The 144,179-nt window shown below is 41.8% G+C and overlaps 1 protein-coding gene, 1 long non-coding RNA gene and 1 other non-coding gene across 7 annotated transcripts; 2 read left to right on the top strand and 1 right to left on the bottom strand.

Annotated features, from left to right (window-relative positions):
• The first annotated feature begins 23,718 nt into the window (after positions 1 to 23,718).
• TRNAK-UUU lies at positions 23,719 to 23,791 on the top strand. The gene has a single exon. It is a non-coding gene; the product is annotated as a tRNA-Lys (tRNA).
• A 54,179-nt stretch (positions 23,792 to 77,970) lies between these two features.
• DUSP6 (dual specificity phosphatase 6) lies at positions 77,971 to 82,511 on the bottom strand. 2 transcript variants are annotated; one of them, XM_006067018.4, is made up of 3 exons: positions 81,558 to 82,492; positions 80,542 to 80,979; positions 77,971 to 79,497 (listed from the first exon to the last, which is right to left on the bottom strand). In XM_006067018.4, exons 1-3 carry the CDS (start codon positions 81,955 to 81,957, stop codon positions 79,190 to 79,192), a joined length of 1,146 nt encoding a protein of 381 aa, XP_006067080.1. In that variant the 5' UTR covers positions 81,958 to 82,492; the 3' UTR covers positions 77,971 to 79,189. The 2 variants fall into 2 exon arrangements, with proteins under 2 accessions (XP_006067080.1, XP_044797778.1); XM_044941843.2 differs by lacking the exon at positions 80,542 to 80,979 and having other exon boundaries at positions 81,558 to 82,511.
• Positions 82,512 to 83,399: 888 nt separating this feature from the next.
• On the top strand, positions 83,400 to 140,991 carry LOC102393752. 4 transcript variants are annotated; one of them, XR_006550656.2, is made up of 4 exons: positions 87,577 to 89,777; positions 90,794 to 91,039; positions 140,587 to 140,719; positions 140,836 to 140,991. It is a non-coding gene; the product is annotated as an uncharacterized LOC102393752 (long non-coding RNA). The 4 variants fall into 4 exon arrangements; XR_006550655.2 differs by lacking the exons at positions 140,587 to 140,719; positions 140,836 to 140,991 and adding an exon at positions 83,400 to 83,863 and having other exon boundaries at positions 89,594 to 89,777; positions 90,794 to 92,838; XR_006550654.2 differs by lacking the exons at positions 140,587 to 140,719; positions 140,836 to 140,991 and adding an exon at positions 83,400 to 83,863 and having other exon boundaries at positions 89,591 to 89,777; positions 90,794 to 92,838.
• The last annotated feature ends 3,188 nt before the right edge of the window (positions 140,992 to 144,179 follow it).

Here is a 144,179-nt window from a genome sequence, read left to right as displayed (position 1 = left end):
GGAGGGGAGGGAAACAAACATGTATTTAGTTCTCACTACATGTTGTGCCAGATCCAATCATCTCCTGGATGCCTTTCCACCTCAGTGTGAGTCTGTAGTATATGATGCCCTCCTCTGTATACAGAGAAGAAAGGTCCAGCCAGGGAAAAGTGGACTAAGACATACTAATTACATCATGTATATTCATTCAACAAACATTCATTGATTAATCAAGCCCACCTGGAGCCAGGAGGATTTACAATATCCTGAGTTTGCTTAAAACTAAAATAAGAAACCCAACACACATGACTCAGAGATATGAGGACTTCAGGAAGTATGAAACACCCATTCCAGTTTGCCAGCTACATCATCAAGGACCAGTGATCATGCCTAGAATATATAAAGATGAACCAGTTGTTCAGAATTGGTATTTGTGTGTGAAACCATTTAACATTATGCACTGCGCGTTAGAGCAACCACTAGCAACATGGAGCAACTTGATTGAAACTTAAACTGGTTAAGTCAATACAATTTATAATTTGGTTTTTCAGTTGCAGTAGCTACATGTCAACTGCTTGGTGGCCACGTGTGACAAGGAGCGTGTACTAGGCAGCACAGATATGGAGCACCATCCTTGCATCCCGTTCTGTACAGCACTGCCGGATTGTAAGCATTCTAAGTTGCAATAGGGATTTAATATATAACCTTGTTTCAGAGATGTTTGAAAAATAATGCTTTCTTTGTATAACACTTTATGATTTTTGTTCAAAGCCTGGAAAACAAGAAATTCCCTGGCTCTTCAGTGGTTAAGGTTTGCCACTTTCACTGCCGTGGCCCACGTTCCATTCCTGGTCAGGGAACTAAGAGAAAGCCATGTAGCATGGTCAAAAAAAAAAAAAAAAAAAAAAAAAAAACAAGAAGAAGCCTGGAAAATATTATCTATTGGGCTTCCCTGGTGGTTCAGTGCTTAAGAAACCAGTGTGTAATGCAGGGGATTCCGGTTTGATCCCTGGTTCGGGTTTGACCTACTGAGCTGACACAGCACAACTACTGAAGCCCAAGCACCTGGAGCCTGTGCTCTGCAAGGAGAGAAGCCACCGCAGTGAGAAGCCCACACACCACGACTGGAGAGTAGCCGCAGATCATTGCAACTGGAGAAAGCCTGCACACAGCCATGAAGACCTAGCGCCGCCAAAAGTAAAAATAACTTAATAACAGAAATCATCTTTAAAAAAATTGATCTGATCCATTCTGAGATTACTCCCATTCTGTGGTGAAGGCACGTGACACCTCGGGAGACTAGGTGACAAACAGGGTCATATATTAGTATCCAGGAGCAGTCAGCAGGGGAAACCTGCTAACCCAGGTATTCAGGGCATGCTGCAGAAGCGTGACACTCAGAAGGCAACTGTGACGTTGAATCCCAGCTCCAAGACCTACCAGTTGAGTGACATGGAACAAGTATGAAACTCTTCTGGGCTTTGGGTTCCTCATCTGAAAAAATGGGGGTGAATATGACATCTTCTAGAAAGAAGCATCCATCACCAGATGATTAACTTGGTATGCTACCCAGTGTGACAGTGGTCCTCCTCCTGCAAGCAGGATTTTTCTTTTTAATCTTAATTTAAATTTTTTTCAATGTTATACTCTACAAATAGGATCAACAGAAGTGATTCACAATTTAAGAAGCTGATTTTGAGTATGTTGACATTTCCAACTGTTATATATACTCTCCTCCCAGCTGCTATATTTGTGTTATTTCAGAATAGTTGTCAAGATTATATGAGAGTTTAAATAGTGCATAAATCTGACATGTCGACATTCAATAAACTCAAGTCCCCTCTTCACCTTCTTCCTCTACCCAGACTTTTTAAAGGCTTCCTGGTATCCACCTGTCACATAGTTTAAAAGCCTAGATCCTATCCTCCATGGAAAAATGACTCAGCAAGCTTATTTACAATCTGATAACGTAACACATAGTTTCCACAAGAATCTGTGTCACATATGATATCAGAAATCAGCAGTAAAATAGGATTAAACACTCAGAAACTTGTTTTTCAGGAAGCTTTAAGAATGTATCTATTCCTATATTGATTATCCAGCTAATACCTCCAGAGAGGTATATTCTAAATGTTTCTTCTGTTTGGCTTAGAAAAACATCATGGGATGACCCTAAAATGAACTTACCTTTCTAATTATTTTGGGTTCAAGATATTAAATTTAATTTACATATATGAAGTCAATGATTTATAATTCTAGATCAGCTCTGAATTTTTCAAGCTACTCTACATTTTAATTCATTTTAATTTTTCAAAAATATACCTACGGTATTCTCCACCAAGGTCTTCCCTCATAGCTCAGTTGGTAAAGAATCTGCCCGCAATGCAGGAGACCCAGGTTCAATCTCTGGATCGGGAAGATCCCCTGGAGAAGGAAATGGCAACCCACTCCAATATGCTTGCCAGGAGAATCCCACGGACAGAGGAGCCTGGCAGGCCACAATCCATGGGGTATCAAGAGTCGGACACGACTTAGCAACTAAACCACCATTCTCCACCAAAGAGTCCTGAAACAAAGAAGTGAAAGGAAGTCTCAAATAGGTGGATGCTTTAAGTATCTTCTGGCTGGTACTGGTGCTGGGACCACTCGGCCTGAGAATAAGCCGACATTTGTGAACTTTAAAGGTGCCTGCTAACACCCTGTCGTGGGTAGCTAACATTTTGCCTTTATAGAGGCTCCACGTAAACCTGTTCTGGAATCTGAAACCAAGTCTGTGAAACCGGAAGTAAGGAAGGCATTATCCCATTTTCCCAGGTGAGAAGCTTGAGAAAGCAGATACTGTACTGACATGGCACAGACCACTATAAAACCAGTACTAGAACTCAAGTCATTTGACTCCTCCTCTGATTTTTTTTGTATTATCCCAGGGGGTTCAGTGGTAAAGAATCTGCTTGCAGTGCAGGAGACGTGGGAAACACAGGTTCGATTCCTGGGTTGGGAAGGTCTCCTGGAGAAGGAAATGACAACCCACTCCAGTATTCTCTTGCCTAGAGAAGTCCATGGACAGAAGAGCCTGGTGGGCTATAGTACATAGGGTCGCAAAGAGTCAACTAAGCAACTGCGTGCACACACACTATTATCAAAACCATTGAATCAAAGGAAGCTCTCTTTCAAATAGACCTGAACATATAAATCAAAATTAGTATGCAGAGAATGGCCACACAGAGAGCCAGCCAGTGACGACCAGGAAAACCAGGGTCAGACAGGCAGCAAGAGGAAAGGAAATTGGATGAGCTCGTCTAGCTAGGTTTGTCATGGCTTTTCTTCCAAGAAGCAAATGTCTTAACTTCATGGCTGTGGTCACCATCCTCAGTGATTTTGGAGCCCAAGAAAATAAAATCTGCCACGGCTTTCACTTTTTCCCCTTTTAGCTCTGAAGTGATGGGACTGGATGCCATGATCTTAGTTTTTTGAATGTTGAGGGTTTTTTTGAATGTCTTTTGAACGTTGAGCCAGCTTTTTCACTCTCATTTTTGACCCTCATCAAGAGGCTCTTTAGTTCCTCTTCACTTTCTGCCACTAGAGTGGTATCATCTGCATATCTGAGCCTGCCATGGAGAAAACAGGAAATGAAGGTCACTGCTCTTTGTCTACTATCATCCTCAGCATCAGTGTCAGAGGACAGGGGTCTTAACTGTTTGGTGATGATCAGATCACATTTAGTATCAGTTTTGGCTCTTCAAGATCTGCTCAGAAAACATGGTGATAATAAAAAACAACAGCAAGTATCATTTATTTGAGTGTCTGCTCTGTGTCAAATGTTGTCTTTCAGCTTTGAATTTAATCCTCACAACTCCTCTTTAAACTATATGTCATTATCAACATTTTACAAATAAAGAAACCAAAACTGAAACACATCAAGTCCCTAAGTGGTGCAGGCAGGATTCCAAACTGGGTGTGTCTGACTTCACATGATTTTCTATTCCCCTTCCTGTATGCTCAGAGCAGGGACACTTGAAACAATAACTAATAGGATAAACGACTTGGGGATGAATATTAAGAGCACGCCTGAGAACACAGCATTGTGTTTAAATATTAAAACTCTGTTATTGAAAAGAGGAATTGGGTTTCATATAATCAGTAGAACCAAAACCAGGCATGGAAGTTATAGAGGCAAGAGGGCACCTTGACATAGAGTTTTCTAGTGGAATAGTCAAAAGATGGAATAGATTTCTTCAAGAACATTCACATCACCATTTGACAAGGAAACTGCAAAAGTTATTTCAAGTATCGGCCAAGTAGTTGAAATCAGTGTCTTCTGGGGTCCCTCCCAGATTGGAAACAACCTATGAATTTATATCTAGTCATCACTGATGTGTAGGTGAAAAGAAAAGAGAAGAAGAGATCTAACAACATGTAATTACTGAGAGTCCAAGAAAACATACTAGACTCTCAACCACAGGGACTAAAATGTGTGAGCCCAATCCCAAAAGAATTAGAGAGCCAGGCAGGGAAAGAAGGACTGCCACAAAAAGAAGAAGCATGGTCCATTGTTTTGACTATTGAACTACAAATCATGAGCAGAGGAAACAAAGCAAGGTCCTGTCCGAAGCATGATAGTTTTGCAAGAGATTCAAATTCTTGTGTCACTGGCAAGATATGTATCTGTGGCCAAGTTTCACAGTGAATTCTCACTAAATGTTGGTTTGGTGGTGGTTCAGTTGCTAAGTTGTGTCCAACTCTTTGCAACCCCATGGACCATAGCCTACCAGGCTCCTCTCCATGAGATTTCCCAGGACAAGAATACTGGAATGGGTTGCCATGTTCTTCTCCAGGGGATCTTCCCAACCCAGGGATCGAATCTGGGTCTCCTGCATTGCATGTGAATGCTTTACAGACTGAGGCACCAGGGAAGCCCAAATTTTGGTTTACATTATTGTTATTCCTAAGTATAGATTTTTTTTTTCCTCAGGATATGGGGCAAAGCCAAAGCTAATCAAAGCACCCTTTCTCAGAAGACTGCTCCGATACAGAAGGACTTCAGTAAACCATGTCATCTTCTACTTTTAAACTAGAAAATATGAAAAAGCTCTACTTTTGAGAACCCATACCTACCCAAGGAAGTTTCTAAACTTAACAGAGGATTAAACTTAAATTGTGGTTAAAGTTTCCTGTTATGGTTCTCCTGCTATGTGAACTAGTTTACGCAAAGTTCCGTTCAAAATGCATTTACCAGTAGCTTCTGCGGGTGTGTGTTTGCAGGCTCCACAATCATGTTTTCTGTGTTCAAATTCCACCGGGATCCACCCAGCTGTGAAATCCTGGCAAGTTATTTGAGCTCTCTGGGCCTCAGTTTCCTCATTTGTAAAATGGAGCTAATCATAGTCCCAACTTCAGATGATCATTAAAAGGATTTGTAAAGCAGTTACAACATTGCCCACCTGCATAGCAAGGTTACCTATTATAATTCTGGTTATTTGTCAGGCATCATGATGGGAAGGAGAGATACAATGATAAATAAGGCAAGGTTTATGGTCATAGATGAACTTCTCAGCCCGTGAAGAAAGATTCAAAAGCAGAATCCGCTAAAATGTGCCAAGTGCAGAGAGGAGGGTACAATGGAAGCAGAGGGGAGATGTAGCTAACTGAACCTGGGAAGACTTCCTGGAAGAGGGAATACGCAAACTAATTCTTCAAGGAAGAGTAGATGGCAAAGTTCTAATGGAATCCATGGAATCTTTTGGCCAAAAAATATTTCACCCGAAAGCTTAGCAAATGAAAAACTTTTCCAGATGTCCTAACTGATTTAAAATAATAATAATAATCAACCAACATATTAATAGAACTTGGTCATATCAATCGAAATATGACAATTTTGGGGTCTAATTTCCATCTATGTGCTTAATTGCTCAGTCATGTCCTACTCTTTGCCACCCTTTGGATTGTAGCCCACCAGACTCCTCTGTCCATAGGATTTTTCAGGCAAGAATACTGGAGTGGGTGGCCATGCCCTCCTCCAGGGGTTTTCTTGACCCATGGATTGAACCCAAGTCTGTTGCATCTTCTGCACTGGCAGGTGGTTTCTTTACCACTAGGGCCACCTGGAAAGCCCCTATAATATAATATAATATAATATAATACACATGTCTCTTATTGGATTCCTTGGGAATCTAGACTGTAGACCGCAAGGGGAGTGAAAGAAGAAAAGTGAGCAGCGGGAGAAGCTGGGCTGTGATTCAAGCTGGAAAAAGTCCTCAGCCAGTCCCTACAGGGAGCTCTCAAACTGGGATGACCTTGGGTCTCTGGGCGTCTGGACCTTTTTACCTCCATAGTGACCAATCTTCAGACGCAGGCTGACTGAGATGAGTCCATGACCTTTTATGAGGCCAAGGCCAATTCCCAAAGAGGGCTGACAGCTGAGGACTGAGCTGGCAATACTCCCAATGGCTGGAGATAAGTCCCTCAGTCTTAAGTACGATGTTCTTGATTTAATGTCAGCCTCTTGCCCACTAGAATGTAAGCTCGCAAAGGCAAGGATCTGATATTTTTTCTGAGGGGTCTCAGGAGCCCCCGAGTATCTGCACATGACAGGTACTTCATAGTGTTTGTTAAATTAATGAATTAATGGTAGAAAATTATTATATCATACAGCATAAACCTAAACCCAAAGTTTCTAAAGGATGAAGTCCACTTGGCACACAGAATACTTTCAAATAACTTGTACTGGGACTTCCCTGGTGATCCAATGGTTAAGAATCTGCCTGCCAAATTATATGTAACTTTGTTCTGTATTTTCCAAGTCTCCTGTAAATGTGTTATCATACTTTCATAATTTGAAAAACAGCTTTAAAAATACTTAAAAATAAAAAGAATCTGCCTGCCAATGCAGGAGACAGGGGTTCCATCCCTAGTTGGGGCAGATCCTACATGCCAAGGAGCAACTAAGCCAGTGGGCCACAAAACTGAGCCCACATGCCTAGAGCCACTGAAGAACAAGAGAAGCCACTGAAATGAGAGGCCCTTTCACCACAACAGAGTAGCCTCCACTTGAGGCAGCTAGAAAAAGCCCATGTGCAGCAAGAAGACCCAATGCAGCCAAAGACAAATATAATTTTTTTTAATTTATTATTGGTACAAAAGTTTGAAAAGTATGCTTCTTTTGAAAATCTTGGTTTAATGTGTATTATCATATGTGAAACAGATCGCCAGCCCAGGTTCAATGCATGAGACAGGGTGCTCGGGGCTGGTGCACTGGGATGACCCTGAGGGATGGGATGGGGAGGGCGGTGGGAGAGGGGTTCAGGATAGGGAGCACATGTACACCCATGGCTGATTCATGTCAATGTATGGCAAAAACCACTACAATATTATAAAGTAATTAGCCTCCAATTAAAATAAATTAATTTTAAAAAATAAAATAAAATCTTGGTTTAAAATCTGTGATCAGTGATTTGAAAATCTGTTTATAAGTTCAGTTTAATACTTTTTAATGGCTGGTATTATGGGCTGAATTATGTCTCCCCAAAATTCATATGTTAAAGTCCTAACCTTCAGCCATTCATAATGTAATCACATTTGGAAATAATATATTTAAATGGGTGATTAAGTTAAATAACGTCATCAGGTTGAACCCTAATCTTATATTACTGGTGTCTCTGTAAGAAGAGGATATTTGGACAAAGACATATATGCTCACAGAACAAAGCCATGTTTGCACAGAGGAAGAAAATAGCCATCTGCAAGCCAAGGAAAGAGACCTCAAAAGAAGCCAAGCCTACAGGCACCTTGATGCCATACTATTCAACCACTAAAAAAGAAGGAAATTTTGTAATTTGTGAAAACATGGATGAAGGTGGAGGGCACCATGTTAAGGGAAACAAGCCAAAGAGAGACAGACAAATACCATACTTGTATGGTATCACTTGTATGTGGAATCTGAAAAAAAAAAAAAAAGATTGAACTCGTAAAAACAGACTAGAAAAGTGGTTACTAGGTGCTGGGGAGTGGGGAGGATCGGGAGAGGTTGGCAAACTGTACAGCCTTTCAGTTATAAGATGAGTCAGTTCAGAGGATCTAATGTATAAATAATATGGTAACTAAAGTTCTTGACACTGCATTGTAGGATTGAAATTTGCTAAGAAGTTAGAACGTAAATGTTCCCATCCAAAAAAAAGGTAAATATGTAAGATAACAATGACTCGGTTAACATTTATTCAATCATCACATTTTACATCTTAAATATCTTACCCTTTTATTGGTCAATCATATTTCAATAAAGCTGAAAAATAGTGGATGTGGGTCTGTATTTTAAATAATACTATTGATGAATGAAAAGAAAGGTTCTTAATTTTTAATAGACCAGGTTCAGTCATTGCTTTTCCCTGGTCAGGTGTCTCATGTAAGGAGTAAGCAGAAAGCCATCTCCACAATATTAGAGATGTGCTTGCATTATGAGTATCTTTTTAATCTGCAGTTTCTCTGCAAGGGGCGTTTACAAGCCACGTGTCTCTTTGGTAAGTACTCATTTGGTGAAAACAATGTAATCTGAAAAGCCACTTACTAAATGCTGCTTTGAAAGATACAAAAAGCAAACAAAAGAGTGAGACTAACAGCCCCGTTCTCATCTCTATTCCTCACTCAGGGAAAGCGCCACACTGTTCAGGATACAAGGTTACACAACGAACTCACCCGGAAAGGCTGCTGGGGACTGTTGGCACCAGCCATTCTACACGTGCTAGTAAGCTAAATCCCTTTCTTACATTTTTAGACAGAAACAAGTAACAGTTCCAGTATTTTCTTCCCAGACCCCGTTGCTGCCTTTAGCCAACCTCTGGGATGCATGAACCTCCACCTTGGAGACCAGACTACTTGAATAAACAAAGAGAACAGCTGGTTTTTGAATTACTCCTTAGACAAAAGCCGTCTCTGCCCTGGTTCTATTATGTGTAGAATTATCGGGGCCCAGAGTGACCTGCCATTCTCTGAAATGCCTCTCTAACAACAAATGCCAGCCCTCACACTTTTCATTCAAGGGCATTCACTCTTCTGTCTGATCTGCCACCTGACTGCCCTGCAGCGTGTCCCTCTAAAAGCAGAGACAAAATCATGAAATCACTCGGCATTCCCTAAAGGAAATCTAGGGTCGAGTGTTATTCTTTGGTATTTCAATCTCTGAGTTCAACCCAGAGGATGCACAGTTCAGAAGCAATATAATTGAATTTCCTTTCACCAGCCTGCCTGGGCTTGTTGTCTGTCACTCACCAGAGCCAACGTCTTTGTAAAGGGCTTTAGGAGCCGCATCTTAATGTCACTGAGCAGATAACATATTAACTGTTAATTGACACACGGAAATGCTCCATAATTGTGTTCCTGTCTTTGTTAGAGGATGAAAAGTGACATGATTTACCACTGCCGTTTTTTCTTCCAGTTTTCAGAGAGGTTATAATCTGAACACCCCACATCCCCTAAGGTCAAGTCACAGCATCTCTGTTTCTGTGGCAAGATTGGTCTTCTTATTAAATTATTCTAATATCTTTCAGAGTTTAAGCGATTGTTAAACTAATTTTCCCTTGTAGTAATGATGTTTTATTTTGGTGTTTTTTTTTTTTTTAATCATACTGACAAAATTCCCCTCAAGGGTGTCATTTTCTTCTAGAAGTTGTGAAAGGTATTATGATATTAAAATATTTAAATATTTAGTTCTAAGCCATTTCTATTTCTTCAAATTGCCTTCCATTCTTTATTAAATCCTCATAGACAATCTTATACAATGTTAAGTAAAGTGTATATATACAGTCTTTTTTTCCAGCTTTTTTCAATTAAATATATTTCTTATGTCAGCCTACTAAATGAACTTAGGCATTCTTTGTTTTCCCATGTTTAAAATAAGAAAAATAACGTCTACCTCTTGAGACTGTTTTGTGGATTAAATTATGCTAACGTGGTAGAATCAACCAACAAGATGAGGGAAGCACGATTAAATCTGAATTTAATGTGAATATATTGATATAGCCCACAAAATTATAATTTTAATAGTAATCAATTCCCTCATATTATTTGAGACAGTTTATTTTGTCAGGTCACTGACAATGTCCAAAAGTGAAAATGCTAAATGCATTTAGCATAAATTTATCCTACTTGCCTCTGAAATGAATGCAAAGTAACTGGAATCTGTCACCTTTCTTATTAATCTGTTAATAAAAACAGGAATAAAAACTTATATTTATGCAATGCTTTACCATTTGAAAATTTCTCCCACTCACTTACTTGAATCAGTTAGAAACCTTATAAGGTTGATAGATATTATTATTCACACTTTACAGATGAAAAAAAAAAATAAGCTTCAGAGGTAAATAACTTATTCATCATTGGGGTTAGATTGAAGTCTGTATATTCCAAATGCAATATTCTTTTCACCACAGCACACGGCCAAGACTCACTGCTCCCCAGAAAGAATCGAATTTCAGGGTTTTCTCATTTTTTTAATGTGAGTTTAATCAGTTTTCAAATATGTCATAGCTTCTTTTAATTTGTATTTTGTTATTTGCAAACAAAGCTATACGATTTGCTGCAATGTGAGCCTACCGAATGTTCTGTTATGTAAACACTTTGAATCGACAGGAAGTAGATCTTTTACCACATCCTCCTGAGCCTGCATCTTTGGCCTTACAATAAATAAAAAATCTTTTGCATTCCCTATCATCCTCAGTTAGTTGACAATAATCCCCCAGTTAAATAAGCTTGTTGTAAAAGACCTTGCTTTGTAAACATAAAGCCTGCAACAGAAGTTATGGGAATCAATGTAACTCAGTAACCTTTCCTGTACACTAAATTTAACTGATCAGTGCCCCTTGGGGGTTGGCTCCTTTGGAAGCAGAATGTTTTTGTCTGTACAGACCCAGCACACCAAGTCAGTCCCACTTCTTACTATTTCAGCATCCAAACTTCAGATACCCAACCAGGTTAACCACGAGTCTTTCAGAGGGGGAATTTCCTAGCACCACAGCTGACCTCCACTAACCCAGACTGCCTGCTGTCTCAGGGTTTGTCTGGAGCCCATTTGGCCTTTGAGATTGGGGAGGTCAGTCAGTTCCCCAGGGCATTCATTCCTTGCTGTCTGTCTCAGGAGGGACTTTTCTTTGTTTGCTCCGGACTTGTAACCCTGAGGCTGCCCCATTGGCTCAGTGGTAAAGAGTCTGTCTGCAATGCAGGAGACACAGGTTTGATCCCTGAATCAGGAAGATCCCCTGGAGAAGGAAATGGCAACCCACTCCAGTATTCTTGCCTGAAAAAAAAAAAAAAAAAAAAATCCCATGAACAGAGGAGCCTGGCAGGCTACAGTCCATAGGGTCACAAAGAGTCGGACATGACTGAGCACAGCACAAGCCCTGCCAACTTCAACATGAAGGCAGTGAAGCAAAATGATGTTTCCCAAAGGGAAATGAAGGAAAGACTGTATCAAGAAAATCTCTTTTTAAACTCCTGACCTTATGAAACATTTAAGTGAACAAAAACTGTTGACAGTCTTAAATATGTTGAGTATGAGATGCCAAAATTTATTCTCAGAGCTATATCTTGGCTGTCTAACTTAAATGATTTGGTCATTACCTTTTGGAAAGGCCAGAATGAATGGCAGAGTTTCAGTTGTTCAGGAAGGCCTGGAAAGAAACAAGGAATTGTTCTAGCAGTAGAAACCAGCAGTGTAGAGCAACATATTTCTGCCAATCATTGTAAACTTCTAGCACAGCAATAATGATTGTTGTTCAGTCACTCAGTCGTGTCTCTTTGCGACCCCATGGACTGCAGCACACCAGGCTTCCCTGTCTTTTACTATTTCCCAGAGTTTGTTCAAACTTATGTCCACTGAGTCAATGATGCCATTCAACCATCTCATCCTCTGTCGTCCCCTTCTCCTCCGGCCCTTAATCTTTCCCAGCATCAGGGTCTTTTCCAATGAATTGGCTCTTCGCATCAGGTGGGCAAAGTATTGGAACTTCAGCTTCAGCAACAGTCCTTCCATTGAATATTCAGCGTTGGTTTCCTTAGGACTGACTGGTTTGATGACAAATGTCCCTCTAGTCAAAGTTATGGTTTTTCCAATATTCATGTATAGATGTGAGAGTTGGGCTATAAAGCTGAGTGCCAAAGAATTGATGCTTTGTGTGGTGTTGGAGAAGACTCTTGAGAGTCCCTTGGACTGCAAAGAGATCAAACCAGTCCATCCTAAAGGAAATCAGTCCTGAATATTCATTGAAAGGACTGATGCTAAAGCTGAAACTCCCATACTTTGGCCACCTGATGTGAAGAACTGACTCACTGGAAAAGACTCTAATGCTGGGAAATATTAAAGGTAGAAGGAGAAGGGGAAGACCTACATGAGTTTGAGCAAGCTCAGGGAGTTGGTGATGGACAGTGAAGCCTGGCATGCTGCAGTCCATGGGGTTACAAAGAGTCAGACACGACTGAGCAACTAAACTAAACTGGACTGGTTTGATCTTGCTGTCCAAGGTTCTCTCAAGAGTAATCTCTAGAACCACAGTTCAAAAGCATCAATTCTTTGACACTCAGCCTTTTTTATGGTCCAAATCTTACATCTGTACATGACTACTGGGAAAACCATAGCTTTGACTAGATGGACCTTTGTTGGCAAGGTGATGTCTCTGCTTTTTAATATGCTGTCTAGATTGGTCTAGCTTTTCTTCCAAGGAAGAAGTGTCTTTTAATTTCATGTCTGTAGTCACCATCTGCAGTGATTTTGGAGCCCAAGAAAATAAGTCTGTCACCATTTCCATTTTTTCCCCATCTATTTACCATGAAATGATGAGACTGGATGCCATGATCTTAGTTTTTTGAATGCTGAGTTTTAAGCCAGCTTTTTCCTAATTGATATTGGTGCAATACCAATACATTTACCATGTGCTGATAGGCATCATCTTATCTGAAGCCCATAAGAAGTGTCAGAGGAAGTATTATGATTCCTCTCCATTCTGTTAAGTGAAAAAACAGTGGTTTAGAAAGTTAAGGTGGTTTGCCCAGGGTCACCAGCTAGGCAGGTACAGGAACAGAAACGAATGCTATGACTCCCCTGTGGTATTCTACTTCATTTTCCACTTACGAAAGGGAAAAATGGCACATATACGTATGAAGAAAAAGTGAAAGTGTTGATCGCTCAGCCGATTCCGATTCTTTGCAACCTCATGGACTGTAGCCTGCCAGGCTCCTCTGTCCATGGAATTCTCCAGGCAAGAATACTGGAGGGGGTAGCCATTCCTTTCACCAGGGGATCTTCTCGATCCAGAGATGGAACCCAGGTCTCCTGAACTGGCAGACAGATTCTTTACCATCTGCGCTACCAGAGAAAGTCATACCTATGAAGATGTGTCCTTAAACCTATAAAGGCTCCATTTTAATAGCAGCTTATTTCTGTACAGGTAGTGCTCTTGTCAACTTAATGCTCTGCTTTTGCTATTCCTCTTAGGAGCTCTTTTTAAAAAAAATTTCTTTGCTGCACCAGGTCTGTTAATACCATTTTGCAATGCTAATAGCCCCCAGTGAAAAGCACCCTTATTAGTTAAATAAACAGACAATTTGATTCTAAATCTAAGAGCAAAGTCATAATTGATGAATACGTAGTGACCCAAGGGTTTTAGCTGGTTACTGTACACTAAGCAAACACATTCATCGTCTCTGTTTGAGTTAAGCATGAATTACTAAGTGTATAATTTCAGGAGCCACTTTTCCCCTTTTCACTGTTATAGGTCTGCTTTTATAGTCCTCCATGTTTTATTTTAAATGCAGTCATTTCAGCTGCACTTTTCTGTTTTTTTCCATTTCCATATGAAAAACTTACAGAAATTTACAAAGCCATCTGAGTCCTTCCACCTTGGAAATTAAAGAACTTTGTTCCATCCTCTAGCATTCAAGTTTTGCTCCTTCCTGTTTAGGTTGGATGACTTTTCCCGTAGAGGAACTGAATGTATTCCACCGAGTTCCCTTCACAATCTCCGCCATGTGTGGTCAATTAAATCCCAGCAGAACGTAGGAGTTTCCATTGAAACTACTGCACTTCCTGGGAAGCAGCAGGGTTTACTTCTAGTTTCTAAATATCATTGGATCTTCACGGGGACGATTTCTTCTCTATAGCCTCGACACAGCACACATGGAGTTAGACATGACCCCACCTACATCTAATTTGGCAGCAAACCACTCTTTGAAGAAACCATACTGTTTTCATTAAAGATCTTGGTCATTCCTACTCTTCATAGGTTTATCTTTATTTTCTCTAAGTGCTTTAGTGCAAATGTGCACCTGGATTTTAAAGTGGATGCACCATTCAGAAAAGCCTATATAAAATTATCTCTAGCAAAATAAAATCAGAACACAAAACAGATGCCTGGAAGACAATTATGGAAAAAATGATGAGAGTCAAATGGTAAAAATATATTTTGAGCTTATTTTAGTAGAGGTTTTGTTGGTGGTGGTGCTGATGGTGGTGTAAAAATGCCAGGATCAATTTTTTAAATGTGATAAAGTAATACAATACTTTGTGGTTCTTTTGGGGGAAATGTTCCTTAAATCTGATAGTTGAAAAGTATTTTCCTCTGGTTTTAGATACCTATGTAAATGTGCCTGAGATAAACTAATCGTTGTTACACTATACCTAGAGGAAGACCATATGTAGTTCATATTGGAGAGGATTCAAAAATTTTTTTACAATAAAATTACATTAATATGGATTTACTCTTTGGTTACTGTTAGCCATTCATCTTGGAGATATGAGCAGTTAACAATAGGTAGTTTCAGTATAAATCAGGTTTCCGGGGCTATGTTTCCCTACTTTTAAAGAGTGAACTGTGTTTTAGACTCATATTTACATTTACTTATATTTAATCTTATTTGTTCATTTTGTTTTTATGCAGAGGAGTTTTGCTCTTTATAGTTGAGGCTCTGTGAATTGCAACCTCCACAACACCACCAGCACATTGTAGACACACACATGTCATATACGCATGCAATTTCAGGCAAAATTATTTTCTCTTAAAAATCACATAATTTCAATAATCCTTCCCCTAAAGTATTTCAATTAAAAAAGATACATCGTACTTGTTTTTAAAATGGCAAGTTATCAAAGAAGTATAAAGCCAAAATAGGAAGAAACATTACCTTGTAACTAATTCCCAAAAAAAGGCCAAATTACTTGGCTCAATTACGATTGTATATGTGCCCAAGGCTTAGGTTAAAAACATTCAAATAAAAAAGGTTAAATTTGAACTGATTTTCCCAAGCAGTGGCAGAGCCTCTGAAAGCCTCCACTCCCTCATACAATGACTGAAACACAAAGGAACTGCCTTCAATACAGCCGATCTGAAAAAGGTCTTTCCAGAATAAACGTTTGCAAGAAGCTGAAAGAATCAGGAGTTTTGAAAGGCCCTATTGCTCGCTATGGTCCAGTGGCACTGGCCTTCATCTGTTCAGCAGACAGGCCCAGCTCTGCCCCAGCTGGGAGCTCACAGGCCTATCCTCTCGTCCCAGGACCCCGCTGTGCTCTCCGCTCACCCAAGCAGGTTCTCCTTCCCAAAGCTGAAACATCAGCTTGTCCAGAGGTCTTCCCACACCAAACAACCCAAAGTACTTTCCCAGCTAGTCTCCCTCAGAATAGCTTTGCTTCATAATTCTTCATAAAACACATATACATACATACACACATATATATGTGTATATATATATATACACACACATACATACAATACCTCATCAAACTTTGAATTCCAGCAATTGTTAGACATGCCACTGTATTCCATATCACAAAGAGAAAGAGAAGGGTATGATACTGTCAATCTTAGGATGTGTCCTGATGTCAGATATATTGAAATATAGGGGAGGACACGTGTACCTTAGAACCAGTGGGATATATATATGTTTTTCTATATAGATCAGTGTCCCCAGCTGCTCTCAAGGGTCACACTCGAAGATAAAGACTACATCTGCATTGTTTACGCTGAAGGCCTAACAACCAGCCCCTTGTCTACATTTGGAATATGTATACTGAATATGTAAACAACTTGATGGCCAGATGGTCAAGAAGATATTTCATTGTTAAATACCACGCTGTGTGAGAAGGTCTGAGTCTTATTCGTGCGTGTGTGTGCTCAGTTGCTTCAGTCGCGTCCGACTCTCTGTGACCCTATGGACTGTATGTAGCCTCCCAGGGTCCTCTGTCCATGGGATTCTCCAGGCAAGAATACTGGAGCAGGTTGCTATGCCCTCCTCCAGGGCATACCTTTTGGACTCTGGGTGGTGCAGAAGTTAACATCATACAGAGAGTAGGTTTGTTATCTATTCCACACTGTCTGCATTGTCTTGAAAAATAAAAAAGGGAGAAGAAGATTATTCAGCCAGTCAATATTTAAACTCACTCTGGCCTGGATTTAAGCCATTTTTCATAGATTAGATACATTTTCTTACTTGGATGGCAGGAGAAGAAAATGACAACCCACTCCACTATTCTTGCCTGGAAAATTCCATGGACAGAGAAGACTGGCGGGCTACAGTCCGTGGGGTCACAAAGACTCAGACCCAACTGAGAGCGCACTCCATTTATGTTTTCCCTGAGAACTGAGTATCCAGTATTACTGTAGCCATAGAAGAATTCTCCGTGAGAGCCAAAAAGAAATATAGCTACCGATTTAGCTCCTACCGTTATTGCTTGTGCAAAATAAAAATGCTCTTGGTGAAATCCAGCTCTCACCAACACTATCATTAGTGTTCTTGAGCCTTCAGTACTATTCAGGTATAAAAATACATATTAATAGGAGATTAAGTCATAGTAACAGCAGAAGGCGTTTGTTTCGGCATTCTCTGCAATGATGTAGTAATTAATTTGTGGCAATGTGCTTCTCTTTCTCCTTATTTTCAGTCTATAAACTATGACCTCAGCTGATCTAGGATAGTAACAGAGGAAATGCCTTGCTAACATAATGAGAACACCACCAATGAAGTTGCTTAGAAAAGACTCCAGTTTACTGGACTGGTTCAACTTAATGCTGATTTAGACATATGATTATTTTAAAGTTCTTTGGTATTTTTAGCTGAAAAGAAAGATGACAAGTACAGCAAGTGTTATTGCTCCATTGCTTTTTTGCTAGGTGTGAGACAACGTTTTGCCCCATTAAATCAAAGCAAATAATGTTACAAAGTCGTTTCCAGATTTCTAGCTCAACCCAGCAGGTTGATGCTTACTGTGAAGTCTCCGGAATTGGATCAAATTTTCAATTCAAATGAATAGAGCAACCATGCATCCGATGCCTCATAGATCTCCAAATTTAGCTTGAAACCTGTTCCCTTCTTCCAGATGACTGGCAGGGAGGCAAGGGGGAATTCACAGAATTAACGAGCAAAGCCATGGAGACATGATATCTGTATATTCAATGCTGTCTCTCTTTCACCAGTTTGTATTGAAGCTGGCATTACTAATAGGAATTACCCAGGTAAGGAATAAATTTTAGGTATGTGGAAGTTAACCCTTTAGGGATTTCCCTTTATAAGGTCATGAAACTTGATTTTTTTTTTCAAAGCTAGAAGACTAGATGGGCAGAGCAACAATGAGAAATCATTTTCCTAGAAGTTATCTAGTCTCACCTTACCTCCATTATAAGCCAATAATATCCTTTAGCATCTCAGGAATGGCTTGTGTCACCTCCCATCAGGAACTTAGTTCAGATCTTTGAGATTTTACAGGTGGTGAACCACTTCTACCATTCTACCTTCATGCCCCAGAGGAAAATTGTGTTAGGTAAAGTTGAAGAAAGCATGAAGGGAAAGAGCAAAGGAAAGAAGAGGAAGAAATCAGAGATTACCTTTTTACCCCTTCATCTCCAAAATTTTTAATATCGAAAATATTCTTAAATGGGACTCCCCTGGTGGTCCAGTGGTTAAGAATCTGCCTTGCCATGCAGGGGATGCAGGTTCGATCCCTAGTCAAGGAACTAAATCCCACATTCTGCAGAGGACCTAAATTTGCACACCACAAATTCTGAGCCAGAGCACCATAGAGTGCATGCACTGCAGCGAAAAATATCCCACATGATGCAGTAAAGATCTGCCTGCTGCAACTAAGACCCAGGGCAGCCAAGTAAAAGAATATTCCATAAAGGTATAGGGTATATGTATTAGATGGAAGTAGTAAACATGGAAAATATGCAAGACCATAGACCACAAAGTATTTAATGATAACTTATTATTTGCTTTCTAGACTCTTCCAGTGATTGATATTTAGGTCTCACTTGGAGAAGCTCTATTGATTTTTTTTCCCTACATTTGCTTACTGTATCTATTTTTACTTTTCCCTTCATATCTTCATAAGCCAAGAAAGCAGAGCTTCAAGTCAGATGGAAGAAATTTTCTTCCCAAAGAACTGAATTTCACTGTTGTTGTTTTTTTTTTTTTTCTCAAGCCATCAAAATGCATAAGAATTCCCTCTCTCTCCGTAGTTCCCTCTGTCATTTGGTCATTAGCTGGGGCCAATCAGAAAGGGGCCAGTGGGATGGATTGTAAAGGAGGGCAGCTGAGGGTCTCCATCAACTATGCTCACCAGCAGGTCCTCTTGAAGGAGATGTCAATGGCAAATTTCCACAGCCATCACAGCACTGTACTGGCAAATACACAGGAAAGTATTCACAGGTAAATACATCTCCGTCATTTCAAAGCTGTCATAGGAATCCTATCCAAACAAATTATTTCTCAAAACCTAACATTCTGTTGCTTTCAGGTTTATAACAGATCAGAATCACACATCGGGATTTCTAGTGGCTGAAACATGGTAAGTGAACCTCCTTAGCAACAGACCAAAATCTGCAGGCTGTGGAACCATGCCTTCCTGACACCTGGGATATTGGATTTGCTACAGCACATAATTGTTCTCAGCTATTTCCACTGTGGTTATTTTTCATTGTGCCACCCGGCAAGATAAAAAGGAAGGGAATATCAGGTTTTGCTTTCCCTTCTGTTTCCATGGACACGGGTTTATAATTTTATATGAAAGTCAAAATCTGTCACTCTTACAAAGTCTGTTCTTGGAGCGACTTTGCTAACAGCTTCGACTAATGCAGTAAAATAATTAGGAATCAGCAAAGAAAACACACAAAGGAAGGGAAATGAGCCCCTTCTTAAGGATGAACAAGGCAGGGTAGGGAGATGACTGTGGAGTGAGCCCGTGGTTTAGGAAAGGGATGAAATGAATAGAAGGCAATAAAGTACTTAATGAATGTGGATGTTTTGGAGCATTGGATGGAATCTCAGCATGCAAAGTGAATATAAGTTCACTTTTAAGCCAGAAACAATTGAATTAATGTTCCTTTTAAACATAATAGAACCTAATGGTTAGTACTACATCCGCCTCCTGCTGTCTCTTATGCAAATATGTGAGTTTGTCAGCAGAACAGTTTCAAAACTCTTGCCAGCAAATCATTCATCATTCCAAACAAAAATTCATACTGATCTTCAGCCTACTTGATTTTGGCCTAGTCTACTCTTTTGCAGGCCCCAGGTCTGTGGAGCTGTGTCATGTGGTGGTTTAAAGAGGCCTTACAGTGTGTGAAGGACACTGGCAGGCTGTAATTGGTTTAAAAAAACCTGAGGGATCTTTGTTTTGAGGGAATAGTATATACAAAAATACACATTTTAAACAGGAAAATTAGGAATGAATTATCAAATTATAAAGAATTCTTCATTTTTCTGGGAGGATTTATTTCACTAATACTGTGGAATTAAAATGAATCAGTTTGTGTACTACCCATATTCCTGAAGTGTTTGATGTGGCCATGGTCCTTGTTCATATCAGACTCTGAATATGGAGCTGCCCATCTGATCAGGTCAGACCCACCCAGGATAATCTTATCGAGTAACTCAAAGTCAATTAATGTGGAACTTTCATTGCATTTGCAAATCCCTTCAATTTTGTTATAATACATAATGTAACCTAATGACAGGAATGAAGTCCATCATATTCACAGGCAAGAGTCAGGCATGATACAGGAGACGCTCAGAGGCATTTTATTGAATTCTGTCTGATGCAGGTGAAGACCAAATCTTCATTTGATGGATAGTGGTAGATTTTTAATATAACTGGATTTAATTATTAGTCAAATTCTATGCCAGATGAATATCATTACACATTTTTAGCTAGATGTAGGAACTCCCATACATATAGACTCTGATTAAAGGTAGCCATGGTAACTAGAAATTTCATTATCATCTTAGCACCAGTATTTTTTCCTCTGAGTACCATCCCAATCCTGAGAGAACGTGCTTATGTGTATGTGCAGTACTGGGGGACGAGGGTTAGGGGGTGCCTTTTACCTCAGTAGAAATGTTACTATTTAAAATTAATCAGAAATACATCGTCAGCTACTTGACAGAGGGCAAATACTGCTCAGAAAATATTTTTAATGAGATTCACTTCCACATTTCTTCTTCAGAGTATGTATGATCTCATTCTTCCATATGAATATATATGTCTCCTAAATGTCATATACAAAACAGATAGATAGACAGACGGAAATAGATGAATAGATGGATAGATCAACCTTCTAGGCAAATTTGAACACTGAGGAATGATCTTCATTTTTAAGTTAGACATGTAATACCCTTTAGGCCAGACTTTTTTAGACTAGAATTTTTCAGACATAAAATTTGCTGACCCAGGAAATGAAATGTTTTATTAAAATAACTGACATATTCTTCAACAACCTTTCAAATATCACGTTTGAAAGCTCATCAAAAATTATTTTCAAGACCCACTGTGTGAAAGGCACTGTTCTAGACTCCTGGAAATGAGCAGAGGCCTATTTTCTAAAGAGGACATAGAACATCAAGAAAACAAAAAGACAGGATGATTGCAGATAATAACACATGCTTTGAGGAAAAGGAAACAAGCTGATTGAACAGGATTGAACCAGAGGCAGCAGAGATGAGGGGAGGTTAATTTAGACCATTTGTGAGATACATTCTCATTGAGGAATTTACATTGTAACCTGGACAACAAAAACAAGGCAAGCTAAGACAAAAGCTAAGCTTCTAGATAAAGGGACCAACACCAGCAAAAATTTATGGTAGAAACCATCTTGGTGTATTCAAGGAATACAAAAAGAGTCAGGCAATAATACAGTCCAGTGAAGGAGGGGAGAGAGAGTGTGGAGGTCAAATCATAGAATTTAGATAATTTCTTTTAAGTCATGTGATGTTTGAGTTTTTGTTTCTAGGTGCAATTGATAACCATTTTAAGGTTGATTTGAATTGCGTTATTTAAAAAAAATCACTCTGGCAGATACATCTTGAATGGTATTTGATAGAACCTCATCTATATCCATTCTTTATAACTGGAAACAAAAATATATTACTAGTTCAAATGAAGAAATCAGTCAATTATTTTCACTTTCAGTATTTATATTTGAATTTTATGTATCTCTCACTTAACCAGATACCTTTCTATCTGGCATAAATCTTGTCCATATTTATTTCTGATAAAAACCTTGAAAAGTAACTTTTGAAGAAATGTTATAAATATTTTTTCTCCACTCACTGTTATTTTAAAGAATCCAAAGGAACTGTGAAGCCCAAGTTCAATTCAGTTGCTCAGTCGTGTCCAACTCTCTGTGACCGCATGGACTGCAGTACGCCAGGCTTCCCCGTCCATCACCAACTCCCAGAGTTTGCTCAGACTTATGTCCACTGAGTCAGTGATGCCATCCAACCACCTCACCCTCTGTCGTCCCCTTCTCTTCCTGCCCTCAATCTTTCCCAGCATCAGGGTCTTTTCCAATGAGTCAGCTCTTCACATCAGGTGGACAAAGTATTGGAGTTTCAGCCTCAGCATCAGTCCTTCCAATGAATATTCAGGGTTGGTTTCCTTTAGGATTGACTGGTTTGATCTCCTTGCTGTCCAAGGGACTTTCAAGAGACTTCTCCAGCACCACAGTTTGAAAGTATCAATTATTTGGCGCTCAGCTGTCTTGGTCCAACTCTCATATCCATATATAACTGCTGGAAAAACCATGTCTTTGACTGTGTGGACCTTCGTTGGCAAAATGATTTCTCTGCCTTTTAATATGCTGTCTAGGTTGGTCATAGCTTTCCTTCCAAGGAGCAAGCATCTTTTAATTTCATGGCTGCAGTCACCATATCAGTGATTTTGGAGCCCAAGAAAATAAAGTCTGTCACTGTTTCCATTGTTTCCCCATCTATTTGCCATGAAGTGATGGGACCGGATGCCATGATCTTAGTTTTCTGAATGTTGAGTTTTAAGCCAGCTTTTTCACTCTCCTCTTTCACTTTCGAGAGACTCTTGAGTTCCACTTCACTTTCAGCCATTAGGATGGTGTTATCTGCATATCTGAGGTTATTGATATTTCTCCCTGCAATCTTGATTCCAGCTTGTGCTTCATCCAGTACATTCGCATGATGTACTCTGCATATAAGTTAAATAAGCATGGTGACAATTTTCAGCCTTGACGTACTCCTTTCCCAATTTGGAACCACTCCGTTGTTCCATGTCTGGTTCTAACTGTTGCTTCTTGACCTGTATACAGATTTCTCCAGAGGCAGGTAATCAGTTCAGTTCAGTTCAGTCACTCAGTCGTGTCCAACTCTTTGCAACCCCATGAATTGCAGCACGCCAGGCCTCCCTGTCCATCACCAACTCCCAGAGTTCACTCAAACTCACGTCCATCGAGTCGGTGATGCCATCCAGCCATCTCGTCCTCTGTCGTCCCCTTCTCCTCCTGCCCCCAATCCCTCCCAGCATCAGAGTCTTTTCCAATGAGTCAACTCTTCGCATGAGGTGGCCAAAGTACAGGAGTTTCAGCTTTAGCATCATTCCTTCCAAAGAAATCCTAGGGCTGATCTCCTTCAGAATGGACTGGTTGGATGTCCTTGCAGTCCAAGGGACTCTCAAGAGTCTTCTCCAACACCACAGTTCAAAAGCATCAATTCTTTGGCGCTCAGCCTTTACAGTCCAACTCTCACATCCATACATGACCACTGGAAAAACCATAAGGTGGTCTGGTATTCCCATCTCTTTAAGAATTTTCCACAGTTGGTGGTGATCCACATAGTCAAAGGCTTTAGTTGTAGTCAAGGTAGAAGATGTTTTTCTGGAATTCTGTTGCTTTTTCTATGATCCAACGGATGTTGCCAATTTGATCTCTGGTTCCTCTGCCTTTTCTAAAACCAGCTTGAACATCTGGAAGTTCACAGTTCATGTATTGCTGAAGCCTGGCTTGGAGAATTTTGAGCATTACTTTTCTAGTGTGTGAGATGAGTGCAATTGTGCGGTAGTTTGAGCATTCTTTGGCATTGCCTTTCTTTGGGATTGGAATGAAAACTGACCTTTTCCAGTCCTGTGGCCATTGCTGAGTTTTCCAAATTTGCTGGCATATTGAGTGCAGCACTTTCATAGCATCCTCTTTTAGGATTTAAAATAGCTCAACTGGAATTCCATTACCTCCACTAGCTTTGTTCATAGTAATGCTTTCTAAGGCCCACTTGACTTCACACTCCAAGATGTTTGGCTCTAAGTTAGTGAGCACAGCACCGTGGTAATCTGGGTCATTAAGATCTTTTTTGTATAGTTCTGTGTATGCTTGCCACCTCTTCTTAAATATGTTTTGCTTCTGTTAGGTCCATACCATTTCTGTCCTTTATTTTGCCCATCTTTACATGAAATGTTCCTTTGGTATCTCTAATGCCCAGATAGCTCAGTCAGTAGAGCATCAGACTTTTAATCTGAGGGTCTAGGGTTCAAGTCCCTGTTCAGACCTCTCTGTTTGCTTCTCTGGTGGCTCAGATGGTAAAAAATCTGCCTGCAGTGCAGGAGACCTGGGTTCAATACCTAGTTTGGAAGATCCCCTGGAGGAGGGCATGGCAACCGACTCCAGTATTGTTGCTGGAGAATCCCCATGGACAGAGGAGCCTGGCGGGCTACAGTCCATGGGGTCACAAAGAGTGAAACCCAAATTTGTCTCTAAATCAATTTGCTCTTTTTCTTTCTTTAATTAGCTATGATTTTTTATTTCAGAGTTGCTAAGGAATAGAAATATCTTGATAGTATAGTCTTTTTCTAAGCAGAAAAACCAACATTGATATACCTATTTTGGAATGAAAAGGAACAAAATATTTTCATGATACAGAAAAATCAAATATGACAGACACTTTTCTTTTTAATAGCCTATTTTCAACACTTGTCTTATAACTAGTTTTTCCAGCTATATTTTTGGTGCATGTGAACATGTCCAGTTACCTCTACAGCAAGCCCTCAACATTTTGTCCACTTTAGGTAGCTAGGGATTTAGATATCCAAGCAATTTACTTCACAGTGCTTAAAAAAAAAAAAAAAAGGAATATGCATAAATTTCAAAGGATTCACTCCTTCAAACAGTATAGACAGTGGAGCACAAAAAATTTACAATCAAAAGTCAAGAACACAGAGACATCCTGATTCCAGTAATAGCAGACTACATAATGAGGGCAAGTTCTACGGTATAAATACTTCTATTTGAAAGCATTGAAGAGCCAAAGGAGCATTAAAAAAAAGGGACAAAGATCCAGGAAAAGGCACAAACCCAGAAAGAAAACTTTTCTATTTGGGGCCACTTTTCCCCTTGGAGACTTGTGCCAATTCCAGATAAAGTGGCTGGGAAGCTGAGAAACTGAGCCAGAGTACTTTTGACAATCTGCCAGAGTTAGAGGGACACAGTTTGGGGCCAGGGTCTACCAAGAAGGAGCGCTCACTCTTTGATCTCTGTTGAGACCTGAACAACACATCTTAAGGATGAACTCAGAATAGACAGGCTTTTAAAAGATTGCAGGACACCTTTACAACATCTCTACATGTGAAAATTAGCATATCACAAACACAGTCAGGAGCTTCGCAGAGCAAATGTTAATTCTCTTTTAAAAAAGGTAAGATTATCCTAGACCTCAGATTATTTCTAAAAACAGTTGTGCACAATGTACTAAACACAACAAAAAATAACCAGGCACAAGAGAAATAAACTTATATAAACTGGAAACAGCAGAAAAAATAGACAATAAGCTAACAACAGTTACTTTAAGGTATTAGACTTATCAGTTACAGACTTTAAAGTGTAATATTTTACTATTTTACATTGTTGATGAAGACAAAAGCCAAGATTGAGAAATTCAGCAGGGAACTGGAACACTAGTAATAAAGAGCCACGTAGAAGCTCCAAAAACTTTGTTGAAAAACACAATAATTGAAATTAAGAATACAATGGATGAGTTTAACAACAGATTAAATGAGTTGACGAGGAAATATGTGAAGTGAGGGTTAGATCAAAAGAAACATTCAGAATAAAATGAGACACAAAAGGATGGAAAGCAGCTGATGCAGTGAGAAACTCTACCATATAACAGGATTCATGAAAACTAAAGACCAGTTGGGGCAGAAGCAACATATAAAAAATAATGATTGAAAACACCAAACCAAGGATTCGAGAATTCCTCCTTAATGGTGCAATATAAAAGCTTTGCATTTGAGGCAAGGCATAAGACAATGATGCCTCCTCTCACCACTTTTATGGGAACTTTAAGAATAAAAAGGCAGAAGTATAGTTGTCGTTATTCTCAGACAATATGATTACATGCATAGGAAATCCAAAAGAATCTATAGTTAAATTATTAGAATTAATAGTTAAAATGAAGAAAATTACTTAATTTTGCTAACCTTGAAAATAATAATTCATTCAAAACAATTCCTTAGTAAGTATTCTTAACAGGCAAACAGGAAATACAAATAAATAAGAAAGTGCAACTAATAAAAGGGCAAAATAAGTCTTAATCTCTGAAACCAGTGAGGCAAAGTGATAGTCAAAAAAAAAAAAAAAGTTCACATCTTCTCCATCATGTACGTACGCGGAGCTGAGCTGCAACAAACACAGCACGTGTTGTGTCAGGCACTTGGGGAATGGAGAAATGGTCAAAGTAGATTCTTCTTTGCCTTTTTTTCAATCTGTGTCTGATAAGTTTAATACTTTGAAGTAACTGTTACTTGATTTCTACTGTATTTTTTCTGCTGTTTCCAATTTATGCAATTTTATTTCCTTAGTGCTTAGTTATAGCTTATAGTCTATTTACAGAGCTAAGACTACTGCAGTTGGCAATCAGTTGCAAAGGAGTATGCTATGCTACGCTATGCTAAGTCACTTCAGTCGTGTCCGACTCTGTGTGACCCCATAGATGATAGCCTACCAGGCTCCCCCGTCCCTGGGATTCTCCAGGCAAGAACACTGGAGTGGGTTGCCATTGCCTTCTCCAGTGCATGAAAGTGAAAAGTGAAAGTGAAGTCGCTCAGTCGTGTCCGACTCTTAGCGACCCCATGGACTGCAGCCTTCCAGGCTCCTCCATCCATGGGATTTTCCAGGCAAGAGTACTGGAGTGGGGTGCCATTGCCTTCTCCGGCAAAGGAGTATAAGTCTTACTTATTCATTTGGGCACATCCTCACTCAACAAAAGACTATTGACTTCCTATTCTCCATGAATCAAACATTTTTCCCGAGACATTAAGAAAGATAAACAGAAATAAGACAAAATCTTTAGCATTAGAGAAAAGGCCAAAGAAGAGAGATCGGAAGCAAGGTCTGAAGGTACAGAAAATGTTTTGTGGAGGACCCAAGAACTAAGCTAACCTTGCAATAGTGGAGAGAATTTGGGTAGAGCCAAGATTTGGCTACCCAAAGATGAGGGACTTACCTGGTGGTCCAGTGGTTAAGAATTCATCTGCCAATGTAGGGGACACAGGTTTGACCCCTGGTCCGGAAAGATTCCACACACCATGGAGCTACTAAGCCCTGCACAACAACTGTTGAGCCCTCTCTCCTAAAGCCTGTGCTCTGGAACAAGTGAAGCCACAGCAATGAGAAGCCCACTCACCGCAGCAAAGAGTAGCCCCTACTCTCTGCAACTAAAGAAAGCCCGTGCCCAGTAATGAAGACTCAGCACAGCCCAAAATAAATAAAACTTATTTATTTAAGTTTAGAAAAAATAAAATAAAAAGTGGGAATAGACATGGGATGGCCATGCATTCCATCTCATAGACCAAAAGTTCAAATAGAAATTGGGAGAAATAAGGATGGATTTTTCTTAATTTAAAAAGCCTAGCAGAAGAATCCAGAATTCAGGCAGTTCACCAATCAGGATGAACTCTGGGCTTTTTGCACATAAGATATGTCAAGGCATACCCCTAATTACCTTTACTCTCTGTTTCCTAGAGTTAACAAGTATTCATTGCGTGTCTGTTTTAGGTAGATGAGCATGGTGTTTAGAAGCATGGATTTTAGAGTCAGATTGGCCATGTTTGAACCTGCCTCCACCACTTACTAACCCTAAGTGACCTAGACACTCTCATCATATGGAAAAGGGATCCTGATAATATTACCTCACAGATCTTTTACAAACGTTAAACGAATTAATCCACATTACAACTTGCCCGATGCCTAGCACAAAATAGACACAGCTGTAATCATTATTGTTACCTCTTTTATGTCAAATGTTACCCTAAACACTGTGATAGATGTATTTTTTTTTAAGTCTCTCCCGGAAAAGACCTTTAAAATTTACTTGGAGTTTTTGTGGGGCAAGTTGCCACTGAAGTGTATGGTGAAGGATACTTAATATCATGAAGAAATATTCAAATATATTGTGAAAAGAAAAAAATAAAGGAAACTGCAGTAGGGAACTGAAAGTATAGTCCCAAGTATCTTTTTTTGAACTCAGATAGGGTTTCTAAAATTCCAGAAAATAGGAGCAACTCTCTCTGGGTACTAGAAGTATGAGTGGTTTTTGTTTTTTTTTTTTTTCAGTTATTTTGTTTTTTGAAACTTTTTATTTTGTGTTGGGGTATAGCCGATTAACAATGTAGTGATAGTTTCAGATGAACAATACAGGGATTCAGCCATACATATACATGCATCTATTCCGCCCCAAACTCCCCTCCCATCCAGGCTGCCACATAACATTGTACAGAGTTCCATGTGCTGTATACAGTAAGTCCTTGTTGGTTACCCATTTTAAACATAGCAGTAGGTACAGCCAACAGTCTGTGAGTCTCTTTCTGTTTTGTAAGTTCATTTGTATCATTTCTTCTTTGACTCCGCATTTAAGGGATGTCATACGACATCTCTTCTCTGTCTGATTGACTTCACTCAGCATGACAATTTCTAGGTCCATCTATCTTTCTGCAGGAGTGTTTTTAAGAAACATTATTGGATTATAAACTTGAGGGAGAGACAGTGGGTGTAGTGGGGTTCACAGGCTTTGGGATCATAAAGAAGTGGGTAGATATCTCAGCTAAATCTCTGCCTGTGCAACCTCAAAAGAGTTTTTGTTCCTTTTATCTGTTCATTTTAACTTTCTCAGCCTCTGCTTCTTTCATCTACAAAATGAGAGGGCCTAGCACTTGTAGATGATTTACACAAGGTGATTATTTCGGCAAAGCAAACTAATTTCTCCACAGCATTCATTCACACCCTTCATCACCAGCCGCACAACTTCACCATAAGCCCAAGTCCATGCCATTGGCCACTCAGCGTAACCAGAGCTACAAGGTGACCATATTGGTCTCAGACCCCATTTTAAACACTCAGTGATGTCCAAGGCAATAGAAGTGTGTATTTGTTTCTTCATTCATCTGGCAAGAATTGATGTTGAATACCAGAATTTGCAGTACTATATGCTAGGTGCTAGACTTTGTAAATATCTTGCTTGTCACAAAGTATGAAATTAAAATTCATTTTCATTAACATTCATTCAACGACTATTCATGAATTGTATTTACTATGCTAGGCAATGAGTATGAAATTAGTTTATCCCCAATCCATTTCTTCTAGCCTCTTAGAGAAACTACAGTTGGTTCTCTTTGTGGTTTCAAAAAGAGAACTAAAATTATATTTACCTTTGACTATAAATAGCACTGGAATAAGCACAAGTCAAATAAATTCTGACTGACCAAATCCTAGCAGCTCCTATATGACATTTCAATGCTTCAATGCTGTTTTTGAGCTATTTGAGTTGAGAGATTTTGAATTTACTTGTTTCAAAAGTCAAGATCAGGTGCTGTCTCATATTCTATCACAGTTTCAGACAACACTGGAAGTTTAAAAGTTTTAATTTAATCTGAAAGTCTCTTATTTCATAATCGTCAATGCCAGATAACCAGAACTTGAATGAAGGAAAAAAGAAAGAGCGGCAGAGTCTCTTCCTTCACAGCAGTTTTTAATGCAAATCTATCTCTGAAATCCATGCAGAATTAGATTCAAGAAATGGTGCTCTTATGAAAAGTGTGCCACCCATCCCTATTACTCCTAAGAGTTGTCATAGCAAAAAGTTTAGAGCAATCTACAGTAATAGCAGACTAGTTACATAAAGTATTGTATTTTCACAGAATGGAATATGCAGGCATTGAGATATCATAGACAAATGAGACATGGAAAATTCTGCAAAATAAATTGCTATATAAAAATCAGATTACAATATTTATGGGACATTTCAACCTCACAATTTTGACCCAGCTGTTTTTGTCTCTATAGAAATTTTGACCCTGAGGATATTTTATAGTACAAACATTTTGATCACATTAGGCCAATATTGAACAAATAGTCAAAAAATTGGGTCCCAGAGAGTTCTTGAGTGGTCCAGTGGTTAGAGCTCCACGCTCCCATTGCAGGGGGCGTGGGTTCAATCCCTGGTTGGGGAACTAAGATCCCACATGCTGTGAAGTCCAGCAAAAAAAGAAAGAAAGAAAGAAATTATGTCCCAGACAAACACCACTGAGCCAATTTATTTCTTGATCAAAATAGTCCTGTAACCATTTTCAATTTTTTTTTCAATTTTCTTCTTTATTCAACTGAGCTCATTTTATTGACATTAGTTGTTTTCCACCTAAATTATAAAATCATAATTTCATTCATCAACAAGGTTTTCGTCACATCAATTTTAATTGATTTCTTTCAATTTTTGAGTTTTTCTTTTGTCACCATTATATCTACCAAGTTCAACATTTCTGGGTGAGAGTTTGCAAATCTAAATATTGTTAAGATCTTATTCTTCTATTAATTTTAATCAATGACAATTTTTACCACGTGCAGTTTAAGATATTGTGAATTTTATTCCATGGAGATTATTTGTACCAATAACATTTAATACAAATATTATTATTTATCAATTAACCCATATGAAAACTGTAATCAAATAATAAAAAAAAGAGGTCAGGAAAGGAAAAGAAAATGAGTGAATGAAAGAGAGAACAGGTGAATGAGGAAGGCAAGAAAGAATAAAGAAAAGGGAGACAAAAAGAAACATGTGAAGAAAGAAACAGGTCAATACATAAGAGTAGTCAAAACAGAGGGATCAAAATGGTGAGATAGAATATGACTAAAATATAACATAATAATGCTCTGTTTTCAAGCTTAATCCGGAGAAGGCAATGGCACCCCACTCCAGTACTCTGGCCTGGAAAATCCCATGGATGGAGGAGCCTGGTGGGCTGCAGTCCATGGGGTTGCTAAGAGTCAGGCACGACTGAGCGACTTCACTTTCCCTTTTCACTTTCATGCATTGGAGAAGGAAATGGCAACCCACTCCAGTGTTCTTGCCTGGAGAATCCCAGGGACAGGGGAGCCTGGTGGGCTGCTGTTTATGTGGTCGCACAGAGTTGGACATGACTGAAGTGACTTAGCAGCAGCAGCAGCAAGCTTACTCAGACCAGTGCTTGCCCAATTCCTGAAAAACTCCTCCAGAACATTCCTGTAATTCTTGGTTTTGGTCTCCCTACCTATTGATCTGCATCAGAGAAAGGATGAATTCACCACATCAATGAAGGATGTTTTTCTGTTCAGTTCAGTTCAGTCGCTCCATTGTGTCCAACTCTTTGCGACCCCATGGACTGCAGCACGCCAGGCCTCCCTGTCCATCACCAACTCCCGGAGTTCACCCAAACTCATGTCCATTGAGTTGGCGATGCCATCCAACCATCTCATCTTTTTACATGACCATATAAAAACCAGTTAAAACATGTAACATTTTATTAATATTTTGTTTGTTCTACATGCTTAACAGTTAACCTAAGGTTGTTCATCAACATGAACACTAGGTATTTGGACATCAATCTGGTTGGGTTACACAGAGGTTGTGATATTTATAGCACAAAATAAAATATATTGATCTCCCTGGTATCAAAGATAAGGCTAAGATCAAGGTAATGAATGTATCAAATGCTCAGTCTTGGTCAAATGCTGGGTAAGGGGCATGAGGGAAAGCACAAAGTAGAGCAGATGAGAACAATGCTGGCATCTTCCCAAATGATGTATTTGCATCCTGGGGCCACCCTTAGAGCCAAGCAAGGTCATTTCTGCCCTTCTTCATCTCGAGCTCCCAAGCAATTAACTTTACTGCCCCAGACCAATAGTGTTCAAACCTCTCACTTCTTTTTTGGAGGCACAGACTCCAAAAATGTTATGCAAAAGCCTAACATTTTAAATCAGGAAAAGTTACTCTTCTGGAGCTAGAAAGAGCAAGAAAAAAAGCAGGGCTGGTAGAGGGGTAAATCTCACACACTTGGTTTCTTGCTCCTCCCCACTCCAATCACCCCTCAGCAGGAGCCCCACAGAACCCAGTTTGAACCCCACTGACTTAGACTTCATAAACTATATTCTAGAATCTCTGAAGATAAATTTTACTAGTAAGCTTGCAAGGGTAGAGATGCCACAGCTTTGACAGAGCCTTGAAGGTTGAACCAACGCATTACTTTTTTTTTAGCTGCACCCCAACCAGTCCATTCTAAAGGAGATCAGCCCTGGGATTTCTTTGGAAGGAATGATGCTAAAGCTGAAACTCCAGTACTTTGGCCACCTCATGCGAAGAGTTGACTCATTGGAAAAGACTCTGATGCTGGGAGGGATTGGGGACAGGAGGAGAAGGGGACGACAGAGGACGAGATGGCTGGATGGCATCACTGACTCGATGGACGTGAGTTTGAGTGAACTCCGGGAGTTGGTGATGGACAGGGAGGCCTGGCATGCTGCGATTCATGGGGTTGCAAAGAGTCAGACACAACTGAGCGACTGAACTGAGGGATTTTAGTTCACCAACCAAAGATCAAACCTGTGCCCCTCGCCTGCGTTGGGAGATTGGAGACTTAACCACTGGACCACTGGGGAAGTCCAACCTATTAAAAACTTAAATTTTAAACATCTCTTAGAAGTTCACTGCTTATTTTAAATTAGATTATTAAAAATAATAATGATAGCCCACAATGATATAGCACCTTCTTCTTTCCTGACAATATTTTAGGTGTTCACATGTATTAATATATTTAATTCTCTTAACTCTGAGAGATCAATATCATTATTTCCTACCTAGAGACGAAGAAGTCAAGCCACAGAGAAGTCACTAACTTGTCTGGGGTCATATACCTTGTTAGTGAAGTGGAAAGGTATTAAAATCAAAATCTGATGCATGTTTCATTTGCAAGAGTAAATTATACTTGAACACAATCATGGAAAAATCTTCAATGATTCCAAATCATATGGCAGTATCTTAATAGTTCATCTCAAACAATTTCCATGGAGTCACGGAAATTAATTCTCTAGGCTTAAGTCATAAAAGGTCATGAAAACTTGGTCTGAGTGATTGAAGATCTTTTAGGAGTCTTTGATTCTTGATAAATTCACTTTTGATGTGAGTAATCTATGACAATAATACCACTGATAAGATAAAATCTACCCAAAAATATACTTTTTCCAAATTTTTGTTGTGTCAAAGGGGGAATTAAAGTAAAAGATACTGTTATCATCAGGGGCATAACGTATACCAATAGAAAGAAAATGAGAGAGATTATAACTAGATTCAAAAATTCTAAGTATTATGAAAGACTGATAATGTGAGTGGAAATTATCAATGCAGGATGAGATTTCAAATGGATTTTGGAGAACTCTGGAGTTTTACTAATTTATTTTAAAATTATTAAATATGTATTGAATACTTAACAACAATAAAAGCTAAAAGAAGGACTGCTGCTGCTGCTGCTAAGTCACTTCAGTCGTGTCCGACTCTGTGTGACCCCAGTAATCCAAGCCTATGCCCCAGCCAGTAATGCTGAAGAAGCTGAAGTTGAACGATTCTATGAAGACCCTCAGTAGCCTCATAGGTCAGTTGGTAAAGAATCTGCCTGCAATGCAGGAGACCTGGGTTCGATTCCTGGGTTGGGAAGATCCCCTGGAGAAGGAAATGGCAATCCACACCAGTATTCTTGCCTGGAAAATCCCATGGACAGAGGAGCCTGGTGGGCTATAGTCCATGGGGTCGCAAGAGTCGGACACGACTTAGTGACTAAACCATCACCACCACCATGAAGACCTTCAAGACCTTTTAGAACTAACACCCAAAAAAGATGTCCTTTTCATTATAGGGGCGGTGGTTTAGTTGCTAAGTCATGTCCGACTCTTGCAACCCCATGGACTATAGCCCACCAGGCTCCTCTGTCCATGGGATTTTCCAGGCAAGAATACTGGAGTGGATTGCCATTTCCTTCTCCAGGGGATCTTCCCAACCCAGGAATCGAACCCAGGTCTCCTGCATTGCAGGCAGATTCTTTACCAACTGACCTACGAGGCTACTGAGGGTCATTATAGGAGACTGGAATGCAAAAGTAGGAAGTCAAGAAACACCTGGGGTAACAGGCAAATTTGTCCTTGGAATACTGAATGAAGCAGGGCAAAGGCTAGAGTTTTGCCAAGAGAATGCACTGATCATAGCAAACACCCTCTTCCAACAACACAAGAGAAGACTCTACACATGGACATCACCAGATGGTCAACACCGAAATCAGATTGATTATATCCTTTGCAGCCAAAGATGGAGAAGCCCTACACAGTCAGCAAAAACAAGACCGGGAGCTGACTGTGGCTCAGACCATGAGCTCCTTATTGCCAAATTCAGACTTAAATTGAAGAAAGTGGGGAAAACCATTAGACCATTCAGGTATGACCTAAATCAAATTCCTTATGATTATACAGTAGAAGTGAGAAATAGATTTAAGGGACTAGATCTGATAGAGTGCCTGATGAACTATGGACAGAGGTTCATGACCTTGTACAGGAGACAGGGATCAAGACCATCCCCAAGATAAAGAAATGCAAAAAAGCAAAATGGCTGTCTGGGGAGGCCTTACAAATAGCTGTGAAAAGAAGAGAAGTGAAAAGCAAAGGAGAAAAGGAAAGATATAAGCATCTGAATTCAGAGTTCCAAAGAATAGCAAGGAGAGACAAGAAAGCCTTCCTCAGTGATCAATGCAAAAAAATAGAGGAAAACAACAGAACGGGAAAGACTAGAGATCTCTTCAAGAAAATTAGAGATACCAAGGGAACATTTCATGCAAAGATGGGCTTGATAAAGGACAGAAATGGTATGGACCTAACAGAAGCAGAAGATATTAAGAAGAGGTGGCAAGAGTACACAGAAGAACTGTACAAAAAAGATCTTCATGACCAAGATAATCACGATGGTGTGATCACTGACCTAGAGCCAGACATCCTGGAATGTGCAGTCAAGTGGCCTTAGAAAGCATCACTACGAACAAAGCTAGTGGAGGTGATGGAATTCCAGTTGAGCTATTTCAAATCCTAAAAGAGGATGCTGTGAAAGTGCTGCACTCAATATGCCAGCAAATTTAGAAAACTCATCAGTGGCCACAGGACTGGAAAAGGTCAGTTTTCATTCCAATCCCAAAGAAAGGCAATGCCAAAGAATGCTCAAACTGCCGCACAATTGCACTCATATCACATGCTAGCAAAGTAATGCTCAAAATTCTTCAAGCCAGGCTTCAGCAATATGTGAACCGTGAACTTCCAGATGTTCAAGCTGGTTTTAGAAAAGGCAGAGGAACCAGAGATCAAATTGCCAACATCCGCTGGATCATGGAAAAAGCAAGAGAGTTCCAGGAAAACATCTATTTCTGCTTTATTGACTATGCCAAAGCCTTTGACTGTGTGGATCACAATAAACTGTGGAAAATTCTTCAAGAGATGGGAATACCAGACCACCTGACCTGCCTCTTGAGAAATTTGTATGCAGGTCAGGAAGCAACAGTTAGAATTGGACATGGAATAACAGACTGGTTCCAAATAGGAAAAGGAGTATGTCAAGGCTGTATATATTGTCACCCTGCTTATTTAACTTCTATGCAGAGTATATCATGAGAAACACTGGACTGGAAGAAGCACAAGCTGGAATCAAGATTGCCAGGAGAAATATCAATAACCTCAGATATGCAAATGACACCATCCTTATGGCAGAAAGTGAAGAGGAACTAAAAAGCCTCTTGATGAAAGTGAAAGAGGAGAGTGAAAAAGTTGGCTTAAAGCTCAAAATTCAGAAAACGAAGATCATGGCATCTGGTCCCATCACTTCATGGCAAATAGATGGGGAAACAGTGGAAATAGTGTCAGACTTTATTTTTTGGGGCTCCAAAATGTCTGCAGATGGTGATTGCAGCCATGAAATTAAAAGACACTTACTCCTTGGAAGGAAGTTATGACCAACCTAGATAGCATATTCAAAAGCAGAGACATTACTTTGCCAACAAAGGTCCATCTAGCCAAGGCTATGGTTTTTCCAGCGGTCATGTATGGGTGTGAAAGTTGATGCTTTTGAACTGTGGTGTTGGAGAAGACTCTTGAGAGTCCCTTGGACCGCAAGGAGATCCAACAAGTCCATTCTAAAGGAGATCAGTCCTGGGTGTTCTTTGGAAGGACTGATGCTAACGCTGAAACTCCCATACTTTGGCCACCTCATGCGAAGAGTTGACTCATTGGAAAAGACCCTGATTCTGGGAGGGATTGGGGGCAGGAGGAGAAGGGGACGACAGAGGATGAGATGGCTGGATGGCATCACCGACTCGATGGACTTGAGTTTGAGTGAACTCCGGGAGTTGGTGATGGACAGGGAGGCCTGGCGTGCTGCAGTCCATGGGGTCGCAAAGAGTCGGACATGAATGAGCAACTGAACTGAACTGAACTAACAGTAACATGGATTTCTCTGGTGGCTCAGATGGTGAAGTGTCTGCCTACAATGTGGGAGACCCAGGTTTGATCCCTGAGTCGGGAAGATCCTCTGGAGAAGGAAATGGCAACCCAGTCCAGTTCTCTTGCCTGGAAAACCCCATGGATGGAGGAGCCTGGTAGGCTACAGTCCGTGGGGTCACAAAGAGTCAGACATGACTGAGCAACTTCACTCACTCACTAGTAGTAATACGGACACTGTCCTCAGTAGCACATTTATAAACAGAACTGAAAGTTTCTGCTCTCTTGGAGTATATTCTAATGGAGGGAGGCAGGTGACAAACAAATGAAAGAATAAGAAAAGTACTGGACAGTGATGAGGAGCGTGCAAAGATAGCATGATATGATAGCCAGAGTCTGGGTGGATACTATAGATTCAGTACTTGAGAAAGTCATCTCTAAGGAAGTGATATTTAAGCTGAAACCAGAATGATAAAAACGAGCCAGTATTTGAAGATAGGAGAGAACAGGCAACAGGAATGGATAGTGAGAAGGCACTAAAGGTGCCTGAAAGAAAGGTAACCAGTGTGGTTGGAGCATCAGGGTCAATGGAGGAGAGTGATGGGTATTGGTATTGAAGCTGCAGTTGTGGGCCTCCCAAGACAATAATGAATTACATTTAATGAGAAAAACTGATGAACAATAACATACCTCCATAGGATAAATGTTACGGAAATAATAAATATGGACAACCTTCTATTAGAGCAAAGAGGCACCTAACCAAGACTAGGAAATGTGATACTGACTTTAAGCCCTACAGGATGAGAGGAGTGAGCCAGACAAGACAAGGCTAAAGGCATTCCAAAGAAAGTTCTAGAATAACAAATAGTTCATTGCAGCCAAGAGCCTAGAGTCCAAAGCAGGAGTGTGGTGAAAGATGAACCTGAAGATAATAGGCAAGGACAAAATGATAGTCATAAAAATGCCACAGTTTGAAGTTATTTTTTTAACTGGGTAAATCAAACAACAAGCACAATGAATATAGATACAACATATATGTTAATACACTAGAAAGTGGCCTTCAAGAGCCTAGTGTTCTAAGCAATGAGGACTTCTATCTTATTTCTAGCACCCCAGAAAAAATAAAAGTTAAAAAAAAAAGATACTAGTTCTTTGCCAAGCTCAACCTCAAGATTCAGTCCTCACCTGGAAAGTTCTTACTTTCTATTGACTACTGTCAAACGAAAGTCAGTGACTCCCCACTGCGATAGTTCATTCACCAAATATTCTGGGGCCCTCTCTACAGCATCCCTCCCTGAAGGAAGATGGACTCAGAAGCGCTCACGTGACCTGTTTTAGCCAATGAAATATAAACAGAAATGACTGGGTGTCACACAGAGGCTTTCAGAACTGGCAAACTGTTCGTGTTTCTTTTCCCTCTGCTACAACCACCAAGGGGTCCAAGTAAAGCCTGCTCCATCAGATGACAGGATGTGACGCAATGGCCAACATGGAAAGGCACGGTGAAGATGGGTTTGGTTTTGTTTAGTTGCTCAGGCATGTCCTACTCTCTTGTGACCCCGTGGTCTATAGCCCACCAGGCTCCTCTGTCCACTGAATTTTCCAGGCAAGAATACTGGTGTGGATTGCCGTTTCCTTCTCCAGGGGATGTTTCCAACCTAGGGATCAAACCTGCATATCCTCCATTGCAGGGGAATTCTTTACTACTGAGCCAAAAAGACAATAAATCAGCCTATAAATCCCTGAGGTTGGGGGTGGGGCAAGGCTTGTTTGTTACTGCAACATAAACTGGCCTATCCTGACTAACAAATTCACAAATACAGACTTCCAGAGCAGAAAGGAAGAGACAAGAGACGCTGAGTAACACCACGTACCTGCAGCCCTTTGGTCCGGTTACTCCACTCAGGGATTTCCCCCATAGATTTCACACCAGAACCATGAAAATGAAAGGTATTTAATTTTACATTTTCACTCTCTCCCTGCTCGTGACCAAACAATTCAGTACTAATGACTAACTACTCTAACCAAAAAAAAAAAGTGTGACAGGGGATGTAGGCAGCGTGTCTGTGCTTCGTTTTCACAGCCCACAGCTATAAATAATACCATTTAGGAAAGCACACATTGCCTTAGATGGAAGGCAGAAAGAAAAGCACTTTCTCTGATAGTTTAGCAACACATTCAGATTTCATGTCTCAAGGTAAAAATAGGCCTAACAAATGAATTAAATTTGGAAGCTGAGCTGAAGTGAAGAGCACTGGCATTATAAAACATGCTGTAGGAGGAAAGAAAGACTTATAAGGTGCTGTTTTCTCTCTGCTGGTGAGCAGGATAGAAGGGTGGATAAAAGGATTTTCCTGAGAAATAAAAATAATCACCAAGAATTTGAAGTTAAAAATATCACTCTTATAACATGGGTAACTGAAAGGAACTCTGAAAACCATGTGGGCTTCAGCAAAGAATAAAACTTGAGAGATAGGATTTTCTTCTGAGTACTTTCAATATTAAGGGGAAAAGAGATTCACAGAAATTGGATGTCAAAGAATGTTTAAAAAATACATAAAATTCCACTTCAACAATTCATATGTTTAATCTGTTTCAGTAAAACCCACCCATTTCTATCATGCAAATTTTAGTGCTATATTTAATGGCTTTGGTACTTGAGCAAAGGAAGAGTAAGGAGATGCTATATGTTCCAAAAGATAAGAAAAATAATCATTCATCAACCTTTAATGCTGCAGTCGAAGGCAATTAAACGTCAATCCTATACCATGTGCAAACAAAAAACACTAAATTGTCTTCCTATGTTAAAATATGCACTATTTGTCTACAAGCATAAATATATCTAACATTAGATATATTCATGAGGGTAAGAATTGTTTCTTGCTCTCTTTTTACCTCTCATAGGGCCTACTAAGTGCAATGGCTAATACCCACTAAGTGCTTAATACTCATTTTGTAATTGAATTTGTTGTTGTTGTCGTTCAGTCTCTCAGTCGTGTCTCACTCTTTGCAATCCCATGAACTGCAGCACACCAGGCTTCCCTGTCCTTCACCATCTTCTGGAGTTTTCTCAGACTCATGTCCATCAAGTAGGTGATGCAATCCAACCATCTCATCCTCTGGTCGTCCCCTTCTCCTCCTGCCTTCAATCTTTCCCATCATCAGGGTCTTTCCCAAGGAGTCAGCTCTTTGCATCAAGTGGCCAAAGTATTGGAACTTCAGCTTCAGCATCAGTCCTTCAATGAATATTCAGGGTTGGTTTCCTTTAAGATTAACTGGTTTGATCTCCTTGCTGTCCAAGGAACTCTCAAGAGTCTTCTCCAACACCACAGTACGAAGTATCAATTCTTTGGTGCGAAGCCTTCATTATGGTCCAACTCTCATATCCATACATAACTGCTGGAAAAACCATAGCTTTGTCTGTATGAACCTTTGCTGGCAAAGTGATATCTCTGCTTTTTAATATGCTGTCTAGGTTGGTCATAGCTTTCCTTCCAAGGAGTAAGTATCTTTTAATTTCATGGCTGCAGTCATTGTCCCCAGTGATTTGGAGCCCAAGAAAATAAAGTCTGTCACTCTTTCCATTGTTTCCCAATCTATTTTCCATGAAGTGATGGGATGCCATGATTTTAGCTTTTTGAATGCTGAGTTTTAAGTCAGATTTTTCACTCTCCTCTATCACCTTCATCAAGAGGCTCTTAAATTCTTCTTTGCTTTCTGCCATATGGGTGGTATCATCTGGGTATCTGAGGTTATTGATATTTCTCCTGGCAATCTTGATTCCAGCTTGAGGTTCATCCAGCCTGGCATTTCACATGAGGTACTCTGCATAAGCAATGTGTATAATTGAATAGAGTGACTTTTCTCCATCAGCCCCTCTTTGCTTTAAGTGGCTTACCAGGTATGAACTATATACTATATTGATGGAAAACTCATGTGACTTTTATGCCAGCAAAACATCAGCAGACAATAACAGCACCATCTGACTCTATGTCTAGATCTGTGTTCCCAAAACGGCACTACTGACATCGTAAAAGTGAGTTGGGATAACTCAATTGAATCATTTCACTGAATTACTAGAGAACTGGCTGAATACGCCAGCAGTCCTGTGGCCATGGTGATTTGGCCAGCTCTTGGTTCCCCAAGCCTGGGCCCTACACACAGGTGAGGCCTTTCCAAGAGATCCAAATGGCTTGGGGTTGCAGCTGAGATGACTCATAGCCATGAGCACTAGAAAGCAGCGGGCTCATGTGTTCATTGTAGAAACAGGCTTGGAACAACTTATTCTTGAGTATCTGGACAATTCTTGTAGTCAACCCCTTCAAGTGCAGGAGATCTAACTAATCTGTCATCTCTAGTGCTGAACAATGATTGTGCAAATCCTCAACCTCCATAACAAATGTTTCTTGATTAATTTGTGAAAAATTGTGTTCTGCTGCTTTAAGATCAGCTAGTGTGTTCGAACCAAGCACAGTGGAACTGTTGGAACTAACGTGTCAATGGTAAAGAACTTACTGATAGTAACTTTTTCTAGCTGGCTGTGAAGTGTCTAAGAGCAGGACCTAAATTAAGACAAAATGAAGCAAACTAAATTTACTATCAATTTACAATAGAATGTACAATATTTGTGTTTTAGAGTAAACATATCTTAAATGGTATTGTTTTATCTGGGGTTTAGGGACTTCAGGGTAATTTATGCAGACTTAAAACACAATTGGAAGATTTTAACTCACATTTCATACTGAACCAATTCAACATACATTAATGAATGTTTACTATGTGTCAAGTAGTGGGGTTTGGTACCAAAATATAACAATGAAAAATAAATAGCATGTTATCAAGAGCTTATAGCATTTGTTGACTGTTGCATAAATTTATCTTCCATTGATTCTGCAATCAGAATACTACTTCTCCAATTCCAGAAAACACTCCCCATGGACCAATGAAATTTTCAGGCTCAAAACATTTTGCAATAAAAACACAGCTCAGAATTAACTTCAGTGAATATGATTGCTTAGTCATCGATAGTAATGTCATTGGCAATCATCCATCACTAGTGGGCATATGCAGAGTCCTTGAACCTAGAAGGAAAAGCAAAGTCAACTGACTGTAGAATTTGGTTATAGATTCATTCATTCATTTATAAATTTGTTCTTTCAACATATGTTTATTGAGTCTCTAATATGAGTACATCCTGTTCTAGGCAATGGAATACCATAGTGAACAAAAAAGATAAAGCCTTCCTTTCTTTGAGCTTATATTGTTAGAGAAAGAGAGAGAAAATAAGCAGGCAAGCAAATAAAAATGTCAATATATATTAATAATTTCACTATGACTAAGTGCTCTAAGGGAAAAGAAGGATAAGTTAATAGAAACTAATTGATGGGCTGGGAGATGAAATAGATGGTGAACATCTCAGAAGGCTATATTTTGGCAGAAAGAAAATACATACATTATAAGGATACATTTAGTTTCCATTTAAATTAGCAAAATATCAAAAATATTGCTGAAGAAAGGAGCTGCAGAAAAAAAAAAGAACTAACCCAACATAGCTCAACTCCCCAAGACTCTCCAAAATCCTCAAAATCGCAGCTGCCTGTGATACAGTCCATGCAAGGTAAACACTTATTTTTTGCAGAGCAAATTCACGGTGTAGTAAACTTATAAGTAGATTCCGAGATGCAAAAGTACCAAGACAACAGCCGTGCCAGACATATCATTGCATAGAGAGAGGATTCCGGATCACTTCAATATTTCCGTTAGGATACCAAGAATTTAGATCCTAGAGTTCTATTGTAGTGTGGAAGGGATGCCTGTCCTCTCACAGCTAAGCCATCGCTATGGCAGACAGAGGATTCGACTTAAAGGAAGTAGAAGGAAGATTGTCCTTTTATGTATATAGATGGTGAAAAGGAGAGAGAAGAGAAGACAAAAGACCAAAGGCAAGTAAACGCAAGCTTTCAAATTTTTCCCATCTTGGCTTCCACCAAGAAAGGTGGTAATATGTCACACAGGCAGTGCCAGTGAGACTCTCTACTCCCAATTTAGAGTCTGAAATAGGACCACTTAGTAGAGCCTCCAGTCTAAGACACAGCCACTAAAAGAAACGTTAATGGTGTGGTTAGGTAAAGAAAGCTTGAGATTTCGTGTTCCCAACCCACCTGCATTTCCTGTTTCTTGGATTCACAGTGAAATCCAAGAGCCAACCATGGAGCCCATCACAGCAAAGCATAAGGTCTCCACAGCTATGGAGGACCCGAAGAACAGAAGGTCATAGGGAGGAACTGCCAGAGACTTGGTGGTTGACTCTAAGCAGCCATAGTCTACACCGGTATCATTTCCTGAGCCAAAAGAATAGCCCATAGCTTATCTTTTGCAGATCTCAGCTCTGAAAGCTGGGAGAGAATTCAGGAATCAATGGCCATGACCTTGGGGCTCAGAAGACATCACACCTTAAAGACCCCAGAATCTTGTTCACTTCAGTTGCACAAGTTTGAGCAACACTCACCTTTCTGCTCACACCAACTCAATGTTAGAAACAGGGAGGGAGGAAACAGAAATTCTCTGAGACTGAATATTTTTATTCATAGGAGAGACTGAGTACAGCCTAAAGGCATGATTTAAATTGTCATACTGAACTAATTTTAAAACATACTGGAAATTTAATGTTTCCTACAAACCAGCATGTGGGAACTGAGGAAGGGGACAGACCTTAGACGAAATAAAGAAGCTGTGTTTCTCTACGCATCTCAATCATCGTGAGTTAAGTCCTGAACCCTGCCACACAGGTCACACATTTCATCCAACCTCTTTCTGACTATGTCTTTGGGTTGGAGGAAGAGCTGCTGCCAGACACTTGGGTCCAAAATACATAGAACTGACATAATTCTTTTTCAGGATAGTCAATCACTGTATTCAGAATTAAATTAAGAAATTCTTTCTGAAGAGATAAGGCCAGAACTACTTTCTGAGGCTTTTTGTTTAATGGGTGTTGAAAATTTTCTCCAGGGATCAGAAACTTGCCAATGCAAGACATATCATCAAAGAGACAATGCCTTCTAGAATATGATAGATTCGGATGTGCTTGCTTATGAGGAAAAAAAGATGGGATTAATCACAACTCCCATAACAAATATCTTGTTATAAATTTATACCTTAAATTAATTTAGTTTCAAAAGATCACAAATGCATTCAAATTGTAAGCAAAGAATTTACACATCAATATCAAATCTTTTTTTTCCTCCCTTGAGAAATTCAAATGGAGTAATGAGTAGGAATTAGTGATGTAGGAGTAATTTTAGGAAATCTCCTGACTTTATAAAAGTCCAAATATTGAGATAAAATAAGATGAAAGTACCTATATGGAAATAATATAAAACAAAAATTTTTCCAAATGAAGATATTCTTCTTCTGAAGAGGAGAGATAAAAAATAAAACAGATTAATTGAAAACACTTAAAAATACGTATTTCCATTTATACTGTTTTCTAGGGCTTCCCAGGTGAAAAAGATCCCACCTGCCAACACAGGAGACATAATGAGATTTTGAAGGTTTGATCCCCGGGTGGGGACGATCCCCTGGAAAAGGGCAGGACAACCCACTCCAGTATTCTTGCCTGGAGAAACCCATGGACAGAGGAGCCTGGGGGGCTATCCATAGGGTCACAAAGAATGGGGCCTGACTGAAGCAACTTAGCTGTCCTGCATACTGTTTTCTAATTTGTTTAAAATATATTTCTGCTAAAATAATTCAAAATTAGTTTGCTGACAAGAAATTCAGCTTAGAAAGAAAAGGAAACATTAGTCTGCTACAATTTCTGCCTAGTTTAAAAACAAATTGTCTCCATTGTTCTTCTGGCATCTTTTTATAACCAGCTTTAATGTACTATTCTCTTACATCTTCTTAAGTGAAATCATATATCAATCTTTTATTCCACAAATCAATGTGGTATAACATGTAGTTTAAACTTTTCCTTTGTAAAGATATCCAGAGTTTTCCTAAGAATCCTATGGAGAGTGAGAAGGCATGATTTGTTGTTAAGAAAGCCACTTGAAAGAGCTTCCCGATGACGTCTTTTGAAACACCCTCTCACCCAGCAAAACTTTCCACACTTGTTAAATCTTATAACCTCCAGTAACCTGTAATGCTTGAAGGTGAGGAGGTGACTGATCCCTCACACTTTCCCAAAAGAGCCCCCTGCTCCTACTTGCCTGTAATCACAGTTTCATATTGAACTTAATCTTCTTGCTCACAAATTGCAAGCCTGTAACCATTAACTCAAGAGTGGCACCAGGAAACAAGAGTACGTTATTACTGCACCATCATCCCTTAATATTTCCAATTTACTCTTTTCATGCCGGGCATTTGCAAGAGGCCTCATTTATTCTTAAATTCCAGGAACACAGGAGGTAAGAAAAGATTTGTTGTGCAGCAGAGTGCTCTAGATCGGGCATTCATGAGGAGGGGGAAATCAAATGGGGCCATCTATGAACAGCTCAGTCCAAATCCTTATGAAACCCCCCACCTCTTCAAATGATCCATGGGCCCCTTGTCCTTTCTCGGCCTGGGCCTCTCAGACTGCAGGCTGTTTGCATTCAGTCAACACTTCGATTTTATAGGCCTGTGGAGCCAAAGATTACAAGACTTTTGAACTCCAGGCTTCCTTCTGTCTGGCTCTGTTTCTGGAGCCCAAATCTTTTTTAACAACTCTACAAAAATAAGCAATTAGGGTAAGGTCTGTTAATCCTCGCCTTTGGACCTAGAGGTAATTACAGATTTGGAATCAAGCAGTGAGGAAGCAGAGTGACCGCTACCAAAGCTGGGAGCTATTTAGGAAGGATCAAACTGTACATCAAAGGCAGTGATAAGGAATGAAAATGTCCAACTGCTATTTCATAGGACGTTCCATACAACACTAGGCTAGATTTTTTAAGGAAAAGAAGAAATGTATAAATTAACATGAATGAAAAGTGGGAAGATAGTGGCTATAGTCCCTGCACCATATATCTTTGTATGTTACTTCTTTTATACATGATAATCTGTACCTCTTAATCCTCTCCCCAATCTTCCCCTCCGCTCCTCTCTTCTCTCCCCACGAGTAACCACTAATTTGTTCCCTATACCTGTGAATCTGTTTATTCTTTTTTGTTGTTGTTATAGTCACTCATTTGTTTTAATTTTTAGATTCCACATTTAAGTGATTTTACGCAGTATTTGTCTTTCTCTGTCTGACTTATTTCACTAAACATAATACCCTTTAAATTCACCCATGTTGTTGCAAATGGCAAAATCTCATTCTTTCTTATGACTGAATAGTAAATCAACTATACCTCAATTAAAAAAAAAAAACTAAAAAAGTAAATGTAAGGACTTCTCTAAAAAATGAAAAGAAACAAAGAGATATTTTTAAAGGCTCAAAACATGCTACAGCACCCACTGCTTTTTCTGTTACCAGGTGGGTAACTGCATATCTGCTCTCTCCACACACAATAGCAGGCACCTCTTCTTTCTTCCTTAACTCACACTATTAATGTACTTCAATCTATTAACAGCTTTGAAATGTAGTCTAGGTAATTGATGTCACATTAAGAACAGGATGGTCTTTTTAGTTACTCAAAATAAAATGCTAAACACTTGATACAGGAAAAGTCATAGCATTTCTTCCAAAATCTGATTTTTAAAACTGCATTTTACCACTCATCTAAATGATGACAGGTGTCCTTAGGGAGAGACAAGGAATTCATTTCATTCCTATCAACAAATATTTTGCTATAAAATGTGTCAATGGTCAACTCAGCTGTGCTAACCTGGCATCTTTTCAAACAAGTCTGGAGTTTTTCTATAAAGATTTTACATGGATGTGCCAACTATATACTTCTTGAAACATAAACCTCATAAATGGTAGCAAGGCTATGACTCAAGAGAACAGAGAGTTTCCAATTTATTAATGGGTTGAGTTTCAAAACTTCTTTTTTTTTTAATTATTGAATACTTGGAATGCAGAGTGAATTTTCCCATATAAACATTGTTGTGATTATTCCATCCAAATGGACCTGCCTAAGAGCACTTCACTCCTCCAAGCCCTGCTCATCTGACTTGCCTCTGCAGCTCTCGCCTGCTAGAATGCCCTTTACCGTTCCTCTCCTCCATATCCAAAGCCAACTCATGCCCTTGACAACCATCTGAAAAGCTACTCCACCAAGATTCTCAACAGATGAACCAGTCACTGGATCCACAGAACTAAGGTGTTCTTCCTGGCCATCTGTAGTGGACATTGTGGTCATTCCCCCCGTGTACACACACCATTCTATGCCCTCCAATCTATGGTAACAGCCATAGGATTTGGGTGAGATTGAGCCCATCCCTATTTCCTCGAGTGGGGTCTGTGTCAATGGGGATAATCTCATCTCTCTTGACCGAGTCTTTGATCCAGGTAATCTAGTTGTAAGCCAATAGGTATTTCACAATTTCCTGGCTCCATGGACTGGTTCACAGGCAGCACAAGTCTTAGAACTTTTGACCAGTGACTGTGGAAGGACACATTTTCTTCTTGAACTTGAAAGTTGGGGATAATATGGCTCATGTTGCTAGAAGAATAACTGTTGATCCCATCAAGCAAGCCAGGATGAAGTTGACACCCAGAGAAAGGCAAGAGAAACAGAGCTGGGATCCTGATAGAACAAGCTCCCCAAGCCTGACCTACTTCTGAACTTTCCAATTACATAAGCCAATCATTCCCTCAAGCCACTTTGAGCTGGGTTTTGTTACCTCCAATGAAAGCAATTACTAATCCAACCCTTATCTCCTTCTATGTCATATAATATTTTTGTGTACCAGTTTCATATTTCCTATTATACATATTAATTTTCTGAGACCAATACTGCAGAGAACACATCTTTGTATCTGTCAGTCCTAAAAGAAATCAATCCTGAATATTCACTGGAAGGAGTGATGCTGAAGCTGAAGCTCCAATCCTTTGGCTCTCTGATGCGAAGAGCCAACTCTTTGGAAAAGACCCTGATGCTGGAAAAGATTGAGAGCAGGAGGAGAAGGGAATGACAGAGGATGAGATGGTTGGATGGCATCACCAACTCAATGAACATGAGTTTGAGCAAGCTCTGGGAGTTGGTGATGGACAGGGATGCCTGGAATGCTGCAATTCATGGGGTTGCAAAGAGTGGGTCACATCTTAGTGGCTGAACAACCACAAAGGTGTATATTCACATATACATAACTACAGATTGAATCGAACCAGTTAAGTTTAATTTTCTCAAGTGAAAGACAGCTATGTGTGTTGCTAAAACATTTTATAGAAGAAAATAATTCTATCTTTAAATAAGATTGACAAGCATTGGACTTTTAAAAGAGGGAATAACTTCTTTACTACAGTTTTTTTTTTTGTTTTTTTTTTTTAACTTTTTGGCCTCCTGGCACATAGTTCCCCAACCAGAAATTGAACCACACTCCTTGCAGTGGAAGCACACTGTTTAATCACTGGACCACCAAGGAAGTCCCTGCTGTAATGTTTCTCAAAGTCCTCAAAATACTATCAGATCAGATTAGATCAGATCAGTCGCTCAGTCGTGTCCGACTCTTTGCGACCCCATGAATCGCAGCATGCCAGGCCTCCCTGTCCATCACCAACCCCCGGAGTTCACTGAGACTCACGTCCATCGAGTCAGTGATGCCATCCAGCCATCTCATCCTCTGTCGTCCCCTTCTCCTCCTGCCCCCAATTCCTCCCAGCATCAGAGTCTTTTCCAATGAGTCAACTCTTCACTATGTGCATTGACAAAAAGTAGGCTTTAATATATTTGTCAGACTTATTTAACTCCTTATCCCTTTTATGCTGAACATCTTGAGGAACTAATAAAACAAAGAAAATATTGGGGGAAATGCTATTGTATGTCATAATGTAGCTTAACTATGCTAAGAACTCCAAATTTGATGAACTTTTATGAATAGGAAAGAAGGGGATAAGGAAGTGTTCTTCTTAATTCCTGAAGTCAAGACCTCCATACACTTTTGACACAACTCGTATACATCTTCTTGCCAGGAACTTGTCACATTTATACTGATCCATACCCCTTAGATGTGCCCACTATGTTCTGATCTCTTAAAATGCTCCCTCTCTTTGTTCTTATGTACGATAAAAATCCTTTCTCCCTTCAAATAGTTGAGCCATCCAGGGGAAAGCAATCTGATTAAATTGTGAAAAGTCAACCAGTTCTCCATATGTCCAATTCCTGTAGATACTACACTTTATTATATTTCTACTAACACTATCCCCTCAAAAATATCTTCAGGAAACATAAGAATATATGCCAATATTACAAATGGAAGTATAGAGCAAACATTTTTTTAACAGAGTGTACACCTTTAAATGAGATCATTCTATGAAAGAACTTTGACCTTTACTATATGTCCTTATTATAGCAAATGAAATATTTCCATTGTCAGGATGATCATCATCATTGTTAGTTTTAATAATAGCAATTTTTAATAACCTCTGGAGATTACTGGAAGTGGACGTTGGGGGTAGGTACGATGAGTGAAGGTGGTCAAAAAGTACCATGTTTTAGTTATAAGTTAAATAAGTCCTGGGGATGTAAGTTACAGCATGGTGACTATAGGTAACACTACTGTGTAGTGTGTAAATCTTAATAGTTCTCATCATAAGAAAAAAAAAGTAACTATGTGTGGTGGTGAATGTTAACTAAATGTATTCCAGTAATTCTCTCACACAATGTGCATATATCAAATCATTACATTGTACACCTAAAATTAATGAAATATATGTCAATTATGTATCAGTGAAAAACAGTAATTTTTATGCTGTCCTTATTTGGTAGACACTGGCATTGTTTCCATAATTAGTGATATTTTCTAAGGGTATTCTGTTCCAAACAATCTTTTGAAGTTCTATAGTTTTCATTGCCAGACTAATCACTCCAAAACTGAAAGGCTTAAGCTTTTCATGACCCGGGAGTCTTCTGACCCACCAGTTGCAGTGCTGTCCCTATGGTAGTCCTAATCTTTACGGGCTCCTGTCCTGTAAATCCAGCCCCCCTGTGTCCTGGGAGCTCCCTCAATCCCCAGCCACGGGTGGTATTGGGGGGCAATGCCCCCACTCGGTGCTGGCCTTGATCCTGAAGCCAGGCAGCCAGTGCCGTCTCAAAGGGCATGGGAGCAGACCGGCTCTAAGTCAGGCAACAATATCAGTGACACCATTTTGTAGGACAAAATTTATTAAAACGGCCTTAGATTGCTAGGTACTCATTCAAGCTCTTTAAGCATGCAAACATAGATTTTTTTTTTAAATCACTGTAGTCGGGACTTCCCTGATGGCCCAGCAGTTAAGGATACACCAAGCACTGCAGGGGACGTGGATTCAATCCTGGTCGGGGAAGTAAGATCCCACATTCCTTGGAGCAACTAAGCCCCACGAGCCACAGCTATTGAGCCCGTACTCTGGAGCCTGTGTGCCAGTGAAAGACCCCACGTGCTAATACTCAACACAGCCAAATAAATAAATAACTTTTTTAAATTACTGTAATCTGTAAGACTTTTGATATGGGCAGTAAATGTGATATTTTAAACAAACCAATCAAAAAGTGAATAATAAGTGGATTATAAAACCAATGATTTATCTCTCCCAGTTCTTTTGTTCTGGGGCAGCTTGAGAGAGACTGAAAGGTCTAAGACAGCCTCACTTACATCTGAGGCCTCAGTCACAACAGAAGAGATGGTTGAGTCTGTCTCTCCCTGTGGTTTCTCCTCCAGGAAGTTCATTTACGCTTCTTCAGAAGGTGGTCTTTCAGTTTGCAGCAGGGAGAGTGCAAGCCCCCAAATGCAAGTCCTCTTTAAATGTGTGCTCCATCATGTTTGCCAATATCCTCTCTGGCAAGAAAATCACCGTTAAATTCAGATTCAAGGGGGTAGAGAAATACAGTCAGTCTCCTGTGTACAAACCTTCGCGTTTCGAACTTTCAAAGACTTGAACGTGCCCTCATGTAAGTTCACGGGTCAAGTGGAATTAGTCCTTGCGTGCTCCTCTACAAGTGGCTGTGCTTTTGTATACTTTACCGTCAGGTTCTGTATAGGGTACAGGAGGACAGTTCCTTTATTTCAAGCCCTGGAGGCCTGGAAGCAAGTGTAAAAGTAGCAGGGACATAGCTGGCACTGCTAAGAAGTGCCAGCTGCTGTGTACTGTAGTGTACTTTTCAAGGCACAGTACTATAAGACTGAAAACGTTTTATTTCTTGTGTTTGTTTTTTATATATTTTTCATGTGGAAAGTATTATAAACCTATTACAGGAGAGTACTTCCAGATGATTGTGTTAGTTGAGTACCTAGGCTTACTTTGTTGGAGTCATGAATACGAACAAATTGGGCTTATGAATGTGCTCACGGCATGGAACTCATTCATATGTAGGGGCTTACTTTAGAGTCCCCTATTTGATGAGAAGAGTGGCAAAGTCATGTTGCCAAGGGGCCTTTGTGTAGGAATGAAAGGAACTGTCATGAACACCTTTGCAAACCATCTGTTTCATCCCCACTCTGGCCACAGTGAAACCTGAGATGAGCAGTCACCACGGAGCCCTGCACAGACTGCTACCCAAACGATTGTGAACAAATAAATGCATTTTGGGAACACTGGTTCTACTGCCAAAGCTAACAGAAACAACTTCTGAATCCATACGGTAGGTTAAAGTTCCAACATTTTTTGTTTCCTTTTTTAAACTCATTTTACTTTTCTGTGCAGAGGCATTTAAAAGTAAGTTAGAGACATCGTGTGACTTTTCCCCACAACTTCTATCCAGCTGGATGGAGAACAAAAGTTGTTCACACATGAAAGTCAAGTATAAATTAGATACTTGAAAATGGGGGCATGTTTCTCCCGACTTCTACATCCTGCTCACCTAGGAAGAGAAGGAAGCAGTTTCGATGAAACAACCACAAAAACAAAATGCACGTTTGGCATAGAAACATGCAAGAGAAGCTATCATGTACCTTCATCCCTGGGCTTCCCAGGTGGCACCAGTGGTAAAGAACGTGTCTGCCAATGCAGGAGACAACAGTTCAACAGGGGTTGGGAAGATCCCCTGGAGAAGAGCTTGGCAACCCACTCCAGTATTCTTGTCTGGAGAATCCCATGCAGAGGAGCCTCTGGAGGGCTACGGTCCATGGGGTTGCAGAGTTGGACAAGACTGAAGCAACTTAGGACACACACACCTTCATCCTTAATATGACATATTAAGGTTCAGCCATAAGCAATGCCTTTCCTTGTGAAAGCTCTCAGAATTCATAGCACAGATTGTAAGGCAGAGAAAAAGCAGGGGATATAAGAGAGGCTGGCAACTCTGCTCCAAGTTTGAATTTTAAAAAGAAACATTTCCACTTTCCTCACCTACTATTACTCAAACTGTGTTTTCAAATGAGTCCCTCATTAGAATGTAGCAGACTAATTGCCAATACAGAATTTCTGACACCTGAATTTTGTTTTTGGCACTAACAAGCTGATTGATCCCAAGTACGTCATTTGACCTCTCTGGATCTGTGCTTTCACAACTATTCACTGAAAAGGTCAGACTAGGTGACATGTTGAAATGTTGCTCTTCTAGAAATTAAGTGAAATAACTGACCCAATCTCATATCACATATTGGAACGCTGGGCAGTGTAACATCAAGGTCAAAGAGATGAATTTTGTTGTCAAAAAGAACCAGTTTCAGGTCTGGTCAGTAACGGACTAGCTCTAAAGTCTTGAGCAGGTATCTTAAATTCTCCATTTCCTCATCTGTAGAATGAGAAGCAGTAACTGTATTAGAATCTTCTAATTATGAGATGATGCTTATCATATGTTCAGCATATGTCTGGCATCTTAAGTGCTCAGAATATGTCGTCTTCATGTTGTCAGCAGGAATCTGTCTGTTAAAATCTTGTCCATACTGTTATAAAATATACTGGCCATGTCACATGTTCCACAAAAGAATCTTAGAGTTCCCCCCATCACAACCGAGTCAGCCTGACTCCATGTCCTGGAGCCAAAGCAGAAGTTGAACATTCGAAATCAACAGAATATTCTGGGCCTACTGCTCTCCTTGCCCAAGCTGTTTTACTTCCCTTTTTTTAAACTCTTAATTTTAAGTCTGAGAAAGAACAAGAGAGTCAGGATCTGAGTTTAAAAGAGAGAAAGAAAAGCAGGCTGTACAGACTCACTCTGGCTTCCTCCCTGACTCGTGGAGGAACTCCTAAACCCGGTTCCCTGGAGGAAAGAATGTCTTGCAGTCATCTGCTTGAAACAAGATATTCAGTTTAACCAGTAATTCTGGTCTCTCCATTTTTTCCCCTCATGTTCAAGGTATCAAAGGAACAAATGATGCCTACAACATCAAAATGTTTTTACTCTTCACCTTAAAACAACTATATCCATTCACAAAATGAGAAGTAACTCAGAGTAAATTTAGGCAGGAAGGATCTGCTAGTCCACCTTGAAAGGTCTCCATCTTAATTGCTAATGATAATAACAAGACAACAACAACGTGGGGGGAAGTGGAATTTTATCACCTTCACCTTCATCTAAGCCGCTAAAGCCCCACAAAGGATTCACAGGGAGGCAGGGCGAGAGCTGGAGAACAAACAGATGCCACATACCAAGTGAATAAATAATTCAAAGTTATAAAAAGAAGAGAATAAATGGGCAAATAAAATATATTCTATCCTTCTGGTTGGACAATTCTACTTCTTAATAGCAAGGAACGCCAGGTTCAAATTCAGTATTTTTGGAGTCCTCGGAGTTCCACACTGAAACAGAGATGTGGGGAGAGAGCCCTGTCCACCCCGCTCCACCTCCCAGGTCCAGCCAGCACCCACTGCAACCTCAAAGGCAAGGTGGGAGCCAATCCAGCACGCATATCCAAGCAGTCCAAACCCTGCCTGACAGCTAGCCCTTGGCAACCCCACCTGCCTACAAATGCATGAGAGTCTGCAGCTAGGAGGATAAGCTCAGGGCAAACGCCCACGTAGGCATTGAAATCAGGCCTGGGGAGTTCACAGAACCTAGGCACTCGGACGTGGTCTTGAAAAAGAGAGCTTGAACTTCAGACGAGTCTGTCCCCTTAGCCTTGAAGACTCCTTGTCCAGTATATTCCCAAGACAGGATCCCTTCAGGCTGGGGGCTCAGGACTCCAACACCTCTTGCCTGGCTCTAAGGGCAACACCAACTGGACCACAGCCTTCTCTTCAGGATCTTCTCTTCAGGACCTTCGCCCCAGGGAAATTCCGCCTGGTATCTTCTCCCACAGACAGGCGGCTTCTTGAGAAGTTTTCTGAGCTTCAGCTTCTTTTAAGCGACACCTACGCTCCCACAACCTTCTCTGTAAATCACAAACAAATGTCAGGCAACCAGCTCCTTCCTAATGTCTCATTCCTGACATTATTCTTTAGTCTGAAACCGAAGCCCACAGTTCTCATTTTCTCCAAATTCAGAAAGCTTGTCTTTTCTTGACATTTTATCCTGTCTGAGTAGTTCTACTCATTCATCCTTCTCCCAAGGGAGAGGGAAAAAAAGACATATGCATATGTGTGCGTAAAGGATATATATGTAATGAAAAGATATATATATATGTATATATATAGCTCATATACACACAATGACTATCTTAAAGTCATTGCTTCTCTCTCACTTCCTGTAAAAAATCAGGAGACTAATGCCCAGTCTCTTTTTAAAATATAAAATTAATAGTTACTTATATCCAAACTTTGCCTCTTTATTCCTTGGCCCTGATTATGTCCTGATTTTATTAGTGTGAACTTCTCTTTGAGGTATCCTATCAATAGTTACTGGCCTGGTGCCCCTCTCTCTGGGGCTTCCCCTTTGGCTCAGCTGGTAAAGAATTCGCCTGCAATGCGGGAGACCTGGGTTCCATCCCTGGGCTTGGAAGATCCCCTGGAGAAGCGAATGGCTACCCACTCCAGTATCCTTGGACTTACTTGTGGCTCAGCTGGTAAAGAATCTGCCTGCAGTGCAGGAGACCTGGGTTCGATCCCTGGGCTGGGAAGATCCCCTGGAGAAGGGAATGGCAACCCACTCCAGTATTCTGGCCCGGAGAATTCCATGGACTGTATAAGTCCACGGAGTTGCAAAGAGTTGGACACAACTGAGCCACCCTCTCTCTGAGCCCCGTGTCCTCACTCTTCCTCATGAAAGGCCGTCAGAGAGCCTCCCTGGCTTTCCCTTCCCCACCTGCTGTCTCTCTTTCAGCCATGTTAAGTTGCCTCTCCCTTGTTCATTTTTCTCAGATTTCTCTGTGCTTTCTGGAAGAATTCTCTCTGTTCCAAGCAGGCACCATCTTCTCAGGCAGGACTGGTTACATGCCCTCCTCACAAGCAGTGTGGATTGCCACGAAGGCACGGGGAAGGCACTCAGGCAACCCCTTACTCTCTCCTACGCAAAGACTAGCCAAGTTCTAGAAAGATTGGGATGAAAACCAGGGCCAGTTTCATATGCCATGCTCTTGGTTTAACGTTCTGATGTCACCATCCTAGAACGCTTAATAATGTCTTTGAATGTCTTACATCAGGTCCAACAGTACAATGGGGAAAGACGTACACACACTATATGTGGCCAGCACTTCCCACCACCCCATTCACACCAAGCATTTTTGAGGCCCCATGAGCACAGAATCACATGACCTGCAACATTTGAGAGTTCAGTGAGACTCAAACCAAGTGGAAAGTGTGTTACATGTATGGCTGCAAAAGTAGGGGTGTCCCACCTAGGGGACACATCTTCTACTCCGTTCAAAGCTTGCTCCAAATGCACAAAGACCAAGGCATTCTAAAAACTTAAATAGCCAAAGAACTCGGTCTTATCTTTGGTCATTCCTGGTAGTTCCCTGCACTGGCGGTGGTCTCGTCGCTAAGTAGCGTCAACTTTTGCGGCCTCATGGACGGTAGCCCCCCAGGCTCCTCTGTCTATGGAATTTTCCAGGCAAGAATACTGGAATGGTTGCCATTTCCTTCTCCGGGAGATCTTCTTGACACAGGGATCAAACCCAGGTCTCCTGCGCTGCAGGCAGAATCTTACCTGCCAAGCCACCAGGGAAGCCCTGTATTAGCCAACTACTTATCCTGAAAGCTCTGACATACAATAAAGGGAGGAAAAGAGGAAAACCAGTAGTTCCTTTTGCTTTTAGTCTTTCCTTACCCATCAGTAAGCAAAGGGTAGACTGTTGGTAGATGTTACATATCAAAGAATACAAATAGTTGAATTAGTTTTGTATAGCATTTCCTTCATTTTGGAAGAAACAAAATAACATACATGTATCAACTATAAAACCTGAAATGTATAATTTTAGTGATTCCACATACAAGTAAAATGCTCTTACATTTGCATTTAAAACTGGCATTTATATTGGCATTGCACAATATGAAGATGAGCGGTAAAATTAATGCTGATAATTTTAAATGTTAATGTCCCTTTACTTAGAACTACATTAAATGGCAAATTTAAACCACTATGACAAGTTGAAACAGGGGCTGCAGAAGGAAGGAAAAGGCTGTATATTTTAGCACCTTTAACTATACCTTTTTTTCCTTACTCTTTGAACACATGTCCCCACATTTTTTTTTTTTTTTTTAAATGAGGCCATGCAAGTTCTGTAGTCACCTCTGGTGAATAACAAAAAGAGATTGAGTGGGACAGAGGCTAGGCTGGGAGAGGTCAGAGCTGGGCCATCACCCAGCAGGATGCAGACATTTGTCGAAATGCCCTCTTTGACACCAGAATTCCATCCTCAAACCCCTCCAGTGGTGAGCCATCTCATTCAGAGTTAAAGCCGAAATTCTCACTATGGCTCTATCCCACTGCCACTTCCCCTGCCCGCCTCCCTGACCTCATTTCCCACCACTCACCTCCCCTCTCAGCTGCTGTCAGCTACCTCACTGCATTCTCCCACACCAATGGCACCCCACTCCAGTACTCTCGCCTGGAAAATCCCAGGGACGGAGGAGCCTGGTGGGCTGCAGTCCATGGGGTCGCTAAGAGTCGGACACGACTGAGCGACTTCCCTTTCACTTTTCACTTTCATGCATTGGAGAAGGAAATGGCAACCCACTCCAGTGTTCTTGCCTGGAGAATCCCAGGGATGGGGGAGCCTGGTGGGCTGCCGTCTATGGGGTCGCACGGAGTCGGACACGACTGAAGTGACTTAGTAGTAGCAGGGCCTCTGCACATGCCATCATCTTCCCTACAATGCTTCCTCCTCATCCAAATATCTGGAGCTCCCACTTCCTTAGATCTTCAGGTATCTCATCAAATATCTCTGTAACAAAAAGCCTTCCCTGACCATCTCATATAAATGCACAATACTTCATTGACCTTGCTTTTCTTTCTTTCCACTTCTTACCACCAGACCTATCATATATATACTTATTTCTTTATTTAAATTCTTGGTCTCCTCCACTGAAGCATAAGCACCAGGAGGGTAAAGAATTTGTTTGTTTTTCACTGCTATATGCTCAAACTAAGTCTGTGTAAATATTTGTTGAATGAATGAAACTAATACACCTCCGAAAGCATGAAGTCATTCAGATTGAGACAAGAAAAGCTTCTTTAATATGGAGGCATAAACCTGGAAGAGCTTTCACATTACAAAATAATATCTAACTTGGATCCACAAATAGCGTCTGATGTCCAAAGTCAGGAAGCATTCTGTTTAGGGAAAACCACCCAGCGAAGGCGCCAAGGAGCCTGGGACTGAAGAGGGGAAATGGACTCGGCCGTTAATGAGCCATGCAATCGTAAGCCATAACCAGAACCTACAAAAGCCTCAGGTCTCTATGAAGCAAACATGATTTAAGAATTCCTGCCCTCCTTATCTCGCAGGGTTTTGTGTGTAATCAGTGAGATAATAAACATCTTTTTGCAAAGCTACAATGTTGAAGAAATGCTAGGGAATCACACTTATCCTGCTAATTAAAGAAACAGTGGCTGAAAACAGGGGTCTCAGGGAGGGGATAATGGGCTGTTAGGCCATTTAACTAAGCCTGGTATTTAGAGAGACTGGGATGAAAGAGGGATGCAGAATAGCAGATGCCGGGAGTGTTGATCTTTCACAGGATGACACCCATACATCTCCCATTTGACAGGAATGTCCCTGAACCCAGTTAGAATTAGCCTTTCACATAACACTCAAATTCCTGGACTTCCGAGAACAGCCATATAAGGGAGGAACAGACAGTACAGATAGGAGGAGAGGAATGGAGAGGCAAAAGGTTGGGGGGGGGAAACAGAGATTTTTGTATTCCCGCACACGAAGGACAAGATGTTTCAACCAGTCCTATCATTTTGAAAAGATTTTGACTAGAGAATATTTACCCAAGTCGGAAGCCCCTGTTCTCTTTCCCAGCATTTCTATGTGGGGTGGTTTTGGGGTTTGTTTTTTTCTTTTTTTTTTTCAGTTAATCTGTTTTTACTTCCAAACCTTATTTTTATTTGCTTTGTTTTTATTTGTTTTGTCTTAGGGCTATTTGTTTAACTTTTTATCTCCCTTTGCTGCACTCAGGATGCAAGCTGATCTATTCTCAGCAACAAAGCTACTTCATGCTCCCAGCCGAGTCTCCTTCCACACAGAACAGAACTCTTCATGTCAGGATGCCCGCCTCCGCTAGAATGTATTTTTAAAATTCATTTTCATGCTAACAATGCCCCTGTAAAGATGGTGAGGCATAGAAAATCAAATTGTGCATAATTCTTTATCAGGAAACTCAAGCATTTTTTTAAGACACCCTTAGATGCTTCACATGAACCTTTTTGGTAATTTTAGGGCCCCAGTTTACTTAAGCACAACACTTTCCTTTTTTTCAAGATAAAAATGCTCTGACATGTACCAAAGAAGGGAGGTAGAAGTGGCTGTCAAAAGTGGGCAGCCTGACAGCATTCCCTGCCGAGGGAAACCCTGTCGTCTATTTTTAAACCAACCTGTGTAATTTCAGAGAGAAGTCACATCTCCTGATAAATGTTTTGGGGGCGGTTGGAGGATAAGTCTGCAGTGCTGGAAATGGCAGGCCCGCCCACACTGAGAAAGAAGAGCCTTGAGATTCTGCCTTTTCGCAGGACCCAAAAAAAAAAAAAATAATAATAATGAAAGCTTCCCAAAAGTGTGCATTTCTTCAATAAAAAGCAAGCAGCCTCTAACAGAGAAAAACAGAAGGCCCAGATCTTCAAAAACTGGTATGAAATTCGCCTTATTGGTGTTAATAACAGATAAGGGATGTGAGTGACATAGAGTTTGTGTGACACGGGAGAAAAGAGGTCATAAATAAATATGGTTGTTTAATGTGATGTCAGTGAGAAGGATGGAGTAAATACGACAGAGTTTGAGCGTGAGTGCTTCCAATACTTCAATAACTGGTCCTCAGAGAAACGTAAGGATGGAGATTCATCCCCACAAAGGGGACACGAAATGATTCAGCAGTGAGGGTATAGAGTCTGCCTCCGTGCTTTCTGGTTGTGTGCAGTCTGCCTTCTCTGAGACTCGGTTTTCCTCATCTGCAATATGGGACTGCTGACACTGTACCATGTAAGACTGTCGTTAGGATTAGGTAACAGCACAGAGTAAGTGGCGCTGAACAAGACCACAGTGAACAGCATACCCTAAGCCTCTAATCTGTTGAAAGGACCCTTAGTATGAAGAACCAAAAGGGGTTTCCTGGGGGGCTGCATATTTATTCTTCTTGGAAATTCTAAATGGCCAGCTGTCTCCTCCAGTTTCTGCTAAGACCAATGCTTGGTCCTCACTTAAGATCTAAGACCAATCAGTAACCCCATCCCAACTCCTACTCCCCCTCTACACTCACACTCACACACTCACACACACACACACACACACACACACACACACACACACGTACTCCCCAGGCCACAGTCAAGAGCACGCCCTGGGCCACGGCCCAGCCCTGGGCAACTGACCCTGGCGCAGCCCTGCAGGGCAGTTGTTTGTCTGAATGGAACCTCTTATTAAAAATTAATTCCTGTCAAACCCAATTACATATGAACATAGCCTCATTGTGATGGTGACCGCGATTTCTGGAAACAAACATAGGCCCTACTGTCGCCAAAAGCAAAGGGCGTCTTAGGACAATCCTGAGCCTTGATCTGTGAACACAGAGACACAGCCAGCGGATTCCCCGAGGCTCACAAAGGCATTTGTCCCCCAGGGACAGCCATTGTCCCCACCCTCTTCCCCATGCTCCTCCCTGCCCCACACCCAGGCCCCCACTCCCTGAGGCCTGTGTGTCAGATGACAAAACTGATTCTTAAGGCAGATACCTCACCACCACCACCTAATCCAGATTCTATGCTTCTGATAGCGTGGATTTACCTTCTGAGAGCTTAGGGTCCCTGCTCTGTAAATACAAATTAAAGGTGATAACAGTACTACCCACTGGGGTTGTTGTGGGGGATTAAATGAGACGATATATGTAGAGCACCTGGAATATAGAGGGCTGGCCCTCAATAAATTTCCCAACCCATCTCCACCCTACCCTGTGCATTCCTGGACTGAGATACTGTCTTCTGCAATGTTTCTCCTATTTAGGGAACAAAACTGGGGGGCTCTTGTTTTTCCTGAGAAAAGTTGAAGAGTACAGAGATCTGAGGTAAAAATACCCTAGACCAGATTTACACATTTCTCTTGTGCATTAATTGCTTCTTCTACTTCCAGCTCATGAAATCAAGGAGAAACCAAAGTTGGAAGTAGAAAATTCATTGCGTCCTCCTCTTTCTCCCTACTTTTCATATCTTGCGTATTTTTGCCATCAGAAAGTTTGATCTGGCATTGTATGATCTTCTAACTGTGGTGGAGAGAACCCCAGCTTCTAAAATAACTGCCACCTTACTGACTGAGTCAGGGTAAAAAGAGTAGCAATGTCCAGTGAGATAATGGCACAAGTCTGAGGAGGCAGAGGGCAAGCAGGCAATATGAATCAGATATAAAATGTGTGAGGTCACTGACCCAGTCATTCCACTTCCAGGAATTTATCCAAAGGAAACAATTAAGCCAGAATAAACCAATGATTTTCATTATAGTACTGCTGATCATAGTGAAAAATTGTAAACAAGCTAATGTTCCTCAATAACAGGTCAATCATAGAAATTATTGCACATTTGTATCATTGAATACAATGTAATAAAAAAGTCTTTTTTAACGAAACAAAGCTATACTTAGGGAAGATGAAAGAAGTTCTTAATAAATTATTGAAGTTGGAAACGCTGGTTGTGGAAAAATATGTGACGATAATCCTATTTATGTAAAAATGCAAAAATCCCTTATGCATACTTTTAGCACCCAAAGTATGTTTTGTCAAACTTTTGACTGGTTTATAATTTTTCACTCTAGTTATACTAAAAAACAAGGGCTAATCTAGGACGAGAATTCAGAGGATTGCTAGCTGAGATCCAAAGTAATAAGAAAAACACCGTTTGGCTTTTAACCCCCGTGAGAAGAAAACAAAACAACCAAACCAGCCAAACAAAACAAGGAAAACTGTAAATCAATCAATCACCCTTAATCTCTAAGAGCCTGCCTGCTGGGGAGGGGGACGTGGGCTATTACCCTTAAAGATTAGAAAAACAAGAAAGGTAGTGGGTAGGATTGCCGAATAAGTAAGGTTCGGAGGAGCCATTAAAGCAAAACGAAAACCAAGTCCCACCAACGTGTAGATTTGAGCCCTGGAGAGGACTTAAACAAAGTGGGTGGAACTCTTCAGTCATTAGAAAGTCACAAAAAGACAGAAGAAACAGCTCAGGCAGCCTCAAGTCCCATTCCCAAGAGAAACTAAAGTTGGGCCGCTTGTTTTACTTCATTGAAAAACGTGAATGAATCAACTTGTAGGGGAAGATAGGAGGAGAAGTGTGGTTTAAGGAAAGAGATTTTGAGGTTTGGGGTTTTTTTTTTTTAATGCTTTGAACCCTATTCCTTAATCTGAACTGATCAGCATTTTATTAGGATTTTATTATTTTATTTTAGGTGGGCTTGCCGGTGGGTACACCTGTGATTTATTTTGGTGGGAAGAACAAACTTCTTGACAGGTGCCTAAATAAATGGATTTTCTCTTTTTCTTTTCTAAAGTGAGCCTTGTCTTTAGAAGCCAAGTCTTATGTTTTGTTTGGTTGGCTTGGTTGTTTGGGTTTTGGTTTTGGTTTTTTTTTTCATCTCACATAGGATTAAAAAAAGCCAATTTTTTTTTTCTTTTAGTATCTTACAACTTCAGGTCTCAGCTAGTAATCCTTTGCCTTCTCTTCCTACATTAGCTTATTTTTTGGTTTAATTATAAGCTTCACTGCATCAGACAATCAAACTTTAGATCAGTCCCATCCTGAGGCTGGAGAAATCATCTTGAAAAATTAGACTCAATATAAGAATCCTGCTACTGGGTGCCCCAAACCACTGCTCTGGGACAACCCAGAGGGATAGAGTATGGAGGGAGGTGGGAGGGGGTGTTCAGGATGGGGGGACACATGTATACCTGAGGCCAATTCATGTTGATGTATGGCAAAAACCATCACAATATTATAAAGTAATTATCCTCCAATTAAAACAAATTCATTTTTTGAAAAAAGAATCCTGCTACTAAATTAACATCACTAAGGCCCAATATCTGGTATTGGAGAAGACTCTTGAGAGTCCCTTGGACTGCAAGGAGATCCAACCAGTCCATTCTGAAGGAGATCAGCCCTGGAATTTCTTTGGAAGGAATGATGCTAAAGCTGAAACTCCAATACTTTGGCCACCTCATGCGAAGAGCTGACTCATTGGAAAAGACTCTGATGCTGGGAGGGATTGGGGGCAGGAGGAGAAGGGGATGACAGAGGATGAGATGGCTGGATGGCATCACTGACTCGATGGACGAGAGTCTGAGTGAACTCCGGGATTGGCGATGGACAGGGAGGTCTGGCGTGCTGCGATTCATGGGGTCGCAAAGAGTCGGACACGACGGAGCAACTGAACTGAACTGAACTGAGGGCTCATAATCAGAAAAGGAAATATAAAGAAAGAAGAGATATTTTTTAAAAAAGAGAAAGAAGAGGGAAAAAATTTTTAAACTGTTTGACTCAGCTGGCTCTGGCTCAAGCATCCAGCCTTCCAATCTGTTCTCAAAGTGGGGAGGAAAAAGCCTTTGGTTAGAATAGCCAGCAGCAGAACCTTGTGATGTTGAAATGCAACCACACAAAATGCAAAGTGTATTTAGAACAAAGGAAGCAAACTGCACACACAGAAAATTTTGTGGTGGTGCAAGGAATTATACAGATTTAAACTACAAAGAATACATTTAACAAATTTTACTGCAAGCTTTCAAAAGCCACTCACACAAGGGGCTTCCCTGGCAGTCCAGTGGTTAAGACTCTGTGCTTCCATTGCAAGGGCTGAGGTTCAATCCCTGCTTGGAGAACAAATAACCTACATGCCTCGAGAACTGGTCAAAAAATTAAAAAAAAAAATTTGAAAACAAAAGCCTCTCACAGGTCTCAGCAGTCTCCAATGTAAACACATCACCCAGACAGTAGCATCTTTTCCTATAGATTTGAGTTACTGCTCTGAAATTATGTAATCTCCCATCTGGAGCAGTTTCCAAAAGCCTTTCCCAAACGATACAGAGACAGAATTCAATCTCTTCTTTCTTCTACTCCTCAATTGCCATGCAGGGCTGCACGTTAGAGTCCATCAACCAGGAAATATTTAGTAAACAGAATTTGTAGTCCATTTATTCTGAGTTTACTTTAAGAAGCCACTTATCTCTTTCAGAAGGACTTCCCTTGCCAATCACCTTTTTGGAAATGACCTTAGAGAGAGACACTCCCTGAGGACGTGCAGAATCCAAGGTCAACAGCAGTGTGATAGAAATAAACAATTCAACTATCGACGTTTTAAGATCTTCTCTTTTCCTTCCAGCGACAGTCATTCTTTTCAGAGCATCTGATGCTGAAAGCTCAGCCTCTGTGCACCAGGTGCCAAACTGAATCTCAGAGACAGAGTTTTGGATGAAGTAGAAAAAAATGGCTTTATTGCTTTGCCAGGCAAAGGGGGACACAATGGGCTCTTGCTCTTGAAAACTGTGTCCAAACCCAGGAGGATTTGATGAGGAGTTTTACAGCAGCAGTTCAATGGGTGGGATTTAGAGATTAAGATAAAATTAGGGTATGTGCAGGGCCTCCAGCCCTCTAATCTAGTCTCAGGTCATCTTCTTGATAAGTTTCTCTGGTTCCTTTAATGTAGCCTTAAGTGGTCTTTCTCTGATATGAGGAATGTTGCTGTCTTAACAAGCTTAAAGACATCCTTATGTGTATCCCTTGAGGTGGAACCAGGACCCTGCCCCAAGGTTGCACTGTGATTTCCTGGCTACCCTTCCCTTGTGTTAGCATCCCTTCCTTTCCTGAATTAGCAAGTGTTCAAATCTGCCCTTTGGAACTCAGGGAAAGTCATGGAGGCTGGGGTCAAGAAAGGTCAGGACAGAAAACTTCTGTGCCCAGAAGCCTCACAGGGTCTTTCCTGCTCAGTTTCACAACTGAACCACATCCGTAGGTGTACACACATGAGGAGACTACATGAGCTCCCAGCTTGCAAGCTCATGAGCCTCTACACATCAAAGTGTCTCCTCTGTTATATTCTTAGAAACATGACCATAATTTCTTCTCCAGTGAAAGGTTATGCTACAACACCTAGAATCAATAATAATTTTGAGGTAGGGAGGCCCTGCAAGGTTATATTATTCAAAACCTCATTTTGCAAAAATGATGAAGTTGAAGGCCAGGTATGTCAAATTCATTTGAAAAAAAAATTTTATATTTTCTAAGAATTTTGCCACGAGATTATAGTTTCTCCATCTCTGATCATGCACAGTGGAAAGATCAAAGGCTCTGAGGTCACATCAACCTGAGTTCAAATCCCAATTCCACCCTTTACGGCCTTGGTTGCTGTTGTTCAGTCACTTAGTTGTGTCCAACTGTTTGTGACCCCATGGACTGCAGCACTCCAGGCTTCTCTGTTCTTCAATATCTCCCGGAGTTTGCTCAAATTCATGTCCATTGAGTCAGTTATGCCAAACAACAGTCTCATCCTATGTCATCTCCTCCTCCTGCTCTCAATCTTTCCCAGCATCAGGACTGCCTTGGTGGTCACAGGTAAGTCAATCTCTCTAAGCCTCCATTTGCCCATCTGCAAAATGGACTTGATAAGAATTGAAGGAATCCAGAATATACCACTGTGAAGAGTCTGTTTCCGAAACTCCCTACACCCGCCTAAAAGCAGAGCTTCCCAAAAGAATTCAGCTGTCATAAATGCCCTGCCCAGACTTTAACAACCCAGGGAAAATTGACGTCTTTTGCTGGAGAGAAGTCAGCATTAGGACATGACCTTAACAGACATTGTCACGAAATTACTATATCTCCCATTTATTCTCCTAAGGGTCTATTTTTCTTTCTTAAAAGTCTGTTTTCCCATAAATGCCCTTCTCTCCCTCCTCTTCCACTATTAAGATGGTAAAAAAAGCCGTAAATTTTAACCACTTCCTTGAGTCATATTTTTCTGTGAACTACTGCAAACGTAAGTGACTATAAGTTTGTCTTTTCTCTTGCCAGTCTGTCTTTTGTCCATTTGATTCACAAGCTTCCAATCATTAAACTTATGAAGTTAGAGGAAAATTTATTTCCTCCTCAACAGTGCTAGCTGCTGCTGCTGCTGCTAAGTCGCTTCAGTCGTGTCCGACTCTGTGCGACCCCATAGACGGCAGCCCACCAGGCTCCCCCGTCCCTGGGACTCTCCAGGCAAGAACACTGGAGTGGGTTGCCATTTCCTTCTCCAATGCATGAAAGTGAAAAGTGAAAGGGAAGTCGCTCAGTCGTGTCCGACTCTTAGCGACCCCATGGACTGCAGCCCACCGGGTTCCTCCGTCCATGGGATTTTCCAGGCAAGAGTACTGGAGTGGGGTGCCATTGCCTTCTCCGAAAGTGTTAACATGTATTAGTTAATTAAAACAACCAAGACACTATCATGTGTTAATTAGTTCGTTTCCCACCACCTCTCTATAGTATTTTTATTTTCCAGGGAAGAAAACAGAGACATGGAGAAGTTAATCAATTTTCTTAAAGTCAGACAGCTGGTAAGTGATGGAGTCAGGATTTGAACCCAGCAATCTAATTTGAGAGCCCTTGTACTTAACAACTGTACATGCGTGCTAAGACTCTTCAGTCCTGTCCAACTTTTTGTGACCTTATGGACTATAGCCCGCCAGGCTCCTCTTTCCGTGGGATTCTCCAGGCAAGCATACCGGAGTAGGTTGCCATGCCCTCCTCCAAGGGATCTTCCTGATGGAACCCATGTCTCCCACAGCTCCTGCATTGCAGGCAGATTCTTTACTGCTGAGCTATCAGGAAGTTGGTACTTAACCACTTCATGAGAGTAATATCTGCCTCACGAAGAAGTTACCAAAGATTAGAGGAGATAGTCAGCAAATAGCACACAGCCTAGCCCAAAGGAAAGGCTCAAAAAATGCAGCTTCTGTTTTTACTATCAGAAAATGGTCTGTCAATGTGCTGTTGCTGAAACTAGAGCTTTTCCTGTCTCCCATCAAGGAATTAGGATAGAACAAGGAATCTAATCTGAAAGTAATATAACTAATTTGTGTTTGAATTAGCTGTAGTTTCTAGCTTGACTGATGCGTGGAGGGTGTTGGAGTTCCTGAAAATAGACAAGGAAAAGGCAGCCAGAGGAGAGGAATTTGTCAGGATCACTCAGCACCATTCAATGGACTTCAACATTCAAGTGACTGAAAAGGTATAGGTTTGGTCTGGTTTGGTTTAGTTTGGGTAGGTTTTGTTTCATTCGTCTTACCACGAAGTCGGGATATTTGTCTTGACCCTAATATGACCTGGATAAAATAAGCCACAAGCTTCCTTGAGTCTGATTCGCTGCTGGTCAGCAGCCTTGCAGTGACGGATTCAGCTCTCCCAATGTCCTGATCCCTGAGCTGGGAAGGAAGTGGACCAGTGAGACATGCAATATCCACATTGCTGTGGAGGACGAAACAGATGTTGATAACCTGGGCTTCGGAGTCAGACCCATCTGTGAAGAAATACCAGCAAAAGACTCAATTTAAATGCTCTGATTTCTGTTTTCTCATCTAAAAGACGGGAATTTTAAATCTCTATAAAACCTACCTCAAAGGATAGTTGGACCAACCTCATGGTAATAGCTCAATATGTATGTCCGTGCTCAGCTGTGTCTGACTCTTTGTGACCCCGTGGACTGCAGCCCACCAGGCTCTTCCGTCCATGGAATTTTCCAGGCAAGAATACTGGAGTGGATAGCCATTTTCCACTCCAGGTGATCTTCCCAACTCAGGGGTTGAAGCCCCATCTCCTGACTCTCCTGCATTGGCAGGAGGGTTCTTTTATCACTGAACCACCTGGGAAACCCAATGCTGGGAAGCTCAATGTGTATTCTCTGGTAAATTTTTAAATTGACTTTGTGATCCACCAGCAGTTTCAGGAAGTTTTTCATGAGGCTTCCCTTTCCCAAACAGAAAAAAAAAAAAAAAAAAAAAACAACATTCCCCTCTTCTTCTCAATTGCTATAGTACTGCTTCTGAATCTCTTTGATGGAAATAGGTGACATCAGTTTCTATATGCCAGCCAAAGTGCTAAGCACTATCTCCCTTTTTTCACAGAAGAGAAGAGGAAAAAATTAATGAAGTGAAGGAACTGGTCTCAGGTTATGCATCCAGCTAGTGATGAAGCTAAGATTTGAACCTGCAGGAGTTTAAATCCAGAATCTATGTTCTTAACTTGAGGCTATTTGTTGCTCTGTACCCACAATGACTTAGGTTCCTTATTAGCTTCATTTCAAGGCTAAAAGGTCAAGATTTGTATCTAATTTATCTTTTTATAGCCCCCAAAATATTCTTTGAACAAACACTTTGTCTATTATTAAATGAACTCCCCTGAGGCTTACAATCATAATTCATTTTTACTAAGTGCTCTACATCAATTTTCTCATTCAATCTTCACAACAAGTCCATCAGCTAAGTGTTGGTATTATTCCCATTGTTCCGATGAGGACATCCAAGGCTCAGAGAGACTAAGTAACTTCTTCAAGTTCACAATGAAAGGAAGTGACAGGTCTGGGGTCTCATCTGGGAAGATGGAATCCATTCATGGAGCTTGTAATCTTCACTTTACAGCTAAGAATCATATCTGATCTGAGATATTCTATGGGTCCACTCAGCCAGCCTCTTTTTTTTTTTTTTTTTTACTTTTTAACTCTGGATTTCTTTTGTCAAGGTGTTAGGAGAGCCTGAAAAATATGAAGCTTTGTATAAAAGTCAGTGGCAATTCCAAAATGTCCTTCCGAGAAGGATTTGGGAGTAGAAATTTCACTGGAATTGAAGTTGGACAGACAGCAAGAATTGTTTGAAATTATATATATTTTATGAGGCTATATTTTCATAAAAGACTCACTACTTTTAATCAGATTCTATTATTACCTGTGAATTGCTGATGGATATTATCAGGGCACATTAAAGGGATAACCACTCTTCTGTTTGAGGATATATTAAAAATTCTGTGTTTCATGAAGCTGTATGTGGACAAGTTATCATTTACCAAAAGCAATGTAGACATCAATAAAGTGAAATCTCAAATTTATAAATGATGCCAAGACTCTCTGGCAATTTAAATACCAACTCAACAAGAATAAACACGAGGGAGATCTCACAGAGATGTGTGAGTGGGCGGAGAACATTGACGCTCAGTGGAGGGAATCACAGGTAGTGCCCGCAGGAAAAGGCAACCCACCTTGTTTTCAGGAGACCAGGGCCTCTGAGTGCAGACGTGATCCAGGAAAAGGATGATGGCATCATCGCAGCCCATTCCCCGAAGAAGGAGGTCCAGAGTATTGTGGCAGTCACAAAAGCAAGCATCATCAGGAAGGATGTTAAAAACAAAATAGAAAGCACAATCTCATAAGTGCTTGCACACACGCACACACACATACACACAGAGACGCCAGAATTCATTTGCTACAGAAATACTGGGTCAAGTTCCAGTCTTTAAACCTCAAAAATGTCATAACAAACCTGGATGTATCCAAAGGGCACTTAAAATTTTCAGAATTTTTAAAGAAATCAGAGAACTTTAAACCAGAAAAGACAAAATACAAGAGTTGATGGTTCATAACATCACAGAAGTTTCTTTTTTTTTTCTTCTTTAAGATCAGATGGTTCTGATAAAGTGAGCACAGTCCAGTGAGAACAGCAGACCTATAAGTCTTGGTGAAATTAAAACAAAGTATTTCTAAGATGATTTATATTTTCAAATGCTATGGTATAGGGCAAATAATAAACTAGAAAAAATCATAGTTCTAAGAGAGTCTATGGTCAGGGGCACCTAAAATCTTACTGTGCAGTTAGAACTAAATTATTAATATATGCCCCATCTTTTGATACTCATATTATGAAAGATACCTAGCAATCTCCCTTTCACTGTTCTTTGAAGATCCTGAGACAGGAGATACTAGATTAAATTAACTACTGGCTTAATATATATGACATATTAGTAATTCCCAAACTGGTCAATCAAAGAATTACCTGCGGACCTTTTATTAAAAAACAGATTCCCTGGCCTCATATCCAGCAATTCTAATTCAGTAGGTTTGGGGCTTAGCAACCTTAAGGGAAAATCCTTTCCATGGAAAAATCCAGAGAGTAATAGGATTGATTGAATTTGAATCATGTTTTATCCCTGAATCAATCACTGAAATGGGAAAATGCAGCACTCTTGCCCTGGCCTGGGTCACAGACCTGCCCCCTAGAGTGGCGGGTAGGGTTTTCTCCAGGAATGAAGTGAGAACGTAATATTCAGTCTCCCCCTTTTTCCCAGTAACAGAACCTCAATTACATATTAGGGGACACAAGTGCCCAACTAGAGTCTGTATTCTGCAGTCTCTCTAGTTATGGCCGTGTGGATAACTCTGGGTGCTGAGTGTGCAGACGACAAGTATGGTACAGGATTTCCTGGAAGATTCTTTGAGGGAACAGACTCTGCAAGGGGTGTCCTCTTTTTCCCATCTCGCCATTCTCCTTCCTACTGACTGGAATGTGAATGTGATGACCAGCATGAGCCTCTGCTTTGTGACTGTGGGAATCAAAGCTAGAAGAAACCTGATTCTTAAATGAGCCTGTGAAGTGGTCCGACGAGGCCAGGATTTTCCACCTCCTGACTTTTACAGGAGAGAATCAATCCTCATGGGTTTTGATAATTTTTAGTTTTTGTTCTCTATTATAGGCCTCTGAAGCTAATTCTCCATCATAGACAGTAGGATTCTGTAATCAGATGTGTGATATTGTGATTTATAATAAGAAATATATATATTGGTCTCTGTCCCCAGTTCCTGACACAGGGCTTTTGAAACCCTGTAATTTCCTGGGGGATAAGACAGTCTTTTGTTTTAATAAGAGGACTCTGTGTGGGCTCTTGGATGAGGGCCGGTTATCGGAAGGAATAAGTCATGATTAGATTGGAATTTTCAGCCCTGCCTCCCATTATCTTGAGAAAGGAAAAGGGCTGAAACTGAAGTTAATGATTGATCATGCCTACTCGACAAAACATCCATAAAAATTCCAATAGTATGGAGTTTCAAGAGCCTCCTGTCTGGTGAACACATGCTTACTAAAAAAGACCTAAGACCACAGAGACATAAACTTCTGCTGAAGACCCTAGACCTTGCCCTAAGTATCTCTTCCCTGGTGCACAACTGCATGCTTTATCACATCCTTTAAGAAACCAGTGACGGGCTTCCCTGGTAGCTCGGTGGTAAGGAATCTGCCTGCCGAGGCAGGAGCCACAGGTTCAATCCCTGGCCTAGGAAGATCCCACATGCCGCAGAGAAGCTAGGCCTGTGTGCCACAGCTATTGATCCTGTGCTCCAGAGCCCTCCAACCTCAGTGATTAAGCCCACGTGCCACAAATATTGAAGCTGTGCCCTCTAGAGCCCATGTTCCCCAACAGGAGAGGCCACTGCCATGAGAAGCCTGCAAATGGAAACACGAGTAGCCCCCCACTCTCCCCAACTAGAGAAAAGCCCACCCTACAATGAAAACCTAGCACAGCCAAAAATAAATAATGAATAAATAATAAATATATATAATAAATAATACAAATAAATAAATTATATATTTGAAAAGAAACTATATATTTAAAAAGAAATTATATATTAAAAAAAAAACATAAGTAATCATTGCCTTGGGCTCTGTGAGCTGCTCTAGCAAACTGAACCTGGGAAGAAGGTCATGGGACCCTCTGATCTGTGGCCATGTGTTGGGCTGAAGGGGTAGGTAGCTGTGACCTTCTACTTGCTATTAGCATCTGAAGTGGGGTAGGACCAGTCTTGGGGGGTTTCACTCTGAAGCGACAGAATCTGCCGCTGTCTTTAAATAGATAATGTCAGAATGTGGTTTAATTGTGGGACATCCAGCTGGTATCACAGAAAACTGCTTGGTGTGGGGAAATTCCTCTGCACGTTTGATGATCAGAGGTGTCGAAAGAAAAGTGTGTGAGTAGTAAAGGAGACACAGGAAACAGCGGCACAGGAGGAGAAAGCTGGAGTTTTTCCAGTTCAAGATGTTACTGGGAAGGCAGACAAGGCCAACCAAAAGTCACTATTTTTTCTACTCTCTGCAAACTGTTTTTAAATTTCACCCCCCCATATATCTGGGCATCCTGATTTTTGCTGTTTTACGACTTGAAAAATACTTTTGCCGTGCCTTACAAAGAATTTGTCTTTTACTACTTCCAAGTCTAGACATAATTCATCACCTATAACCGTAGCATCCTTTTCATGTCTGTGAAAAATACAGCACTCTTCAAAACTTGGTACAAGATTTAGTACACCCCAAAATGCTTCTACACCAGCCCCAAGTAATCCAAAGTAGCTATTCTTTCAACTCGATCTCTGTTTCCATGTTTGTTAAAATAGAGTCAGTGGTTTTCAAACCTTTTTACCCACAAGTCCCATGATTCCCTAAGGCCTCCATTTAAGGTTACGCAGGCTGGTCACTGCCTTTTTTATCATTGTCTTTCTGGTTAACACCTTTCAGAGTGATACAGTATATAACCTGCCACCAAAGGTGCCTACGTCCTTCTCTGAGAAGCACCAGAGGGACAAAGTTTGAAAATCACTGCACCGATATTTTCAATGCGTATAATCAATAAGGGACTAGTGCTTAGGACATCAAAGCATTCCTTGTGCTGCGCTTAGTTACTCAGTCGTTTCCATCTCTGTACGACCCCACGGACTGCAGCCCATCGGACTCCTCTGTCCAGGGAGATTCTCCAGGCAAAAATACTGGAGTGGGTTGCCATGCCCTCCTCTAGGGGATCTTCCCAACCCAGGGGTTGAGCCGAGATCTCCCCCATTGCAGGCGTATTCTTTACTGACTGAGCCACCAGGGAAGCCCTTAAATCAATACAAAAAAAATAGAGGTTATGCAATCAAAAACTTGGCAAGAGGCTTAAACAGGAACTTTTCAAAATAAAATACATATCCTTTGGCCAATCAACACTAAACAAAGGCTCAACATTGTGAGGAATCAGAATACTGAAAGTGACTGCTATTGCTGCTGCTAAGTCGCTTCAGTCGTGTCCGACTCTGTGCGACCCCATAGACGGCAGCCCACCAGGCTCCCCCGTCCCTGGGATTCTCCAGGCAAGAACACTGGAGTGGGTTGCCATTTCCTTCTCCAATGCATGAAAGTGAAAAGTGAAAGTGAAGTCGCTCAGTCGTGTCCGACTCTTAGCGACCCCATGGACTGCAGCCTACCAGGCTCCTCCATCCATGGGATTTTCCAGGCAAGAGTACTGGAGTGGGGTGCCATTGTCTTCTCCCACTGAAAGTGAAAATCATAGTAAATAACCATTTCACACCTTCTAGATGAACGACAACTAAAACAAGTCTGACAGTATTAACTTTGACAAAAATGTGGAACTACAAAAACTCAAATACTGTGGATGGTATTGTAAACTGGTACAACCACTTGGAAAAGAATTTGCCATTACTGGAGATCTACACAGCCTATTCCTATTCCATTCCTTTTCTACTCCCAGAGAAATGTGTGCACATGGGTATCAGGGTCGATGCACAAAACTGTTCTTAGCAGTACTGCTCATAATAGTTAAAACTGGAAAAAATCCAACTGTCTGTCTATGTAAGAGGGTCTGCTACAATGGAACACTATGAAATACAATAGAATACTATTTTGCTTGGAAATAATGAACTATCACTGTGTTCAATAACTTGGTTGAATCTATCACAAATATAACACTTTCTCTGGACCAAATGAAAGCGTTAACATTCTTTTGCAAACTGTTTCATATTTTATTTCATGGGTCAATTTTTGTTAGTGTCTCAATGGTATTCCAACACTGGGAACATTGGAGACAGAAGAAAGAAGAGCTGGATTAAAAGAATAGCTGCAGCATTGTTGACAACTATAATCTTTTCAAGATAGGATCATGAGACTAATTTGGGGGCTCATTATTACTTCTTGGAGTCCCAGATTCAAGCAGTTTCCACATAAGATGTGGCAGTCTCTGTTTTTCAAAAATGGTTGTAGCCATATGTTCCACCCCATGGGCTTTTCCAGAATCTTGCCCCTCCTTCATCTCCTCACCTCAAATCCTGTAGACCGTTGTGTGACTACCTTTGTGAGCCTGCATCCTAAAAGTCAACACAGTTTCCATCTGACTCTCTCACTTTTTCACCCATGGAACTCAGACTTCATACTGGGAGGAAATTTAGACCATGTGAAAAAGAATCAAAGTCCCTGGCACCAGCCGGTGGCTGAGCTCCCCGCGCCAACTTGCCAACCATGTGAAGGCACCATCTTGGAAACAGCTTCTGGGTTGCAGTCAAACCACCCCAAATAATATGGCACTGAGCAGAGACCAGACTTCCCTTCTGAGATCTCTTCTAATGCAGACCTATGAGCAAAATTGATTGTTGTTGTTAAGCCACTAAGTTTGAGGCTAGTTTGTTACATAGCAAAAATAGCCAGAACATAAAGAGAAAGGGATATTCCTGCTTCAATTGTCCTTGGAGTTATGTGCTGCCAAAGAACCTCTTCTGTACCCTCCCCTCTTTCTTCCTTATCCTGTTAGCATTTTGCAATAGGAAGTAAACTAGACTTAGTGGAAAATCCTTAATGTAATAAATACTTAGTTTGTCTCCAAATGCAGGAAAAGGAGAATTCTAGTTAGAAGAAGCACCTTTTATTTTTTCTTTCTTTCTTTTTTTTTGGCTTAGTGCTTTTGAGGATGTCATTATCAAATCGTGTATATTTTTTTTTTTCCCTTTGTGTGCCTAAGAGTTCATTTCTGGAGGTATGGTAGGCCAAAACTTCTCATTATTAAAAGCCTGCAAACAGTTTCTAAAGGTATTTTCCATGACAAAATAGAGAAGTGGGTGGGCCAAACGGCAAACATGTGGGCTAATAATCCTTTCCCATATAAAAAAATAAAATATCGGATATAAGGGCTTCCCTGGTGGTTCAGACAGTAAAGAATCTGCCTGCAATGCAGGAGACCTGTGTTCAGTCCCTGGGTTGGGAAGATTCCCTGGAAAAGGGAATGGTTACCTACTCCAGTATTCTTGCCTAGAGAATTCCATGGACAGAGGAGCCTAATGGTGGTAAAAAAAAAAAAAAAAAAATATATATATATATATATATATATATATACACACACATAATTTTGACTGTTGCCTCAGATAAGGACATACAAGTACTTGCCCAATAGCTTCTTTGGGCTTCCGCTTTGACTTGGAGCACCAGCAGAAAAATTAAGAGGTTACACTTTGAAACATGACTTTGTCTTCATCAGCCTTTGAGGGCCTGTTAAGTCTTCAGTCCGGTTACTTTTTATTTTAAACTTGTTTCAACCAAGCAGTGCAACACAGATCAAGGCCTGGATAAATATTTGTGAATTGTTTGAACTTTGTTCTGTGCCCTTAGATACTCTTAGGAAATCAATTATGGACTTTAAAGAAGTTTAGAGATTTCATCACCAAAACCAGACTAATTCAGGGACCACTGTGGTAGGAACACGCGAGGAGTATGTGTATTTGAAAGTCTGCGAATCTTGTATGTGAGGAATGACATATAAATTTATACCCAAAATAAGCCTTTTGAAGCAGTTTGAAGTCTGAAGATTGAGATTTTAGATGACTTTTCAAGAATATTTAGTTACAGCCAGCTTTCACATGATCTGCCCTTGTATTCTGCTTCTCCATTTGCTTCTAACATGCCTCTCTTATTCTGCAGCTCTCCATGGTTCCCTCTCTCCCCCTCCCCCTCCTTCCCTTCTCCCCTTCCCCTCCTGCCCCATCACCAGGCAAGTTTTCTTCCAACTGGATCACAGGGAGGAAGTGACTCTCTCTGGGGCCAGTTCACTTGTGTAATCCTGAAAGGGGAGTATGGGCAAGGGTCAGGGCCAGCTGGCCTGTTGCTAGCTGCTCTAGAGATCCTTAGAAAAATCAGGTTGTAATTCTGGGCCCATAGGCCCAAGACAGAGCAATTTCTCCAGTAGAGGGAGGGTGGCATCGTCTAGGCAGGCTGACTTCTCTCCGATGACACATCAGCTAGGGTCCTCTGACTCTGTTGATTTGGGTTTGATTTGGCAGGTCACTTAACCCCTGCTTCCTCCACTTCCTCGGCTGTGAAATGGGGTCACCACTTCCTAGTCAGCATCACAGGACTTTACAAAGAGGAGAAAATTCTGATGACAAGCAGTTTTGCAACAGGAAGAGCTAAAGCTTCAAAGCTCAATTGTACCAGTTCCCACGAGGTGACCGCAGGCTCTGCTAGCCTCTCCCTGCCTCAGTTTCCTCATTGAAAATCAGAATAATAATAGGACTCATCTCAAAGCCGCTTTAAGGATTAAATGAGATAATATTGTACATGAAATACAGTATCTAATAGCCTCAGTAAACGTTATTTGTTTCCCCTGATCTGCAGCTCATTTTACCATTTAGTATGTGTACCAGAGCACTGGAATGGATAAGAGAATCCTACAATGAAAGAGAAAAACTCTCTCACTTTACAGACAAGAAAAAAAAGATAGAGAGAAAGATGCAGTGAGATTGGGTAACTTGCCCAGGGCTTCTGATTCATTAGTGAGAGTGAAGTTTAGGGCTTCTAATTGTTGGGTCAAGCAAGCCTCCGTTTTCACTCCTTTGAAGGTTGTGCTGGTATTTCTATCCCCAGATAACCCTTAGACCAATATTAACCCTTAGACCAATTTTGACCATTAAGCAATACATTTTCTAAGTCTCCAGCAGTCCCAGGAAACCTGCAGAAAACCTCCAAGAAAGCCACCGCCTCCCCAGCTCCCTGCAGAAGGCCAGGAAAGGTAGCTGGCTCAGAGACCTGTGGAAGCCACTAACGGGGACAGCAGGTGAGGGGGGAGGCCGGGGAGCTGCAGCTGCTGGGAAAGGTTGCCCTAGTAACCATGCAGGGCTCCATTCAGGAAGTGAGCCCAACTCCAAGATGCAAAACGATCGCCTTCACAGGGGCTCCTGCAAGCACAAAGGCACCAAAGGAACGAGGGCCGGCCCGGAGAAAGGAGGCGCAGGGTGAGGTGGGGGCCCACGCTGTCATTTACAACCCTCCACCTTCCAGAGAAGAAAAAGAAAGAGAATAGTTCTTTGAATCTTCTGGCCTGTGTGAACCGTAAAAATCCCCATTTAACATGAGGCCCTTTGTGGCAATGGAGAGAAGCTGGCCCCAACTCTGTTCACCAGCCTTATGAAACAATATACCAGGAGAAGGGGGAGAAATCCCTAACATTGCAACTTTATGGGGGCCCTAAACTCTCCTTGCTCCCTCTCTTTTATTTGCACTGATGACAAAGACCATTTGCTACCAATTTATTGGAAACTTTTTTTTTTTCACAGCTTGAGCTGCTTAAAGGCAGGGAGCTCCCTCTCCCCCAAATCGATGTCAGACACTTGCTGAATGGGCTGGGCTTAATTATGCTCCCACCGCAAGCTCAGCTCACACTGTGACCCTGCATGGCTTCCTGCTATTCATATGTGTTACTTCCCCTTTGTGGTAATGGCTTGTGGCATTCGGCCAGAAAACATTATTAATTTCAGAAGTGGACTGACAAACAACAAGCCCACAGTGAACCGAGAGGAAGTGCCGGGGAGGCCAGCTGTCGGCCTGAGCAGAGCCGAAGGAACTCAGTGTTTGCAAGTTCTAGAAGGAAAGGAGACGATAATCCACAAAGAGGAAATGCACTAAAATTATCCACCACCCGTATTAAAGAGAGAAGAAAGAGAAAAGAGAAAAGAAATCAGAGAAAAGAGAAGGGAGGAGAAAAGCACACAGCTACTTGAGCTGCAGCTGGACAGGAAATTGCTAAGGCTGCTCGCAAATCCCTACTTTGAAGAGGCAGTTTAGGGAATGCCAGGAGCGGAAACCGTTCAGAACCGGATTAACACGAGCCAAGTTGAACTGCAACCCACTTCTCCTTTCGGAGCTCCGGCTGACTCAGGGCACCCAAATGGGAGGGACTGACTTGGTATTTTTCTGCACTGTTTCTGCCTTTTGTACATGCTTAGCTGCTAAAAGTCACACGGGACAGCTTGATACAATTGCCATAGAACCGGGGTTATTTGCCTCCTAGCAGATAATCCAACTGACATCTCACATGTACCGTGTGAGTGAAAAGCTCATTTTTCTCTCCACTGCAGACAAAGGGATTAAGCTCATTCAAAAAGGGCTGGAAATTATGTTCTAGTTCTTTTGATTTCATACACTTTTTGTGTACTTTGACACTCGAGACAAGGAGAGGGATGTCCTGAGGGAAATGACAGAATATTAAGCTTTTACCTTGAAAATTAATGGTTCAAAATAACCTCAACATAAAAAAAATTTTTTTTCAACAGGGGTTTCTGGCCCACATTCTAAATTAGTTACGCACAAAGCACATTAGGATAGGAGTGGTGATGCTTCAAGCGCTAATGTGAAATTGTGGCCACATCCAGACTCAGGGAGAACGCTTAGCTGTGCTCTGCCATGAACCCAGAAAGGGAAGACACCATCCGATTCATTTACTATTCCAAGACTAGAATTTGCAGGTAGAAGTGCCAGTTACAAACCAGAGAAATAATTATCTCTACTTTCTTCCTGGTATGTGTATTACTGAGCAGAAGACCCTGTCAGGGAAAATCAAGAGAGGTTAATGCTGTCATTTTGTTATTCTGTTGCCTTCTCTTTGTGACTATTCATGAATATCTAAATATTGTCATTTCAGAAAGCTATGCTCTTATTATACCATTTTCCTTCAAGAGCATCAGAGTTTTCTTAAATAGGCCAGACTTATTATATTTTGTCCCTAGGAATGATATGAACTTCCCTGGTGGCTCAGATGGTGAAGAATCTGCCTGCAATGCAAGAGACCCTGGTTCAACCCCTGGGTGGGGAAGATCCTCTGGAGAAAAGAATGGCTGCCCACTCCAGTATTCTCACCTGGAGAATTTCATGGACAGCAGAGCCCCGCAGGCTATAATCCATAGGATCACAAAGAGTCGGACACGACTGAGAATTTCACACTCATACTCATAGGAAATGATATAGTCAATCCCTTCCATTACATCACTTTTACTTGAAGCAAAAGGTTAATTTCATAAACTGTACCTGAAGACTTCTTGGAAATAGTTTGAGATGAGAACTTTGCCCCAGTATTCCTACATGTATTTTAAATAAGCCAGTATCAATCCCCAACTGAAAAGTCCTAAAATTTATCACTTCACATCCAAGTACAATTAAAGAGAGATTTTGAAAAAATACACATTTGATAGCCAAAATAGTTATTTATTAATAATTTAAGGTTTTACATTCTTATAATAAAATTTCAGCTCAGAACTTTATACCATGAACATATGGAGCCACTTGTCTCCTTCCTTCACAATCATATGCATGTCGCCTATCGAATAAGTACCCATGCTCTCTCACACACACACACACACACGCTTCCAGTTTCACACAAATTGTTTTTAAAAAGGAAAGAAACCAACCCAAAATATTGCATTTGAGGTGACACTCCCTGAAGAATTTTGTACAGAGGTAAGATACTGTTTAGCACAGCTGAAGTTTCAACAACAACAAAAAAAGTGAGCCCATGATTTTGGTGTCTTTCCAAGATATCCCCTTTGAGACAATACAAATCAAAATATTTACAAAGATAAGGCAGAGTCAAACTACATGAAGGAGAAAAAAGTCACAAGGAAGATATATGAAAGAGACTGAAGACTGCACCATAACAAGGTCTCCATGATCATTAGGTGTCCATGAAAATGTCATTCAGAATTGGTAACGTTGAGCATGCTGCAAATATATCCTTTGGATTCAAAAAGAGCAAAAGTTTCCATTGTTTTTAAGTGGCAAACTGCTCTTTCTCCCTTTGGATGATTTCTTTTAAACCCATCAAAGGAAAAACACAGTTCAAACAAACACTGTCAAGTGATTTAAGATCAAATATTTACAATAATCAAATGGAATATGAGATTCATTTGATTGATTATTTATGTTTTTTTTTTTGTTGTTTTTTTTTTTGCAAACTGATACTACAAATACAGAGCTGAAACCTTTCTTTGGCTCCTCTATATGCAAAATTGAATCGGTCTTCACTGAAGACAATATAGAATCAGTTCCAGATGCAAAAGAAACAGTCATACAAGGCCCTAAAGAACACATGCTCCTACACTACCATTTGGTCCTACCGTATGTACCTGGAAGTCCTCGAATCCTAGTCCCTGCAGGGGTAGGCTGTACACAGGGGTGTGGAGCAAACCTACTGCCTCTATCTATACAGCAGGTCCTGTTCTTCCAACAGGAAGGGAGCAAATCTCTCCCTTGGTAATAACCAATGCCATACGTGGTAACCTTGTCTAATACGGACAGCTGGTGTCCTGTTGACACCTGGGGCCACATACAAAGAAAGCAGCCTGGCTGATGCTGCTAAGAGAAACTGCTAAAGATCAACTGGACACATCCCAGTGGGGGGTGCCCTTCACGTGGATTGCAGAGAGTCCACCTGGTAGACATTCTGATTGGAGGGGGTGGTGAAATAGAGCTGCTGTGTGGGGACGCGGTTGTCACAGGGGCTGCTCAGTCCCAGCGTCCTCTCGAAGTCCAGCAGCTGGCCCATGAAGTTGAAGTTGGGGGAGATGTTGGATTTCTTCATCTTCACAATGTCATAAGCATCGTTCATCGACAGATTGAGCTTCTGCATAAGGTAAGCCACAGTCACAGTGACCGAGCGGCTGATGCCAGCTAAGCAATGCACCAGGACGCCACAGTTTTTGCCCCGGGCTTCATCTGTAAACAGAAAAAGAAAGGGAAAAATATCAGTAGACCGAAAATCCCCCTTTGTGAACGATCAGTCTAAAACCTGAGTAGTAATACTACTAAAGATTAAAAAATAATTGTGTGTGGCAGCTGAGCCCTGCAGGCAGCAGAAAATGTATCACTGGGCTAAAACATGTACACTGGGCACAATTACATATTTCAGATATTTTCTGAAAAGGGAGCTTTTGTATTAAGTTTCTGCCAACACAAAACCCCTTAATGTGTGCATTCTTTGCCTCAGCATGTGAATACCAGAAACCCTGCAATATGGTCGTGAATGCCTTTTATACAGACAAGCAGACTGCAAGGGTCTATTAAATTATTCTCCAACTGTTGTGCAGCGAACAATGGAGGTATTCAGGCATTTCAGAAAAGAGAGAGGGAAGTCACAGGGGACAGCCCATTAGGAGGAACAGGATGTCGACATGGCCTGAAAATGAGTTCCTTTGTAATAGGAAATGCATTACAATGCCTGGAGATTCGCTTCTCCAGGCTTTCAGCCCACAGTTCTTCCTGCTGGGCTCAGGTTACCCTCACTGTCTCACTGTGAACCAGTATCACAGAAACATTCAGTTGGATTACAGCATCTCACATTCACAGAGCTTTCCAACAACTAACTTGGTGTCCTAAAACAACTCCCAGGTCAGTCTTTTAAAATTACAAGTCATGCTACGATTCCTGTCTACCAAGAGTACTTCTACCGGGCCCTCCTCCAGTCCAAAGATGGTGGGAAAATCCTGCTGTCTACATACAAATGGCCCCTCTTTCAAATGACGAGTCAGTCAAACAACAGACAAAATTTGCAATACACCTATGGTCTGCAACCTCGTCAAAAGGCACTTTTTTTTTTTTTAAGGAAGACGATATACCAGAATCAAGAATGGTCCTGGAACATTTGAGACCTGCAGTCCCACAAATTAGCAAGCAGCCAGAAAGATGAACAGCTTAACCTCTTAAGAATGGTGAGGAATTCTGCGTTTAAAAGTCTGAGCAAGAATTGTTCATTAGTCTCACCTATGAAAGAAATGGCCTCAGGGAAAAACTGGGACAGGTTTTGGCTCCAGTGATCCGAGATGGGGATCTGCTTGTATTTGAACTCTCCCGCATTCTCAAAGAGATTCGGCAAGTTGGGGGTGACGTTCAAGATGTACTTGATGCCAAACTCCTCCAACACGTCCAGGTTGGTGGAGTCCTTGGCACAGCCCAAATAGAGGAAGGGCAAGATCTCCACAGGGAAAGAAGGCTGACTGTTGGACAGCGGGCTGCCATCCGAGTCCGTTGCACTATTGGGGTCTCGGTCAAGGTCAGACTCAATGTCCGAGGAGGAGTCGGAGCTGATCCGCAGGCCCCCGAGCCCCAGCACTGGCAACGGTGGCGAGCTGCTGCTACACGAGCCGTCTAGATTGGTCTCGCAGTGCAGGGCGAACTCTGCTTGGAACTTACTGAAACCACCTGCCAGGAGAAAAACAATCATGTAACCCGAGATCCCGTAGTAGTTTTCACAGTTTTGAGAGCCGCAGCCGCACGCATAAACACACCACAGAACCCTACCAACCCCCCCTACACGCGAAACTAAATGTAAGAGAAAGACACTTAAATGTGCACCCTTGGGAATAGAACGAACGGGCCCGCCCACGCTGGGAACCCTGATTTTTTGAATCCGGAAATGAACAAAATGGCAACTTTTCCGAATATCTTGAAGGGCTAGAAGGTGCCAATCTGCACCACAACCATCCTACAAAATCTGAATCAAAAACCGAACAACATAAAGTAGGGAAAGGTGGAGGACATTTCGGATAGGAAGCAGAGGTGGTTAGAAAGAAATGGCCCATGAGTGCGGCCGGAAGCGGGCCGGTTCCTCGCGGGCCAAGCTCGTGGGTGTCGGACGCGCGAGGGTTCGCAGCCAGGGGACAGGCAAACAACCCCTGGCATAGCAGTGGGTTTAGAAGCGCCGGCCCAGCGCCCGGCCTGCAACCCGCAGCTCGGTGTCCTCCGCCTGGCCCCCCTGCGCGGAGCTCCCCGGCTCGTACCTTCCAGGTAGAACGCCCGGCATCCCTCGTCCTTGAGCTTCTTGAGCAGCAGCCCGAGCACCGACTCGCCGCCCGTATTCTCGTTCCAGTCGCTGCTGCTCTCATCGTAGAGCACCACGGTATCGGTGCCGCAGCGCCGGGTGAAGCGGTCCCGGTCCTCGCCGCGCGTGAATAGCGCGCGCACCGGCAGGTTGCCCTTCTGCAGGCGCCGCAGCATGATCCCCGGGATGGCCACGTTGATGGCGGACTCGATGTGGGACGACTCGTACAGCTCCTGCGGCCGGCAGTCCATCAACAGCAGCCGCTCGTTGCCCAGCTCCAGCTGCTCGTTGAGCCACGCCACCGTCTTGCTGATCGCCATTTCCGACGCGAAGGGCACGGGTCTGAGCGTATCTATCATGGGGGTCGAGCTGCCGAAAAGGGCGGGGTGCCTATCAGACGCCCCTCGGGGCAGGCAGAGGCCGAGCGCGCCGCGGGAAGCCGCCGCTCTAGGAGCGGGGTTGGAGTCCACCTCGCCCTTCCCAAGCCGGGATAGCGGTTGGGGCAGGCGAGACCGAAGTAAAGCCGGCGGTTCCCTCTGCACCCGGCTGCAGCCGCTCGTTCTCGGTGTCAATGAATCTCTCTGAATGAAGCTGCCCAAACAGTTTTGTTCCTCCAGGGTGAATGAAATCCAATTAATTCGGACTCCGTGCTACTGAGAAGGGAGGAAAGAAAAGAAAAGTCCAGCGGCTCCTAATCCCTCCCTCCAAGACTGCACCTCAAATCCACCCGGCCGTCTTTCTCCTAGGATTATTCAAACCTCGATTGCTCACTCTCCCTTGGCCTCGGCGCTCGCACACCCCCTGCGCGAGGCAGCTCCTCAATGGATACAAACAGCGAGCGTCTCAATGGATACATTCTCCGGGCCAGCCAATGAGCGCTCTGCGGAAGGGGCTGTTGCCGTGGGGACGGGCCGGCTGGAACAGGTTGTGTTGATGAATTGTTAATGAGTTTGTCATTCACAAAAACGGAAAGGAATTTCCGCTCCGGATAAGCCCCAGTGCAAACAAGCTGCAACAGCGGGCTCCGCGGGAGGAAGGAGAAAGAAGAGGAGGCGGCGGCGGAGGAGGAGCAGGGCACACAAACCAGGGCACTTCAGTTGTCTCATGTTTCCTTCTGTTGAGAGTTCACACTTCGCGTCGGAACTTTTGCGCACAAATGGTGCAATTAGCGGGCACAAAAGCCCTTGTTCGCGACGCCTGTGAGCGCAAGCTAGCTTTAGAGAAACTTGTGCTGACTTTTTCCCTTTTCTTCCTTTTAAACTCATTTGCACTGGAGTTCACCATTGCCCACCCCACCCCCCCCCTCCCCGCCTTAGGCAGTGTGTGTGGCATTTGTTTGCCAGTTTTAAAAGACCAGCTCTGTTTGCTCTGATGTTCTTTTAGCCGAGGCTCTGTTGGGGCTGGTAAACTGCCTGGGCTTTAGTGACCGATGAGGTGTTAAATGCTAATCCAACATCTTTTGAAACAAACCAGGATTTTGTTGAAACCTTTTTAAGCAAGCAATCAAATGCTTGGAAGTCCAGATAATAGGAAGCAATCCTTTTTTTAAAAAACGGCGTTTTATTTAATTTTTTAAAAACCAGTGGAGACTGCAGGAACAAAGTCGTTGGGCAGTCTGATGCTTTTATTTCTGGGGCGGCGTGGGGCGTTATAAGCCATTGTTCCGGGGATCCAAGCACCCCCTCCCCGGTCCCCGCAGTCACCCACTGCGCGCTGGGTGGTAGTGCTCGTTAATCATTTCTGAGCAGCGAGCTCAGCTTCCAGACACAGGAGCCTCCCTGGAGGGGCTGCCTGGACGAGGTGCACCCGGGCACGCGGAGCCGGGCCGGCTGTCCCCACCATCCGCAAAGCATGGGGAAGTCCTCCCGCAAGGCCTGCAGGCTGCGGGGACTCAAGTGGGGCTCGCCGATTGGTTTACTGTAGACCGAGGCATGTCAGAACGGAGCCACCCCGACAACCCGCGCCGGGTCAGCCCCTTCCTTCCCGGGGCAGCAACCCCCTCCCTTGCAAGTCGCCGGGCACTGGCAGAACACTGCCCCCTCCTGCGCGTTGCGCTCCCCGTGAGCACCCGCCGCCTCCGCAGCCCAGTTCAGCTGGCGCCGAGCGTCTAGGGACCCTGGGGACCGGTGGGGGGCCGAGTGCGGGACTTTGGGCTCCAGTTCTGCCTGGGGCGGGTGTGGGGCGAGGAGTGCGTGCCGGGTCCCCTGCTCCAGAGGCGACCTGAGGATTCTGGGGAACGTCTCTGCCGCGCTGCATAGCCAGCAGGTAATTGGGGAGGTGCTGGCCAGACCAGCGAGCCGCGCTCGGCCGGCGTACCACGGGGTGGGGCGGACTGCGGGATAGAGGCGTGGCGGGTGGGGGCCGCGGCGGCGGCGGCGGGGAGGAACATTCCCAGCGCGCACAATCATATTGTTATATGAAAGTACCCGAGCCTGCTGCTCCCGAGCGGAAAACCACCTGTGTGCGGCCGGCGCGGCGCGCAGGGGGTGGAGGTGGGGGGTTGCGGCCGGAAGGCGCGGGCCCCAATCCGGCCGCCCCTCCCTAACCCCGGGCGGAAAGAGGCCGCGCATTGTCCCGTCGCCGCCGCCGCCGCCGGGGAGGCGGAAGCGGAGGCAGCGGCTCGGCTGGGAGCGGCTTTTCCGAGCGCCCTCGCGGCGCTCTGCGCCCACCGCGGATATCTCCGGGGGCACCTGAGGTCGCGGGGTCTCCCCAAGCTAGACGCCCTGCACCCACGGGCCTGCCTGCTGACGCCCCCGCTCCAATTTGCATCTTTAGTCACCCGCCTCTTCCCTGGTTTGGAGAATGTAGGCTTTAAAAAAATAGAAGAAGAAAAAAAAGGCGGCTGCTAGGCCCAGGTTGCCAATTTTGGAGCTTTGCTGCAGTCGGGCCGCCCCTGGAGGAGCGTGCTGGGAGAAGGTGGGGGTTGCAGCGGTCCTCTCCCTGCGCCTTTTTTGGGCATCTAGTGGAACAGAACTCGCATATTTCACTGGATACCATCCGGTTCGAGCTGGAGGAGGCCTGCGCGGGAGGTGACGCCTCCGACCCGCCCCCACCTGTTGCTGATGTCCCTTTCTGTTAATGGGACCTGGAGGCCAGGAGCGGAGAGGCAGGATACCCTGCAGCGGAACTGAGACGTGCAAAATCTTTCAGCCCAAGCCCTCCAACAGTAAAGGCAGGGAGAGAAGTTGATTTCCATTTAGCCATTTTAAAAGTGCAGTTACCTGAGCCTAGGCATCAATTTGGGGTGATGGTCGCAACACTTAAACTTGAAACATTTAGCTTTGCCCATGCGTCTGAACCTTTCAGCTCCTCTCTAGACATTTTATAGAATGGCTTTCTAACCGCTGGGTCCGAAAAAGTGCGGTGTAAAAAAAAAAAAAAAAGCGAACTCCAGGAGTTGATAATGGACTGGGAATCCTGGCGTGCTGCAGTCCATGGGGTCGAAAAGAGTCGGAGACGACTGAGTGAACTGAAGTGACTTGAAAGAAAGGGCCCCTGGGTGGCGACGGCCGGAGTTTGAAGGGGTCCGTCCCCACCCCTTCCTAAATGTGCGACGTTGATTATATCCTCTACCTTTTTAAGCTGTAGTCTTCCACGTTGGCATAAGGAAATTGATAGAATCTCTGTGATGATTGAAAAGGTAAAGTGAGATGCCCTAAGACGTTGTTGGTGTGTCATTAAGCATTGGTATTATTTTGATCTTTCTGAATTTGGAACCTGCAGAATGGACCCAGTCCTTTCCATCCCAACGATGCTGTGTGAGGCCTAAGAGCCCGCCTGGAATTCCCTAGTCTCAGGAGAAATCCTCTGAGGAACTGCGCTAAGCAGTGTAATCCATCGCGATTCAGATGTCAAGAAAAGCACGTGCTGTGACACACCGGCACCAAAATCCTTTAAACCAGTTAGATACAAAATATACCCAGCTGCCTTTCTAACTTCTCCCTACTGCTCCCCTCTTAAACACTCTGTACCCTGTGCTGATATAATTGAAGTAATAGGGGTAATGGGCATTTACCACACATTGGCTGCTGCTGCTGCTAAGTCGCTTCAGTCGTGTCCGACTCTGTGCAACCCCATAGACGGCAGCCCACCAGGCTCCCCCGTCCCTGGGATTCTCCAGGCAAGAACACTGGAGTGGGTTGCCATTTCCTTCTCCAATGTATGAAAGTGAAAAGTGAAAGTGAAGTCGCTCAGTCGTGTCCGACTCTTAGCGACCCCATGGACTGCAGCCTACCAGGCTCCTCCATCCATGGGATTTTCCAGGCAAGAGTACTGGAGTTCTGTGCCATTGCCTTCTCCGCCACACACTGGGCATGGTCTTAATTTGTGTGTTTACATACAGTATTTCCAGCAGTCTTCAGAAAACCCATGCAAATTATTCCTGTTTACAGAGATTAAGGAATTTGCCTGAGGTCAGAGGGTAGCAAATGGTGGGGTGGGGATTTGAGGTCTGACTCTTTACAGACCCTTAAGGATTACCATGTATCCGTATTAGAAGGCCTGTGGAGACCGCGCCCACCACACTTCCTTATTCCTCCTGAAGTTTGAAAGAATCAAGGTCTGCACTTGTGAACTGAATTTTGGCCACCAGGCATTTCTGGGCTTCATGTTTTATGTTGCTGCTTCCCCACAGATGTCAAGGATCAAAAGTCAGGCTCATTTCCTTCCTGCTCCTTTTACATCCGGTGGTTTTCTTTTTCTTCATCAGTCAACCATTCAATAAATGCCCGTCTAGCTTTCTTCGCGTATGTCTTGGATGCTTATCCTCACAGCCACCATTACTGACGTGTGTTGGTGTAGCACCCAGGACCTGAGTTCAAATCTTAGCTCTGTCTCCTAAGGAATAGTTTGACAGAGGAAAGTCATTTAACCACTCTGGGTCTCCCTTCATTCATTCACCCATTTATTCATTTACTCTGGATTCCAGGAAGGCAGTCGTGAGTAAAACAGGTAAGAATCCTGTCCTCCTGGAGCACACGTTCTAGTGAGGACAATAAACAAAATAATTATACAGCATATTAAAAAGGGAAAGTGCTAGAGTGAAAAATAAGGCGAGGAAAGGAATTCAGCAGTATGTAAAATGGGGAATAGTTAGGCCCGCCCCGAACGACTGTGAGGGTTAGGGACAGCCAAGATGATACAAAAGGCACAAAGTAGGTACTCAGTGGATGATGCTTTTTAAAATCACTGCTACATTTCTGCATAAAGCTGACTGGCTGTTGCTGATTATCCTGCTTTGAATCTCATTCTGGCCCTGTTGCCAGGGCTCCCAGGAAAAGCTCTCTTAGGAGAATTCCAGTGACTGTGAGAATCACAGGCTTCTTTACTTCCGGAGGCCTCAGTTCCCTGCTTAGGGTATCAGTCACATATAGAAGACTGTGTTTGAAGGTTGCAGAATATGGCCAGTCATCTCTGATCCATTTTCACAAGGGCACAGAAACAGTTTCATAGATCCTGCTGTCCCTCTGCGTGTGTGTTTGTGCATGCAACGAGCACCTGTGCTGAATTCTTCCTCGTATTTCCTCCTGGGAAGTTCCTTAAAATCTTGTGGCTATAAACGTTTGCTTGGTTATTGGAGAAGCATTCCAACTAGGCAGGAATTTTCCTGCATTTGAGAACACTTGTGATTTATGAGACCTAAAAGGGTTGGTACGACCTTTAATCTTCTTGGAGTAATCTCTGTGAATACAGTGACATTTATTAACACATCATGTGAAAATAGTTAAACAGATTTTCACCTAATATGGAGAGCGTGTTTTGGAAGATCAAACTTAAAATGGAGCCTTCTGGCATATCCAGGATTCGGTATTTTTAGAGGTCCTGGGGAGGCCCTCAAAGTGACAGTCGAGTGAAGTCAGACAGAGAAAGACAAATATCATATCATAGTGCTTATTTGTGGAATCTAAAAAAAAACAAAAAATGGGTACAAATGAATTTATTTACAAAGCAGAACTAGAGTCACGGTTGTAGAAAACAAACTTACCGTGAGGAAAGGGGAGGGGAGGGATAAATTGGGAAATTGGGATTGACATATACACACCACGATATATAAAATATATAACTAATAAGAACCTGCTTTATAGCACAGGAAACTGTCCTCAATACGCTAATGATTTTTTGGGAAAAGAATCTGAAAAGAGTGGATATATGTATATGTATAACTAATTCACTTTGCTATATATCTGAAATTAACGCACCATTATAAATCAATTATACTCCAATAATTTTTTTTTTTTAAGTGACAGTCGGTGACTTTCAGGACAGCTAAACCTCAGAACAGAATTTAACTGCATTTGAAAAATATGTTTGAAATAATCTGACTGTAAATAAAGAAAGGGCATATGGGTTCACAAGGGCTTCCCAGGTGGCAGAGTGGTAAAGAACCTGCTTGGCCAATGCAGGAGACATGGGTTCAATTCCTGGTCTGGGAGGATCCCCTGGAGGAGGAAATGGAAACCCACTCCAGTAGTCTTGCCTGGGAAATCCCATGGACAGAGGAGCCTGGCGGGCTGCAGTCCATGAGGTCGCAAAGAGTTGGATGTTACTGAGCACACACACAGGAGGTTCACAGACGTATGCTGAGCTTTCCTGACAGGTGCCTCAAAAAGACAGCAACTTATGTCAGAACAGCAGGAACTGTACAAGAGGCCCAAATCTCTGACGATAGGAAACCCAGGTAATATACAATGATGGGCTGTGCATGGAGAAAACCAAAGGGAGTTTCAAATATGAGCGCCAAATTAAAATACCATGACTGCAAATCCGGGTTTGCCAGCTTACCACTTCCAGTGTGGCAGTTTCGTGCAGCTTGCCCTAGGGGTCAGCAGCAGGGAGCTTATTCAAGGGTCTGCAGGATCTTACTGAAGGCAGGTTAACAATTTCCCCAAACAATGCAGCACTGAAGGGAAAGGCGGGAGAGCTTAGATGGTGACTGACAAACAGCTCGAGTTCCAGAGTCACGGCCACAGTCACGTGGAGGGGGCAGACGGAGCTTTCCCGTAAAAGATGGCGCTTCCTCACCTTGCCGGAATGATACAGCCTGAAGGAAGATAGGAATTCCTGTGAAGTTCAGACCTTGACCCCAATCGGGCAAAGCTTCTAAACCTTAGGTCTTTATCATCTTTCGCCTGTTTCTGTTTCCCATCATCTAATGGAATGCCCATTAATGTACTTTGTGGATCCCACAGAGATGATATCAAGAATATTGAACATGTCTTTGAACATAACTTTGTAAACTTGAACCTAACTTTGGAAATTAGTTTCTAGTAAGGAAGTTCACGTAAAGCCAGCAGTGTTGATTTCTTCCTTCAGATGCTTTTGTCCTTTTCCTTCCAAGGGGAAAACATTCGTTGATTTTTCCCTCTCATCCTTTATCAATTTTTTGAGGGGGGCCCCCCTGTGTCGCATAGCATGTAGGATCTTAATTCCCAGAGCAGGGATTGAACTTGTGCCCTCCACAGTCGAAGCACTGAGTCTTAACCACTGGATCACCATGGAAGCCCTTCCACTTACCCTTTATTTTCACAAAGTAGGAAATGTAAAAGCGCATGTAAATATGTATGTTTGAAATCATCAGGAGTTGGCATCTCTACGTCAGCAGTACAGCCAAGTTCATTTTCTGTTGGTTTCTTTTCAGTTTTCTTTTTTGTTTTGTTTTGTTTTGGGAAAGCAACAACGGCACTTTGCTTCCCCTTGTACTATTTCCAAAGCCTCGGCAAGGATCTTTGGTGAGAAATTAGGCCTTCGGGAGAGATGAGGGCCTATATGTATTCATCTTTCCAGAACCTTCCCTGGCCTAGTCATGGGACCTCATGTGTGAAGGACCCTGCACACTGGCCTTGCTGCATCTACATGAAGAACATTTGCCTTGCACCTCCTTATGTGGGCCATATTTCCCCGGGAGACTTTTTTCCTCATCTTGCGTTCCTTTATTTATGCAGGTGTGAGCAGTACAAGTAGCTGTTGTATAAGAGAACTAATTATTTTTCTAAGTAGGTACTATTTCCTGCCAGCCTGTTTTTGCCAGCAGTCAATGGAAACGGCTGTGTGTCCACAACGCAAGGACTGCTTTAGCTCCGTTGATCACACGTAAGAACTCACTGATTCCCCAAGAATGTATCAGTGGAACTCCAGAGGCCTCCAATCTCCAGTCTGCTCCAGTCCTGCTTTGGGCCATTCGGTGAGCTAATTACAAAAGTTGTATTTGGATAGTCCATGAAAACAACAACATAAAGCTACAATTGAGTCTACATCAAGCTTTGTACATGTTCAGTCTAACTACCGGGGTAATTCTGCATAGCAGGAATACTGTTATCACAGTTTTATAGTGGGGAGGGCTGGCCTCAAATATCAGGTCGTTACCCTGGAATTCAAATACCTCAGTCCCTTCAAAGCCTCTTTTGTACACCTTTCTCCCTGCCTGATAAGAGTGACTTCATACAACCTGTCATAAAAGAGCAGCGTCTACTGGTTTTGTTCAGTTTGATCTTGCAGGTCAAGACTGGAAGTTCTAGAGTCAGACCAACTTGGATTCTAAACCTTTCTAGCATGTGACTCTGAAGGAAATCACATAACTGTCTTATACTTCAGTTTCCTTATCTCTGAAGTGAGGGAAGTTTATCAGAGGACTATTGTGATAAATGAGTTATATTTGTAAAGGGGTTAGAATAGTCCCGAACCAATACTAATTCATTGATAGTTACCTGTTTTTATTATTCACACATGCACATACAGCTCTTAATAAATGTTGATTGACCTCTCTGAAAAGGGATCATATCATGAGAAACAATACAGTGTCAGTTCTGTTCTTAGGAATAGAAAGAAAAAAAAAATTCATGCAAGGTTCTGAAAGAAAAATGTTAAAGAACAGAGCCCATTGCCTTACCACCCCTCTTAGTGGCTACTGTAAGCAGCCTAGATTTCAAGGTGCCTAGAGATCTGGATAAGTAAATTGGGGAGCTTGGGGACATTGGTTGTCTCAGAGGGACTTCCCAGCAGTCTGGGATTGCAGCAGGCATTCTTCCCCTCCATCTCTGATGGCTCACAGCCATTCCCATTGTCTGCACAGTCTTGTTCTTCACTCACTAAGCCGTGTCCAACTCTTTGCAACCCCATGGGCTGGAGCCTGCCAGACTCCTCTGTCCATGGGATTTGCCAGGCCAGAATACTGTAGTGGGCTGCCATTTCCTTCTCCAGGGGATCTTCCTGACCCAGGGATCGAATCTGCGTAGAGATTCTTTACCACTGCGCTGCCTTGGCATCTCCCTGCACAATCTAAAGGAGGCAAATTGGAAATCTACTGGCCGAAGCAATGCAGCCATCCTCCGTGATCTGGGTTTGTTGTCGCTGATCCTGAAGGTTTTAAGGCCTCCTGCATCCAAGAAGTCTCCTCTGGGAAGTTCCTTCCTTCCTTTGATGTCTCGCCTGGCAGGAGCTTTTCAGGTAGAGGGAGAAGGAGCTGAGTCAGAACTGAGTATGAGAGCCACTCTCCCATGAATGGGAGGAGTCTTCCATTTGTGGGTGAAGGGTGCTTTTGCTGAAGGCCGCATGGTAGAAGCGCACCTCGCCTTAAGTAAACGGGCCACCTGCTCAGCACATTTGCTATAGTAATTTTTGCACGTGCGTGATTTCAAAGTTATTTTTATTAAATGTCTGACGAATGTGCTTTGTGTGTGTGTGTGTGTGTGTGTGTGTGTGTGTGAAGTCTGTCAAGTTTTTCTGGAGCCATCAGAAATTTTAGATTCTTTTCAAAAGTCTAAACCCTTGCTTGGCCGTGCCCTCCCCTCCCCGCCTCCCTTAATCCACCCCGCTGGCCTGACCAGTTTCCCAGGGACAAAGCCTTTATAATGGGGATTTCTCTGCCCTTTTGTTAGAGTGTCTATATGGTAATTTCCTTTAGGTAATTCAGTATAGCTCCTGTAGTACTCTAATGCTGTAAAGATGAAGAATTAGCTGTGACATTCTCTAGTTAGACTCAGTGACCTGTGAGGTTTTTTTTTTAATTTGCGTAAAAAAGGTTAAAAAATTATTTCTGTTACTGACATTGGTGGCACTTGCGATGTGTCATTGTTAGCAGATGCCCCTCTCTCCATGGTCCCAGGGGGATAGAGAAAGAAAGGCACTCTGGGTAAGAGCCAGGTGGCATGAACGAAGGTTTGGAGGCAAGGACAGCTGTGCATGAGAACTGGAGAGCAGGTGAGCAGTTAGAGAGGGCGTGCATGTTCAGTCGCTCAGTCATGTCCCACTCTTTGCGACTCTATGGGCTGTAGCCCACCAGGCTCTGTCCATGGGATTCTCCAGGCAAGAATACTGGAGTGGGTAGCCTTTCTCTTCTTCAGGGGATCTTCCCAACCCAGGGATCGAACCCAGGTCTCCTGCATTGCAGCTGGATTCTTTACCATCTGAGCCACCAGGGAAGCCCCAGTATACCGGACTGGGTAACCTACCCCTTCTACAGGGGTCTTCCCGACCCAGAAATCGAACCCGCGTCTCCTGCATTGCAGGCGGATTCTTTACTCACTGAGCCACGTGGGAAGCCCTATAAAGGGCACAGAGGCAAAGAAAGAGGAAAGGGAGTTTAAGGCCAGGTGGACCTGGGCTTTGGATATCCTGCTAAGGAGTTTGGAATTTTTATTTAGGCAGTGAGAAGTCATCACAGATATTTATATGTGTGACGTGATTTCAGAATATGGTTCTGTTAACAAAAGGAGTGAGTAGACTGGAGGACAGAGAGAAACTGGGGGCAGGAAAACCAATTAGGAAGCAATTGCAATTGTTGAAGAAAATGATGCTCTTCACCACAATAGTTCTGTTCCTAAAATAATGAACTAATCATCTTGCTTCGTTTTATTCTTCTTATTTCTGAGGCTAGAAAAATCACTTCGCCCTTCTGCGACTCAAAATCCTTCCCTATTAATAGAAGATGACAAAATCCTTATCTTACCTCACACCGGGAGGTACTGAGAGATGCTTGTAATTGTAGCCAGGAAAGGAGGGGGGAACGTTCTTCTAAATGCCAGTGATGTCATTTCTCTCCAGGAGGGAAATTGCCTTTTGCCTCTAACTTTTTATTATGAAAATTTCAGACCTGCAGAAAAGTTGAAAGTGGAGTAAAAGCATCCTAGCTAAGCTTCTAAAGAAGTTCCACTACTCAAGAAGTGGTGTTTCTAATACATGCAACAAGTGGGATTACAAACACTGTTCCTTAAAGTGAAGTTTTGTTAATAAATAAATGAATACGGCTTCTGTCCCTCATATTTTTCATTAGAAACAAAATTGTAAGGGATTAGTCCTATTGCTGCAATGGAGGTGGAGCGGCGCCCCTTATCTGTAGACAGAGCTAAACACGGTTATTTAAGTGGAGAATTGGGCATATTGCTTTCAGGTATTCTTGTGTTTGGGGTAGCAGAGGACACCTGGCCGTGCCTTTTCCACCTGCTCCCAGAGTCTCTCTGACAACGAGATGTCCATTTCACTGCCCTGAACCATAGCAGACTTCTCTCCTCTTTTTGGAAAAATATCATCAGTATCTGTTGCAGAATGCAGCACAGATTGAAAATGTTTTATGCTTTGTCAAAATGACTGTTTTCTACCTTTCAGAGAATTCATGCTCGGTATCTCTGATGAGTTGGGGCAAGGTCTTCTGAGGGGTAGAAGAATAAATCACGTGGGGACACTCCCCGCAAGTAGGTTACAGCTGGGACCATGATCTAAGAGAGACTGTTGCAGAGGTAGCCTCAGTGTGGTCTTAGTATCAAGTTCAAGATCCATAAGGATGGTGGTGGCGGTGACAGAGTCCTGCCAACACGGGATGGGAAGATTTAGGCTTACAGTGAGGAACTGCAAAAATCTTCATTTTATGTATGAAAACTAAGTGATTATAGAATGATGGAATAAGAAGACATGGCAGGAAGGCATAATAAGATAACATACAGTACTTTCTAAAGTACACTTACATAAGGAAGAAGTGATTAGTTCTCCAAAATGGAAATATTTGCTCTGGTACAGTAAATTATTCTGTTTAATTTGTTCTCTCTTACCATGCATTTCTTGGAAAACTTAATGGCAAAATTCATCACCAAGCAATTGGGAGATTACAAATTACAGAAGAATAACTTAACTTTTTAAAGCTTGCACAAATGAGGTCTTATTTTAAGGGCAGTTTAAATATCACAATATGAGTTATCAAGATATGAAAAAACATGGAAGGAAATTAAATGCATGTTGCTAAATGAAATAAGCACATCTGAAAAAGGCTACACACTGCATGATTCTCACTATATGACACTCTTGAAAAGACAAAACTACTGAGACAGGAAAAAAATCAGTGATTGCTAGAGGTTGTAGGGAGAGAGGGGTGAATTGGTGGAGTACAGAGGATAGTTAAGGCAGTGAAACTATTTTGAACAGTATTAAAATGCTGGTTATGTATCAGTATATATTTGTTAAAATTCATAGAATGTACCGAACTGAGAGTGAATCCTTATTTAATTTGTGGACTTCTGGCGATAATGACATCTCATTATGGGTTCATGGCTTATAACAAATGGATCACTCTGGTGGGGGATGTTGGTAATGGGGGCGGCTGCGCATGTGAGTGTATGGGAAACCTCCTGCTCAGTTTTGCCCTAAATGGAAAATTGCCCTTAATAAAGTTTATTTTAAATAAATAAAGCTTATTTTAAAATAAATGAAAAAATAATGTGTATGTTGCTTCCAGTTGACTTGGAACAACAGAATAGAGTTTTCTCGTGAATTAGATGAAAACTCCCTTTCAAATGTCTACATATACAATTTTTCCTCCTCTTAAAAAAATTAATATTAGTGACATATTTGGATAGATAATACTCAGACTTCCCTGGTGGCTCAGACGGTAAAGAATCCGTCTGCAATGTGGGAGATCTCGGTTCAATCCCTGAGTTGGGAAGATCCCCTGAAGGAGAGCATGGCAACCCACTCTGGTATTCTTGCCTAGAGAATCTCCATGGACAGAGGAGCCTGGCGGGCTGCAGTCCATGGGGTCACAACGAGTCGGGCACGACTGAGCGCCTAAGTCACAGCACAGATAATACTCATGCATGGAACAAAATTCAAAAGGAAAGAAGTGGTAGAGAGTTAAAGTAAGCCTCTCCTAGACACCTAGATCCTTTCCCTAGAGACAATAATTGTTAACTAGTCTGGTGCATGCTCCCGAACAGAGAGACTATACGTATACAAACATACACATTTACTATTGCTGATGTTATCATTACACAACAGTGCAGACTAAACATACAGGAGTGCAATTTGATTTTTCACTGAACACATTTTGGAAATGGGCTCACATCAGAAAACATAGAGCTTCCTCATTCTTTTTAGTTGCTATATAGTATTCCATGGGCTCCCCAGGTGCTGCTAGCGGTAAAGAACCTGCCTGCCAGTGGAGGTAGACATAAAAGATGTGGGTTTGATCTCTGGGTTGTGAAGATCCCCTGGAGGAAGGCATGGCAACCCACTCCAGTATTCTTGCCTGGAGAAGCCCATGGACAGAGAAGCCTGGCGGGCTACAGTCCATGGAGTCACAAAGAGTCGGACAGGACTGAAGTGACTTCAGTTCAGTTCAGTTCAGTCACTCAGTCATGTCCGACTCTTTGCGACCCCATGAATCGCAGCACGGTGGATGGACAGGCCTCCCTGTCCATCACCAATTCCCGGAGTTCACTGAGACTCACGTCCATCGAGTCAGGGATGCCATCCAGCCATCTCATCCTCTCTCGTCCCCTTCTCCTCCTGCTCCCAATCCCTCCCAGCATCAGAGTCTTTTCCAATGAGTCAACTCTTCGCATGAGGTGGCCGAAGAAGTACTGGAGTTTCAGCTTTAGCATCATTCCTTCCAAAGAAATCCCAGGGCTGATCTCCTTCAGAATGGACTGGTTGGATCTCCTTGCAGTCCAAGGGACTCTCAAGAGTCTTCTCCAACACTACAGTTCAAAAGCATCAATTCTTAGCACACACAAATAGTTTTCCGTTGTGTGAGCACAGCATGGTTTATTTGTGAAATCTTCCTGTCAGTGGGCATGGTGGTTCCTCATTATCTTTTTTACCAGTGCAAGCAATGACTGCAGTGAGTACGCTTTTATTCACTTATCCACTTTGTGTATGAGTATGTTTGTGGGATACATTGTTACATGTGGAATTGCTTGGTTAGAGTATGCAAGTATATAATTTTGCTTCTTGTCACCCAAATGCCCCTTTCTGAGACTGTATAGTTTGCATTCTTACCACTAATGTATTTTTTCGTACCTTAGCTGACACACTGTGCTGTCCAAGCTATTGCCAATCTGACAGATGAATCTTTGTATCTCATGGCAACTTTAACTTCCATTTCTCTTACTAAGAGTCAGATCAAGCATCTTGGCACATGTTTAAAGGCTGCTTGAATTTCTTTGTCTTTGAACTATCTACTCATATTCTGTCCTGCTTTTTTTTTGGGGGGGGGGGATTGGTAAATAAAATAAAAATCCTATTTTACTTTTATACCTTATTTTTCAACCATAATATTAAGTTGATAGTAGCCACTGAACTTAAAATACCATAACTCAATCATTAGCTTCAAATTAAAAAAAATAATGTAGAGGCCTTTAATAACCCCTGAACACACTTTGATATATAACTCACTGATACCTGACTTTTTCTTTCCATCTCATTCTAAATGCCATCTTATAATGAATGCTTTTCTCATTCCTCAGGCTTGCTCAGGATCCAAGAGTCCCAATTTTTGTTTCTTTTGTTTTAATCCCAGAAGAGTGTTTGTCTTAAATTCAGCCTCAGATATTATTATCAATGCAAACCTTCTGAAGAATTTTAACTCATTAAAATAACAGCCTTAATACTCTCTTCCAACATTCATAGACTCTACTTTTCAGTAGCACTAAAAATCTAAGTGCCTTTATCCTCACCCCCTTTCTCTCCATAAGAAGATACTATCTGATTCATTAAATATGGAACTGAAATATTTTTCACTTTCTCATTCTGGGTATGGTTTAAAGTGTCTTGTTTACAATCTTCAAATATCACATTGCTCTTGGTGTCTGATATTCTCAAACTGTCAATTAAAAGATACATATTTTACCCAAAACAGAATGTCCTGAATCAAAAAGATTTTGATTTTTCCTTTGAAACAGATTTACTGTATGTACATATCAGGAATTTGCTGAGAGTGAAAGGGAAGGGAAGGATACAAGGAAGACGGAGCGTGGCATCAAATACAATAGAGATCTGGAGATAGGTTTGTAAATACCAGGCTATATGTAAGCGAAACTGTTTCTGGGTTGTTCTTTCTGAGCCACAGTGCAAGCTTTCTAACCCGGGGAGGGGTTGGCAGATGCTCCCTCCAACCAGGCTGTATAGAAGCAATCAGTTTGAGAAAAGAACGGCTAGTATCCAAGCATCCTGTGGTGAGATGAAACCCACTTACAGAGAAGTTAGATTTAGAGAACATATTCTCCACCCAGAGGCACTTCACTGGAGCAGCTCTAGTTAACCTTGATATAAACTTTAGATCTCTGTTCATTCTTATTAAAAAGAAAATAGACTGTAGGTAGGAGGCTAGACTGAAGATATGATGTGTGGGTTTTTTTTTTTTTTTTAATCATTAGCCAAATTCCCTAGAGAATAAAACCTATGGCAGAGATTGCTATGACGGCCCCTGCAATCCCAGGGCTGCAAAAGTGAGACACAGAGATGAGACAGGGGAGAAAGGAATGCAGTTACTAGGCAGGCGTGTTGGGGACTGGCCATAAAGTCATGAAGAATTACGAGCCAGTTGCTCATCCTGCAAGTCACCTTGAAACAATCCATCAGATAGAGGTGGGGGTGGAGAAAGGAAGAAGGATTTATCTTCTCGGCCTCTAGTTCCTTGATTCAAAGTTTTAGTCCCCTGCACATCTGGGTTGTTACTCAGCCATTTCAGGGAGCCATTAGGGAAGCCGGATTCCACATCTTAGCAAGCTGCCTGGAAGAGACGGGAGGGCAGCAGCCTTCCCTGGGTATGAGTTTTGTCAGGTCCGACCTGGGCCAGGAACCACTGATGAGGTTCCTGTTATGGCAGGTGAGCTGTGATTCCACCAGATCCCCACCCCAATCCCCCACCCCCTCCAGCCCCAGGAGGCTGTCCATTCAGGACCATGCTGGGGCTGGGGGTCAGGTGAAGCTGGGTGGGACATCCCAAGAACCACACAAATTAGTCTGGTATGGCCATGTTTATAAATTATGAAGAGTTATTTTAAAGCTTTTGGGGATCCAAGAATTAGTGCTTTTGTGAAGGTTAATATGAAGGACTTTCAGATAAACAACTCATCACATCATAATGAAGGTGAAAATTCTATTATTTACTAGATTTATGATGACAGATTTTTTTTATGATCATTTAGATTGATTTCTGGACTGAGTTTACTCATTCTTGATCAGATGACTTTTATGATTAAAGTTGATTCTGAAGGAGTGTTCATTAATTTTAAAAAAATGCATTTTACCACAGTTCTTTGTTTCCGAGTGGTATATAATAATTTGTGTTAAGAAACATGGGCTTCCCTGGTGGCTCAGTGGTAAAGAACCCACCTGTCAATGCAGGAGACTTGGGTTCAATCCCTAGGTTGGGAAGACCCCCTGGAGAAGGGAATGGCAACCCACTCCAGTATTCTTGCCTGGGAAAGACCATGGACAGAGGAGCCTGATGGGCTACAGACTGTGGGGTTGCAAAAAGTCAGATGTGGCTTAACGAATAAGTAGGCATGCTCACACATTAAGAAACATACCTCAGCTTCTAGACATGTATTTTACCAAAAATCCTATTGCACTAAAAACGAACAAGCTCTTACCTCTCTGCACATTCATTCACGTGCTCACACCAGAGTCCCGTCCTGTGCAGCTAGAGGTGGGAGGGCAGATGGTGATGATGGAAGTGGGGGGAAAAATCAGTGGAAGAGTTTATTGATGGAATGAGTTTCGTAATCTAAAAATAAAATAGCCACAATTACTTATCCTAATGTGACATCCAGATTACATTTGGAAATTTACTTAGAAGTAACAGGAGGGTCTACATGAAACCTTCTGGGAAAAAAAAGTCAAGCTTTTCCAAAAATGTATGTTCTCTTGGATTCTCAGGATTCTGGAAACTTATTTCAGTTATCCAAGTGAACAGACCATCTTTGGTATCATCTCCATATATATAGCAAAAAGCTACCTTTGGAGAGCAATACATGGACACTTGTCCCTACAACCGTAGTGTCTTTATGTCCTTTCTGCACCCCTGGCCCCCGCCAAAAGCCCCATCAAGAACAATTGTGTTTTCCTGCTTAATGCAGATTTCTATCTATAGGTAGTCTGTCTCCTCTGGCTTCCCTGTATACATCTGCCAACCCCTTCCCGGGTTAGAGAGCTTGCCCTGTGGCACGGAAAGAAAACTCACGTCCTGACTTCATATTCTACAGGAGAAAGAAGACCGCACGAGAAATTCTCTTGCTACTAACTGAAAGGAGTTTATCACCTTATTAGAATGTTTAATGTCAAAACTTCAAAGAGAGGACCAACATTTCAATCTGAACCTAGCCTGAGTTTCCCACTCTCCCTGGAATTTCAATGTCTGAGAGGAATCTGAGCAGATGTGCAATTACATGTTAGTATCTGAAATCGGGCACAGCCCCCACCCAAAATGAGTGTACACTGACTCCCAAAGGTTCGTGTCCAGAGGGTGGTGGAGGGAAAGAACAACGGAGGCAGCCACATGCCCACACACTCAGCCATCTGCTGTTCCAACCACACTTCTCTCCCCTCCGTTTCCTGCAAATGATTCATCTATTCTTTTTCTCCTTCTTCAAAGATAACTGTGTAGGCATTCAAAGAGGGGAAAGTCATTAAGAAAAATGGAATCTGGAGTTCTTAGGATGAGGTAGAGCAGATTAAACAGTCTGGAATTTCACAAAGCAAACAGCGTGGGCGTGGGCTCCGGGCTCCTCTCTCCTACTGGTACCCTGTTCCGTAAGAGCCACTTGTCATCCGTCGTGAGCAGGTCAATGAAAACAGCTGCATGTAAACTGTGAGTGACTGAGCTGCTAAAGAGCAGAAGAGGAGAGGATGGGGGAAGTCAGTAGAGGGAGGAGACACCATCATACCTGGCTTCTGTCTCTGACTTTACATGAATGAATGACATCTTTGTGACTTTCTTTAGTAAGCAGACCAAAAGGCTGCCATCAAAGTCATGCTTTAAAGGAGACCTTGACCCATAGCCAGAGAAGATGATTATGGCCATGTCCCCACCACCAAAGTATTTTAGTGACAGCATGCTACGTGTTGCTAAGCATGCTCAAAAAGGACTTCGTAGACAGTTCCTGAATTGTGTCTCTTGGAGGCAGATGGCCCTCCGTTCCAATCCTGGCTCTTCGTTCAGCTTCAGGGACATTAGGCAAGATTGCGAAATCTCTGGGACTCTCAGTTGCCTCATAAGTGTGTTGGGGGATAAGGATACCTCCCTCCAGGGGTTGGAGTGAGGACTGAAGTGGATGATGTAGGTTAAGTACTTCCTGGGGTCTTCAAAAGGAAGTAGATACACAGATATCAGATGATTAGGGAAATGCCTTATTATTTCATTTCATCTTCTGCCACACCTACACCTTGATGCTAGCAAGGTCAAGAACTCAAAGGAACGAACTCTATAGACTATTTCAGTAATGCATGTGCGCGTACTAAGTCACTTCATGGTATCCAACTCTTTGCAACTCTATAGACTGTGCCCTTCAGGCTCCTCTGTCCATGAGATTCTCCAGGCAAGAAGACTGGAGTGGGTTGCCATGCCCTCCTCCAGGGGATCTTCCCAACCGAGGGATTGGATCTGGGTCTCCTGCACTGCGGGTGGATTCTTTACAATCTGAGCCACCAGGCAAGCCCTTTTTCAGTACCACTCTAACCTATCCTCATCAGGAGAGAAAGGGGCAGTCATCATGGGGGAACCAGCAATCAAACTGCAGGAGAGGGAGGAAGAGAGAGGCAGAGAGACAAGGAGGGCCTGATGTCATCTTTTCCCACCCCCAACAGTCACCACATCCCGGTGGCAAGTGAAAGGCCTGAGAAGTGAGTGATCCTATTGCTGAGTAGAATGAACAGATCTCAGATCAGACTGACTTCTTAAAGACTCTAGCATGATGCCTCCATTTTTTCACCTGTAAAATGGGTGTCATAATAGCACTTCCATCTTGAGTTGTTATGAAGATGAAATAAGATAATCTATGTAATGGACTAAACACAGGCACCCAGGACAGTCAGCAGTACATAACTGTTATCTACTGCTATCATTCTGTATCCTTTGTCAATATGTGGAATGTTAACAATTCATTTGTTAACTTGTTTATTGATCAGCTTCCATTTGATAAATACTTGCTCACCCCATTAAGTGAACTGAATCATTCAGTTACACCATCCATTTATTTATCATCAAATATGTGTTCAGATCTTAGGCTGTGCTGGGCTCAGGAGATGCCAAAGCTCATTTGGCAAGAAGCTTGAAGGCTACTCAGGGAGAGATGTGTAAAGAAAAACAGGATAAGACAAGGTGTAGAAAGTGTCAGGAGTGAAGAAGGGATTCACAGAGGAGACGCTTTTTGAACTAGATCCTGAGGAGTTAGGACCTGTGAATTTCAAGTAATTAAAACATCTTGTGAAAAGGGATGAAATTGTTAAAAAAAAAAAAAAAAAAAAAGTGGGCTGAGAGCCACGAGAACTTTGGTGTGGGTGGTGCTTGGCCATCTGCCTGGTGTCTTTCCCTGAATTCAGGCTCAATCCTGGTCTGAGGCCATGGAAACTCATGTGCAGCTCAGCCCTACCCCAGGAGTTGAACACAAGTCTACTCTTAGTCAGAGGAAGTGTAAGCAGTTCATCTAATCAGTATCTGGTCAGCTGGGCTCCAGGTTTATCTAATCAGTATCTGGTCAGCTGGGCTCCAGGTTCTGTTCTGAACTCCTGTTTCATCTCCATCTGTGGCAGCTTGATCCACGATGGGTATTGCCTGCCAGATTCCTACTCTTCATCCTCTCAGGTAGGGTACAGACTGATGACCTCTTGTTGAAAATCTCTGATGACCACCATATGGCCAGCCCATCACGGCCTAAACAGGAACTCCCATTTACAATCTGTTTCAACTGCCCAACAGAACTGCCCCTAGAGTCCTCACATAAACAGACCTGGTTTGGTTCCCCACTGATGGAATGTCTAAACTTCATTCCATCTCTTGCTAATGCTCTACTGTGGTGTTGGTAGCACCAAACATATGCTGTAGGGGACACAGCTTATGCAGTATGCTTCAGCAAGTTCCCCACAAGCATTTGGACTTAGAGAAGACTCTTGAGAGTACTTTGGAGAGCAAGGAGACCAAACCAGTCAATCCTAAAGGAAATAAACCCTGAGTATTCATTGGAAGGACTGATGCTGAAGCTGAAGCTCCAATACTTTGGCCACCTGATACGAAGAGCCAACTCACTGGAAAAGACCATGATGCTGGGAAAGGTTGAAGGCCAAAGAAGAAGGGGGCAACAGAGGATGAGATGGTTAGATAGCATCAATGGACATGAATCTGAGCAAACTCCAGGAGATAGTGAAGGACAGAGGAGCCTGGCATGCTGCAGTTCATGGGATCACAAAGAGATGGATACGACTTAGTGGCTGAACAGTAACAAGGTATCCATTAAAAGCCCCCAGAGATGGGACTTCCCTGGTTGTCCAGTGGTTAAGAATCCACCTTGCAATGCAGGGGGCACAGGTTTGATCCCTAGTTGGGGAAGTAAGATCCCACATGCTGCAGAGCAACTAGAAAGTCCGTTAGCCACAACGAAAGATCATGCTTGATGCAGTGAAAATCCCACAACCCACAGCTGAGACCCCACATAGCCAAATAAATAAATATTTTTTTAAAAAGCTCTGGGAGTATATGAGCCTTGGTGTTGTGGGCCCAGGCCTGTGTGTTCTCATTGACGTTTGATGGTGTGTGCTTTAACATTGCTCAGAAGATAAGACACCAGTCATATGCTACCAGCTACAACTTTTAAAAAACAAACTTGAGGATAAAGTCACAAGAGGAAATGCAGACCATTTGGAAACTTGAGAACCCACACGTTCTCTATGTGATTTTGTCTTTCAGGAAGGATTTCAGAGTTTCAACCTGTTTTAATTCTAGCCCATCTGGCTGCTTCATTAATGAAAACAGCAATGTCTTCTAATGCTCTCATGTGAGGCAGTACTTCCAAAAGATAACAGAAAGAACTTTTGGATTTGATGTACCATATTTTGTCTTTCCCCCTTCAGGGGAAAAAGAAAACAAACTGGAGCACATTTTAGAGAGAGTATGTGCATAGAAATAGTGAATCATTCCTTGTGTTGTAGGTCTACTCCGGTGCATGGGGTTTCCAGAACAATTACATAAGTGTTTGCATAGCCAGGAACTTTTGACATTTGTGGCAGCTTAATGGAGCTCTTTTCTTCATTGAAAATATCCTAATTGTTGTTTCCTGAAATTTAAAATGCATAAAACTAGTGGAGCAGTAGAAATTGACTTTGAGGCATTTCTATCAAGTGTGCTTTGCTGGCAAAGAAACTGAGGAAAATGTATTTGAAATGAAATACAGGTGATCAAGTTGTAACACAAATAATAATCTAATCACCCAGCAAAAAACTGCCTGGGAGCATCAACTGTAAGTGAGATATGTTGGTTTCTTTGTCTTCTATCATCCTTCAAAATTTCCTTCACAGTCTGAGAGTCTGCAGCCCATTAGTTACTTGGACAGCCTTAAATAAGGGAGTTATTTAATAGCATGGATCTGAAAATTCTGAGGTTCCTAAAGTCACTAGAACACACCAATATCTTGCTTTTATTTTCTCAGAAGATCACCCAGGAAATAATGTGATATTCTGAATGCCACTAATATGTTCCTTAAAGTGTTATTTTTTTAAAAAAGATCCTCAAGTTCCAAGATATCCTCCAAAAAAAAGAGAAACTAGAGAAAGACCCAACTAAAGCCATTGTCAATTCTTCTTCTCCGTCTCAACAGTGAGCGCCCACATCCAGGGTTGAAGGGCTTTCCAGGGAGGGTGGAGTGCTTGGTTCTTGTGGATGTTTGTTCAGTGTCTTGCACAACTTCCCTAACTGGCTTATTTTCCTGCAGATAAGAGGTGGTAGTTGTGGGTGTTCCTGTATTTATTGGTTCAAAAGATTGGTGCAAAGGACAGTCAGGCAGAGCGGGCACTGACTCACAAAGGCTGCTGTTTGCTTGTGACCTGTGTGTTCCTTTTGAGGGGAAAGAGCATAGTCCACCAAGTCCACCTCTGCCCAGCGCTGCTGGATTCTTTCCACATGACCACACCACTCCTTGAACACCTTTCCTCTGTAGCAAAGTTGACGGCACAGGACACCTCAGGAACCCGATAGGGAAGGAGGGCTGAGGTGGTGTGAACTGCGTGGGCTGTGGTCATGTAGGTGAGGATGTAAATGGAATCACAAATGTAGCAAATATCCATGAGACGTCCACTCGTCATCAGAATGTGCTTGTTGAGGTTGGACAATGACATGCTGTCCAGAGCTATTTCCAAGAATCTACTGTACACGTACCCTAGGGGCTTAGGAGGCAAGGCGAAAGGAGGAATTTGATGTCCCTGCCAACTGGATAATGGAGATGATTTTTCAGGAGGAAGTGATGTGTTCATCCCAGGACTAGGAGGGTAGAGGGGGGTGAAGAGGCAGCCTTCACAGGTAAGAAAGCACCACCAGAACCAAGGCCAGGTTAGAGCATACCCTCTAGACCAACAGAAAGGAGTTGACGTGAGCTGCCCTACATGGTTTCATGGAAAAACAATTCTTGTGACTCTTCTTATTTCTGCATGGTGGTCATCAAGTCTAGCTAGCTCTATCTCTTTCGATTCTAGAATTCATCTTTCCTTCTTTGACTCTCTACTCGATGAGTTCAGTCTCTCACCATGTCTCACCTAGATCGCTACAATAGTCTCCTAACTGGTCCTCCTGCTCTCAGTCTCGTCCCAGACAACCCATATCATACCCAGGGGATTTTGTCTTTTCACTGTTTAACAATGCGACCTGGACTTTCCTGGTGGCACAGTGTATAAGAATCTGCCTGCCAATACAGGGGATATGGGTTCAATCCCTGGTCTGGAAAGATCCCACATGCTGGGGAGCAACTAAGCCCATGGGTCACAACCTCTGAGCCTGCGCTCTAGAGCCTGTGAGCCAAACCCACTGAAGGCCACGTGCATAGAGCCTGTGCTCTGAAATGAAAGAGACGCCACCGCAATAAGTCCACACACCAGCATGATGCATAGTCCCTGCCAGCTGCAACTAGAGAAAGCCCAAGCAAAGCAAAAAAGACCCAGTGTAGCCAAACATAAATAAATAAAATTATATATATATATATATATATATATAAATGGGACTTTATCAGGAGGATTTCTATCAGCTCTCTGGAGGGTCCAGAAGATGCCTAAATTGATAGAAACTGGCAGGGATGGGTCTAGGAACACTCAAGTATTGTCAGTGCCCTGATCCAAATGAATGATTTTCTGTCATTTCTGGGGATTTTTTTTTTCCCTTTCTATCCTCCTTTAAGATTTTGATTCCAAGGAATAAACAGTGCTCCAGCTTGGGTAAGGAAGCCACTCGTTGATGAGTAGAGGGTTGTGGGGTCTTCCCAGGTGGCAAAGAACAAGGTAAAGAACTTGCCTGGAAATGCGGGAGACAAAAGAGACCTGGGTTCGATCCTTGGGTCGGGAGGATCCCCTGGAGGAGGACATGGCAACCCACTCCAGTGTTCTTGGCTGGGAAATCCCCTGGACAGAGGAGCCTGGTGGGCAACAAACAGTACATGGGGTCACACAGAGTCAGACACGACTTAGGACGCATGTACCCAGAGGGTTGAAAACCCCTAGATTTAACAGTCTCATCAGATTTTCCAGTGGAGAAGATGTAATCCTTCTAGAGAAAGTCAGATTGGAGAGAGTAATGAACGAGCAAAAACCAGTGTGTGCCCGTGATATGTTGATTATAGAATGGGCATCTAAGGACAGAGAAAATATGTATTATCCCATTCCACTCTGACAGCTTGTTAACTTCTCTCTCTTCCTCAATAGACACTGAATTCCTTGAAGGAAGAGCCATGTCTTACTCATCTTTGCATGCCTGCCCTCTCATAGACACTCAAAGACACATAGCATAAATACTCATTGTATGAAAGAATGAATCAATGTCCACTTAAATGAAAGCTTTGTTTCATCTGGTTTATAAGTTTTCACAATGACTTTATGGTCCTCCAACCTTTAGCCATCCTTTTCCCTGACCTAAACTGCTCAACACTGAGCTCAGGAGTACTCAATCCACTCACTCACCCTCTGGGCACCCCCAACAGGAAAGGGAGAGAACCATGAGACTATATGTCAGATACAACATATCTGACATATTTCTGCCTCCATTTAGCCAACTTTCTAGCGTCATTTTGGTCTTAGGAACTTGTAATATGCATTTTTTCCTGGAATGTGTAGTAGTTCTTGATGAGCTGATAGCCAACTATCTTATTTGACGTAACACAATGGGAGGAATGTGCTTTGAAATCAGACAGATAGAGGTTTCAATGTGAACTTACAATTACTAGCTTTGTGACCCTGAATACTTTTTTTTTTTAAAACCTCTCTGGATCTTGGATTACACATATATTCATGTTTGTCGTGTGACAGATATCTGGTAAACATCAGCTCCATTCTGGGTTGGGGACTTGTCGCCATTGAGAGGGGAGGGAAATTTGCAGTGCTGGGGGAGGTAATTGGAACTGAAAGGGAAAAGAGAAGTGGAATGAACGTACTGATTTGCTCTAACATGAATCAAAGTCAAGGGTTAACTTTTTGCCGAACTGTATAAAACATACCAAAGTTTTAAAAGAAGTAACAAATAGGTTTAAGAGAGATACAAGTCTTTATATTTTCTGAAGCAGCAACAGAATTAGATACGTATTCTTCAAACTAAGGCCTACACATGTGTGACACTGGAAGATATTTTCTTCTCTAGGAGGTGTTGTTTTGCTCCACTCCAGGATGCACTGGGATGAAATCCTGGGTGCATTATAGATTTTTAGGAAGTTTCACCTGAGAGGTCATTTTCATGGAAACCCTTGAGCAAGATACATCAAGGACTGGACCATCAAACGAGCAAGCTGCTTTGGAGCAGCTGGAAGTGAGGGTGCTGAATCTGCCCAACAACTTTCCCACTTCTGTGGCACCCTCAGTTTTTGTCATTGTCTATCTCATCAATAAAAGAATATTTTAAATTAATGGTGCATGTTATAATTAATTGTATGATGTAATAAATTTTAGAGAGGTCAGTTCTAGAAAAAGAAATTTAAAGAACATCTTGGATATTACTCTTTGTTTTCTCTTCACATGTTAAAAAAAAGAAATCACAGATAGCAGATTTGAAGGTATTGCCATAGAAGTATAATTCAAGTTTCTCTCAAATTAAATAAAAAATGTGTTGACCTGAGGAGAACAGAAATCAACAGCTCAGAAGAAGAGCATGATACACACACCTCCGCTCTCCCACATCATTCCTTTAACTCATTTTTCTCCTTCTCCAAAATTCTAGGCTGCTCACACATCCCAGACTGTTCCTGCAGGGACGGGTGTGTGCTGTCCTAGTGTGCTAACACATGGTTTGGAGGAGAAGGAAGATATGGCGTAGAACTGGAGGCTGGTGAGTTAAAAATACACACCATGTTCTACCCTGCAGTGGGGCAGACACGTGCCGCCACAGCCTGAGGAGAGAGAGCCTTGATTTTTCTCTGGAGAATCCCTTTTTCCCTGTAGGAGAAACGTTTTTCCATCACGGTGCCTTCCCCTATCTTGACCAAACGGAGAGCACGTATGTAGCTGAAACTAGGTCTCCCAGATGCTCTTGAGCTGGAATTTTAGTATGGAGACAAGTGACGCAAAAGCTGAGAATGGTTCTAAGTCACTTACTCTGGTAGCAAGGGCCAAAGGGAATTGTATTCCTGCCACTTGAATTCCTACAGCTTCTCTCGTACTTTGATAAAGTGGATTCCTGGCTTCTCCTTCTGTTCCGTGAGCTCTTTTGTATCCTTCCAATACATTCATTTCTTTGCTTAAGATACCCGGACTCTGCTTCTCTTATTTTCATCACAGAATTTGGACCAAAATCGATTCTCAGATACTGCATGTTTCAATATGCAATGCTGGAAGGGCAGTATTTGGGAGGTGGAGAGAGTCACTTGGAATCAAACATTTACTCAGGCACCAAACTTAATTTTTCTCAAGCCAGTCAAATCACAATTGTTGGCTTTACAGCATCACTTGCAAGCCTAGGAAGGAAATGGAGCCCTTGAACCAATTTCCCAGGGGTTCATTTGGTTGAAATCACAAGATTCTCTAGCTCTGTCAATGCAATTCTAATCAGCCCCACAGATTCTAGAAAAAGTTCAGTGATGCTGGTCTAGGTGGCTAAGTTTAAATCAGTTTTGTAAGAAGCAGCCTGGAAATTGCTCAGTAATTATGTAACAGATTATGATGGAAAAGCAGCCACTGCAGAGAGGTCAATAGGCATTTAAAAAATCACTGCGTGGGAAACTTTTCAAACCACAACCCTCCATTAGGAGCCTACATTTCCCAGAAGATCATCATTCCTTCATTTAGGCAGCAATTTTAAAGTCAGCCGGAACCACTGTTTCTGCATGACAGCCACTGAGAAAGAGACAGACTGTATTTTACTTTCCTGTAAGCAGCATCTCCTGGTCATGGCATTTGATATCCCTAAGATGTCACACTCTTTTGAAGTTTTTTTAGCTTTGGTTTGAAAAGTATCCTAAATCAGCAATGACCAGCCTTCTCCTGATGGAGCTTAGGAAGCAAGAGGGAGCCAGGGAAGGAGTGCAGAGAAGATGAACTTTTGGAAACGTTGACCAGAGCCCTCCTCAACTTGCTGGAACTTCCCTCCTCCTCTTCTTTCCTTCCCCGCCTCCTCCTCCACTCTTCCTCCACCCACTTCTTCCCCTTCTGTCCTTTCTCTTCGTTCCCCCACTCCCCCTTCTCCTCCTCCTCCTCTTGTTTGTTTTTGCTGCAGAAGCCGCTCCAGCAGCCTAATGAGGAAAAACCTCTGTCTGTTCTTTCATTCAACAAGCGCCTGTCAAGGACTTACTCCATATACATACAGAATGTATTCTCTAATATCCTGTACCAGGCACTGGTAAACTAGGCAGGCAAAGTGTTTGCCTGCCAGGTGCTTCTATTTCAATGGAGAGAGATGATCTGCTTGGCTTATAGGTAGACCCTGGGTCTAACCACTGGGAGAAGGGGAGTCAAATGTCCTCACCTCCCAGCTAGAAATGGTTGTTTGCCCAAAGTAGCAATTAGTTCACCAAACACTTTAGACAATGAAAATCAAAACAGGAAATCATTGACCAGTTAGCTTAAGTGGACCAGAAACCAGGCCTTCCCTTTCCTGGTCAGCACCACAATCCTCACTCTTCCCCTTCCAGCTATCCCATCATCTATAACCTTGTCATCTACCACAACGTGCTCTGTTGCTGTGGGTTTGATGGCGATTAGCCATAATTTTTTATTAGGATACAGAATATTCCCCTGAGATGCACACACAGTCCTAGAAAGTATATACCTCTATAATCTGCTCCCATCATTTGTCAAAAATTATTATTTTTAAACCTTTTCTTCCTTGCTCAGAAATCATTCAGGAAAAGAACCACATTTCCAATGCTGCATTTGCCTTCTTGGTAGACACAGTCATTGGAAACCATGCAGAGAGGACACCACACACCTAATTATTGTTTTGCATCAAACTACAGTCCATGGGGTCGCAAAGAGTCAGACCCAACTGAAGTGACTTAGCATGCACACATGTGTATCTATTTACATAAAGTGAATCACTTTGCTGTACACCTGAAACTAGCACAACATTGTAAATCAATTATATTTCAATTAGAAAAAAAGAAAAGCAGATCAATTTAGTGAAAAGGATGGAAACCACATACAAATAAACCATTTATTATAACAATATGGACTCTACAAATAAAGGTAACATTTCTCCAGCACCTGTAATAGGCCAGGCCCTATGCTAAGTGTTTCATATAATTATCTCACTTAATCCTTACCCCAACCTTTTCAGGCAGGTACTATTACTATAACCATTTTACAGATGAGGAAATGTAGGCTCCAAGGCTAACTGTCTTGCCCATTGATAGGTAACTACTTTGAGATGGAGACAGCAGTTGAAACCACAGCTACTTGACTGCAGAACCCTCTTTCCTGATCACTGGTCTAATTAGGGGCACAGATTATTAGGGCTAGACCTTAGTCTAGGCACTTCCCTGGTGACTCAGATGGTAAAGAGTCTGCCTGTAATTCAGGAGACTCAGGTTCGATCCCTGGGTCAGGAAGATCCCCTGGAGAAGGAAATGGCAACCCATTCCAGTATTCTTGCCTGGGAAATCCCATGGACAGAGGAGCCTGACAGGCTACAGTCCATGGGGTCCCAAAGAGTTGGACACGACTGAGCAACTAACCCTTCAGTCTAGGCATGAGGTAGCAGAGGCCACAGATGATGAAGGATCTGCTTAAAGTCACACAATATGTCTTCACCAACAGAAAGAGACTTGCATGTACATTCTGCCCCCCAACTGGAGAAAAGCTAGAATGAGGCTTTAAGTATTTGCCTATATATTTACAGAGGAATATTTTTTGAGGGTTTGAGCTGAGAATATCCATGCCATGTAAAGTAGAATCTTGACAAATCTGTACTCACAAACCCAATTATGAGGCTATCTATTTAGTCATAAGAAACACTTCTAAGCCATTGGAAACTAGCCATATTCCAGTAGGAGTCTCCAATTCCACCTGGATCTGTTCTGATAAGAGCAAACTTGAAGAATGATAATCTGTATCATAGTAATATATTTCTCTCAAGCTTTCAGGGGAGTCATCATTGAAAAACTCATAAGCAGAAAGTTAAACTGTTGTAATAAGCTGATGGTGATGGTACAGATTCTTATTACTTTTGTTGTTTGGGTTGTTTTTCTTTTCTTCTTTTTTAAGAACTTGGTAAACCACGCTGAATGTTAACAATCCATCAGCTCTACAGGGAACATTTTTCACTCCCAGAAAATTCATTTTACCTCCAGAATCTGAACCTGTAAATGTAAAAGCTTTTTTTGTCTTATAAAAAGGCTTAGTGTTAATTGTTTCCACAAGGTTAGCCCAATTGATCTGAAGCACCTGTGCTTCTGGCAAATGTAGGACATTATCAATTTTAACCATTTGTTCAGCAAGCTCTTTTTGGACTAATGCTATTTATCCAGCTGGGTATACTGACCAGGACAGCGAAGATCAAAGCAGTTGGGGATTGTGTAACACCGAAGATCTGTCCTGGTCATTAAGCCTGGAGCGTATGGACCTGATTACAAAACTCCTCCTTATATATTCTTTTAGGACCCTGATGAGTGGAAGGCTGTGCTGCCTGTAATGGCCATAACCTACATCAAGGATTCCTAGGACCACTTTTTAGGTCTTTCTGTGGTTCTTAGTTTCCTGCATGGTGAGCTCACAGAAAGCACCAGATGGAAACTCTAAAATGCAATTTGCAGCCTTGAGACCCTTGAGATCCTTAAGAGAATAAGTTCAAAGGGGTGTGGGAGGAGGCCTGGGGAGCTGTGTGTGGCCCTGCCTAGGATGGGCCTGCTTCTGCCCTTGCCGGGGAAGAAGGCTGGGAACCGCACCCCCATCCCCATTCCTGCCCGGCTACCCCTACCCACCCCCATCCCCCACAATGGCAGGAAGTCAGAGGAGAGCACAGGAAAAGACACTCCTCAGGGGAAACAGCCATGGGTTTCAGTGAAAGCCTGAGGGCTGGGGACCAGAGAACCCAAACAGGAAGAGGAAAAATACAAGACGGTCTGGAGAGAAAGGAAAAATGGAAAAAGCCAAAATATATATATATATAATAGTAATAAAAATGATGGGTTTATATGAAATCATGTGTGTGAAACTTTTGAAAATTTTATAGCACTATAGAATTCAAAGAATCATGTTTTAAAAATGTGGAAATAAAAAAAATGGGATGACCTAGATGACTGGGATGAGGGATGGGTGGGAGAGAGGTCCAAGAGGGAGGGGATATATGTATACATACAGCTGATTCACTTCATTGTATGGTAGAAACTAACACAACATTTTACAGCAATTATATTCCAATTTTTTTAAATTTTAATTAAATTAAAAAAACAAACAAACAAAAAAAACCCCACTGGCTATATTGACCAGAGAAGCAAGAAACCAAAGGAAGCAACTTGAAAGATGCAAAAGTGGCAGGCAGTGCTGGGTGCTCCCAGCTGCCTTCCCTGGGCAGGGCCAGGCCACAGAATGAGAGAATCCATTCCCACCAGGCACGTCCCAGCCTGGCAAACGATTACTCTCTGAATGATTCTGGCTTCACCCAGCTGCTTGGAAAGGAGCTTGCAGGAAGGTAGGTGGGAAGGGATTGCAGAAAAGCTGCTGGCATGCCTCTTCCCTTTCTGAGTCTGAAAGCTGCTCAGAGAACTTTAAAGGCTGACAGCTAAATTTAATCAGAGTTAAATTACTGAAATGAAGATGATGTTCTTATGCAACACAAATGAAAGGTGGTTCTGCCAGCACTTTCCCTACAAGGTAATGGTACAGACTCCCAGGAGCAGTCTGGCAGTTTGGCCATGTTATGAATTCAGGGGAGGCAGGAAATGTGAAAATCTGGTTCATTGCTAATATTGTCTTCTGGGGACTTGGGGGCCTGTGGGTTCAACAGACAGGGTTCCACAGCTGGTGTTCTGTGATGACGGTGCTCACTCGCTGGCAAGTCTGTGAAATGCTTCAGACATGGCATCTTAACTATATTCTATATTTAAGACAGCCATTTTTTCCCCCCTCAGGAACTCCAAATGTTTTCTGCCAAAGGAACTCACATAAACGTTACAACCTGGGACTTGGACTGAATGGAACATTAGTTTATTTCCAGAGACTCTGACAGTTTGATTTTGTGCCAGTTCTGTCCTTGTTAAAAATGGACAGGGTTGGCTCTAGTTCAGACTAATTTGCCACATGATTTATTTTCTTTAAAAATAAATGTTAAATCAACTGTGATTTAACATTTAATGAACATAATCAGGTTCGATCCCTGGGTCGGGAAGATCCTGTGGAGTAGGAAATGGCAACCCACTCTAATATTCCTGCTTGGAAAATTCCACGAACAGAGGAGCCTGGCAGGCTACACAGTCCATAGGGTTGCAAACAGTCGGACACGACTGAGTACACATGTATACAATAAACGTAATCTTGATAAGGTGGGACAAGAAGCGCTCTTTACCTCTGAGGCTGTCCTCCCCAAAACCCATCAACCCATCTAACCATGAGGAAAACATCAGATAAAGCCAAATTGAAACACATTCTATACATTACCTGACTCATACTCCTCAAACTTCATCACAAACAAGGAAAGTCTGAGAAACTGACGTCACAGTCCAGAGGAGTCTGAAGAGATGGAACAACTGGGTGGGAACAGGAAAGGACATTAGGTAAAAACTAGGGAAATCTGAATGAAGTATGATCTTTAGTGAATAATGTCCTGTTACTTTTGGTTTCTTAGCTGTGACAATGTCCTGTACTTGCTGATGTAAGATGTTAAGGGAAACTGGGTGTGTGATATACGAGACCCCTTTCTTTGTACTATCTTTATAACTTTTCTATAAATCTAAAGCTGTTCTAAAATTAAATATTTATTAAAAACATAAATGTTGGACTTCCTTGGCAGTCCAGGGGCTGAGACTCCGTGCTCCCAATGCAGGGCACCCAGGTTCGATCCCTGGTTGGGGAACTAGATCCCACATGCACCAGCTAAAGGTTCCATGTGCCACAACAAAGATTGAAGATCCTGCGTGCTGCAGCCAAGACCTGGTGCAGCCAAAGAAGTAAGTGCTTTAAAAAACATAAATGTTAGTTTGGCTGTTGTTCTTAAGTGAAACAAATCATTTAAGTCTACTCGTGTTTCCACTTCTGCTTGATTTAAATTCCTGTCCTGTTATTGCTGATAATTTACCAAGAGGAAAATTGAACCATAAAGACAGAACTGAGCACATGGTGAGGGACGATGTGGTAAAGGGAATATTGTGCTTCTAGAACTCATCTTCTTGCTTCATCATCAGGTACCTGACCTATGGGCCGTGCACAATTATCTCCTGCCAGGATACTGGGTGATAAAGGAGTTTCAGGAGTCACCTTTTTAAGGGTTGATGTATTTTGATAGGATATTTTGGAAAAAGCAAGTCCTAAGGAATGATTTTTATGATGGTGAAATTTCCATAAAAACATACAGTTGGGTAGGAACAGAGATACGCTCGCTCCATGGGTCCTCAAGCCCTTTCTACTCATGGGGCCAGCCCCTGCTCAAATAACACAGTATTAGGGCTTTGGCCATTAAATCCTATGCCTAAGGTCATGACTTCTCAGAGTCCACCTGGGATAACGTGACTTCTTATTCAGGTCTATGCAACACAGTCAGTGTGGGAGGGAGTCCTTGAGTCCATAATAGCAGGAGGAATCAGCCTTGTCAGGGATGACCTGTACTTTGCCTTTTGGTCTTTAATAACCTGAACATTGTTACAGGCTATCTAACCAAACCCTGCCACTGTTATAACAAAAACATGGCAGACTTTGTACTCATAAAAACCTGAGTTCAAATCCTCACTTCTAGGTTTGCACTTCCTGGCTGGGTGGCCCAAGTCAGGCTGCTTAATCTCACTGACTTCCAGGTTTTCCATCAGGACCAAAGCTGACGGTAATCTTGCTTTGAAAGATTGGTGTGAGGATAAACTACACTGGGTCTGTAAGAGCCCCTTATCCAAAGTCTGGAATACAGTAAGCTCTGAACAAATATTCTTTCCCTCCCCTTTTCCTTCCTTTCTCACAGAGCCAGGTCGGTGGAGACAGGCACCGTCTGGACAGCTCAGCCCTTTCACAAATGGTTCTCTCTGTTCTCATGAGATTAGCATTTCTAATAGGATCAGAAATTCTGCTAATTCATTGATCATTAATCCTGAGGTGTACAAATAATCCCTTCTGATTTCTGCAGAACCAAGCAAATGCTCTTTGAGGACATACATTTATTTATTATCATTTTGCTGTTATTTGGGGGAAAGCTCTAATTTTATCCCACCAGAAATTGTCTGGGCAGCTCTCTTGCTCGATGATGATGGTTTGTTGAACCCAGGATCTCTGCAAAGTAGCCCCTAAAAATGATCGTTGGAAGCAAGATGGGAACCGTCTGCCAGCAGGATGCCTTGCTGGGAAAGATGCCAGTACAGTTTTGATAGAATTATGGGAGCAAATAAATAACACACAAAGCACCTGAGAAGGATTAGAGTGGTAGGGGAAAGGATGCAAAGAAACAAAAAAGCTTAATCAGTTAGTTAAAATAAAAGGCAAGTGGCCAGGTACGGTGAACTAGAAAAGAACACTTAATACAGAGACAATCTGAAGGTGGACAGGCTGGGGAAAGTTCCGATCTGAAACCCCAGTAGGAGATGGGGAAGGAAAGCACTCCCAACACACAGGCCAGTTATATTTCTGAGAGCAGCGTCTTCACAGTGAATGTGTTTCTGTTATGTTAAGTGTATCAAGTGTGTGTTTTTATATCCAACCTTGCTCATATTGAACTGTTTCCCTATGGTTGGGATATAGTTTGTTTCTAGATCTTTTTATTAGAAAGAACATTGTCATATGGCCATAATATGTTTTAAGATTCTTCAAATGGTATGGTTTTGTTACCTCAAGTTATTTCTACTTAAATATCAGACATTTATTTAGTGCCCGATCTGTTCAGCGTGCTGGGGTAACAAGATGAGTAAGGTACGGGCTCTGTATCCAGGGCACTACAGTGAAGACAGAATGTAGTGGAGACAGATGCTTATTAAGGTATTTTAGTTCACCTTGAGAAGTATCATAATAGAAGTAAGTGCCAAGTGCTATGATCTAATGTGTGAAATTCGTTTGTACTGTACATGGCATAGTAAATGCTCAATACTAAAATGACAATGGTGATGATGATTGTAGCCATCCCATTCTGATAGAATCATGTAAATGCTGCTTCCCATGATTCACATTTATAGAAAAAGAAATAAAATCAAGAAAGCCCAAAAGAGTGTTCTTTGATCTACAAAAATCGATGATATAAATTCAAAAAAATTGAAATCATCTCAAGCATCTTTTCTGATTACAATGCAGTAAGATTAGATATCAACTACAGGGAAAAAAACTATTAAAATACAAACATATGGAGGTTAAACAACACACTTCTGAATAACCAACAAATCGCAGAAGAAATCAAAAAAGACATCGAAATATGCATAGAAATGAATGAAAATGAAAACACAACAACCCAAAACCTATGGGATACAGTAAACGCAGTGCTAAGGGGAAGGTTCATAGCAATACAAGCCTACCTCAAGAAACAGGAGAAAAACCAAATAAATAACCTAACTCTATACCTAAAGCAACTAGAAAAATAAGAAGCACCCCAGGGTTAGTAGAAGGAAAGAAATCATAAAAATTAGGGCAGAAATAAATGCAAAAGAAACAAAGGAGACCATAGCCAAAATCAACAAAGCTAAAAGCTGGTTCTTTGAGAAGGTAAACAAAATAGACAAACCATTAGCCAGACTCATCAAGAAAAAAGGGAGAAGAATCAAATCAACAAATTAGAAATGAAAATGGAGAAGTCACAACAGACAACACAGAAATATAAAGGATCATAAGAGACTACCATCAGCAACTATATGCCAATAAAATGGACAACTTGGAAGAAATGGGCAAATTCTTAGAAAAGTATAACTTTCCAAAACTGAACCAGGAAGAAATAGAAAATCTTAACAGACCCATCACAAGCACAGAAATCAAAACTGTAATCAGAAATCTTCCAACAAACAAAAGCCCAGGACCAGATGGCTTCACAGCTGAATTCTACCAAAAATTTAGAGAAGAGCTAACACCTATCCTACTCAAACTCTTCCAGAAAATTGCAGAGGAAAGTAAACTTCCAAACTCATTCTATGAAGCCACCATCACCCTAATACCAAAACCAAAGATGCCACAAAAAAAGAAAACTATAGGCCAATATCACTGATGAACATAGCTGCAAAAATCCTTAATAAAATCATAGCAAACAGAATCCAACAACATATTAAAAAGATCATACATCATGACCAAGTGGGCTTTATCCCAGGGATGCAAGGATTCTTCAATATTCACAAATCAATCAATGGGATACACCATATGAACAAATTGAATGATAAAAAACATATGGTTATCTCAATAGATGCAGAGAAAACCTTTGACAAAATTCAGTCTCCATTTATGATAAAAACGCTCCAGAATGTAGGCATAGAAGGAACATACCTCAACATAATAAAAGCCATATAAGATAAACCCACAGCAAACATTATCCTCAATGGTGAAAAATTGGAAGCAGTTCCCGTAAAGTCAGGAACAGGACAAGGATGCCCACTCTCACCACTACTATTTAACATAGTTTTGGAAGTCCTAGCCACAGCAATTGGAGAAGAAAAACAAATAAAAGGAATCCAGATTGGAAAAGAAGAAGTGAAACTCTCACTGTTTGCAGATGACATGATCCTTCTACGTAGAAAACCCTGAAGACATCACCAGAAAGTTACTAGAGCTAATCAATGAATATAGTAAAGTTGCAGGATATAAAATTAACACATAGAAATCCCTTGCATTCCTATACACTAACAATGAGAAAACAGAAAGAGAAATTAAGGAAACAATTCCATTCACCATTGCAATGAAAAGAATAAAATACTTAGGAATAAATCTACCTAAAGAAACAAAAGACCTATATCAGTTCAGTTCAGTTCAGTTCAGTCGCTCAGTCGTGTCCTACTCTTTGCGACCCCATGAATCTCAGCACGCCGGGCCTCCCTGTCCATTACCAACTCCCGGAGTTCACTCAGACTCACGTCCATCGAGTCAGTGATGCCATCCAGCCATCTCATCCTCTGTCATCCCCTTCTCCTCCTGCCCCCAATCCCTCCTAGCAGCAGAGTCTTTTCCAATGAGTCAGCTCTTCGCATGAGGTGGCCAAAGTACTGGAGTTTCAGCTTTAGCATCATTCCTTCCCAAGAAATCCCAGGGCTGATCTCCTTCAGAATGGACTGGTTGGATGTCCTTGCAGTCCAAGGGACTCTCAAGAATCTTCTCCAACACCACAGTTTAAAAGCATCAATTCTTCGGCACTCAGCCTTCTTCACAGTCCAACTCTCACATCCATACATGACCACTGGAAAAACCATAGCCTTGACTAGATGGACCTTTGTTGGCAAAGTAATGTCTCTGCTTTTGAATATGCTATCCAGGTTGGTCATAACTTTCCTTCCAAGGAGTAAGCGTCTTTTAATTTCATGGCTGCAGTCACCTATATAGACAACTATAAAACACTGATGAAAGAAATCAAAGATGACACAAATAGATGGAGAAATAAACCATGTTCATGGATGGAAGAATCAATATAGTGAAAATGAGTATACTACCCAAAGCAATCTATAGATTCAATGCAATCCTTATCAAGCTACCAACGGTATTTTTCAGAGGACTAGAACAAATAATTTCACAATTTGTATGGAAATACAAAAAACCTTAAGTAGCCAAAGCAATCTTGAGAAAGAAGAATGGAACTGGAGGAATCAACCTGCCTGACTGCAGACTATACTACAAAGCCACAGTCATCAAGACAGTATGGTACTGGCACAAAGACAGAAACATAGACCAATGGAACAAAATAGAAAGCCCAGAGATAAATCCATTCACCTATGGACACCTTATCTTTGACAAAGGAAGCAAGAATATACAATGGAGAAAAGACCATCTCTTTAACAAGTGGTGCTGGGAAAACTGGTCAACCACTTGTAAAAGAATGAAACTAGAACACTTTCTAACACCATACACAAAAATAAACTAAAAATGGATTAGAGATCTAAATGTAAGACCAGAAACTATAAAACTCTTAGAGGAAAACATAGGTAAAACACTCTCTGATGTAAATTATAGCAGGATCCTCTATGACCCACCTCCCAGAGGAATGGAAATAAAAGCAAAAATAAACAAATGGGACCTAATTAAGCTTAAAAGCTTTTGCACAACGAAGGAAACTGTAAGCAAGGTGAAAAGACAGCCTTCAGAATGGGAGAAAATAATAGCAAATGAAGCAACTGACAAAGAATTAATCTCAAAAATATACAAGCAACTCCTGCAGCTCAATTCCAGAAAAATAAGTGAACCAATCAAAAAATGGGCCAAAGAACTAAACAGACATTTCTCCAAAGAAGACATACAGATCACTAACAAACATCTGTATGTCTCAGATGCTCAACATCTGAAAGATGCTCAGCATCAAAAAGATGCTTGACATCACTCATTATCAGAGAAATACAAATCAAAACCACAATGAGGTACCATCTCACACCGGTCAGATGGCTGCTATCAAAAAGTCTACAAACAATAAATATTGGAGAAGGTGTGGAGAAAGAACCCTCTTACACTGTTGGTGGGAATGCGAACTAGTATAGCCACTATGGAGAACAGTGTGGAGATTCCTTAAAAAACTGGAACTAGAACTGCCTTATGATCCAGCAATCCCACTGCTGGGCATACACACTGAGGAAACCAGAAGGGAAAGAGACACGTGTACCCCAATGTTCATTGCAGCACTGTTTACAATAGCCAGGACATGGAAGCAACCTAGATGTCCATTGGCAGACGAATGGATAAGAAAGCGGTGGTACATATACACAATGGAATATTACTCAGCTATTAAAAAGAATGCATTTGAATCAGTTCTAATGAGGTGGATGAAACTGGAGCCTATTATACAGAGGGAAGTAAGTCAGAAAGGAAAACACCAATACAGTATACTAACACATAAATATGGAATTTAGAAAGATGGTAACGATGACGCTATATGCGAGACAGCGAAAGAGACACAGATGTAAAGAACAGACTTTTGGACTCTGTGGGAGAAGGCAAGGGTGGGATGATTTGAAAGAATACCATTGAAACATGTATATTATCATATGTGAAATAGATCGCCTGTCCAGGTTTGATGCATGAGGCAGGGTGCTTAGGGCTGGTGCACTGGGATGACCCTGAGGGATAGGATGAGGAGGGAGGTGGGAGGGAGGTTCAGGATGGGGAACACATGTACACCCATGGCTGATTCATGTGAATGTATGGCAAAAACCACCACAATATTGTAAAGTAATTAGCTTCCAATTAAAAGAGAAAATACAACACTGTAAAAAAAAAAAAATTCAATGATAACCTGTATATGCCTAGGCTATGCCAGCAAATAACAAAGATTATCAAGTTCTATCTAAGTGTAAAAAAAAAGTTGCTCATGAAACAAAAACTTCTTTCATAGTGATGTTTTAATGGCATGATGTTATCCTAGCTTAAATGCTGTCAGATGGAATGACTTTGCTCTCTAAAGGTGACATGGGTCAGATAGAGCTATTTTCAGATAAGAGATTGGTCAGTTTAGTTGTAACTTCTATTTCTCTAAAAAATGTGCAATATATAAATATATGCATATTTGGTATCATACTTTTATTGGATCAAGGCAGATATGGGAACCCTAAAATTTTCCGTAAGTTGTATTTTTTTGCATGTGATTCTGGATTTCCCACATTGCCTTCGGCAGCCAGGTCTACGGACCTGAACAATGGTTAATGTTTAAAAAGGTACAGAGTGTTCTGGTTAGCAGCCCTGCTCATTTCCTCTTCCTGATGGTGCTGTGGTGATTGTAGGTCTCAATAAAGGGCTTTTCATGACATAAAAATACATGAGAACTGATGCTCAAATCATACTGAATGTGAGATTAAAGTTCCTTGAAGATAAAGAAGTTGCAGCCTTAAAAAAGAAAAAAGAAAAACCTGAATTAGCTTGGATCTTTATGGGGATAGGTTTATAGTGGTACATGGAAATAATCCACAGGCACCACTGAAATAGGCACAAGGATTTCAGACAGGAAATAAAGGAAATGCTGCGTTAAACTGAAAGCACAGTGGGATTTAAATAAGCCAAAGAGAGATTCTCTGGTGAGTGTTTGATCAGGAAGCTGGCATTGGCTCACCCTCTCAACTACAGTAGTGGAAAGAGTGATGTGGTCTGCTCATCAAATCCAGAATACAAAGTGTTTTCCATGGTCCTACGACTATTCTCTTTCCTCTGTTATTAATTCTGTTCTCCTGAATCGCCTGCACAATGGTTTCTGAGGGCAGCGCAGTGCAGCTACTGACATTTCCCATAAATGATATGTCCAGTCCTTTTCCTACCAATCCAATTAGTTCCACTTCCTTCAAATGTTACTCAGCGCTCCTCTGAGAAGCTCTCCCTGGTTACGCTGTGGTCCTTCCTCATCACTGCAAACCATCAGCAGTTATTTGTGGATTGATTTGCTCTGTATTGCTGGGTATTTACTTGCACTGGGCTTGGTCCTGGAGCTACACTGATGAGTAAACCCTAGTCACTGCCTTCATGGAGGTCACAGTCCACATGGAAAAAAATAGTCTAATAAAATGTGATCAAGTTGATGACTGAGATAGGTATGCAGGAGCCTGCACGCACTCATTTTCCAGGGTGTCAGAAGATTTCCTGGAAAATCTGATGCCAGAGTCTTCTAGGATGAGTACAAGCTGAGCAGGTAAAGGAAGATGGGGAAGCACAGATGGGATGTGCAGTAGGTGGAGGAGGCCAGGAACTATATGACAGGCCATGCATGTGCCATGCCATGCGTGGGTACATCAATAATCTTCCATTTGTTTTGAGAAGTTCTCTGAATTCAGGTTCTTTTCTTACAATTAAATTTTAAGATCTTCTAGGGACCTTGTTTTCTAATTATTTTGCCTTCTTCTCCTTGGGTCTATTACAGCAAAGAGTACATACATTCCACCATCCTGGGAAACAGTGCTGACTTCCTGGCCACCTCCAGAGCTAACAAGACTCTATGTGGCCGTGGAAAGACCATTATGTTTTCACCTGCAAGCCAAGACCCTGGAAAACACGCACATCTATGACTCAAATCAAGTATGTGCTGCCTGAATAGAGAAGCCACCCAAACCACTTACCAGAAGCTCCCCCATTCCCATCAAATACCATCATTCAGCTCTTTCATATTCTTAGCTTTTGTGATGGTGCTTTACATTTTAGATTCAAAAAACTCTGTGCCAATATTTTGATTAATATTTCATTGAATAATTAAAAATATCACTGAGCAAGTGTGGAATAGATATTCTAATCATCCTACAAAAACAGAAATTAGTCATTTTTTAATTAAATTATTAAAAGTCCCCTTTTAATAGGGATAGGATTGCCACCTCAAAAGTACAAATGCCGGGTGAGTCACTGTCTTCCCTTGATCCATCTGACTTTACTTAAATGGAGAAGTACTTAATGGGCATGCAGGCCAGTATGTTATGAATCTTTGAAAGCTTAGTTGAGTCCCTCTGATTCCCAACAAGAAGGTGGAATCTCACAGACTGAGGTTGAGGCCTGGGATGTGTGCATTTCTGGCCTCACATTTGGCCTCTAGGTAAACAGACCACCACACTTCCAAGGCTGCCAAATTGCCATCTTTCATGGATGGTTAAATCTCACCCCCTCTCTCATTGCTTGGGGTCAGGGGTAGAGAAGGAAGGAGAGGTAGAACAACATCACGGTAAACTCATTAAAAAACACACCAAACAAGTTTTACAGGCTTTGCTGTCCCAAAGCTGTTGTTTCCAGGTCATGGCTTTAGAGGTGGCAGGTTTTCCCCCTGAGCCCTCCTTCATGGAAACAGCCAGCATCTAGCTTGCCTCTGGAAAGAAGAAAAAAAAAAATCATGGAGCATGGAGGTAGGTGGCAAATTTTGGTCACTGAACCCTGAGCTTTGGAACTCCTAAATAATATGTGAGAACCTTTGTGTCTGGTGGCCCACAAGCAAAGCCTAAATAATATTTTAGTGTGAAGAAACTAAGGGCCTGTTCTAATTCCCCAAACCTTGGTGATATGCTAATAAACAAACACTCCATGGATGAGATGATTAGACAAAAGCCACTTTCAAACCCAAGGTCTGCATCACTGAGGGGAAGAGAGGTAATGCAATAATTCCTATCTGGTTAAACTTCACAGTATCTACGTCAAGTAATGCATTTCAAACATATTAGCAAAACCTGTTCATGAACACTTCGGGAAAGCAAATTATGCAAACTGATTGGCTTTCGCTCTCACCCTAGTGTCCTTATTTTTGTATTAGAGATAGTCATTTGTTATTGTTTGGTCACTAAGTCACGTCTGACTCTTTGCAACCCCATAAACTGTAGCCCTCCAGGTTCCTCTGTCCATGGAATTCTCAAGGCAAGAATGCTGGAGTGAGTTGCCATTTCCCTCTCCAGGCAATCTTCTCAACCCAGGGATTGAACCCTCATCTCCTGCATTGGCAGGCAGATTCTTTACCATTGAGCCACCAGAGAAGCCCTAGTAGTACTCAACTCAGTAAGACAGTTATATTAATAAGAACCCGTGGTATAGCACAAGGAACACTACTCAATACTGTAATGACCTATATGGGGAAACGATCTTAAAAAGAGTGGAAATATATGTATGTACAACTGAACTGCTTTGCTGTACAGCAGAAACTAACACAACACTATAAACCAATTCTACTCTAATAAAAATTAATGTTAAGAAGGACAGTTACAAAGATGACACAAGATTAGACTTCTAAGTCCTCACACACTAGACATATAAAGATGATCTGCTTCCTTCTTTTCTCCTACTATTCTTTCCATCTTGGTAGTTGATCACCTAACCAACTCAGGGTGCTTCTGTGTTCATGATTTCTCTCCTGGGAAGATCTGAATACTCCTCTAGGATGGGGCCCTTGTCTGAGGTGCTTCCCACAGAAGGCTGTGTGTAGTAGGTTAGACAGTAGGCGCTCCATGGAGACATATTTCTAAACCTGCACGAATGGCTTCACTCTTGTCTTCCTTTTCTTCTCTCTCAATCACGTACAGAAGATGATGGGACAGCATAAAATGCTTTTCAATACTTCTATGGCTTTCCCCAGATTTAAAAACTACAAACTGACAGGAATGAAACTGAAGGAGAAAAGTATTTCTTAACATACATTGGCTCTGGAGAAGGGAATGGCAACTCACTCCAGCATTCTTGCCTTGAGAATTAGATGGACAGAGGAACCTGGTGGGCTATAGCTCATGGGGTGGCAAAGAGTTGGACACGATTGAGTGACTAACACACGCACAACATACATTGGTCTAATTAAAGGACGGTGCCTGAATTTCCCAACCAGGACAGCATTACTGGAGAAATTACCCTCTAAGCAGTTTGAAAATACGGTCTCAGCAATGTGTAAGTTTAAAGCAATTATCTGGTCAATGGGGCATTTTACAGATAACTCCATAGCTTTCCTAAATACAACTCTGTACTCCATTGTAAAACACCAGCATGCCTGCAGCTGTTTATTGATACCATCAACCAAGAGGCAGGGAATATTTGGGGAGACTTGGGCTCCTACAGGTTCTACAGGGTGCTTTCCAGGTGGCACTAGTGGTAAAGAACCCACTTGCCAATGCAGGAAACATAAGAGACAAGGGTTGGTTTGATCCCTGGGTCGGGAAGATCCCCTGGAGGAGGGCATGGCAACCCACTCTCTTGCCTGGAGAATCCCATGGACAGAGGAGCCTAGTGGGCTATACAGACCATGAGGTCACAAAGAGTTGGACATGACTGAAGTGACTTAGCACACATGCATGGGCTTCTACAGATAGATGATTTTGATTCACAGATACAGAAGGACATTTGAGATGACCAAATCTTTCATTTTACAGATGAATAAGCTAAAGCCAGAGAAATGATCATTTGCCTTCAATCACAGGGCTAGTTAGAAGTTGAGCGAGGTGGAAATACCTATAGCCAATAGTTGCTAGTCCAACCCATTCATTTAAAAGATGTTTATTAAATGCTTACTCCTTGGAAGGAACGTTATGACCAACCTAGATAGCATATTCAAAAGCAGAGACATTACTTTGCCAACAAAGGTTTGTCTAGTCAAGGCTATGGTTTTTCCTGTGGTCATGTATGGATGTGAGAGTTGGACTGTGAAGAAGGCTGAGCGCTGAAGAATTGATGCTTTTGAACTGTGGTGTTGGAGAAGACTCTTGAGAGTCCTTTGGACTGCAAGGAGATCCAACCAGTCCATTCTGAAGGAGATCAGCCTTGGGATTTCTTTGGAAGGAATGATGCTAAAGCTGAAACTCCAGTACTTTGGCCACCTCATGCAAAGGGTTGACTCATTGGAAAAGACTGATGCTGGGAGAGATTGGTGGCAAGAGGAGAAGGGGACGACAGAGGATGAGATGGCTAGATGGCATCACTGACTCAATGGACGTGAGTCTGAGTGAACTCTGGGAGTTGGTGATAGACAGGGAGGCCTGGCGTGCTGCAATTCATGGGGTCACAAAGAGTCAGACACGACTGAGTGACTGATCTGATCTGATCTGATGAACTTAATATATTAGAAATATTGACTACTACAACATGATCCTTATATACTCAGGGAGTGTATAGTCTAAGAAGGGAAGACAGACATGAGAAACATTTTTATAGCACAATGTGGAGTAGTAGGTGTAAAGGGTACCAGGAGAGGCAGGTAAGGAGATGTGAGGCACTCACTTTGGGCTCAAAATTTAAAGGGACACCAGAAACTAGGTAATCAAGATAAAGAGTACTATCAAGATTAAGTTCAGTACCACTCATTTTTTCCTTTTGTTTCAAGTTCCAGTGTGGCTCAGCATGGCACCATTGCTAATCCTGTCTTTATCTAACTTTATCTAACATGTTCATATTTTGTTCATCATTAACTTTTTGCATTAATTAAAACAAATTTTTTTTGACATGTACACACTACTTTATTTATGTATTTGGCTGTGCTAGGTCTTCATTGCTTTCTCTAGTTGTGGAGATCGGGGACTACTCTCCAGTTTGAGTCATGAACTTCTCATTGCAGTGGCTTCTCTTGTTGCAGAGCACAGGCTCTAGAGTGTGCAGTCTTCAGTAACTGAGGCACACGGGCTTAGTTGCTCTGTGGCATATGCAACCTTCCCGGACCAGAGATCGAACCAATGTCCCCTGCATTAGCAGACGGATTCTTATCCATGCACCACCAGGGAAGTTCAACTTTTTGCATTAATTTTGATTGTTAGAGTAATATATTAAAATGCTCTTTATCTGCATTGCTGAGTGTTTTTGGTGCTCTCCACTAACACTTTGTACCTTAAGCAGGGACCTCTCTCTGCTTGCCAGGGGAATATAGGGGACACTGCATAAGAATGGGAGGAAAGAGGATTCTTTGTGCATGAGTTCCAGCAGAATTGCCAGGTTTTCAGATTTTGCTTCCAAGAGACCTACAGGTGAAGAGGTAGAACCTTTTCAGCCAGAGCAGCTCTGCCTTGATCTATTTTTTTGGCTAACATTTTGGGTAAGCGTTTGTTGGATTCCTGGTTTGGTAGAAAGGGATTTTTAGGTCTAAAACGTGTTTCAAAAGTTCCTGCAGCAACGAGAAAAGACTAGATTCATACGCATAAGACCCATCACATGCAACGTGGGGCTTTTCTAGATTCATATGCATAAGACCCATCACGTGCAACGTGGGGCTTGACTTAGGGGTTGAGGGTCAGAATAAATAGATGAAGCAGACAAGGCATCAAGGTCCAAAGAAGCCAGAGGCTGATTGACCCACCAGAGATGTCATGGGTATCAAAGCTCAGCTGTCTGCTTTCGTCCCTAGCTCCCCTTGGAGAGAATGTTAGCACATGTCTGCTCATTTTACTGGACCAAATGGCTTGCATGCCTTTCTTGTCCACCAGAGAAAGGGCCAAGAAGGATAATTTTTTAAAAAAATTTGACTATCACACCAGAAAGTGTGCTTTTCTCAGACAAACACTCAATAGATTGTGAGGGGAAGGACAGAGCCAGAGAAAGAAAGCATCTCAGAAATGATTCCTAAAACTGAACTGAGTACAATGTAGTCAGAACTTTAAGGGGGCTGTCACATTGCACAGCTCTGTGGGGGTGACTTCTCATTGTGGTCTGTGTCCGTAGCACCCTGTGGAGTCACACAGAGCACAGCTGGTTGAGTATACAAGGCAGCAATAGTTTATGAGAGTCTTCAAAATACCACAAGTGAATAACAGCTGTGTTCATACTTGGCCATCCTCATTCAACCTATCAGACTTTATGTTTATTAACAAGTTAGATTTTGACATTCTGGAAATTTTCTCCATCAAGATGGTTCACTTTTTATTCTCTTGAATCCCTGCAATTATTAGGGAAGGAGGAGGGATGTGTGTATAGTGAGAAGTGATGAAGGGGACAGGAAACTGGGAGGCCACTGAAAGTAAAATCGGCTAAGAAAGATTTCAAGATCAGAGGCAAATTTATTATATTGGTTGGGTTATATAAAAACAAATCTGGTAAGGGCAAGTTTCAGGGCAGAAGATGCAAAATGGACCCTCATAAACTCCCAGCAAGGTATAACTTGTTATTTCTGAATGGCTCTGTGGGGGTATGTGTTCAAAGTCTAAATTATATGCATATTTAAAAATTTAAAGCAGGTTTTTAAACTATGTATAGAGTAACATCACTTTGCCAACAAAGGTCCATATAGTCAAACCTATGGTTTTTCTAGTAGTCACGTATGGATGTGAAAGTTGGTCCATACAGAAGGCTGAGTGCCAAAGAACTGATGCTTTCAAATTGTGGTGCTGGAGAAGACTCTTGAGAATCCCTTGGACCACAAGGAGATCAAACCAGTCAATCTTTGTTTTTTGAATTTTTTTTTCAATTTATTATTTTTTTAATTGAAGGATAATTGCTTAATAGAATTGTGTTGGTTTCTGCCAAACATCAACATGAATCAGCCATAGATATACTTAAGTCCCCTCCCTTTAGAATCTCCATCCCACCCTTCTAAGTTGTTATAGAACTCCAGTTTGAGTTCCCTGAGTCATACAGCAAATTCCCACTGGCTATCTATTTTACACATAGTTGAAGCAGGTCAGGCAGCAACAGTTAGAACTGGACATGGAACAACAAACTGGTTCCAAATAGGGAAAGGAATACGTCAAGGCTGTATATTGTCACCCTGCTTATTTAACTTCTATGCAGAGTACGTCATGAGAAACACTGGGCTGGAAGAAGCACAAGCTGGAATCAAGATTGCCAGGAGAAATATCAATAACCTCAGATATGCAGATGACACCACCCTTCTGGCAGAAAGTGAAGAGGAACTAAAAAGCCTCTTGATGAAAGTGAAAGGGGAGAGTGAAAAAGTTGGCTTAAAGCTCAACATTCAGAAAACTAAGATCATGGCATCTGGTCCCATCACTTCATGGAAATAGATAGGGAAACAGTGGAAACAATGTCAGACTTTATTTTTTTGGACTCCAAAATCACTGCAGATGGTAAGTGCAGCCATGAGATTAAAAGACGCTTACTCCTTGGAAGGACAGTTATGACCGACCTAGATAGCACATTAAAAAGCGGAGATATTCCTTTGCTAACAAATGTCCATCTAGTCAAGGCTATGGTTTTTCCAGTGGTCATGTACGGATGTGAGAGTTGGACTGTGAAGAAAGCTGAGCACTGAAGAATTGATGCTTTTGAACTGTGATGGTGGAGAAGATTCTTTAGAGTCCCATGGACTGCAAGGAGATCCAACCAGTCCATTCTAAAGGAGACCAGTCCTGGGTGTTCATTGGAAGGACTGATGCTGAGGCTGACACTCCAATACTTTGGCCACCTGATATGAAGAGTTGACTCATTGGAAAAGACCCTGATGCTGGGGGGGATTGGGGGCAGGAGGAGAAGGGGACGACAGAGGATGAGATGGCTGGATGGCATCACCGACTCAATGGACACGAGTTTGAGTGAACTCCAGGAGTTGGTGATGGACAGGGAGGCCTAGCGTGCTGCAATTCATGGGGTCACAAAGAGTGGGACACAACCGAGCGACTGAACTAAACTGAACTAAATGTAAGTTTCCATGTTACTCTCTCCATAAATCCCACCCTCTTCTTCCTCCCCACTCCCGTGTCCATATGTCTGTTCTCATGTCTCTGCCCTGCAAATAATTTCATCAGTACCATCTTTATAGATTCCATATATATGCATTGCTGCTACTGCTGCCACTAAGTCGCTTCAGTCATGTCCGACTCTGTGTGACCCCATAGATGGCAGCCCACCAGGCTCCACTGTCCCTGGGATTCTCCAGGCAAGAACACTGGAGTGGGTTGCCATTTCCTTCTTCAATGCATGGAAGTGTAAAGTGAAAGAAGTCACTCAGTCGTGTCAGTATTTGTTTTTCTCTTTCTGACTTACTTCACTCTGTATAATAGGCTGTAGGTTCATCCACCTCATTAGAACTGATTCAAATGCATTCTTTTTTATGGCTGAGTAATATTCCATTGTATTTATGTACCACAGATTCTTTATCCATTCATCTTTCGATGGACATCTAGTTTGCTTCCATGTTCTAGCTATTGTAAATAGTGCTACAATGAACACTGGGGTACATGTGTCGTTTCCAACTTTTCAAACCAGTCAGTCTTAAAGGAAATCAACTCTGAACAGTCTGGAAGGACTGTTGCTGAAGCTGACACTCACGTACTTTGGCCACCTGATGTAAAGAGCTGACTCACTGGAAAAGACCCTGATGCTGAGAAAGATTGAAGGCAAAAGGAGAAGGGGATGACAGAGAATGAGATGTTTGGATAGCATCACTGACTCAATGGACATGAATCTGAGCAAACTCCAGAAGATAGTGGAGGACAGAGGAGCCTGGCTAGCTACAGTCTAAGTAGTTGCAAAGAATCGGGCATGACTTAGTGACTGAACACACACATATAATGACTCCACCAAAAATACATAGGGATACAGGGGGAGAAATGTGAGTTTATATGTATGTAAGCAATGATCCTCTGGATACTGTGGTTATGGATGTTTCTTTTTCAGCTTTACTGAGATAGAGTTGACTGACATATAGCATTGTGTAAGTTTAAGGAGTACTGTGTGTTGATCTGATAATTATATACTGCAAATGATTACCATCATAACTCTAGCTAACACCTCCATCACATTATATAATTACCATTTCTTTTGGGGGATGAAAACATTTAAGGTTTATGGGGCTTCCCAGGTGGGGCTAGTGGTAAAGAACCTGCCTATCAATGCAAACTCAGGATACACAAGTTTGATCCCTGGATTGGGAAGATCCCCTGGAGTAGGAAATGGCAACCCACTCCAGTATTCTTGCCTGGAAAATTACATGGACAGAGGAACCTGGTGGGCTATAGTCTATGGAGCTATGAAGAGTCAGACATGACAGAGAGTGCATACACACACATTTAAGATCTACTCTTTTTGCAACTTTGAAGTATATACTGCAGTATTATTAGCTATAATCACCATACTATACATGAGATCCTCAGAACTCATTACTGGAATTTTTTGCCCTTTATCCAACATCTCCCCATAAACCCCACCCTTGGCCCCTGGTAACTACAATTCTACTCTTTTTTCTAACACCTTTTGTAGTTTCTATTACTTTTAAGTGAGTTCATACATACTGCAAGGAGATCCAACCAGTCCATTCTGAAGGAGATCAGCCCTGGGATTTCTTTGGAAGGAATGATGCTAAAGCTGAAACTCCAGTACTTTGGCCACCTCATGCGAAGAGTTGACTCATTGAAAAAGACTCTGATGCTGGGAGGGATTGGGGGCAAGAGGAGAAGGGGATGACAGAGGATGAGATGGCTGGATGGCATCACTGACTCGATGGACGTGAGTCTCAGTGAACTCCAGGAGTTGGTGATGGACAGGGAGGCCTGGCGTGCTGTGATTCATGGGGTCGCAAAGAGTCGGACACGGCTGAGCGACTGATCTGATCTGATCTGATCTGATACAGTATTTGTTTTTCTCTGTCTGACTTATTTCACTTAGATTAATGTCCATAGGTCCATTCATGTTATTAAATGGCAAGATTGCTTTTCCTACTGACTAAAATTTCAGTCTGGCTGAAATTCCTCATGGCTGACTAAAATTTCCTTTTCAAATATATGGGTGATTTTTTTTTTCCCTAATTCTCTCCTTTTACTTTTCTAATTTTTTGGAAAGATTTATTCACTCAACAGACATGTCTTGAGCACCTGTCACATGTCAGGGGTTTTCCAGGTGCAGGAGATACAACAACAAATCTCATGGCACTTAGATTCTAATGGGAGGATCTAGGCAACAAAGGAAATAATAAAGTATGTCATGATATGGAGAAAAATCAAGTGGAGAAGCATATCAGGAACAATGGGGTGGAGATTTGTGGTTCTTATTTTATTTTATTTTTTTTAATATTTATTTTGGGGACTTCCCTCATGGTCCAGTGGCTAAGCTTCCAAGCTCCCAATGCAAAGGGCCCAGGTTTAATCCCTGGTCAGGGCACTGGATCCCCCATGCAACAACTAAGAGTTCTCATGCCATAACTAAGACACAAATAAATATATTAATTTATTTGGCTGTGCTGGGTCTTAGTTGCGGCATGTGGAATCTAGTTCTCTGATCAGGGATCTAACCTGGGCCCCCTGCCTTGGGACCCCAGAGTCTTAGCCACTGGACCACAGAGAAACCCCAGATTGTGGTTTTTTAAAATAAGTGTCAAGAAAGGCTCAGAGAAAGGTGAGATTTAATCAAAAACTGAGTGTCGGTGAGGGAATAAGTCTTTCAGGAGTCTATAGAGAAGTGTTTCCATGCAGAACAAATAACACAATGCAAATAATGCATGAGGCGAGGACAGAGCAACCAAGAGAAGGGAAGGTAGCAGGATCTGACGTTAAAAAGGCTGATCATGTGAAACTAAGGTCTTTACAAGAACTCTACTTCTACTCTGAGTGAGATGGAAAGCCATTGTCTGATTTTGAGCAGCAGAGTTACATGTCCTTGCGTATCCTTTGTTGGTACCCCTCTGGATGTGTTGGGAATAGTTACTAGGAGAGGAAGGTGGAAGCAAGAAGGCCAGTCATGAGGTTCTTTCAACAGTCCAGGGAAGATGTTCTGATGGTTCAGACCGTAGTGGTGGAGACAATGGTATGGTACTAGATATATTCTTAAGATGTGACCAACAGGATTTGCTGAAGGTTTGGATGGATAGAGTGAGGGGGCAAGAGAGATCAAGGAAGACTCCAAGGTTTATGGCGCTAGTTAGAGTTGCCATTGACTGACACAGGTACATCAGTAGGAAGAACAGTTGGGAAGGTGAAGACCAGGGGTTCAGTCTTGGACACACTGTATTTGCAATGTCAGGGAGGGATGGATCTGGAGTTGGGGGTAGGATACAGGTGGGAGAAGGAGCCTAGGCCGGAGTGTTACATTTGGGAGTTTGTTAACACGTCTATGGCCGAGAGACTGAATGAAATGACCAAGAGTGCCTTTAAACAACAAAGAGGTGTCCAAACCCTGGCTTCTGGAACACTCTAGAGTTAAGTTCATGGAGATGATAATGAGCCAGCAAAGGATGCTGAGAAGGAAGAAGTGAAGGCGAAGGATAACCAGGAGCTCATGATATTCTGAGCCTTGTGAAAAGAAAAAGAAAAAAAAACACCTTTTTCAAGGAGAGAGATTCATGATCAGTGTCAACTGCTGTGGATTGGTTAGGTAAAATGAGAGGAAAAGTTGTTCATTGACTACAGCAACTTGAAGGTCATGGCTGACCTTGACAAGAACAGTTTTGGTGGAGTGTGTGCATGAAAGCCTGATTGAAGTGAGTTTAAGAAAGAATGGGAGGAACCGGAACCAGTGAACGAAGACAATTCCTGTGGAGTTTGCTGCAAAGGGGAGAAGAGAAATAGATCTGTCGTTAGAAGTGGAAACGGGGCCCAGCGAAGGGTTCTGTTTATTTGTTTAGAGAGATGGGAAAAATAAGAGTTGTTTTATTGATAATAATGATCCACAAGAAGGAGAGGAAAAATTGATGGTGCAGAAAAGTGAAAAGACACGTTCTGGAGCAGTGTCTGTGCATAGGCAAGGGGGAACTGGCATCCAGTCCGGAAGCAAAGGGAAGGCAGGGCTCAGGTCAGATAGTGGCAGAAGTGGTGTGGGAGAGAGTGGAAGCTATCTTCTGGTGGCATTTATTTTCTCACTGAAATAGGAAGCAAATGTTAAGAAGATGAACACGTATTACTTAAAGACAAGAAAATCAGGAAAAGAAAACTTAAATATGCATGAACTTTCAGTTGGCAACATCACTTCCAGGAATTTTTCTTAAGGAAATCATTAAAGAATTTTGTCAAGATGTTCTCTGGCAGGATTTTTTGTGAAAGCAAAAAGTTAGAAACAATCTAAGAGCCTCACAGTAGCAGACTGGTTCTATTTAACCAATCTATTAATCAGCACTGACTTTCAAATACATGAATTGATATAGAAAGCTATTAACTATGTATGTGGGCTTCCCAGGTGGTGCTAGTGGTAAAGAACACACCTGCCAATGTAAGAGGATGTAAAAGATGCAAGTTCAATCCCTGGGTCTGGAAGATCCCCTGGAGGAGGGCATGGCAACCCACTCCAGTCTTCTTGCCTGGAGAATCTCATGGACAGAGGAGCCATAGGGTCCATAGGGTCTCAAAGAATCGGACACGACTATACATTTAAAAGAAAAACAAAGTTCCCATGTGTGTAAAAAATATATATTTATTTGTAGATACCTATCTATATGTATTTACATGTTTAAAATTGGCAGTCCATGACAAATGGGATCATAGATTTCTGATATTTTTTGTTGACTGTATTTTCTGATCTTTCTATAACAAGCAGAATGAGAAACTTGCAATAAGAAAGCAGCAACACAAGAACCAACTCGGTGTATCTGTGCTGTGTGGCACCTTTAGATGTTTTGGTGACTCTCAAGAGGTCCAGGGCCTCTTTGCCCTGGGTCCTTCCACATCCTGCAGGACCCTCTTGCTTGATCCAACTCAAATGTTGTCTGTATAGTCCTGTTGTATGTCAGCAAGTCCCCTTCAATCCATGCCTGTTAGATGCTGATTGATATCCACAGAAGAAGCTCCTGCCTGCTTGCTAACACATGTATGTATGTCTGGCCTTCTCTCAGAGACTCGCTTGAATTGTGACATACTGCCTGGTGTCGATTAAGTAAGGCCCACTGGCCTGTTAGAAGAGACTGCTGAAATTTCTCAGGAAGACCCTCATGATCATCTCTTGGTCAGATTGGTTTAGGCCATTTGTTACGTATAAAAATAATCATATTACTTGATATGTATCATGGACATTGTCTCAGTAGTATGTGAAGTGGGTATAAAGCATATTTAGAGAGTTATACTTCCACTGATCTGTTGCATGCAATCTAAGTTTAAAAAAGCGTGCTGCCTATGGCACACCTTGAAGACAACCCTTAGCCATCCATTTTTTAGACAGATTGCTGCTCCAAGCCTGTACTGTCCAAGAATTCTGGTGCTCCTCCATCCCACGAGGGATCCTGGGTATTTTTTTGACGGCTATCTGCCTTGTTTCCGCAATGTGCCACTTACCTTTGAAAACAGCTGCTGCACACTTAACATTTCCAGCCCTAAGTTGTCATTTCTCTGAACCATTCGCAACTTATACACTATTAATGTTTGGACTACACTGGATAACTTTGGAGGTTAAAATTGATTCATGCAAATAGATGACTGAGTAAGCAACAGAAACATGACCTAGAATAATCTCACGGTTTGCTATTGCATTAACATGTTTTATAATCTGTTTAACGGCAAACTTGATACTTCCTGAATGTGCCAACCATAACATGCCCTTTTCTGTTTGACAAGAGAAAAAGAAAAACCAGCTTTTTCTTCTCATTCATAATCAAGGAAATTATTAAACTAAGAAAATCTGATTTCCCTTAGTAAATACACTTTCTTGTGCGCTCCTTTTCATTCTGGGTTCTTTTATTATCTTCTTGTGTGGAGCTGGGACAAAGGCACTTCTCAAAGTTGGAATGGTGGCATTTAACCCCAGGTTTATGATTTTCAATACACCTGCCTGACTCTGACCAGAGACCAAAACAAGCATCACCAATAATGGGAGAGATTGACATTATATGTCACTTGATATGAGTCACTGAGAGAAACACCCCCACTTCTATGATGTGTATGTATGTGTGTTAGTTGCTTAATAGTGTCCAACTCTGCAAACCCACAGATGGCAGCCCGCCAAGTCCTCTGTCCATGCGATTCTCCAGGCAAGAATACTGGTGTGGGTTGCCATGTCCTTCTCCAGGGGATCTTCCCAACCCAGGGATCGAACCCAAGTCTCCTGCGTGGCAGGCAGATTCTTTACCATCTGAGTCACCAGGGAAGCCCCCACTTCCATGATAGTTCTGGCAAAATGCAAATGATCATAAGGAAACACCATACAAATCCAAACTGAGGGAGATTCTACAAAACAACTGGTGGAAATCTTCAAAAACATAGCAGTCATGAAAGACAAGTCCAGATTGAAGATCAAAGAGACATCAAAAGTGAAGATGACATATTATCCCGGATTGGAACCAGAAACAGGAGAGAAAAATGGGGGGTGGGGGTAGTACATACTAGAATAATAAGTGAAATTTGAGTGGCATGAATGGATTGCATGGTGATACTGTGTATATGTGGGAGAATGTCCTTGTCTTTTTAACAAATTCACATGGTCATATCTAGTGAAACTAGGGCATTATGTCTGCAACTTTCAATTATTTCAGGGAAATAGCTCACTAGATAGACAAAAGATAAAGATAGACAGAGATAGAAACACACATAGATAACGATAAAACATAAGTATATTTACCATTCCTCTTAAAGTGAGAATGTTCACTATCATCAGAAAACAAACATCTGTAGCTACAGACAGTTATTATTGCAGGCAGACACTTTACCCTCTGAGCCACCAGGGAAGCCCTATTATTATATATAAGATATAAATAGACAGTATCCATCAATCTTTTTTATATCTATCTTACAAAAGTATGGACTTCCTTGATGGCTCAGTGGGTAAAGAATCTGCCTGCAATGCAGAAGACACAGGAGGCATGGGTTCCAGCTCTGGGTCAGGAAGATCCCCTGGAGGAGGGCATGGCAGCCCACTCCAGTATTCTTGCCTGGGAGATCCCATGGACAGAGGAGGCTGGCAGACTACAGTCCACAGGGTCGGAAAGAGTCAGACACGGCTGAGCGTCTGAGCATGTGCACGTATGTGTATGTGTATAATTTGCCTGGGACCCTGAGGGTCTGCTGAGTTAGAGTATGGGTGGGGATGGAGTGCCCGTCGAAAGCCCAGAGGTGGCACTGGCACACAGCCAGCACAGCGGGTCACCCTCTGAGCAAGTCCCCTCAGTTTCAGGAGCTCTTGGGTGGGTCTGGGAAAGAAGGCGCACTTCTGCTTCTCGTCCTGGCTTCTGTCTCACATTCCAAGCCCAGTACCTACTGTCCGTCTCTCTTTGGCTACTTCCCTAGAGTATAGATGCCTGACGATGACTCAGCAAATCGTCCCAAGCCGAGTTTCCCGAAAGCCTAATGTGTTCTCAGAAAACAGATGAAAACAAAAACAAATAATCCGTTTGATTCTAAGTTGAATAAGTCTACATACCCCTTCACAGAAGAGCTCCTTCCTGGACATTTATAAAATGTATTCATTTATAAATGGCTTGCAAACGGCTGCATTTTGCGTAATTCAGTATTTCACAGATGCTTTCGGCCACGGAATGCTTTCCCTCCCACTTAACACCTATCACATAGCAGCCAGTGACATTTGTATTTCTTCAGGTGCTTGGTCCCAAAGCCTGCTGAACTATGAATGACACTGGTGGGAAAAGTGTGAAGGTACTCGGCTCCGGGGACGGCTCACTCAGGGCCTGGCGCAGCCCTTTCTTCTTATTCTCACAGCTCTGCCTTCTTGCCTATGTCAGCTTATATGCGAGGTGACTCCCCTCTTGAGATTTCAAGATGCTGTAAGCAGCAACTGGGTCTAATATTCCTGCCTTCGCGGACAGACAAAGAACATATTGTGCTCATCCTGCTCAGATGAACCCCAACCAGTCCCCAGATCCAGGGAAATGGGATTGCCCTGTTAGCCTGGACCAGCCAGCGCTCACTCATCCATGCATGGCGGCTACACCGTGGGGAGGGGGATGGGATCGATGTTGGGGTGGGGTTATCCGAATGTCCTGCACAATGTGGATCTTAAGCCAAGAGGACTGCGGTCTTGTAACTGCTTGCTCTAGCCACACAACACTCCCCAATCACCCGCTCCTCATGCAGTTCTCGACCAGGTTAACCCGTCCTGGGGTGAGGAAGGGGCCCCCTGAAAGTTGAGGGTAGGGGCAGAGCCAATGGCTGACCCAGTGGCTGTTCACTGAAGAACAGATAAGCGCCAGTGAATTGAGTTGCCTTTTCCATATTTTCCCTTGCTTCCTTTCTTCACGTTCTTTCCCACGATTGGATTTTTCTTTTTCTTTAGCCCCACCGGGCAAGCCTGGTCTCTAGGAATACAGCTATGTTCAGGACACTTCTGAAAAGAGTGCTGAACACAGATTGCTTGCCAGTTCCCCTACTGGAGGCTGAATTCCAAACGTTATTTTCTTTAAGCCTTAATCTCAACCTTTTGCCTCATAATTTCGAAGTAAAACCCTTCTCAAGACAGGTCCTTACAAAGTGCTTAGAACTGAACAATGTGTCATTGTTACACTTGCAGTAATTCCCAAACAGCATCAGTGAATTCAAATATTTGTAATTTGCATGGGTCAGTCGGCTGCAGCCAAGGAGACTCCCATGCCGAGGTTAATGATGTAGCTTTAGTTTGATCTAATGCAAACAATGAACAGAAATCAACACAGGTTGGATTTTCCCGCCTTTCCTGTGAAATAGTTAATACCACAAATACAGTGCTTTCAGAAGATTACATCTAGCTTTGAAGCCCGACCATCACTCATTCATCACCCAAGTGATGAAGGATTCTAGGGCTTAGTTGCCTACCCTAGGAAGCCTCAGAAAGTGCCTGAGCCTGTCCCAGAGCAGGTGTCCAAAATACATATACTCTCTCCTTCCTTCTCTTCTGTCCCCCAATCAATGCCCCAAAGGAAAAGACCCAAGAAATTACTGAAAATTAATGTAACTGGTTACTCCTACAGCTACTTTCTGGTTGCCATTCCTGAAATTATCAGCTTTTCGTTATTAGATTACTGCCTAATTCATTTGATAAGTCACTAGTGATGAGGTGTGTTATCACACACACACATGCACACACACGTTTCTAAAATTGAAATATTGTTAATTGATAAAATAGGTATAAATATAGTTATTTCATAAAATGGATGCTGTTATTAGTTCCTGGTGATTAGCAGGTATTAGCAAAGTGATTTAGTTATGCATCTATATATATATATATACACATATATTATTTCTCATATTCTTTTCCATTATGGTTTATTACAAGATGTTGAATATAATTCCCCTGTTGCTTATTTTATAAACAATGGTTTGTATCTGCTAATTCTAGACTCCTAATTTATCCCTTCCCTCTCCTTTCCCCTTTAGTAACCATAAGATTGCTTTCTATATCTGTGAGTCTGTTTCTGTTTTGTAAATAAGTTCGTTTGTGTCATATTTTACATTATTCCACATATAAATGATATCATATGATATTTGTCTTTCTCTGACTTACTTCACTTAGTGTGATCATCTCTGGGTCCACCCATGTTGTTGTAAATGTTATTATTTCATTCTTTTTATGGCTGAGTACTATTCCATTCACACATTTTAATGTGAGAACTTCAATGCTTCAATTAAAAATAGTGATGGGAGCTGAGAAACTTAAGCCTTCTCCTCACCATCAAGTACTTGCTACTCAAGTCAACCTTAGCAATGAATTTGGTTTAAATTTTTAGGGTCCCTTTGGGCTACAAGTAACTCCTTAAAACCTGATGCTTATCAAATACCTGCCTCAGAGAAGAGTCGGAGCCAAACAATTATGAGAGTTTCTTGAGGCTCATAACTCCACAAGGCCACCTTAGATGTGTGAATCTCCTTTACTCCCAGAATGACTTCTGCATTGACCAGTTCAGCAGATGTAACACAGGATCATAGAATCTCAAGAGAGGAGCTGGGCTTGAATGTTCCATGGTCTATTATAAGCTACAATTTTCTTGCCAATTGGTAAGCTAACCTCCCTTGAGCTATCTTCTGCTCGGCAGAGTCATCGAGATTCTTACCTTCTTTATGCTGACATATATCCTTCTAAAAATCCCTGTATTACCTGAAACAAATCAAGTGAATGTCTAATCTTTGAACCCACAATAATTTAGCTCAGAGTTCTCACGTTTTCCAAATCTTCTCTTCTCTGCAAATGTTTAACCATCTGCAAATGTTTAAACCCTCCTTCTGAAATGACTTCCAGTTGCTGCAGCTTCTCTGCCTGCCCCCCTCATCTATCCTCTCTAAAGTTCTCAATCCTACCTCCTCACCTCCAACAACCAGCATCAAAAAGAAGCACATCAGACAGCTGCCCATTCTAAGCATGTGCTCTGTATCTCCAGCATAAACAGAAGGCTTTTATGAAACCAAACATGTACCTTCTTTTCACTCTTTTGAATGATCAGAGTAGAGATTTTTCTTCCTAATCAGTACCATGGCTCCCAAAGATTGTTAGAACCAAGCTCATGAAGAATGAACGCAAAAGAATGATTATGGTTTTGAGGGGAACATGATGAGTCTTCTTTTGATCTCCTGACCACCCATCTTCACTGGGTAAAATAAACAAAGGTATTGACTCATTTCAATTTACTTAGCTGGTACTTAGAAAATAAGTATCTGAAAGAATATGTCAATGTTTTTATGTGTATTCAGTTTTTGACTGCAAGTCCAGATGGCTCAGTGGTAAAGAATCTGCCTGCAATTGCAGGAGATGGTGGTCCAACCCCTGGGTCAGCAAGATCCCCTGGAGAAGGAAATGGAAACCCACTCCAGCATTCTTGCCTGGCGGGTCACAGTCCAAGGGGTTGCAAAAGTCGGACGTGACTTATCAGTTAAACCACAACAATAGAAAACCTAATAACTGCATAAACTGTAGGATATTACTGAATGCTGGCATCTAAAGCTGGATGCATTAGAAAAGTCTGTGCTTTTGTTTTTGTTTTGCACTCAAGGTTAGAATCTGTGACTCTGCCTCTAGAATTCTGCTTGGCATTTTCACATAACTGTGTTCAAGACAGAAAGTTCTGAAAATAATGGAGCCACCAGCAGACTTCCCCTCCCATCTCAGTCAGCACGGAGGCACCAGGCCAATCTGAGCTATAGAGAAGCAAGGAAGTGCTGGCAAGGGAGGTCATGACCAGGGAAAGCGTCTGCTTCATTGTGTTTAGAATATTTTAAAAAATAGAGCTTTATTTTATTCTAAAAGTTAATACATAATTATTTAGAAATTTTGTGGAAAAAAAGTTTTCCCAATGGCATGGCCCAAAGTCGTTTTTCAGTGTACTATTTTTAACACTGTTCTAATCGTACTGTACAGTGTGAATTTTTTCCTTTTTTTTTTCATTTAACATGGTTATTTTAAAGCTCTATGGTTTTTGAAATACAGCTACCATTTTGAAATAAAATAATATAGAAGCCAAAGGAAGCAAGATGGGACAGTGGAAAGAGGGCTGGCTCAGGAGTGAGGAGAACAGGCTTGTGGCCCGGGCCCTGGTACTAATCCATCACTGTATTCCTGTTTCCTCGAAATAGAGAACTGTGTTTCCTTAGTTCCCGCATTTCCAAGTCTTCAAGATCATGAGAGCTGTACCTTTGAGACACCCAAGCACACTGTCCAGATGCGGACTCAACACAGAAGGTCAGGACCACAAAGACAAGCAGACAGGTGAACTGGAGGCTACCACCGAATGAACTGAATGCCCGATACATAATAACGTAAGATATAATACATAATATGTACTACACGACATTAATATAATACCAGTCCTTCTTATTTTTCAGTGGAAGTCAGAAAGCTGCATGTTAATGTGAAATTATTCACTTTTTAAACATGGGCTGAGGCTGAAGGTCTGATGCTGAAGCTGAATCTGCAGAGGCATTGGAAAAGACCTTGATGCTGGGAAAGACTGAAGCCAAAAGGAGAAGGGGGCAGCAGAGAATGAGATGGTTGGATGACATCACTGACTCAATGGACATGAATTTGGGCAAAATCCAGGGGATAGTGAAGGTCAGGGAAACCGGGCGTGCTGCAGCCCATGGGGTCGCAAAGTCAGATACGACTTAGCAACTGAACAATAACAAAACATGGGCACATAATTTGAAAAACAAAATACTTTAGAAGCCAAACAAAACGTGTCTGCTAAACGCAGTCTGCAACTCTGGCTAAACTAGTGGCCAACTTGAGCAACACCAGATAAAAAGATGTACAGGTATATCACAGAGGAGTGCTAAGAAGAGCTGCTTATAAGACATTTTGGCTACACCGCTACTGGGTTATTAGAATCCATCTAAAATATCGACTGTTTATATTAATGTTGAATAAATATAGTCTATGATTTTATCATCTCTAGTGTTTTACATTGATGGTAATTGATAATTACTTCCCATTGCTGTTTCCAAAACACCCCGGGGTAGGAGCTGAGCTTTGATGTGCTCTTTTGAATACATGTGTGCTGTACAGGAAACAGATATCTGAGTCAGGACCCTACTAGGCCACGACTCCTTTCATATGTGTGTTTCATGTTCATGATTTTTTGTGGTTCAAAATCAAGTCCTGTGTCTTTTGTCTCAATCATTCAGGGTAAGGACAAAATGAAAATGAAAAAGTCTTATGAAATGAAAAATGATGAAAGTCTTAGACAGGAGTTCCCTTGAGAAAGAACCGCCACCGCAAGCAGTTTGCTCTCTTCTCACACTGATGTTGCATCTTTAATCTCTCTTTTGCAGAGAGACAATGAACGATCAACGTCACCAGTCACCGCGGGCCTTCGCGCTCTGTGGTTTAGACTCCCACTAGCTGAGAGCAGGGCAGAAAGAGGATTTGACAACTTTGAACTTTCTATGAGATTTTTGCCTTCACCACAGTGGTTATTAGAGTTCTAAAAAGGCAACAGCTCCCTACAAGAACGTCGAGTTTCTAAATGATTCATCTTCTCACAGACCTTGATATTTAATCCAGGTGTAGGAATAAACAGTAGCCCTTGGGTCCTCTCCTCGGGGCTTGGAAAGGCTTCAGTGAAATTCTATAGCAAAAGGCCCCTGTGCTTCCCCTGACTTTCTTTGTTCTACCAACTTTTTATCTCTGAAAAGCAGAGGGATTTCCTTTGGGGATTAAGCTGAGGAAACAATTTAAGGTAGCGATAGTGTTTCATTAGCATCATGAGACGCAAAAATATCCTGAAGTCAATTCTACAAGCAGCTCTTTGCCCCGATCTTGGAAGGTTCCCCCTGTATATCCAGCAGAGAGGATCACAATCCCTTGCCTCAGTGAGGCTTCTCATCCTCTGATCTGGCCTCACCAATATCTTGGACAAACCGTAGTGGTTTTTTGAGTAAGGCAGAGAGGTGTCTCACCTGAATGCGATACATGCCTTTTTTTTTTTTTTTTTTTTTTACTTTTTCATTTTAAACTTTTTACCCATTTTATTTTACTAACATGAAATCATTTTGAAATATGGCTGATTCACGTTGTTGTACAGCAGAAACTGGGGCTTCCCTGGTGGCTCAGTCGATAAAGAATCCGCCTGTAATGCACAAGACCTGGATTTGATCCCTGGGTCAGGAAGATCCCTTGGAGAAGAAAACAGCAACCCACTCCAGTACTCTTGCCTGAGGAATCACATGGACAGAGGAGCCTGGTGGGCTATACAGTCCATGGGCTTGCAAAAGAGTTGGACACAACTTAGTGACTAAACCACCACCACATCAGAAACTAAAACAACATTGCAAAGCAAGTTTATTCCAATAAAAAAATAAAAGGAAATGAAACATTCCGAAAAAAAGATAACTTAGAATAAAATTTTAAACACACACACACACGAAATGAATAGGTCCTATTCTCATCCTGATGTGCCCTGGTTTTGAGTCACTGAAAGGAACAGAGGTAGAAGACTAAGACAGACGATTACTTTTCTTAATGACAGACCTTAGAAGCTTCTGTTCAAAGAAGACGTGCAAGTGAAGAGTTTCCTGTTCACAGAAGGCCAGTGTGTACTCTACAGATTGCTCCTCCTCACACTTCTTATTCCAAACCCGGAGTCTGCAGAAGGATGAGGATAAGACCGTAAAAGAAAAGGATTTGTGTCAAAAGCTACTAATGCTAGCCTGACATATCCATCTCCTGTCAACACAGAGCTAGATAAAAAGTACATACTTAGCTGCTATTCAAGAGCCACTGAAAAAAACCTTGAAATAAACAGCATATATCACATTCTATTAGATTTCTCAAAATTTTACATTCTGATTGATGCCTGACATTTACTTTAAAAATGTTCAGTAGTAGTAACCTGAATGAACAAATTTTAAAGTAACCATGAAATAACCGCGACTGTATTAATTACTCTTGAAGCCCTACCAGTAACTGTGTTTTTATTTTGATTTTTTTTATTTTTTTAAAATTTTATTTTATTTTTAAGCTTTGCAATATTGTATTAGTTTTGCCAAATATTAATTACTTTTGAAGTAAAACAAGTTTTATTCTCTTTTGGTTAATGATTAACCTCAACATTTTCAAAGTGCCAACTATTTTTTTCACATTTCCTTATATAACATTTTTATATTTTCCTTTTACTTATTATGATCACTCTTTACATTTTTAGGGAGACATTTGGTTCATACTTTCATTATTTTGGCTATATCTCATCTAATTTGACATATCACATATCTACTTGCATTTAAAAATACTCTTCACTACATTTGGGAGTTTACTATCTGGCCTGAATATTATTCAGTTAAGTTTACTTTTTCATGTTTTCTGATTAGTAAATCTGATTTTATGATTTACTCTCTGGATATATGGAATACAGAGTTGTGACTTACTTATGTGTTACAGTATGTGGTCAACATTTGTATTAAATACACTTGGACAAAAAAGCAAACTTGGTTATATTTCAATATAATTTTCACACATATGTTAAATCTACTGTATTAATTTTGTATCACTTTGTGTCATGTGGATTAACTAAATTCTACTTATGAGCTGTTGATATTCCTAATTACATTATGTATTGTATTTCTGCCAATTTTTTCTATTCATGTACTTTATAAACTTAGAAGTTTAAGGTGATTGAGTTATTTTTCCTACAGCTTTGGGTTGTGAAACCTACCTTATTATGAGAAGAATTTCA

Source organism: Bubalus bubalis, chromosome 4 (assembly GCF_019923935.1).
Source record: "Bubalus bubalis isolate 160015118507 breed Murrah chromosome 4, NDDB_SH_1, whole genome shotgun sequence".
Classification (NCBI taxonomy): domain Eukaryota; kingdom Metazoa; phylum Chordata; class Mammalia; order Artiodactyla; family Bovidae; genus Bubalus; species Bubalus bubalis.
Note: the sequence above shows the minus strand (reverse complement) of the source record. Positions and strands in the feature narration are given on the sequence as shown.

Bases quoted from the DNA above. Each gene is read 5' to 3' on its own strand.
- DUSP6 (XM_006067018.4), bottom strand. From the start codon at position 81,957: ATGATAGATACGCTCAGACCCGTGCCCTTCGCGTCGGAAATGGCGATC. The intron at 80,980-81,557 runs GTACGAGCCGGG...TTCTCCTGGCAG, and splicing joins CCGGGCGTTCTACCTGGAAG to GTGGTTTCAGTAAGTTCCAA. The intron at 79,498-80,541 runs GTGAGACTAATG...TTCTGTTTACAG, and splicing joins TGAGGCCATTTCTTTCATAG to ATGAAGCCCGGGGCAAAAAC.